The sequence below is a fragment of the Populus alba genome, chromosome 1 (genome assembly GCF_005239225.2).
Source record: "Populus alba chromosome 1, ASM523922v2, whole genome shotgun sequence".
Lineage (NCBI taxonomy): Eukaryota > Viridiplantae > Streptophyta > Magnoliopsida > Malpighiales > Salicaceae > Populus > Populus alba.
In genome coordinates, this window is record NC_133284.1 from 29,318,471 (window position 1) to 29,441,587 (window position 123,117).

General features: G+C 33.5%; 11 protein-coding genes and 3 pseudogenes across 16 annotated transcripts; 9 read left to right on the top strand and 5 right to left on the bottom strand.

The window, feature by feature from the left end:
• The first annotated feature begins 3,080 nt into the window (after positions 1–3,080).
• Positions 3,081–6,731, top strand: LOC118032912 (mitochondrial uncoupling protein 2). 2 transcript variants are annotated; one of them, XM_035037703.2, is made up of 9 exons: positions 3,081–3,404; positions 3,637–3,855; positions 3,943–4,021; positions 4,145–4,278; positions 4,352–4,450; positions 4,564–4,668; positions 5,484–5,558; positions 5,810–5,896; positions 6,234–6,707. In XM_035037703.2, the coding sequence occupies exons 1-9, from the start codon at positions 3,324–3,326 to the stop codon at positions 6,270–6,272; spliced, it is 918 nt and encodes a 305-aa protein (XP_034893594.1). In that variant the 5' UTR covers positions 3,081–3,323; the 3' UTR covers positions 6,273–6,707. The 2 variants fall into 2 exon arrangements, with proteins under 2 accessions (XP_034893594.1, XP_034893595.1); XM_035037704.2 differs by lacking the exon at positions 3,081–3,404 and having other exon boundaries at positions 3,717–3,855; positions 3,966–4,021; positions 6,234–6,731.
• Positions 6,732–10,420: 3,689 nt separating this feature from the next.
• LOC118032911 (uncharacterized) lies at positions 10,421–13,079 on the top strand (annotated as a pseudogene).
• A 1,948-nt stretch (positions 13,080–15,027) lies between these two features.
• On the bottom strand, positions 15,028–19,093 carry LOC118032909 (probable anion transporter 4, chloroplastic). 4 transcript variants are annotated; one of them, XR_004684737.2, is made up of 11 exons: positions 18,676–19,093; positions 18,036–18,612; positions 17,514–17,740; positions 17,010–17,376; positions 16,774–16,818; positions 16,521–16,667; positions 16,244–16,381; positions 16,121–16,154; positions 15,819–15,998; positions 15,302–15,418; positions 15,028–15,224 (listed from the first exon to the last, which is right to left on the bottom strand). XR_004684737.2 is itself a non-coding variant. In XM_073405061.1 (10 exons), the coding sequence occupies exons 2-10, from the start codon at positions 18,474–18,476 to the stop codon at positions 15,411–15,413; spliced, it is 1,587 nt and encodes a 528-aa protein (XP_073261162.1). In that variant the 5' UTR covers positions 18,477–18,612; positions 18,676–19,093; the 3' UTR covers positions 15,028–15,410. The 4 variants fall into 4 exon arrangements, 3 of the variants coding, with proteins under 3 accessions (XP_073261162.1, XP_034893592.1, XP_034893593.1); XM_073405061.1 differs by having other exon boundaries at positions 15,028–15,418; XM_035037701.2 differs by lacking the exon at positions 18,676–19,093 and having other exon boundaries at positions 15,028–15,418; positions 18,036–18,650.
• A 5,736-nt stretch (positions 19,094–24,829) lies between these two features.
• On the top strand, positions 24,830–26,849 carry LOC118032943 (protein OCTOPUS-like). Its single transcript, XM_035037752.2, has one exon. It carries the CDS (start codon positions 24,959–24,961, stop codon positions 26,678–26,680), a length of 1,722 nt encoding a protein of 573 aa, XP_034893643.1. The 5' UTR covers positions 24,830–24,958; the 3' UTR covers positions 26,681–26,849.
• Positions 26,850–29,082: 2,233 nt separating this feature from the next.
• Positions 29,083–30,402, bottom strand: LOC118032908 (uncharacterized; annotated as a pseudogene).
• Positions 30,403–30,720: 318 nt separating this feature from the next.
• LOC140955182 (protein NRT1/ PTR FAMILY 8.2-like) lies at positions 30,721–31,392 on the bottom strand. Its single transcript, XM_073407084.1, has 2 exons — positions 31,120–31,392; positions 30,721–31,008 (listed from the first exon to the last, which is right to left on the bottom strand). The coding sequence occupies exons 1-2, from the start codon at positions 31,390–31,392 to the stop codon at positions 30,721–30,723; spliced, it is 561 nt and encodes a 186-aa protein (XP_073263185.1).
• A 9,300-nt stretch (positions 31,393–40,692) lies between these two features.
• On the top strand, positions 40,693–44,813 carry LOC118032907 (laccase-4-like; annotated as a pseudogene).
• Positions 44,814–66,247: 21,434 nt separating this feature from the next.
• On the top strand, positions 66,248–69,219 carry LOC118032906 (transcription factor DIVARICATA). Its single transcript, XM_035037698.2, has 2 exons — positions 66,248–67,560; positions 67,953–69,219. Exons 1-2 carry the CDS (start codon positions 67,136–67,138, stop codon positions 68,446–68,448), a joined length of 921 nt encoding a protein of 306 aa, XP_034893589.1. The 5' UTR covers positions 66,248–67,135; the 3' UTR covers positions 68,449–69,219.
• Positions 69,220–75,154: 5,935 nt separating this feature from the next.
• On the bottom strand, positions 75,155–77,032 carry LOC118032942 (sugar transport protein 8). The gene is made up of 4 exons (XM_035037751.1): positions 76,900–77,032; positions 76,479–76,798; positions 75,728–76,354; positions 75,155–75,628 (listed from the first exon to the last, which is right to left on the bottom strand). The coding sequence occupies exons 1-4, from the start codon at positions 77,030–77,032 to the stop codon at positions 75,155–75,157; spliced, it is 1,554 nt and encodes a 517-aa protein (XP_034893642.1).
• Positions 77,033–78,205: 1,173 nt separating this feature from the next.
• LOC118032941 (uncharacterized) lies at positions 78,206–84,014 on the bottom strand. The gene is given in 7 exon segments (XM_035037750.2): positions 78,206–78,589; positions 79,042–79,530; positions 79,729–80,040; positions 80,298–81,236; positions 81,573–82,669; positions 82,765–83,898; positions 84,005–84,014. Coding segments are annotated over 7 exon segments (4,365 nt in total).
• A 4,790-nt stretch (positions 84,015–88,804) lies between these two features.
• LOC118032904 (ATP-dependent zinc metalloprotease FTSH 7, chloroplastic) lies at positions 88,805–96,242 on the top strand. Its single transcript, XM_035037695.2, has 13 exons — positions 88,805–89,838; positions 90,890–90,955; positions 91,043–91,177; positions 91,295–91,360; positions 91,871–92,056; positions 92,145–92,231; positions 92,321–92,434; positions 92,526–92,650; positions 92,739–92,847; positions 94,083–94,208; positions 94,766–95,086; positions 95,164–95,287; positions 95,696–96,242. The coding sequence occupies exons 1-13, from the start codon at positions 88,987–88,989 to the stop codon at positions 95,818–95,820; spliced, it is 2,436 nt and encodes an 811-aa protein (XP_034893586.1). The 5' UTR covers positions 88,805–88,986; the 3' UTR covers positions 95,821–96,242.
• A 5,005-nt stretch (positions 96,243–101,247) lies between these two features.
• On the top strand, positions 101,248–105,319 carry LOC118032905 (phosphomethylpyrimidine synthase, chloroplastic). 2 transcript variants are annotated; one of them, XR_004684736.2, is made up of 6 exons: positions 101,248–101,708; positions 101,819–101,946; positions 102,336–103,162; positions 103,489–104,171; positions 104,534–104,633; positions 104,779–105,319. XR_004684736.2 is itself a non-coding variant. In XM_035037697.2 (5 exons), the coding sequence occupies exons 1-4, from the start codon at positions 101,428–101,430 to the stop codon at positions 104,167–104,169; spliced, it is 1,917 nt and encodes a 638-aa protein (XP_034893588.1). In that variant the 5' UTR covers positions 101,248–101,427; the 3' UTR covers positions 104,170–104,171; positions 104,534–104,738. The 2 variants fall into 2 exon arrangements, 1 of the variants encoding a protein (XP_034893588.1); XM_035037697.2 differs by lacking the exon at positions 104,779–105,319 and having other exon boundaries at positions 104,534–104,738.
• A 1,404-nt stretch (positions 105,320–106,723) lies between these two features.
• Positions 106,724–108,105, top strand: LOC118032903 (uncharacterized). The gene has a single exon (XM_035037694.2). The coding sequence runs from the start codon at positions 106,851–106,853 to the stop codon at positions 107,748–107,750; it is 900 nt and encodes a 299-aa protein (XP_034893585.1). The 5' UTR covers positions 106,724–106,850; the 3' UTR covers positions 107,751–108,105.
• A 4,282-nt stretch (positions 108,106–112,387) lies between these two features.
• LOC118032900 (josephin-like protein) lies at positions 112,388–113,621 on the top strand. The gene is made up of 2 exons (XM_035037692.2): positions 112,388–112,659; positions 112,995–113,621. Exons 1-2 carry the CDS (start codon positions 112,576–112,578, stop codon positions 113,457–113,459), a joined length of 549 nt encoding a protein of 182 aa, XP_034893583.1. The 5' UTR covers positions 112,388–112,575; the 3' UTR covers positions 113,460–113,621.
• The last annotated feature ends 9,496 nt before the right edge of the window (positions 113,622–123,117 follow it).

Sequence of the window (123,117 nt, forward strand, 5' to 3'; positions counted from 1 at the left end):
AATTCTACATTAAAAAGATATTATGTTATCCTTTTAAGTTAAAGTATTTTAAAACAAAAGGTTTTTTTTTTATCTCACATTGAAAAAACCTAATTTTTTTCCTGTGAATAATATATATATATATATATATACGAAAGGGCTTTAAATCCCATATTAAAAAAATAATTTTTTTCTTAGAAATATAGAATATATATAATAAAGGGTTTCAAATCCCACTTTGAAAAAATAATTTTTTTTCTTAAAAACATGAAGTATATATATTAAAGGGTTTCAAGTCTCACATTAAAAAGATACCATGTTATTATTTTAAATTGAAGTATTTAAACCAAAAGGTTTTTTACCCTATATTGAAGAGGCATAATTTTTTTTCTCATAAACATAGAGTATATATAAGAAAGGACTTTAAATCTCACATTGAAAAAATAATTTTTTTTATTGGGAATATAGAGTATAGAGTATATATACTAAAGAGTTTTCAAATCCCACATTGAAAAAATAAATTTTTTTTCTAATATTTATATAGTGAACTTTTAAAAATGTTAATAACCAACTAAAAAAATATGAAAAAAGGGGTATAGGAGAAAAATCACATTTTAAACCAAAATTTTTTTTCATTCCACATTGAAAAAACATTTTTTCTTTTTGTGAACATAAAGTATATAAACTAAAGGGTTTCAAATCTCATATTGAAAAAATATTTTTTTTCTTATGAACATATAATATATATTTAAAGAGTTTTAAATCCTATATTGAAAAGATATTATGTTATCCTTTTAAGTTAAAGTATTTAAAATAAAATGTTTTTTTTATCCCACATTGAAAAAACCTAATTTTTTTTTTCTTTGAACATAAAATATATATATGAAATGACTTTAAATCCCACATTGAAAAAATAACTTTTTTCTTGGAAACATAGAATATATATACTAAAGGGTTTCAAATCCCACGTTGAAAAATATATATTTTTTTTTTTAGAACATGGAGTATATATATTAAAGGGTTTCAAATCTCATATTAAAAAGATACTATATTATAATTTTAAGTTTAAATATTTAAACCAAAAAGTTTTTTACCCTATATCGAAAAAACACAATTTTTTTCTTGTGAACATAGAGTATATATATGAAAGGGCTTTAAATCTCACATTGAAAAAATAACTTTTTTCTTGGGAATATAGAGTACATATACTAAAGGATTTCAAATCTCACATTGAAAAAATATAATTTTTTTCTTGTGAATATATATATATATATATATATATATATATATATATATATATATATATATATATGAAAGCGTTTCAAATCACATTAAAAACATAACTTTTTTTCTGGGAACATAAAATATATATACTAAAGAGTTTCAAATCTCACGTTGAAAAAATAAAATATTTGTCTAATATTTATATAGTGAACTTTTAAAAATGTTAATAACCAATTAAAAAAATATGAAAAAAGGAGTATAGGAGAAAAATCACATTTTAAACCAAAATTTGTTTTACCCCACACTGAAAAAACATAATTTTTTTTTTTGTGAACATAAAGTGTATAAATTAAAGGATTTCAAATCTCATATTGAAAAAATAATTTTTTTCTTGTGAACATAGAGTATATATATTAAAGAGCTTCAAATCCTACATTAAAAAGATATTATGTTATCCTTTTAAGTTAAAGTATTCAAAACAAAATGTTTTTTTTTATCCCACATTGAAAGCACCTAATTTTTTTCCTGTGAACATAAAATATATATACGAAAGGGTTTTAAATTCCACATTGAAAAATAACTTTTTTTTTTTGAAAACATAGAATATATATACTGAAGGATTTCAAATCCCACATTAAAAAAAATAATTTTTTTCTTGAGAACATTGAGTATGTATATTAAAAGGTTTCAAATCTCACATTAAAAAGATACCATGTTATCATTTTAAGTTGAAGTATTTAAACCAAGAAAGTTTTTTACCCTATATTGAAAAAAACACAATTTTTTTCTAGTGAACACAGAGTGTATACACAAAAAGGCTTTAAATCTCACATTGTAAAAATAACTTTTTTCTTGGGAATATAGAGTATATATACTAAAGGATTTCAAATCTCACATTGAAAAAAAATAACTTTTTTATTGTAAACATATATATATATATATATATATGAAAGCGTTTCAAATCCACATTAAAAAAATAACTTTTTTTTTCTGGGAATATAAAATATATATACTAAAGAGTTTCAAATCACATATTAAAAAAATAAAATATTTTTTTAATATTTATATAGTGAACTTTTAAAAATGTTAACAACCAACTAAAAAATATGAAAAAAAGGGGTATAGGAGAAAAATCACATTTGAAAAAAAAACACTGAGTCTCGTCCAGGTTCGCCTAAGTCATGGGTCGATCAGATTTTGCCAGGTTGTTGCATCGACTAGTCTTTTAATAAGCCCGGATCGATTCAGCCACTAGGTCCCTGGTCGACCCGCACGAGCTGGTCCGACTTTAATAACAGTGCTATGAGGTCTTGAAGTTAATAACCAGGTAAACCTCCAGTGACCTAGAGATTTGTGGCACTCGAGCTAGTGACTTCTGGAAAGCAAGCTTATGACCTAACCAGTTAAGTTATATCCCTTAAGGTTTTTTGTGTATTTTTTTTTATATTGTGATTGCTAATATTAAAATAAATTTTAAAAAATAACATGGATAAGATTTTCAAACAAACATTTAAACTATAGATAAGAAGTAGAACAATGGTAAATTTACTTTTTTTTTTTTAAAAAAAAAAAAAAAAATCAACCTCTATTCTCACCTTTCTTTTTATTTTTCTACAATGAAGATGCTTCCCATAAGTTCATAAGAAATAAAAAACAATTGTTTCCTCGTACTAATACTAATATTAAAAGACGCAAGCGTGCCGGCACGATGGAAAAAACATACATACACGAGCAGCTACGGCAATTTATTGACATGCTAATAAAAAATAGAGTGAAGATTAGCAAGTAACAACAAGAAGTTGACATGATCACATGACTAAACACCAAACACTCCACTTGAACTCCCAGATGAAGCCTACAATTTAGAAAACACCACAAAAATAAAAAATAAAATAAAAAATAAATAGGGGATCTGAATGCCAAAACAAACCCACCTGCACCAGCACAGACAGAAGCCATGAAATCGATGATTAATAATAATAATAATAATACTTCCTGTGACAACCACTGGTTACTAAAACAAAAGTAAAAAAACCCAATTTCTTCCTTTCCTTTTTCTCCCCTGCTCAACCTCCACGACTATAATTAGCATCCTTTCCAGTTCCCATCATTAATCCTCCATGGCTGATCTCAAGCCCAGTTCTGACATTTCCTTCGTCGAAATCTTCCTGTGCAGTGCTTTCGCTTCTTGTTTTGCTGAGGTATTCCCTTCTTCCCACTGTATATTTCCTTTGATTCTTTTTTTGTTTTAAGACTCTGCTGCCTCTTGTTTTGTGTTTGTTTTGTTTGCCCTGACTTGAGAAATGTATGTCAAGTTTGAGCTGATTGGAAATTATAAATGTGAGCCAATTTCAAGGTAATTTGTTTCGGATTTTAATTGGTAGAGTTGTATCTATTTATCTATCCACGGCATTGTTGATTTGGGTTTTGCAGTTCTGCACCATCCCTCTAGACACTGCCAAAGTTAGGCTCCAGCTACAACGGAAAACATTTGCCTCGGAAGGAGTAAGTTTACCTAAATATAGGGGTTTGTTGGGTACTGTGGCTACTATTGCCAGGGAAGAAGGTTTAGCAGCACTATGGAAAGGCATTACTGCAGGATTACATCGCCAGTTTATTTACGGTGGCTTAAGGATAGGATTATATGAACCGGTATGTCTTGGATGATCTCCTTCCGTACATGGGATTTAACTGTTAGCAGAGTATTAATGTTGGAGATGTTGAATGCTGGATGAACAGGTTAAATCTTTTTTGGTTGGCAGTGATTTTGTTGGGGACATTCCTTTGTACCAGAAAATACTTGCAGCTTTGTTAACTGGTTGGTGCATTTGGTTACTTTCTGAATGCTCTAAATTATGTAGTAAATGTCTTTAGTGTTATCTAACTATGGGTTTTTTTTTTCCTGTCAAAATCTCATTGGAAAAACTTTCAAATTGAATAGGTGCTATGGCAATTGTAATTGCTAATCCAACTGATCTTGTAAAAGTTCGGCTTCAAGCTGAAGGGAAACTGCCAGCTGGGGTACCTGGGCGATATGCTGGAGCTTTGAATGCTTATTTTACCATAGTGAGACAGGTATGTTGCTTATTGTTCTTTTGTTTTTATATTGTTATGGTTTTAATTTTCGCTTCGTTTTCTATATATTTAGGAAGGACTGGGGGCCTTGTGGACTGGACTTGGGCCAAATATAGCTAGGAATGCTATTATAAATGCTGCTGAACTCGCCAGTTATGATCAAGTGAAACAGGTAGAATCATGGTCTTTAGACTCTTAAGTTGCACTTATTTTATATTTTCACCTTTATTTTTATGATGAATATAATTTCTAAATAATGTTCTAAATCTCTATATACAAATGCAGACAGTATTGCAAATTCCAGGGTTCACGGACGGCGCCTTTACTCATGTTCTAGCTGGTCTCGGTGCAGGTTTTTTTGCAGTGTGCATTGGTTCTCCCATCGACGTAGTAAGTGTCCTCTATCCACTCCACTCCCTTGCAATTCTGGCAAACAAGTGAACATTGGGCATCAATCAATTAGTCATTGTCTTCACTGCACATAGCCATAACTTCCAGTTTTCTTTTGAAGATCCTTTTTTTGTTAGATGCACACAGTTTAACAAGTGCATTGGATATGCATTGTTGGCAAAGTCACAGAGAAAATAAAAAGCACCGAAGAAGAACAGATTCCTATAATTATCTCTACCACCACCACTACTACCATCAGGCATACACTGCTTCTCTAGAATCTCAATGAACCTTTATAATTCAGATTACAAATTATTTCTAAAGCTAACTCCAGAACTGCATGAAGCTGCTGCACAAGTTGTTGAAAGAACAGAACATGGTAGAAACACTGAAATTTGTGTAGAAATTTAATTAAGTGATGAAACAAGCAATATCTGACATCTTAATTCAGTTTGTTTTAAAGATTACCTACCTGATGACCAAAGTAATTTCTGGTGCTTTCTTCAAAGCTCCATCTGTCTGATAACCATAACAAAAGAATTGAAATCACTGAGCATAACAGCTTTCTAAATGATAATGACACCGGTGATGATATTATAAATCATGTTGATAGATCCATGCATATTAAATTCTCAAGAATTACCGTAAACGTTCAAGCATAATCCATGAATTACACTGCGGGCAATTACAAGGTTACTGCTAGAAAGTAATTGTGTCGTGTTTACATTTTCTGCAATTCTGTATGCTTTTTTTGATGAATGATGCTGGAGCTAGCCAATGAACACTGTACTGTACGATCCACATGCTGTTTTCAGGTAAAATCTAGAATGATGGGAGATTCGTCCTACAAAAATACTGTTGACTGTTTTATCAAGACACTGAAGAATGAGGTCTGTCAATTTCCCTTCATGTTTCCATTGAGGTTTCATCCCAGATGATATGACATACCATGATTGCCCTTGACTATTTTATAGCAGTAGAAATTGAAGCTTGATATGGCAACATTCTAACTTTCTGCGTGTTCATACTATTTCAAAAAGGAAAAAAAACATGTGCTCTTCAACTTTGCTAATTAAGAATCTTGTGGAAACTCTTACCTTGACTCAATTTGTATTAACTTGTGGGAGCAAATTCACTGCAGGGAATTTTTGCGTTCTACAAAGGTTTTCTCCCAAATTTTGGGCGGCTGGGATCTTGGAATGTTGTAATGTTTTTGACCCTTGAGCAAGTAAGATTTGTGAATCATGTCCTGTTTTGGTACTTTCTAATTTAAAATGTAAATTCCAGGCACTGGCTTCATTCCCACTTCTGTTAATTGGTATGAAAGTTAAAGTTGCTTTGCATATTCCAGTAACTCAATGATCTAACAATTTGACAATTCAAGTGACTGCACCAATTGATGTTCTTGGCTTAAATTCACTTTGTAGGCGTGGGCTTTGTTTCCCACACCTTTTCTTTTAAGATTTGTGTTATTCACTTGTTTGCTTTGACTTAACCTCCTTCTAGCTAGTTGAAGTAAGCCATCTTAGCTGAAATACTCATCCTTATTTAATGTGTTATTACAGGTCAAGAAAACAGTCACAGGGCAGGCATACTATGACTAATGACGAGATTTGAAAGTGGAAAGAAACTAATCTTGCTTTGATAATGCCTCTTCGCCAATTGGACATTTTTTTCTGGATAAATAAGGTTCTTTCTGCTGGTATTCTTTGCTACTTGATTACATAGAGATAGAGTTGTCTGCATGATTATTTTGTAGACGTTCACAAAATTTATGAAGCCATCATTCCGAGGGAGTAGAATTGCCTTCTCCCTTTTCAATCTAAGCGTGACGCTGAAAGCCACACGATATCCTCAATTCTGTTTCGAATTTAAAGTGTGCCCATTCATGATTTATCCAACAATTATCTTAGTAAAACTGAGCACTTGGTTAGGTTTGTTAATGATGGAAGATTCCATTTTTTCCGTTTTATTTCTTGATTCTCGAGTTTCTTGATGTACCGAATGTATGTGTTGTTGTAACGTGCATAATTTCAATAGCAAGTGTTTACTGTTTGGCACCATTGAGCTTTTGTACGCGTAGATACTTTTACTCCCCTTCAGATATTATTGCCCACCTCTCATCTGAATAGGAGAATAATACAGTGTCAATTTTCATTTCAAAGATTATCAGATTAATTTCACACTCTGCTTAGTAAGTAGAAAATCTTGCCCGCCTTTTACCACTGGCATGGCTTGAATTTCGAGATCGACTTTAATACTAGTTACCACAAATCCTAGCAGCTTTTTGGATTCTGAATATTGCTCCGAAGTTGAAGGCACACTTTGTAAATTGACTAAATGCTTTATTTACAATTTCTGACTAGTCCCATATGATATTACTCCCGAGCACATGATTTTGGAAAGTATTAAAATAGAGAAACTAAAATCAGACCGATTAATATTTTATAGTCCGAAGCTGGGACCTCCACAAGATTCCAAAATGAACATTTTCACAATACATACAAAATCACTGAACTGTTACTCCTAATGACATTAAAAACTAGTAATCTCTTAGAATCTCTAGAAATTCTTCTTTGAATGCTGAGGAGCTGCAAGCTACCTTGGCGTTAAGTAGCATCGTAGACTTGCATATACAGGCAGCTGAAACTCGGGCTCTGGGCACTAGGTAAACACTAGCCTTGATAACTGATCCGTTTCCAAGCTTGAATCCGGGACTAACAGGGAATCCCACGATCGGAATCCGCCCACCAGAAAATTTCACAACACTTTCCATATATTAGGGACGAAACTCAGCTCCCCTGCTAACCTCAAATTGACTCGGTGGGGGGTCGAGTGAGAAGGCCAGCAAGTGAAGCAACCAAATGGCCTTGGCCAGCCCAAGAACTCTCCATAAAATTGACTCCTGGGTGGCCGTCCAGCAATGACTTGCTGGTGCTGCTCCAAGTTTCCAAACAAGGACGACTCCATTTTCGGATGAACAATTGCCAGGTATTTCTTAGAGCAGAATTTGCCAAAATGACAAGTTGGCAAGATTCCAAGAAGTTCAATGGGGTCCATGGCCTTCATATCATGGTACTTAGTAAAGCAATCATAACATAACTGTAAAGTAGTTACGACAGAACTGATCCAAGTTGAGAAAAGAGAAGACGCTTCAATCCATGTAGAAGGTTTCATAGTCAAAGCCTTGGAAGAGCTTGTGAGAAATGTAAGATCCCATAGCATATGGAATCTTACATCATCTGCTAGAATGAATAATATTATTGATCTTTTTATGTACTTATACAAGCAGCGATCTAGACTTTCCTATCTATTAGGAATCAATTACTACATTGTAGGTTATCTCCCTATGATTTAGGCATTATAATACAAAAGTAAATATGTATAGATTATCTATTTCTACTGTAGAGATTGTGAAATTCCTAACATCCCCCTTAAGTTAGAGAGTGAATATCTTGTACTCTCAACTTGTGAATCATAAGAATAAACATTTCTTTTTCTAAAGACTTGGTCAAGATGTCGGTCAATTAATGTTCAGAATTTACATGCCTTGTAGTCATGAAACCATCTTGAACCTTGTCTCTAATGTAATGGCAATCCATCTCAATATATCTAGTTTACTCATGAAAAACTGGGTTAGTTGCAATGTGTAGGGCAACTTTGTTGTCACAATACAATAAAGTCAGTTCTTGATATAAAAGTTCTAAATCCCTTAATAGATATTGAAGCCATGGAAATTCACAACATGCTCATGTCATTGCACAATACTCAGCCTCTGTTGAAGACAATGAAATTATTTTCTGTCATTTTGATTTTCAAGATATCAATGAAGGTCTAAGAAAGACACAATAACCCGTAGTAGATCTCCTAGTGAAAGGGTAACTTGCCCAATCCGAATCATAGTAGACTCTCAATCTAAAATCAGTGTTTGGAGAGAAAAACAAGCCTTCACCAGATGTACCTTTTAGATACCAAACAACACATAGAGCTGTTTCCATATGAAGTTTTCAAGGTTGATACATAAATTTACTCAAGACATGTACATCATATGTTATATTTGGCCTTGAGACAATTAGATAGATTAATCTTCTAACTAATCTTCTAAAACGATTCGGATCTTTGAGTAAGTCACTCTTATCTGATAATTTTAAACCTTGTTTCATAGAAATATCAATAGGGGTTGCACCCAAGAGCCCCGCATCCTCATTGATATCTAATGCATATTTATGTTGGGAAATAAAGATCCCATTTTTAGAAGCTGAAACCTCAATCCTATGAAAGTATTTCACAATACTAAGATCTTTGAGGTAGAAAAGATTATACAGAAAGTTTTTAGTTGCATCAATGCTAATAAGATCATTTCCAGTAACTAGAATGTCATTAACGTATAGTAAAAGGGTTGTGAAGGACTTGCCTTGCTATTTAGTGAACAGGGAATGGTCAGCTTGAGATTGTACATAACCAGCGGAGCGGATGTCTTATGAGAACTTGACAAACCACTAACGAGATGCTTGTTTTAGCTCGTACAAGGACTTATGGAGGCGACACACTAGGTCTTCCTCCCCCTCTCGCAGAAGCTTCAGCGATGGAGACATATAAATTTTCTCAGATAAATCACCATAGAGAAAGACATTGTTGATGTCCAGTTGATGGAGGGACCAACCCCAAGCTATAGCCAAGGAAAGCAAGCAACAAACATAGATAATTTAACAGTTGGAGAAAAAGTGTCCTAATAGTCAATGCCTTTGAGATGAGTCAAGCCCTTGACGACCAATCAAGCTTTGTACCTTTCAATGAAACCATCGGAGTGATGTTTAATTTTGTACACACAATAACAACCAATTATTGTTTTGCTTGTTGGAAGTTGAGTGAGAGACCAAGTGCCATTGTGTTGGAGGGCTTTTAATTCTGAACGCATAGTGACCTGCCATTTTGGATGGGTAATGGCTTCTAAATAAGAATTAGGTTCCATGACTTTACTAAGTTGAGCAACAAATGAATGATGAGAAAAAATGGTGCATTTAACAAAAGATAGAACCAATGAGATTGAGTGAAATTCCGGTCGACTCGAAAAATGATTTTATGATTTTATAATTTTCATTAAAAAAACTTAACACTAGTTATTTAATACATTTATATTTTTTAAAAGATTTATTAGTTATTATTAAATTGATTTGGAATAAATAATTTTTTTTTATAATTTCAATATATGATAAAAGACTAAAATATTATTAGAAAAAAAATTATGATTTTGTATTTTTCAATTTATTTTTTTGTTATTATCAATTCAATTGATAAGAAATTTGATATTTTACTAGGCATAAATATTTTTTTAAAAAAATATGATGAAATGACAAAACTACTATTAAAAACTAAAATTTTAAAACTTGTGTAAAATTGCTTCTTTATTTATCATTTTAAAATGTTTTCAATTTATTATTATCAGATTAGCTCGAGACCTTTTAATTTAAGTATTTATAATTTATTTTTTTAATATAAGTAATTTATAGTTCTTAAGATAAGTTCAAAAAAATGACCATAGAATTAATCTATAATTCCTTCATTATTTAACCGGACCCATCACTGACCACTCGATATCCAACACGTTTCATGCGATATCAATTATTGTTGTGGTCTCAGTTTCACGCTACTAATATCCATCGATAGCGTGCCACGTCAAGATTCAAGAATTTAGGCTGAGCCACGGACGCTGAAGAGAGATTAAACGGGATTGAACTGCGCTGACATGTCCGCCTATCCAGAAACTTCTGTTTGTTTCGCTCATATATAACGTAGAGCTTCTGGTTTTTTCACGCTTCTTAGAGAGAGAGAGAAAAAAATCCTGTTTAGGCTCTGCATCTCTTTTCAAAGAAACAGGGTTTGAACGTTTTCAATCACTTAATTACTTGCAGTGTAAGTTGTTGATTTTTCTTCTATCATTTCTATCTGCTCCGTCTCGTTTTTGTTTTATAATCTTGTGATATATATTTTTTCAATTTTTCTGAATTCGGATTAAGGATCGTGGATTGTTATTAGGGTTAGTTGTTTGGATTTTCGTGAATCGTGCTTTGAATGTGATAATTGAGTTCTTGATCGTGATACTTGTGGATAAATTTCGATTACACACTATTAAATTAGAAGAGCATCATAATATATATATATATATATATATATATTTTATTAGTTAATTGAATTATTAGATTTCTTTTGAGTTCTGTTTAAATTATTTTAGTTTTTCAGTAATTAGTCATTGGTATTGTATTTTTTTCAACTGCTTATTTATTTTTGCGTTGATGTTGGTACAGATGTCGTACTCCAGAAGGTCGAGGTATTCTCTTTCGCCTTCCCCATACAGGCGAGACAGCAGGTCCATATCAAGGTCAAGGTCCGGAAGTAGGTCAAGGTAATGTCTTGCTTCGTATATGTATATTAAGCTGCATGCTTTATGGCAATCTCTCTGTATACTGGTTTCTTTGGTCTTTTTTCTGTCTAATTATTTTGATTTGGATTGTAGGAGCTCATCAAGGGACGTGGAGAATCCTGGTAACAATTTGTATGTGACAGGGCTGTCACCACGTATAACCAAGAAGGAACTTGAGAAGCATTTTGCTGCGGAAGGAACGGTACCATGCTATTGTCTTTCCTACTAATTTCGGAATGTTATAGTTTCTCTCCTTAATAGTAGCCTTTTAGTTTCTTATACTGGTTTCTGAATTAACTAATCACGGCCTGTGTTTTGTTTAGGTGATTGATGTTCATCTTGTCGTAGATCCGTTGACAAGAGAGTCTCGAGGATTTGGGTTTGTTACTATGTCTACTGTTGAGGAGGCTGATCGTTGTATCAAGTATTTGGACCGCTCTGTTCTTGGGGGTCGTGTCATTACAGTGGAGAAGGTAGAATCTTCACTTGTTGTATTCTTGATAAGTGATCCTGGCCTTTTGCATTCTGGTTACTTTGCTCTTTCAATTTGTACACAAATTATGGTTGCCTTTTAGTTCTTATGAAATTGAAAGTTTTTGCTTCTTTCCACTTGAAGCTTCTGTTGCAGCAGGTCAGCTGTGTGTAGCAGCTCTTCATCAAACTCCAATAAACAAACAATTCAAACACATCAACAAGTCTCAGACTGTTAGGGTTGTATGCCCTGAATTTCTCTCTTTTTAGCTGTTAAACCACGTGCAATTTTAATTTCTTACTTGTATGAGACTGACTAATTTCTTATATCCTCAAAATCTCTTTTTGATATTATTCTACAAATAAAAATAAAGGTTTTATACCTTAATGTGTCCATTTTTTTTGCGAAAGATTTGATATTCAGTGAACTCATTGCTTCAATTTGTTGCAGGCTAGGCGGAGGAGAGGACGAACTCCTACTCCTGGGAGGTATTTGGGCTTGAGAACAATACGTGGCGGTGGTGGTATGACGACTTGCATATTGTAAATTAGTTTGGTGATGGCTTGGTCATCAGTCCATGTATGTTTTTTCTTCCTCATACTTGTTTTTTGTTTGCTGTAGTGCATCGTGGGACGCCTAGTCCTTCGCCTCGACGATCTCCTAGCTACTCTCCTTATCGGAGGAGCTGGAGCCGGTCTCCTTGTTATTCATCTGAACGTAGCAGGAGCAGGTCCTGCTCCCCTCGCAACCACCGACGGAGGTCATATTCTCCTCACTATTATAGCCGTAGACGGTCCTACTCCCGTTCTCGATCCCCATACCGTAGGTCCCCGGTCAGCAGGCGTGACAGGTCCAACTCACCTTATTACTTGAGGCATCACACACCAGATGACAGATACTATAGAAGACACCGATATCGCTCTGTATCTCGCAGCCCTACTATACGTAGGGCTCAGAGAAGCTCAAGGAGGAGCTATTCAAGAAGTGTTTCCCCGAGACCAAGAAGGAGCTCAAGGAGGAGCTATTCGCGCAGTGTTTCCCCGAGACCAAGGAGGAGCTATTCGAGCAGCATGTCCCCTGCACCAAGGAGGAGCTCAAGGAGAAGTTATTCTAGAAGTGTTTCACCAAGACCAAGGAAGTACTCAAGGAGGAGTGGACATTCTCGAGACAGCTACTCTAGGAGCCGCAGTGCAAGTCCTACTTCCAGATCTGTTTCAAGATCTGTCACCCCAAGCTCGGGTTCTCCATCTCATTGAAAGTAAATTGAGGTCCGATAAATCGCGAGGACAAAAAATGAAGCTCTTGTAGATAAAAAAAGAAGAAGAAAGTGAGGCACCAGTAGGTATGTGGAATTTGTGGTTTGAGAGCCATGTTTGCAGGTGTTGTGATGATTTCATGTGTATGGTGAGCCTGTCTTCTATCCAGTGACAGCTTAAAACTATCAGTGTATTAGTAACAAGAGAGACACTCGTCTTGTACTTTTTTTCAATGCATGATCGACATGTTCCAAGTGTTTCATTGAATGTGTGTAATTGTTGTTACTAATGTGTTTAAATGTTCAATATTCGACGTCTGCTTTTGGACGTGTTGGTAACTCTCGCTGCTTCTCGGAGATTTTTATTGCATCAAGTAAACTTGTGCAACGTTTCCCTTTTGACAACCAGAACACCAGACCTCCTAAAATCTGACCAGACGTTTCTTGACCCTTGCATGAGAAATATTGTTATCTTACTCGGATAACTGATGATACCATGTCTTGTGATGTTCTTGATTATTAGTTCTATCACCCCCTCACATCGCCCTTGAATACTTGTAATGCTCCTTGTTGATTACTGTGAGATCCAATCTACTTCACTACTGCTGGAGTGCTCAAAATTCGTTCAGAGTTGGCTCTAATGTCTTGCCATTCGAGTAGCGAGAAACAACTGGAAGTGATTCGATGATGCTTCAATCTGTAGGCTGATCTGATCATTTCTCTTGCTTTGTTCCACCAACCTGCTGTGTTGACCAGCCATTGATTCTTGAATTTCATGGTGAAGGCCTCTGCAATGTTCTTCAACAGCTTTTACAGGCCTTTCCCCCCTACTCTGCAATGTTCTTCAACAGCTTTTACCTTGCTGTTTTCTAGCATTTTGAGTCAAGATTGAATTCAAGCCTAGAATCGACTTTGTTACCGATCGTTAAGCTAATGGCCTAACAAGGAAAGAAAAGAAAGAAACAGAGAAGGAAGAGAATGCATTGTTGTATTATTACTTGCCTTTCACGAAATCATCTTCACACCATTCATACAAGTTGAGCTTTGCAACCAACTCTCCTGCCTTGTAACTAATTCTTAACAAACTAGTAACAACTTTTATTCAGCATGAATCACGTGGAATTTGCTCTACAACCCCTTAGCAGCTGCTGCAACCAATGCTTGAGGCTGCCATTCTTCCTTCTTTATTAACACGCGCATTCCTCGCTTATATAGCATGTATAAAATGTAGCAGAATGTAACAAAATACGTCAAGGCATAAGAATATTACACTTGAGATTTTAACAAGTGATCAAAAAAGAAAAAGAAAATAGAAAACAAAAGGTCCACATGGGAATAAAACTGTATAATTTACCCGATATTTTTTTATTTTATTTCTTCAATGTCATTGTTATTTTAATTAATTCATGTAATATCTCTTTAATATTTATCTAATTTATAAAATTTAAAAAACGTAACAGTTTCTTTAATATTAATTCTAATTTAGTTTGTTTAATATATGATTTTATAAAACCACACTTTTGTTTTCCAATTAGAGGGAAAAAGATAACATTTTAAGATATGCATTTAATGCAAATTCCTTGATATATTTATAACTTCTAATTTTGAAAAGGCCCATTCCTTTTCCTATAATTTTAATTTAATTTCTTTAATATACAAATTTGGGATTCTTGTTTTTCAATGTTTTGATTATTTTTAAAATCTCCACCTGTAATTTTCTTACGGCCAATGCACGCATATTTGGCACGTGACACCCAATCTAACAGGATTGGACGCAAGGGCAAAACCTCAACGAAACCTGCAATCCAACAGCAGAATCCAAATAAATAAATAAATTGTTAATCAAATGAACAGGGGAAACATGTGCCATCAACGCCGTCTTCAAGCGATGCTCAGTTCTTCCCCTTCCATGAAAATTCGATGATGGAAAGCTTCTTAATTTCTAAGTGGAGGAGCCATTAAGGACGCCTGGACATTTACTAGCATGAGAAGTCTGACGTCATTTTTTTTATTTGGAATACCAGCAATCTGATGGTTACTTTTCAGAGATTTGAGACATCATTCCAGTTGTTATTAACACTCTTAGCAGTTCAAATTGTCAACACTCTTAACACCTTGCTTGGTTATGGTTGTTGAATTTTAGAACACCAGAAATGAAACAACGAAAACATAATGTAATGAAATAGTACCAGAATGTAAAAGCTTTCAGAGTAAAGAGGAAGATAATTTCTTTAGAATAAGCAAACTGGATGGGAAGAACTGTTATGCAGATGAATTGACCTAGGAGCATACCTCAGAAGATCTTACATTTTGTTGGTTGAAAACAACATTGCACCAGAAACAGAAGCCTGGATACTTGACGCCGAGGGATTTACACAAGTAGCCACTGTACATTCTTTGATTTTATACTGGCAAGAAAAGAAAAGAAAAATCAGACTAACAGCCTATCTCTTTGGATGGGAGATGACAATTCCCACTGCACAACCTTCGCTAGCATTCCTGAACATCTCCAGTTCCTCAGGTGCAATTGCTAGACTCTTCACATCACGATCCATCATAAACTAATAGTGAATGGAGAATGGTTTCAAACTCATTCAGGGAGCTGGAGGGCAAAAAAAATACTTCCATCAGTAAACTAAAAGAGGTAATTAAACGGCATAAATATCACAAAAGAACAAAATCATGTGAACAGCCCTATAGTTCAGAGTTAAAACTTGGAGAAACTTAAACAAAATAAAAGGCCAATCATTTATTTGCATGTTGTCATGTATGCACATGGAACGTAAAAATTGCCTTTTTTAGTAATGTAGCACTTGACTATTGTCTTGTTGAAAATGTTGTATGATGTTACTGCAACCTGTGAGTGTTTGCAAGAGAGTACCAAAACACTCGAGTACAATAGTTGAGAAGCAAGTATAAATAAAGACTACAAGCTCAGTGAAAATCATGAGAGCAACAGATTAATCCAGCTAAGAAGAAGGGAGAAAATGAATGACACTGACCAGTTTCATCGAAATTTACTCTCTCTCCAGTGGAGAAGATGTTGTAGAAAAGAGCAGCGAGAAAATATAAGAGTGATGTGAGCAACAGAAATCCACGGAAAGAACCCACTAGTTCAACAAAGAAACCAGCTCCAACTGTTCCCACAATGGCTGCTAATGTTCCAGCAGTATTTGATATTCCTACAAGCAAACGGAAAGCAGTTGCAACATATCACACTAGATTAAAACTTTAAAGTTATCTAGTACTATCTTGAACAAATAAATCAGAACAAGCTCATTATATATAGCAGATTTAGTGGTACCATGTAAAACACCAGAATAACTTGGAGCGATCTCCTGGAAATAGAAAGAATGAATAAAAAATTAGACAAAACCTCAGAGATTAATGACAAGCATTTTAAACATTGCAACTCCGGTACACCAACCTGAAGATTCACGAGAAAACCTGAATGACTAAAAGACTTCAGTCCAACAGCTATAGTTAGCCAAGCAGATGCAAGAAATGGATTTCTAGCGGTTGTCAAACCAATAAGAGCAATCCCAGGACCAAAAAAGCCAATTGACTGCAAGGAAGATGATTTGATGCTTTCTATAAAATTGTAGGAGGAAAATCATGCATGCAGACAATCAAAACAGAAGGAGATAGAAATGAGATGTAGTTGCAGTCATATTAAAAGAAAAAAGAAACAGAAAGGGAGAGACCTGCATGATTTTTCGAGTCAAAGTAACACTGATACCACTGCGTATCAACATGTCTGACCACATACCACCAAAGTATCCCATAAATCCCATCACACTCCATGGAACGGCACTAAACCATGCTGCTTGTTTGAGGTCAACGTGATATATCTGTTCATGTCATCCACTTTTAGCCCTTGTTTTGCATATCTTCCAGTAAATATGTGCATGCAATGCATATAGAGAACCACGATGATAGAAATGAAGTTGGCCTTACTGTGTTAAAATAAATGGGCATCCAGGAGAGAATAACAAAAAATCCCTGCAGAATTATTTTAAACCATTTCAAAATATTAGCACCAGAAGGTGATAGTGCTCATCCTTAGTACAGTTGAATCTAGATATTAGATGCAAAAAACTTCCACATATTCCAACCATTCCAAGCAACATATTTAGCATAGGAGAAGAAAATTAATGACAAATTCTAGATTAAAAAAATGATGTGTGAAGTACCCAGCTATGCATTGCATTGGCAATAATTAGGGACCAAGTTGGCATCTTCGAGAGCAAGCGCCTGAAAGGAGGGATTATTCTGTTTGTCTTAGGCTTATTCTCCATGGGAAATGATTTCCACCCCTTCTTTAATATGTACTCCAATTCATATTTTGATATCTGGGAACTGCGGTCAGGAGTACTTGATATTGCAGATAACCAAACCAAAACCCACAGGAATCCAGATAGTCCAAAAATCACAAACGGCCCAAATATTCCACCTTTTGACATTAGGATTGGAGATAGCATGAGTCCTATTGCATTTCCAAATTGAAATCCAGCCATTGCAATCCCAACAGCCCTGGCTCGTTCTGTCTGTGGGAACCATCTAAAAGAAAAGGTTTATACAGTTTCTTCAACATTTTAGCTTCACCACCTTTCTAACTACAAACTAGAATCACATGCTATATCATAAAACCATACTGACCAACATCGAACAAGAGAATTAAATGAGATCATCGATACCTTGCTATCATGTTGTTCATACAAGGAAGAGCCACACCTTCAGCAATGCCAAGCATCGCTCGTGTAGCAAGTAGAGCCCATAACGAAGTATCTGCTGCCCATGGAGTAAGAAATGTAGCTAATGACCACAAAGCAACACCCCATCCCATCACCACCTTACCACCATAATAATCCACTAGCGTCCCTCCCGCTATAGGTGAAATTAGGTATCCCCACAGGAAAGATGACTGCCACAAACATCATCCATCACTGAACAAGTAGAGAAAAATACGACTAGAAATAAATATTTCCAGCTGTTTCTCTAGATAATTGCTTGGATAATTTGTCAACGTCAATCCAATTTGGCAGGGCTAATCCTATAGTTATATTTTTAAAAAAATTAAGCATACTTGTATTTTTCGTTAAAGAAACAATTAACTAAAATTATTCAACGTTTCTAAGCAGCTAGGATAGCAAATTCAAGTTTGAGAAGATAAACAAATAAATAAAACACAGAGATAAAATAAAATATATATATATAACCTGAACAACACCAGAGAAGGATCGGCTCCAACCATGAGCAAGAGACAAAGGTACAATCGCCACCGACATGACCACACGATCAGCATTACATAGAGCCAGTGCCAGAGCAAGCATCGACACCACTTTAATCCTCTCTGATGTTATAAACTCTCTAAAACTCGGCGCCTTCGGCTCGCAATCTTCGTTTGACGAACCGAACTGTGCGTCGTTCGACGAAACCCTAACTCGCAAGGACGGGACTGTACGAGATTCGACTGAGCCATTGAATCGTGGTTGAATTGGGATCGAACTCGGTGAAAATGAAACGGTTCTAGAGCAGTTTTGGTTTGAGGAGTTAACGAAACGAGAGGGTTGGAGCTTGAAACGCGCGGATTTATGATTTTGAAGTGGAATTGGAGAGTGAGTGCGAATTGGCTGTCTGAGAGGGAGCGAAGAGTTCATTTTCTTTCAGCCACTGCTGCTGACATACGCGACACGAGCCGGCCAGATAGTATATGTACACCGTTGAGAGTTGTGAAATGACTGGAACTGCCCTCCATTTGCACTTCAAATCAAGGCTCTTTTTTTCTCTTCCTTCCTGAAAGCATATTACCTTAATAGAAAGTATTTTTTAATAGAAAAGAAAATTATTAAATATCACATTTTGGTATTATGTTTGCCAGGCGAGGAATGTCGACCGTCAGCAATCAACTCCGCGGTTGCTTTCGTTTTTTCACAAGAACAATTGTCGCAGCACAGCCTCCTCTTCGCGCTGAAACCCTCGCAGTAATCTCTAATTCATCCTGCAATCTTTCAACCAAGAGAGCAAAGCAAACGTCCACCATATGAACACGAAGCACCATAACGTACAAACCTAAAATCCATCCTATCATTAGATATTCACAAAGAAAGACTGTCCCATGTACTCAAGATGAATATGATCAACAGGTGGCCTGTGCTACGTTCGGCCCAGCCTAAATTCTTTTCATAAAAAATAAATTCTACTTGTTTTGAAAAATATAAAACAATACCTGGGTCATTGGTTTAATAACATCATATGATTTTGATAGCATGAAATAAATAAAAAAATGAAGCAACAACAATAAAATAAATAAATGTCAAAAAAAAATTGAAAACAAAAGATTAAAAAAAGGATTAAAGCCTAACTGGGTTAGATATAAATTTATAACCCGATTATGATGCTAAAGAGTAAAACAAAACTAAAAAGATCAAAATAAAAAAAAAAGGATAATTTGAATAAAATTTAAATTATTAAATAATTTAATTTTAAAATGAAGATGTAATTAAAAAAAACAATTCGAACTAGAGTTAAATTATTAATTTTGTCATCATGACTTACATAAGGATAATTAGAGATAATTTTAGCTTAGATAAAAAAAAAGAAAACAGTTTCAATATGAAATCATGAAATTGAAGAATAAAATTTTTCGAAATGTAAAAATAAAATGCTAAAATATGTCAAGGACATGATTAGACTTTTAAAATTGCCCCTGATTTCTATAATATAGAGCAAACCCCTAAATATGTGGTGGATTAGAAATTCAATTCAATCTGCAAATACACAATTATCCACGATTAAAAAAAAAAATAAAATAAGGCATCTAGCAATCCGTTCAAGCAGACACGGGGGTTTTGACATTTTCTAACGGTGAGACGGGGAGGGACCTTGAAAGTGCAAGAGATGAACCGGGTTCAATCCGGTCGACTTGGATTCCTCAAAAGAAAAATCTTTGCGTTCAGTCGATTGTCAGTGAGGATGAATCTTGATTCTGGACAAGCTCTCTTATTCTTCTTCGCTCAGTGTCAAAAACTCCTTCGCCTTCGCCATCTGGTCTAAATCCTTTCCCCTCTCGCTGTAGCGACGCTGGTCCCCGGCCGGTCGTCGTTTCCTATCCCGGGGACCTTTTTTTAACTGTAGGACTGTTTGGGCGCGGCGTCGTTCTCTCGATTAAACACGAAGTTGATCGTATTAAAAAGCATTAATTTAGTCCCTGTAATCTAACCAAGCTGATGGATTAGTCATCGTTATGTAAGAAATGTACATTTAATCCCTATTTTAATAAATCAATTTATAATTAATCCTTCGAATTTCATCAACTTCAAGTTCTTTTCCAGTTTTTTTTTTTAAATTTTCTGAAAAATTGAAAAGGTAAAATAAAGTAGGAAAATCTGATGAGAAGAAAAGCATTTTTTTAGATAAAAACGATTTAATTGAGGTTGAGCTGCACTTGAAACTATATCAAACAAGGATTAATTAATTAGTTTTGATAAGTTATAGGGACTAAGTTATAATTAGCTGTCCACGAAAAAAAAAAAAACTAGTTAATTGTAACTTAATATATATAGTTTATCAAGGCTAATGAATGAATCATTGTCGTGCTGGAAATAATTAAACAATCCCCTCACCAATGTTAAATGTCCACAATTTAATATTTTTTTGTCTAATAAATGCCTTGTCTCTCAACCAAAACTTCTCAACTTCTTTCTATTCTTTTCCATGTTTTATTTTTCAACAAAGAAAATAAAATAAATTAAAAATAATTAATTTTTTTTTAAAACAAAGTATATAATTTATGGTGCTATGAGACTTGGTTAATTAGTATATTTTTTTCAAGCTAGAGGGGGAGACTGGGTTATTTTTTTCAAATCAAAACCTAAAAAGCATAATTGTTAAATTTAGCTCTGTCGATAAATTGATTTAGAAAATTATTGTCATGAAAGTTAATCATAGATAAATTTTAAATTAGTTAGGAAATACACCAACTCGATGACACCTAGTTAACCTGATGAATTTTTAATAACTTGATTATTTAGTTAAAACTTGGTTTAAATTCAATTTTATTTACAAAAAAAATTATTTAAAATTAATTAACAACCTAATAACCCAAAATATCTGAACCTTTCGTGGCAGTCTTTGATGGCTATTATGATAAAAAGTTATTTTGTCATACCTAGGTATATTAATAAAATTTTATTTATTTTTATATTTTAAAAATATTTTAAAAAAATTTTAAATTTTAAAATTTTTTCTGTGTTTCTAAATATTTTAATATGTTAATATAAAAATAAAAAATATATACTATTGTAATATATTAAAAAATATATTTTTAAAAACAGCCATTATTAATATTTCAAATACACATTAAAAAAAATTGTGTGCAGTGCAGGTGCAAATGTGTCAGATTGCTGTAAGATCTAAAGTTAGGTTTTAATAAATAAAGGCCAAGTTAAAGAATCCGAGGTTTAACACTTCTCCCAAGACGTGGCCTCGTGGGTTAAAGCATGGTTTTGATGTACGGAAACCACGAGTGGGTAAACTTCCATGCCATTTGTAGCATCCACAGTGGAGTTGACCACTGTCTGTTTGACATACTTCATAATGGGTGATTCAGATCCACCCACGTATAATTAATTTAAAAATCTTAATTCTATAGAATTTAAAATATTTTATTATTTATTTATTTTATATACAAAAATTCATATCTTAACAATTAAACATATATTTTTAAAAAAAAAATCACACCCACAAAAACTATCTGCTTGTCCCTGTCATATTTTACTTGTGCACCAAGCGATGCCCAATAACTTTAACTGCTTTACAAGCATAAAAATAGCAAAGCCTTCAATGACTTTATCTTTCTGTCAGTCATGAAATCCTCTCTGCCTGTTTCCATCATGATTCAAGGTTCCAAGCATCATGTTCTGTTGTTCTTTCCTCTTCCCCTTTTTTTTTCCCCTCTTGTTTTTATTTGTCTCGAAAAAATTGTTCATCGAATGCTTGTGATGCGAGATTTTTTACCCCACCATCGAAGAGTTTTGCAGTTGATTCTTCAAAATCGTGAAAATTAACAGTTGGGGGCCTCTGGAAGTTGTAATTTGCAATTAAATTAGGTTTAAATATTACGTGTGAGAGGTAAAATCTCCCAGAGTTACTTTAGTTATAACTAGACTGCTGTCCTGTATTTTTCTTAACATAAAAATTATCTGGATGATCATTAATTCAACCCAGTCATTATCTGGAATATGAAATTAAAATAATTTATATAAACAAATTATAAAACGCAGGTCGAATAACATAATATTAAAAAAATTAAAGTTTTAAAAAAATTTTTTAAAAAAAAGAAACACTAAAAAAAACAATATGAGTCAACTTAAGTTAATTTTACTCACCCACCAAACATAATATGAGATTATGATTAAAAAAATTAAAAAAAAGATCAAAGTTAAATCAATAAAAAAATAATGAAAAAAAAATCCTAAATCAACATATGTTAATTTGACTAACCTATACTTAGGATAATCTTATGAAAAAAAATAGTGAAAAAAAACACAAAGCTCAAATGCCAACAATTTAATGCCAATGAATAAAATTATATATAAAAAATCAATTTCATAAAATTTTAAAAAAGTTAATCCTGGTCAACTCAACTAACTTCACGACCCAGTATATAAATAGAGATAACCCCACATAAAAATAGCAAAACAAATCACGAAACTCAAGGCCCAATATCGTACTATCGAATGATAAAATTGAAAAAACAATCAATTTTTAAAAAGAATTTAAAAAAAAATACCAAACTTAAACTAGGTTAATCTTTAAAATACCAGTGTCATGAGTTATAAGATCGAGATTACCTTATAAAATGCAAACATGAAAAAATAATAAAACAAAATTCTCAATCATAAAAAATTAAAAACCAAAACATGAATATCAAATCTTGTACAAAAAATAAATGAAAGAAAATAATTAAAGATTAAATTTAAAATAAAAATAAATGAAGAAAATGATAAAAAAAAAGGAAATAAAAAAATAAGAATCAAATTGGATACAAAATAAATAAAATGTTAAAGAATAAAATTGGAAAAAAAAATAAATCAAGAAAAGTATAGAAAATAACAATAAAAAATGATGATTAAATTGGATTAAAACAATTAGATGAAATCAAATATTTAAAGATAAAATTAAAAAAGTAATAAACTTAAAAAAAGATATTAAAATCAAAAGAATAAAAAAAAATTAAATATAAATTAAAGGACACAATTAAATTTTGAAAGATTCGATATAAATACTAAGGTCTAAAATAAATAAAAAAAGAGAAGAAGTATAATAAAAATCTATCGCTGCCTAACCATCACAAATTTAAACACTAACCACTCATTATTTGTGGCACCACTACAAGTATCAAGTGACATGGTGATTAACACTTGAGGGTTTAGCTCAGTGGTCAACTGCAAGGCTTGCCTTGCGACTGTCCCGAGTTCGATCCTCAAGAGTACCAGCTTGTCATCCCCGCGGTGCCTTACCTGCCTACTAGGCTTGCAGGATGTTCAGTGGGCCCGGAGAATAGTCGTGGTGCGCGTAAGCTGGCCTGGATACCCCGGGTTACCAGAAAAAAAAAATGACATGGTGATTAGCTGTTTTCGATCGTCAAACGGCTCCCTACTCACTGCTAGAAAGTCACGGGGGACGACCACTCGTCAACAATTTTTTTATTAATATTTTAATATATTAAATTACTAAACATGCCCTAAAAACATTTGAATATTATGAAAAATAATACTATAAAGATGAAAATACCTTTCAAACTAGCTTTAGATTTTTTTTCAAGGTTAAATTTGTCATTCCATTGTATTAAAAATATAAAAAGACAAAAAATAATATTTTATTAAAGTTTAATACTTTTAAAATTTTAAAGGTATTGACATTATTTTAATATGGAAAAAGAATGGACAAGATAAAATAGCTCCAAGATAGAAAATTTATATATTTTTTTTCAAGAACAACAAAGTCATTTTACTGTAAAAAAAAAACAAATAGATGAAATTACCCCCAATTAATTAACTAGTGACCATTGAATCCCTAAAATAACCGATTTTACCTTGTTAGTTAGTCAATTGGTTTTTATAGAGAGACAATAAAAATACAAGTAAACAGGTAAGCAATTTTTTTATATAAAGAAAAAAATTAGAGCTATTGCTTGGATTTTATTTTGCATTAAAATGCGAAAACCAAAAACTCACAATGTTTACTCAAAATTTCTATTTCTTTTTATATGAATTATTTTCAACTCTTGTGATCTCATATGGTGGGTTTATGAGTATTTTTACTAGTTAATCATAATATTTAAATTTTATAAACATACCATGATAATTAAAACTTTTATGAATCTATTTATTTTTAATATCAACTATTAATTTTTTTTTGTTAATATAGATATTTGAGTCAGTCTACCTCGATTAATCCCTCAGATCTTGAAATTAATGATCATATAAATCTTTAATAGTTATCGTATCAGCAACCATATAACTCGAACTTAACCATTAACCCTTGTTCCTATTGAAATGATGATTTAACTTTGGTATATGAAAAGAAGTTATTAACTTTGCTATGGTAATATATAATTTTATTATTGAAATATATAAAATTAAATTCGGTGCTTTATTTCTCTCTCTCTAAATCATGGCCATTGCCCAACATCGATTGCAAATGTATTTATGCCAACCTTAGTAACTGTAAATCCAGCACAAAAAAATCTCTATCTTCGTGATTGTTTGTTTTTAAGTTATAATCTGTGTTTTAAAATATTTTTATTTAAAAAATGTTAATTTAATAATTTTAGATATTTTAAAATGATTTTTATGTAGAGGTATAAAAATTAAAAATAATATTTTAATATATTTTGAATTAAAAATATTTTAAAAACAAGAGAAAAGGACAGAAATAGAAAGGTAAAAACTAAAAAGGAGGAAGTTTCCATTAATTGAAAATCCCAAATTTAGGAAGGGGTTTATCCAGGGGTTTTCTCTTACAATTCCACTTTATCAGCCACTCACTACTCGCTCCCCCACGCTCTTGCTTATTCCATCCTTTCTCTCTCTTTCTCTCACAACATGAGCTTAGCTTCCAATCCACACCACCAGCCATGACTCAGCCACCGCTGCCTCCGCTCCAAAAGCACCGCCACTCATCCTGCAACCGCCACCCTTCCAAACCCATCACCGGATTCTGCGCTTCCTGTCTCCGAGAACGCCTCTCTGGCATCGACCCTGACACCCACCAAGAGACCCCCGTGACTCATCTCACCGCCGAGCTTCGTCGCAGCAAATCATACTCCAGCACGACAAAAAACAACCCCAACAATAACAATGCCTCCTCCACCTCTACTTCCTCAACCACTGCCACCACCTCTGAGCCCCGCCGCAAATCATGCGACGTTGGACCGATTCGCAACACTCTATCTGAGCTCTTCCACGTCGATGATAAAAAAATAAATTCCTCGGCTCAAAAGCCAAAGTGTATGGATTCAGGGCTTGAATTAAAAGAAGAGGAAGATTTAGGAGAGATTAGGGTTCTTGCGCTGGATGCGAATGATAGTGAAAGGAATGTGGAGGATTTTGAAGACGATGGAGAGCTAAAGACAATGAAGGAGTTTATAGATCTTGAATGGGAGAGAAAGAAAAATGGAGGGAGAGATCTGAAGTACATTGCAGGGAGTTTTTGGGAGGTAGCTTCAGTGTTTAGTAAGAAATTAGGGAAATGGCAGCGAAAACAAAAGAAGAAGGAGAAGAAAGATAGGGAAAATCTTGGTGGTTTGGTGAGAAATGAGATGTCGAGTGTTAGGAAATTGAGAGAGACACAATCCGAGGTTGGAGAGTATGGACTTGGAAGGAGATCTTGTGATACCGACCCTAGATTATCAGTGGATGTGGCACGGTTGTCTGTTGATGATTCGCGCTATTCGTTTGATGAGCCGAGGGCTTCTTGGGATGGGTATTTGATTGGTAAAACCTATCCGAGGCTAACTCCATTGGTTTCGGTTTTGGAGGATGTCAAGTTGCCTAGTGGTGTGGTTGAAAATGTAAAAGAGAACATGGATTTGAAGAATGAAGGCGAGAGCAGTCCTGGAGGTACGATGCAAACTAGGAATTATTATTCAGATAGGAGGAGGAAGAGTTTTGATCGTTCGAGTTCTAATCGGAGAGTGGGGCTAGGGGATGAAGAGTTTAAATCGATGTTGAATGCCAAGGTATCTCCTGAAACAGTCGGGTTATTCCACGGGGCAAAGTTGTTGGTCACAGAGAAAGAATTGAGGGATTCCAATTGGTATTCGCTTAAAGATTATGGCGAGCAGAATGTGGATGCTGTTTCCAAAGATGCTACTTCAATTACTGGCGGCGGGGTTAGTAAAAAAGGTTTCAAGAAGCCGCAGAGGTGGTATGGTGTGTGGAATATTTGGGGTTTGATGCAGAGGAGCAGTCAGAGCAAATGTGGAGATGAGGAGAGTAGTTTTAGTGGAAATGCGGTCGAGGGGTCAATGCCGGAGTCTTGGCAGAATTTGAGTGGCGTGGCTGATGGAGAAGCAAACGGGATTGTGACCCCGAAGCTTATACGGAGCTACACCGTGAGTGCAAGGGATTCCTGCCTGACGGCCTGCAGTTCAAGTGGTGCTGAGAGCAAAGAGAATGACATGAAGAGAAGGGAAGATCATTTGCTGAAGCGGAACCGGAGTGCCAGGTATTCTCCAAAAAACCTTGATAATGGCCTGCTACGGTTCTACCTGGCACCATTGAGGAGTTATGGAAGAAGCAAATCTGGAAAGAGTGGACTAAAGAACTCAAACTCCATGTCAAGGAATGTTTTGTAAAGATGCACTTCAATTGCTCTTCAAAGAAATGTGCTGTTGTAAAGGCATGAGTTAATGTGTTTCTCCCTGTTCAATAGATAAAAGCACATCATATTCGTTACCTGTTTTCTGCTGAAAATGTTTTTGTAATAACGCAGCAATGATAATCAGAAAAATCCTTGTTTCCGTTTAGTTCATGTTCAAGAAATGATGCACCTGTTTCTTTTTATTACATGTTCGTGTAGAATTGAAGTGTTCATGGAACTTGTCACCAATCACTCCCTCAAAATGACAGTAGGCTTTGAGCCTTGGGAATGCCGTCGCCTGTGATGTAGTTTTGGGGAATGTATCTGCGTCTAGAAAGATTTGGGGACACTCTTGGATGGAATGAAGCATTGTTGCAGAGAGGGATGCTAGCAAATTAACTCATTTGGCACAAGGCGTGGATTCAATTGATCGACCACCACCTTCACTAGTGGTTTAATAAATTAATAATCAGAGGAAAGAATCCACCTTTACATCTTTCGGATTATTAGACCATGCAGTCCCCTAATTGTTATTTGAGATTTGATAAATTCAGTGAGATAACCAGGGGTTGTCTGCATTAATGATTCTATGGCCTTCCTCTTGCCGGATCAGACCTCGGCAATGAAATCCCTGCCAAAGCTCTACTTACACGTAGCGAGGGCAAGTGTCCATTTTTAACGTTTTTCTGCATTTAAGGGCAATACGTATATTGCAGTGATGCACCTAAAGAAGGTTTCTTGTGCCTAGATGCCTAGCTCCTGACCTTGTGTTCTTCACGTGCATAGCTGCCCTGCAGTCTAGATCTATCTTTTTTGCTTCTTGGCGTCGGAGAAGATGCTCGGGCATTTAATAGGTCCAAAATTACCTTGTTTCCCAGCAAATGCGGCCAAAATATATACAGCTTTATTATGGGTATGATTCAGATAGAGAAGATGTGGTTGAGTTTTTTTAATGGAATTAAAAAAAAATAATAAAAAAAATATTTTTTTTTGCTTTTAATGAGTTGTAATTATGCTTTGAGGTTGTATTTTTTTTAAAAATCAATCTTAACTCAATATATCCTTGTCCCAAATACAAACTACATCCTGGAATTCACTCTATCTCTATCTCAAACACACACTATATACCCTAGTGCATGTATTTTCTTTTTTTAATAAGACTTGAAGTTTAATACTAATAGCTATTTTATCTTGGTGAGGGTGTTTTTATTATTTTTGAAGCATTCTAAATTTTATTTTCTTGTATTTGTTTATTTTTTTAAAATAAATTAATTTCAAAAAATAACTAATAGTAGAGCATGCTGTCAGTAGTTTCCTATTCAAGACGACCTTGCCATGTAATATTTCAGATATTCTAGACCTCTTTTGGCACGTTTTCCCGACATTTATCTGGTCTGCCGGACCGGTAATTGAAGTGTTGCAACGTCCTCCTTGAAAACTGTATGAGATGACTTGTGCTGCTGCTTCTTACGTGCAGTAACTTCAACCCTAACTGGTGCAGTTTACTGTAAGATCAGATGTGTTGATTTGGTTAAATCCTCCTCTCTACCTACCTTATATCACAGCGGCTGAACAGCAACCTTTTGCTGTTCGGCGCCTTGTTACAGGCTTCCAATAATTGCTGCTGACGAATTATTATGTTCGCTGGGCAGACTTGATTGGTGGGATCCCGTTGGAGTTTCTCATAGGATTCCCCATTTCTGCCAAGCAATGCTTGGGCTTGTATCGAATGCCTGCCTCTCACCAGTACCTACTGTTTCCCGTCTCGCTATCTATCCAAATAATTCGATGCATTCACTTCCATCATTAGCTTAGTAGTGATTAAGCAATTTCTTGCACAAGTTGTCCCCCATCTCAATCTTTTAAAAGGTTAAAGATTGTCCCAAACCATAATTGATAAACAGTGAAAGTTAATATTTGAATTTTGGAACATCCTTGAATAGATATGCCAAGGTTTCGACTTGATCTCGCACAATGAGCATGATCTTTCAAAGGTTAAAGAATTGTTTAATTGCAGAGTGACAGACAGTGAAAGTCGAAATTAACCGCTATCAGCAAGGCATAGCCTTTCAGATTGTAGGAAGTTGATGTGATAAACTCCCCAGCAGTTTCCTTTCGATCTTTTCTCAGACAATTGTGCTGCAAAATCCCAATCCCCTCAAATCTTACGGAAATCATATTTTGATTTTGATTCTGATTCTGGATTTCAAATCTCGCTAACCCTGTGTTCTGTGTTTCAATTTTTCGCTAATCCATGAAAAGGATCGATATAGAGTTACACATACTCATAGAGCCATGCATGTAGAAGATGGAACTAAATGATGGATCGATTAAGCCCTACCTGAGACTTTGCTCAAGAACAAGTAAGAGGTAAATTTATAATTCGACAGACTAACAGAAATAAACACCACCTTTAATCATTATCCATTTTCAATGCATGTTGCATAATGAAATTGTATTACACATACCAGCATGCAGCTACCTTTCAAACCTTAATCATCATAACAACAAGCATGCTATAACACAGATTGTCATGTTCTCCATTCACAATCATCAAACACATTAAGCATTGAAATGACATAAAAATCAAACACCTCATTCACTCAACATCATACCCTTTCTCTTGAAGCTCCTGAATAACCTCATTCCTCATCCTAAACCACAGTTTCTGTGCTTCTTTCTCAAACTTCTTATCCTGCAACTGTTTCTGATAATTATAAGAATCTTTATCATTCTCCACAGTCCCTTTAGGCCCAATTGTCGTGCCAATCATTCCTCCCCTTGCAACAAACTCTTCCATTGCTTCTGCATCGCCTGGATATGGAAATTCTCGCCTCTCATACAAATGGGCAAGCTCTCTTTCCTCCTTTGGTCTCGGTTTCAGTGTCCACCAACCGAGTGGTGATGTTTCGTTGTAAACCCACACAACGCCGATGATAGCGTACGTGCAGAGGAGCGACTTGCCTACTTGCCTACTTGCCTACTTGCTTCCAGAAGTAGCGATCTTCTTTTCCTAATCCTATTTTCCTCAGGTACTTGTCGAAATCCACTGATTTCAGATACTCAATGCCTGGAATTGAAAAAAATTAAAGGAAAGGAAACATGTTTAACCGTTTCGTCGAACAGTTGGGGGGCAATCCGGTTTAAAACAAGAATAGGTAAACCACCAATTCCCCCCCTGCTTTTATAGCTTCTAACAGCAAGATTTCTTTGTCTGTCAGTTTTACCTGTTTTGGCTTCTTGCATACGTTTGCGGACCATTTTTCCAGAGATGAATGGGTGAGAGCAGATTCTGCTGTTGTTACCATAGAGCTAGATGATCACATGAGCTGGGTTTGAACCATTTCAATGCTGAAGAGGATTGGTTGAGGAGAAAAGCAAAAAAACGAAAAGCCCAAAATATGGTCCCCTATGACTTCTGCTTGATCAAACAGAAGCTCCGGTGCAAGCCCACGAGCTCATTGAATAACACATTGAAATGTTAAAGGGCTAATGACCTAAACGCCCATAACCCAAATCTGGATATGAACTTGGGAAGTAAAGTACCTAAACATCTTCCATGCCTTTCAAATTCAGTGTTGAAATCGTGGATTTAATTTTTTGATTTAGCTAATTAATTTATGGCAACTTCATCTTTGTAACCCTGTGTTTGTGGCAAATAGCCATCTTAATTCTTACCCCCGTGTTTGTGAATTAGCCCATGTCGATAACCTGTCATTAAACAAATTGTTAGATACTTAATTCTACCTTTCAAAAGTATACATAATTGGTTTTTTTAGAACATCTCCCCCTCTGTTCATTGAAGCTGTTCACTTCTGGCTCATCACCATTTCGGCTCCAAGAAAAGTAGGATAATTTGTTGAGGAGTGAGCATTGACTAGTCTGAAGTTATTTGAGAAAACAAGCAAAGAAACTGTTGTCTTGCCATAGCTAGACTCGATGTGTCATTGGCTAGAGAGAGAACATTCTTAAGCAGTGGATGGAACTTGATGTCCAATTGCTTTACAATCATAGTTAATGGAGGTCAAGTAGTGATCAACGAAGAGTTCCCACTGGCTTTTTATACGTGTACCAATTTGAGATCAAGAGAAAGACACATAGATTCAGCACACTGAGTACTCCCAGTAGCCAGAAGAAGTAATCAATGTGACCATAATTTAAGTTCTCCGGTATCCATCCAGGCTTTCCATTCTTAGCGTTGATGCTTGTGACAATGGTTACAAGAAGAGAGTTCAAGTAACTACCAAGGGCGACGGTGGTGAGTGACAGGGCAGAACACATCCTCCTCATTGCATCAGGTGCTTGCTCGTAGAAGAATTCCAACTGTCCGATGAATGTGAAAACTTCTGCTCACCCTATCAGGAAATATTGTGGAGCTTGCCAAAATATAGACAAGGGCACGGTTTTAAGCTCGTAGGAGTTGTGCCTTCTCACCATTTCAAGTCTTTTAAGTTCCAAGATTGCTGCAGATACCATGGAAAATATTGATATGAAGAGACCAATGCCCATCCGCTGCAGTTGAGTAAAGCCATTTTCGTGTCCAGTGTATTTTCTTGCAACAGGGACAATAATTCGATCATAGACTGGGACCCAAAAAATGACACTAAGAGTGTCAAAGATTGATAGAGATGCAGATGGTATCTGAAAATTGGAGATTCCAACATATTTATCCATCTGTTCACCTTGCAGCACAAATAGGTTCCCCATCTGGCCGTACACTGCAGTAAAGATGATACCTGTGGCCCATCGGAAGCAACCGAATGATAGACTTTAGCTCCTCAACTTGGGTTACAGTGCAAAGTGCCAAAGTCTCCATGGGTCTACTGCTCCCTTTATGTCGTCCTTTTCTGTTTCCACTGCTGCCTTGTCAAGGAAACTGAAGAGAAGATTATAAAAAAAAACGAAGTTATGAAACTAAATAGAAGTTCGATTCCAGAAGCCGGAATAAAGTAGTCTTGCCTGCATGTTGGTAGTGGCATTGTAAATTATTGGAGTTGAATGCTTTTTTTTAGATGGGAATTCCGAAATTTAATCACGCTGGCATCGAACCATTTTATGTTTTCATATGTGGTATGGGTATGGTTTATTAATTTGCTGCACATTAAAGCAGTTTACTAGCATAATTTAGCCCTTAAGATCTGGAAATAGCCTCATTTCTGTATGTTTTCCTTGGGGATGGAGAAAATATGGAACTTGATCATAGCTTCAGAGGAGTTGTTGTTGAATGGATCCCTATAGGCTATATGATTAGACAATCCGTCTCTATGGCTTTGCTAAGACCACTTCTATTTTATTTTCTTGCCTTTCTTGTTGTATTAGCCGTGTCTTGTTTGTTTTTATATTTTATTTTAAAAAAATTTAATTTTTTTAAAATTAATAATTTTTTATATTTTGATAAAAAATAATTTTTTAAAAATAAAAAAAATATTATTTTGATATATATTTTTTTAAAAATATTTTTAAATTGGATTGATTTGAAACCTCGTTAAACCCAGACAAGTCCCGATATTTTTCTTTTTAACCTGTCTTCGAAGGTTAGCATATACCATGCCATTCTACTCTAGCTATAAATACATGTCCGTATTTTATGGAGTACTTTGCATGTGTCTCAAAACTCCCATCACTCACATGTTACATCGGAAATGATATTTGTTTTTTTTTTCGTCTTCCCATTCCTTTAACTCACTCGGAGTGAGTACAATTAAAAATAGAACTTGAAATATCTTTTTATTTATTTTGGGTAACGTGTCTTACAAATTATGAAAAATAAGTAATTTTTCAAGTAATTCAGGTATTATTAAAAGAATCCAAGGCTACCTGAATTATATTATATATTATCTTTTTATTTAATTTAAAATATATTAGAAAAATATTAAAAATATATTTTATTTTTTCAGTATAGGATTTACAACTCTTTAGTATATATACACTATATTCTAAAAATAAAGTTATTTTTTTAATAGAGAATTTAAAATCTTTTCGTATATATACTTTATGTTTACAAGAAAAAAGTTAAGTTTTTTTAATGTGGAATAAAAAACTTTTTTGTTTAAATACTTAAACTTAAAATAATAATATAATATCTTTTTTAATATATAATTTGAAACCCTTTAATATATATACTCTATGTTTATAAGAAATAAATTATTTTTTCAATATGGGATTTCAAATCCTTTAATTTATATACTCTATATTCATAAATAAAAAAAAGTTATATTTTTTCAATGTGGGATAAAAAAAAAATTTAGTTTAAATATTTTAACTTAAAAGGATAACATAGTATCTTTTTAATGTAGGATAAAAAACTTTTTTAAAATATTCTTTTAAACTTCATTATTTACAATATAAAATTTTAAAATTATTTACATGTATGGTCTATATTCACATGAGTTGTTTTTTTAATTTTTTTCATATGAAATATTAAAATTTTTTTATTTTCTAAATTAATCTGAGTTGATCCGGGTTGACCGATGAAACCTGGGACCCGACCCCTTAGTCAGGTCAACCACCAAGATTAGGTTTCATAACTATGTTAAAATATCATTCACGTCACTCTATAACAAATGGCATCGATCATTACTTTTATTTAATTCGTAGCTTTAGTCTACGTCTAAAAATATAATTGATGATCTTTATTTTAAAGTGTTTTATGTTTGAAATATGTTAAAATAATATATATTTTTTTAAATTTTTTAATTTTATTTTTAATATTAGCACATTGAAACAATAAAAAAAAATAATTTTAAAAAATACAATTAGACTATAATATCAAACACCATCTTATCATTGTTATTACTACACTTTCAACATGCACTTATGTATTAACACAAGTGCGACATGCTAAGCCCAAAACATTACTTTTTTTTTTTCCTTGTTCAAAAATAGTATTGTCAATTGTGCATAAACTAAGATTTATAAGTAAATCATTTTTTTTATATAAGGACATGAGAAAACATTCTATATAGATAGATAGGTAGGTTTTGAATATACTAGTTAAGTTATCAAAAGAGGTGAGTTAAATAAAATAATAAAAAAAAAGAAGAAGAAAGAAAGGCATTGCATTTCGGTTTGTTTTTGTGTTTTAAAAGTACTTTTGAAAAAAATTAAATTTTTATTTTTTTTGCTTCAAATTAATATTTTTTGGATGTTTTTAGATGATTTTGATACGCTGATATTAAAAATAATTTTTGTTTTGAAAAATTATTTTACTATCTTTAAAAAATAACCGCAACCATATTTCTAAACAGACTTTTAGAGAAAGAAGAGCTCATAATGTGCTATGCGGCCCATGGGTTTTTAAAGAAGTGTGCGTTGTCTTCTGGCCCAGACTCAACTTTCAATATCCCAAAAGGTGTTTCTTGGGCTTACGAGATAAAAGCCCAAAAAGCAAACTTAAACAGCCGGGGGAAAGTGACTCCTGAAGGCTCACCGCATATATGGATTCAAGGTGCCAAAGCTTGCAAATTGATGGGCGACTCTTTGCTTGCTTCGTACCGAAGTTAATTTTATTTTTTACAAGCCTTGCATGCAAAGCTGCAGCCAGTGTGTGATAATTTTTATTTTTAAATATATTTTATTTTAAAACTATTAAATTGATACATTTTTAATATTTTTTATTAATTTTGATGTATTGATTTTTTTTATATATTTTCAATCAAAAACAATTTTAAAAAACATTCTTGCCCCATAAACACATTAAAATCCATCCTCCAGGTTTACTCAAGATATGCATCATGGGCATCTCTTTCTAGAACATAACCCTGCACTAACTTAGATAAAAAGAAACTAAATAATTTAAAAGAGTGTGGTTACAGTTGTTTGTCGCGTTGAAATGTATTAAAATAATATTTTTTTTATTTTTTAAAATCAGCGCATTAAAACGATCTAAAATAAATATATAAAAAAAATTTAATAAAAAAAATTAAATTTTTTAAAAAAACAGTTTACGTTACTGTATTTTTAAAACAGTAAAAATTTAAGAATAAAAAACTGCCTCCGAATAAAAGCAACTCCCATGCGATTAGCTAAAAGAATATTCTTCTTATCTAGAAGTGACGCATCCTACATTTGTAAGTGCAAATCAGGAAATGAACCCATTCTAGCCGAGTAATCAGCACGGTGATTTCCTTCCCGAAGAGAATGCATGAATTTAAACCGATTATTCCCTAACGTAAACATTTTGATGTTCCGAACAAGAGAGACTTGAGGACGACACGAAGAGAGGATCACTCCCGACAAAGGTTGTCAATTTTCTTTTTATTTTTTTTAACATGAAACAAAATATATAATATAAATTTAGATTGTAAACTTGAATTGTAAAATTATAAAATCACAAAAAAAATATTTTAATTGATTATATATTCATAATTTCAGTAAAGTAGTAAATAATATATATATATATATATATATATATATATATAACATAATTAAAATAAAAATGAAATAAACAATACAATTGTCCAAACACCTTATAACACATAATTCAAATAAAAAATTATATATGGTTTGAATAATTTAAAATAAATATAATATAATATAATTATGTCCATAGAATTTCATTAACTAAAAATTAACAAATTTAAAAACAAACAATCTGTTCAATAATCCATTATGTGCATAAGCAAGGATATATAATGTAGAGAGTTGGACAAAAAAAAAGAAAAGAAAGAGCATATATGTATATGGTTAAATTCCTAGTTGAATCAAGTTGAATGAAGTTAAATAAACTACTAAAATTCTGATTGAATCAACCTGATTTTATTGTGTTAATATTTTAAATTTAAAAGTTAATTCTAAATTAAACTTTTAAGTCATCACATAATGAAATGTAAAAGTAAACTTTCAATCACAGACTATGGAATGGAGTATCGGAGGATTAGGACAGGGAAGCGGTAATTTTTTTAATTTTTGTTAAAATCATAAAATTAGTTTGATTTTACCGAGTTCGACCGATTTTAACCGATTTTACACGTTATATACATGTTGACTAGTAACATTATATGATTTTAAGAGTCAATTGTGATTTTAACAATAATGCTCCCCACCCTACATGTCTAATTTCAAGGTCTCAACTTCAAGTCCTTGTTTCACTTGACTCATGTCAACCTAATTACTAAATATCTTGTGATTTTAAATTTTTTTTTTTTTTTTAATTTTAAAATTATATTTTTTTTGTGATTTTTATATCATTTATTATGCTAATATAAAAAACAAAAAAAATAAAAAAATATGATTTAAATATATTTCCAAAAAAAAAAACACTTTATTAAAAATCATTATTATCCTCCATTTGAAATATTTTTATATCATAGAGTCATGGCTTAACTCACATGGATGGAATAAAATGATGAACTAATGAATTACTAATTAAATTATTTTCCCCCCATGGATCATGATTGATCGTGGCATCTCGCAAATATTCCAAACAGGAGCGATTAGACTTAGAAAGCTCCATTTCCATGTTAATTGGTTAAGAGTTGATGGCTATGAACCTCTCTCTCTCTAACCTCCCTTGACCAACATAAATCCCTATTTATTGCAAATAATTACCAGAGAGATTACTTACAGCACCTTAATTAGTTTGTTATCCAACATGTGATTAATTAATTATTCTCATAAATGGGATCCGAGAGAAAGGTTAGATGAGCCGTTCCCCTCCCTAAAATTAAATCTGTAGCTTTCGGAGAACAAATCTTCCCACTAAACCATCCATGAAAAGCATCCCTCAACCATAAAATATGAGGAGTCTTTCATGTATCCATCGCCCACCCACCACTTCCATACACTTTCCGTGCCGACACTTCTCCGAGGATTTCATCTCAACACACATGCAAAACGATTCGGCAGATTTTTTACATGGGTACGGTGACGCTCGAAATTACAGTAACATTGCTTGCTTGAAAAAAAACCTAAACTTCGAGCACAAGTTACATCGGCGAAGACTCATGTGCTGTTCATTGTAATGGTGTATTTACTTACTTGTCCTTGAAAGAAAAGTAATGAACTAAACTTTGGGATGGGATTGTTTTTTCACCATGGCAGAATTTTCTTTAACATATCATATAGGGTTATATTTGTTATTTTCTTTTTTTAATACATGGTAAAATAATATTAATTTGGCATTGAAATAAATAATTCTAATGCTTTTGACTCAGGGGTGCTTTTATTATTATTTTTTTCCCAAATATTGCAAATGCAAATACTTTAACGCTCTTGGAGATAAGAACAACGCAACTCTCTCACAAATATTTTTTTATGGTGTTGTAGATTCGAAGGTTACTTCGAAGTAATATTATAATAGTTATATATTTAATATTATTTGCGAGTGGACAACTCCTTGTGTTATTTAAGCGGCATGTGTGGGATCATCTGGCCACAAAATGCTTTCTTCTAGATTGATATTTATAAGATACCAAAGCCTTCTACATGGCGGTGCGACTCATGTATCATATATAATTATCGTTGGTTTGGCACCAATGATCGTTTTTTTTTTTCTCTCTCTCTCTTTTTTCCTTGAATTTTGCACTAGCTCCTCTAAGATTTCAGAATAGCCCCTTCAATTGTTTTTCCTTCACATTTGCTCCCTTATGTTTTTATTACTTTTTATTTTATTTTAGAATAAGCTATAAAATTATAAATAATTTTAATTTCACCCCAAACTATTTTTTAATCTATAAATATTCTTTCAAATTACATTTTTTTTTATTTCAACCCTTACCATTTTTAAATATATAAATAATCTATCAAATTACAAATATTGTTTTAATTTCATCTTCTATAATTTTTTAATCTCCTAAATTTAGTTCCTATTCCTTTAATTGCTACTTATTTTGTTTCGCATCATTTTTAAAATTGCCTTTTGTTTTTCAAATTTTATCCTCATTGGGTTTTTTCTATTAAATTTTATTCTCATTATTTTTGTTGATTTTTTTGGGCTTTTTCATGTTTTTTTTTTATTGAAAATTTTCACCGATTATATCATTCAAAATTAAATTGGTTGAGAATTAAACTTTTTAATTTATCTGGGTTCAAGATTTCACGGATTGTGAATTTTAGCAGCTAGATTAGGTTTAAGAGGTTCACCTGTTTTTTTCTTCTTCTTTTTTTAAAGTGAGGTTTTTTTTATCTTTTATTTTGTTTTGTTCTGTTATTTTTTGTGGTTTGCCTACACTTACTTTTAATTGCACTCCCTACCATTTTTTTTAATCTATGAATAATCTACAAAATTATAAATGTTTTTCAATTTCACCCCGTATAATTTTATCCTCATTTATCTTTCAAATTTTATTCTCATTATTTTAATTTCTATTTATTTTTTTTTGGGTTGATTTTTTATTTTTTTTTTAAATTTCATCATCCTTGGGTTTTTTTTTTATCAAATTTTATCATTTTTTTTTCTTTGCTCTTATTTTTTTCATTGTCTGCAAGTTCTTTCAATAATATTTTTCATCAATTTTATCATTCAAAATTAAAGTGGTTGATGATTGAGCTTCATGGTTGGATCTGGGTTCAAGAGTTCATGGGTTAAGACTTTTAAATGCTAGACCAGGTTTAGAAAGTTTGCCAACACTTGTTTGTTTTTTTTTCCTTTTTTGTTGGGTTTTGTTTTGTTATTTTTTGTGGTTTGTCTTCTTTTGAGTCACCCTACAAAGTTTTTCAAATTCAACCTTGCTATTTTTTAATCTATAAATTATTTATCAAATTATTGATGTTTTTCAATTTTGCCTCTATGATTTTTTAATATTTTAAATTTGATCCTCATTTTGTTAATTGCTATTTATTTTGTTTAGGATCATTTTAATTTATTTTTTAAATTTCATCCTCCTTGCACTTTTTTCTGCTAAATTTTATCCCTATTCTTTTAGTTATTTTTTTCTTTTGCAAGTTTTTAATTAATATTTTTTTTTACAATTTCATCATTTAAAATTAAATTTGTTGAGAGTTAAGGTTATTTATTAAACCTAAGTTAAGGATTTCACAAGCTACAACTTTTAAAAATTAGACTAGCTTTAAGAGATTCGCTCAGGTTTGCTTGATTTGTTTCCTATTTTTTAAGCTAATGTTTTCTTATTTTTTATATTTTTAGGGGTTTTTTTTGTCTTTTTTTCATGATTTTATTCTATTGAATTAGCTCTCTATATATTTTTGTTTTTCAATTTCACCTCCTACCATTTTTGAATCTATAAATAAGTAATCAAATTATAAAAATATTTTTCAATTTCACCTATATGATTTTTTAACTTTTCTAATTTGTTACTCATTCTTTTAATTTCTATTTTATTTTTTTTAAAATCCTTTTTTAAATTGTTTTTTCTGTTTTCAAATTTCATCCTCCTTAGGTTTTTCTTTCTCAAATTTTATCCTCATTCTTTTTGTTGATTTTGTGTTATTTGCTTTTGTAAGCTTTTTTTTAATTAATATTTTCTCAACGATTTCATTCGTCAAAATTAAATTGGTTGAGAGTTAAACTTCATTAAACTCGGATCCATGATTTAATGAGTTTTAAGTTTTAGAGATTATACTAAGTTTAGGAGGTTTGCCTGGTTTTTCTCCTCTATTTTTAAGCTGATATCTTTTTTGAGTTTTGGCTTTTTTTTATTTACCTTTCTATTATGCTGGATTGGATTATTTGATAATTTAGATATGTTTAAGTTGGGTTCTTTTTATCTTTTTATTAGTTTATTTATTGTTATTTTATTTTTTATATTATTTAAATTAACAATTTAACCAATAATTTTAATTTTTTTTTACCCTAACATTCATTTTTCATTAATTTTTTTTTTGCTCGGCCTACGACGAAGCTCGTGCAACAAATCTAGTATTACTTAATTAGTGATGATATTTATATGTAACTGCCCACTGGAAAAAAATTAAGACGGCCTGCGATAAAAATATCCAAATGGTCCTCAAATGTGGCATCATTAATTATATACTACCCTTTTTATGTTTTCCTTTGTTTTTTACTTCACCTGAGGCACAGTAATTTCTTTTTAACTGCACAGTAGGATAGTCCTTCCAGTTCCTAAATTTCTGCCGACTCCTCATAAATTCCAATTTGGGACCGTCCATTTGAGAATCTTAAATCTTATTCTTTGTAAAAAAGAAATATATTCATGGTTTTTTGTTTTAAATTATCCATGTAACCAGTGTTAAATTACGGGGAATGGAGTTTTTGTTTTGACAAATTCAACGACGACGTCTACGGTGTCTGGCATCATTTTTTTCGAAAACAGTTTCCGAGTTCTCTAAAATTGTTAAGAACACAGTTCTCTGCTGTTTTCAGAATAGATGTGACATTTCTTGAGACATCTCGAGTAAAAATGATTATATACCATGGCTGAATTTCATAAATAATCGTTTAAGCTATGTATAGTCGGAATCTATAGCCTCGTGAATTCTATCAAATTTTGCAACGAGGATAGAAATTAACGACATAGAATAGAATCCCGTTCGTGGAGCCTTTCTGCTATAGTAATTATTCGCCAATTAGATGCTTAGATTTAGTTCTAATCATGATTAGAGATGCTATAATAAACTATAGAGACACAAGGTTAGTGAAAAGTTAAGAGCTTAATTAATAACTTTAAGTGAGTTATGTTGTTTCGGTTGCTGTTCATGTCATTCCTTTGACTTCAATGAGGTAGAAAACCAACCAACTTTTTTGTTATGTTTGAAGGATCGGGTGTACTTTACCTACGGTTGGACCGAACCCAGTTGCAGATCGACGACCTGGTCAATGAAACATGGCATCAAGGGAAGCTACTAGCTTCGCTTCAAAACGTGTCTTAATTAGTTGATGAATATATAACTCTGCTTTGTGTGATCCACAAGGAAAAAAAAACAATTAAATTTCTAGGTTTTGATGAAATTTGTGTTTCTGCTTGTTTCTACCGAGGGTTTGCCCCTCGAGTACTCTTGCATCTACCTAATTGTCTAAAACGACCTGACAGCAAATAGTAATAATATTTTAATGCCTTTATAAGTACATCGCACCCCTTAATTAGTGCTCCAACACAAACAAGTAACAAACATTAATTTCTCTGTCTTTGTTCGTGTAGAGAGGGAGAGAGAGCTAGTGAGTATGGTCGACATGGCACTATGGCTTCGTGTTCTAGTTCTGGTGGCTTGTCTGTTTCCGGCATCTGTGGAGTCCATGGTCCGGCACTACAAGTTCAATGTAAGTTGTAATGGTCTAACCTAGCAATGTGTTTCAGTGCTTTAATTCTCCTTAAACTAGCTAATCATCTAATCAATGTACTAAGCTCATCATTAATTTGATCACTAAAAGCCCACGTCGTATGTGCATGATCCTGCTTCTCTTGGCTATAAATGGCTAAAACAACATCTTGGTTTCACATGAGCTTGAAGTTATAGTGTTTTCTTCAGTAACTCCCATGCATATGCCTTCTTTTGAACGTAGCAAATCCTATATCATACATGTGGACACGTTGTTTTGAGTGTTTCTGGGCTGACCGGGAAGCTCTGCATGAGCTTCACCTTCAAGTTATGATAGGAACAATATATAGTAATTTAAAATAATACGATTACTTGGTGAAGTGACTATATATTGATGATCTGAATTAGAAGATTAAGATCAATGAGCACGTAATTTCACCAGTGCAAGCAATTTTGAGCTGTCTATGGCAGAAGATTAGCTGGTTTCTCAATTTTAATTACTATACTCATGGTTGATACATCTTAATCATGTTATATTCATCTTAATCATGTTATATTTAGCTAGCACAATTGCAATATTGCATTCTTAAGTTTTCTTTCCTTGGCTATAATATTAATGCAGCTGGCGAATGATGCGAAAACACCTTAAAGACTTAAAGTTTGAAAACTAGAAAACGATGCACCTATATAGTGAATTGTGATCACTATTTCTATCTCCAAGTCTCGAGCCAACTTGTTTGGCCGAGTCAAATTTCAAAACTATGATATAAACTTAATGATTATGACTTATATGCCGCTTAAAATTAATTTTGTATAATTTACATGAATTATATTTAATATTTATATTCAAATTGCAATGTATGCATCCTTTAAATTGTGAAAGTATATATATATATATATATATATATAATATATATATATATATATATATAATCTTGTGGATATAAGTTAATTTGGTCAGATTTTAAATTTACTTTTTAAATATCATCAATTCGAGTATTATAAATTTCAAGGTTGCTAAAGGCTTATCAAATTTTAACTTTAAAATTTTAGAAAATTAATTAAGATGCGTATAAACTAATCCAAACATTTATAATTAAAAAAAAAAGTTATAAAAAAAAATATGTTCAGGAATCGACCAAGAATGGTTGTCCTTTCTTAATGCAGAAGCGATCAAACAGAAAAGTAGAATTGTTGATGAGGGAGAGCTGCCTAAATTAAGTTAACTTGTTGTGTAACTAGATGGACAAATTTAAATCTTAGAAGAAGTCTAGACACATCAATCAAACGAGGTTTTATTTTTTTAATGAAATGACATAACATTTGATTTGACCATTGAATCATTAAAATTTGGCCTACATATTCAACTAACCTGTTTCTATGTAAATTAGCTGATTATAACGAGTTTATGGTCGCATTAAACACAGAAGATATTAAACATCTTTCTTTATTTTTCTTTATTTTTCATTTCAGCTTAGATCAAATTAGCACCTATTTAAAAAATTGTTTTTAGAACACTTTTTTTGAAATTATTGAATTTTTTATATATAAAGAAAGTTTTCTCTATAATTTTGAACTCCAACTAAGGGTTTGAAAAACCCTAATTTTTTATTTCACGGATGCGTCATATAACTGTAGTACTACAGCTAAGCTTTAAAATTGTTGGGGTATCTTCTTGGTTTATCTCACGGTTGTTTAATTTTCATGCAGGTGGTGATGAAAAATACCACGAGACTGTGCTCAGAGAAGCCCATTGTCACTGTCAATGGAAGGTTCCCTGGGCCCACTTTAGTTGCCAGGGAAGATGACACAGTGCTGGTGAAGGTGGTCAACCACGTCAAATACAATGTCAGCATCCATTGGTGAGTGTGCTGTTGATTACAGACTTTACTACCTTCCATGCCCTTATCCATTTTTTTGGCTTGATGAGTGTCGCTGTCTTCACCATTGCGACCAGGCATGGAATCAGACAGCTGCGGACCGGCTGGGCCGATGGCCCTGCTTACATAACGCAGTGTCCTCTTCAGCCAGGACAGAGCTTCGTCTACAATTTCACCATTACTGGTCAAAGGGGCACCCTACTCTGGCATGCACATATCCTCTGGCTCAGGGCCACCGTCCACGGTGCTGTTGTCATCTTGCCCAAGCGAGGTGTTCCTTACCCATTTCCTACACCACACAGGGAAGAAGTCATTGTATTAGGTGAGCCTAGCTCACCTTGAGGCCTTTAAAAAGTCTCGTTTATGCCTTCAAGAAATAAATAATCGTGAACGTTCCTTGTAAAGCAAAGTAAAACACACATTAAGTACGTATTAGCTGACAATTGTTCGGATACAATAATCGTTGGTCAATAAGCAAGCCCGATTTTTCCAATTGTAGGTGAATGGTGGAAATCAGATGTTTGAAGCTGTGATCAACGAGGCAATGAACTCTGGGAGGGCACCTAATGTCTCAGATGCTCACACGATCAATGGTCATCCAGGGCCTGTCTCAGCCTGCTCTTCACAGGGTAAATTAAACGCAAGCTAGCACAGCGAAACAAGTTACTCATATTCAAAACAACGTTAACAGCTAGCTAATTTGTTGAATTTGTTAACTTTCTAAATCATTCTATCCATTGCAGGAGGATATAATTTACCAGTACTGCCCGGAAAGACTTACATGCTTCGGATTATCAACGCTGCACTAAATGAAGAGCTCTTCTTTAAGATTGCTGGCCATCAACTCACTGTTGTGGAGGTTGATGCCACATACGTTAAACCCTTCAAGATCGACACCATTGTCATAGCCCCAGGCCAAACCACTAACGTTCTTGTGACGGCAAACCGTGGTTCTGGCAGGTACATGGTTGCTGCCTCACCCTTCATGGACGCACCCATTGCGGTTGATAACGTGACGGCCACAGCCACGTTACATTACTCCGGCACCCTTGCTAGTACCACCACTACCCTCACCGTCCCTCCAGCCCAAAATGCCACCCCAGTAGCAACAAGCTTTACAGATGCTCTACGTAGCTTGAATTCGATAAAATATCCTGCTCGAGTCCCGTTAGAAATCGATCACTCTCTCTTTTTTACCATTGGCCTCGGTGTCAATCCTTGTGCTAGTTGTGTCAACGGGAGCAGAGTTGTGGCAGATATCAATAACGTTACCTTTGTCATGCCAACAATCGCTCTCCTTCAAGCTCATTTCTTCAACATCAAAGGTGTTTTCACAGATGACTTCCCAGGCAACCCTCCCACACCATTCAACTACACAGGCACACAACCAAAAAACTTTCAAACAGTGAGTGGAACAAAACTCTATAGACTTGCTTACAACTCTACTGTCCAACTAGTGCTACAAGATACAGGAATGCTTACTCCTGAAAACCACCCTATCCATTTGCATGGCTTCAATTTCTTCGAAGTTGGGAGGGGAATGGGTAATTTCAATCCAAAGAGGGACCCAAAGAAATTCAATCTTGTTGACCCTGTGGAGAGGAACACAATTGGAGTCCCAGCTGGTGGATGGACTGCTATAAGGTTCATAGCAGACAATCCAGGTAATTAAACATTCCTGTTTTTAATTAATTAGTGACGCTCCTTCTTAAGCATGTTCTTTCTTGAATTAATGTAGGGGTTTGGTTCATGCATTGCCATTTGGAAGTCCATACAACATGGGGACTTAAGATGGCATTTGTTGTCGACAATGGCGAAGGCCCTAATGAATCTGTTTTACCTCCTCCTCCGGATCTGCCAGAGTGCTAGAGAAAGTGACGCAAAGGCTTTCTTCTGTAAAGATAGGAGATGAAAATTGCAGATCAGATTGAACAGATGAAGAAAGGAAGGGATCAAAGGGAGAGACTATTGAGCGGTTTAGAACTAATAAGAACGAGTTCTTTCGAGCAAGGTTAAAATAATTTGTTGGTTATCAATTTTAAATATATTCACACTGAAATTTTCCTTTTTTTTTATTTTTTTTTATTTTAACGGAGACTTGTTTTTCACTGCGATTTTCCTCTGAAATTTCGTATATTTTAGCGATGTAATTATGAACATGCTGTAATATAATTCAAAGGGTATGATGGATATATTGAAAACTCTTTATATGTTTAAATGGATTTTTTCATGGCAGCCACAAACTTCCAATATATATTTCATACTTGCCATTTAAGTTATCTCATCAGAACTAAAAGCACGAAACACAATTATCAATTATGTGTGTTTTATTTTATTTATATACTTGAGAAATTACGAATCACTTAGTTATAAAATAGCTACATAATTATGTATTGGACCAAATCTCGCAAAAGAACATATCCTGCTTACAAATCTCTCGAAGATCCATTTCAGGCCAGAGACCCACTTAGGTGTCTGTTCTCATTTCGTGAATCATAAGCGATGAGACCGACGAGAGTTGGAGAATTGCACTCCTAATTATGTCTGGATTCGAGGCCTCATGACCATGATTCTAGTGTTGTAAATTCAATTTTATGATGCAATTGTACTACAGCTTCAAACATATCCAAGAGCTAGCAGTTCAAAGATATTCAGTTATTCATCAAAAACGATTCCAAATACGAGGACACCTTCTCTCTTATTCAGCTTGTCTTGATTTCATAACTTAGAAAGTAATTATAGAAATAAGAAATTATTTGCATGCATGCTTATAAAACTCTTTCACCTGAGCAAGACTCGAGTTTGATAAAAAAGATAAACTTGAGTTGATTTATTTTTAATAATAAAAAAAAAGAATTGCACCAAAAAAGATAAAGTTTTGAGAAAAAATAATTTTAAAAAAAGCCAATAAATCTTTACTTTGGGTTGCGGGTTCAACCCAAGTTTCTGAATCCGGTATGACTAGTCAATTCCTTACCCCTGTTTTTTTTCCAATTCAGACTAGTATAAACCCTGGATTGATTAGGTCATTGAGACTGACCCGCCAAAGCGTTTCAAGTTTTATAACTGGGTTTATATGTTAGAAAACTCCAAACTACTAATAGTTTTTAATTATAACATAAAGAGGGAGTGGGAGTAGGGATAAACAATTTAATTTGAACCCATTGCATACCCAATCCTACTTGAATTGATGATTATTGTTTATGATAGTTATTTTACATAATAAGTAATGAATATTATCAAAAACCATCTTCAAAAATCGCCTTTCATTGTAATAATATAATGCATAAAGACTACTCTTGAGCCATAAAATTTTTGAACTAGGCTTTGGAAAAAACAAGTGATCTTTTTATTATGATATAATTGTCCTTCAAAAATTATTTAGGGTTGGATTGATCAATTTCATTTTTATTCTACCAGTAAAAATACTAATTCTTAACTAAACAATAAAAAATTAAATTATCTTCCACTTATTCTTTTCAATTATTTTTTTTAAAAATTGTAAATACTTTATTACTCTTTAAGTCAAACGTCAAATAAACTCTCTGAGGGGTTTTTGGTCTTTAACCATGATTTTTTTTTTTTGTAATGACGATTTAGCTTAAGGCATTATTGTATTTTTATAAATATTATTAAAAAAAAAAAACTCGTTGACATTTGTCATGCCGCACTAGCAAGTGGGGGCAACATGTGGGGGGTCATCCAATTACCAAACAAGCCTTCATCAGCTCCATTGGAATCCTCTTGGCACCCTCTTGATGATGAGGTAATGCGTGTTCCAAAATTTTCTATTTTTCTCCCTTCTTCTCTCTCTCTTGTCTCTAGATTTTTATGTCAGACCCTTAAAAATTTCAAAACAACCCCTTTAATTTATTATTTCTTTAGATTTGGTCCCTTCTCTCTTTATTATATTTTTTTTCTATTCAAAATAATTTATAAAATGAGGTTGGGTTGTCAATTTCATCCCCCCTATAAACTCTATTTTTATTTTTCAAAATTCGGTCTCTATTGATTTGCTATTTGTTTTGTTTGAGATTATTTTTAAAATTTGATTTTGTTTTTACAATTTCACTCTACATTGTTTCAATCAAATTGATCCCTATTATTCTTTTTATTACTATTGTTTTCTATTTGATGAGTTTTTAAAATTGATTGAAAAGGAAAAACTTCTTGATCCTAAATCCTAGATTTAGGGTTTCATGGGTTGCAACTTTTTTAAAAAATTTAACTAAGTTTAGGAGATTCGCTAGAGTTTACTTTAGTTTTTTTATTTTTCTTTGTTTAAGCTAATTTTTCCTGTTTCATACTTCAATATTTATTCAATCGAAGATTGAGTTTTATTTTTTAACTTGTGTAGTATCAAAGTTTCTATTGGTTTTGGAAAATTTATACAATTATCTCATGTTTTTTTTATTATTTTATCATTTTTTGTGGAATTTTGTTGATTAATTTCTTTAAGTTAATATTTTTTTAAAATTCTATCGTTTTTTTTAAACTTGATAGAAAACTAGAAAGATTTCATGATTTAGAGATATAAAAAAGGAATATGCATTTCTTGGCTAGCAGTACTGTCCCAAAACCTAGCCATAATCGGATTTTTTTTTGTTGTAAAATTCCTTGATAAAATATTGGATTCTCCAACTCCAAGATCACCTGATAAAGAGAGGATCAGGATCTAATTCTAGCGCGTATTCTCCCATCTCCAGACCAAGATCCAAGACCCAACCTTTTTATTTTTCCCGCAACTAGCTCACTTTCTTTTTCCTCCAAGCCAATTGACAAGTGCTATAGTGCTCGCTAATATGTAGGGAGCACTGATTACAAAGCATAGAGTTGAAGAATCTCTTAAAAAAGCCTGATGCTAACGAGAAGAAAACCATATTTGCTTAGCTATAATTATAGTTAAGAAGCCCTAATAGAGAGCATGAATGCATGGATGCTCTAAGCGGGCTATCCTAACTCCTAAGCCTCGTGTATGTATAGGGAATGAAATCCAAATTTCCCTTTTCTCATCCAAAATGATGAATAAAAACTATGTATGTAGAAAAAAAAATCTTTTTCAGAGGGTTTAATTCGAGGTGGTTTGATGATGTCTTAACAAGATTTAGAGATGATCATTTTTTATTTGCAATTTGATTTTATATAAAAATAAATAACCAAATCACAGTTTTAAAAAAACAGAAACTGAACCGAAATTGATTTTAAACCGACCGGTTTTTGGTTCGGTTTATTGAGCGATAAAAACCAATTTTTTTTTGTTTGACTCAGTTTTTTCAGTCAGTTTGGCTCGGTTTTTTCCCGGCTTAGCTCGGTTTTTTCAGTTTGGATCGTGTTTTTTGTTTGGGTTCAGTTTTGTTTTTTCTTTTTCAGGTTTATCAAACCGAAAACCAAACTGAACCAGTCAGATTTTTAAAAATTCTAATAAGTTTTTTTTATAGTTCGGTTTTTTTAATTATTGTTTTTTTTTTAATTTTTTCTGGTTAATTAATTTTTGATTTTTTAACTTATCCCCTTAGATTACGGTTAACATCTAACAGCAACAAACCTTCTAGTCAAGCGAGAGGCATGCTAGTGTGCTGGTGGTCTCCTAATTATTTGAAGTTTGTTAGGGCAGTGACACGCCAACCATGAATCAGGCTCTGCCTCGACATCTTAGGAAACATCTTTCTGGAAGCCTTCCTTAAGCAAGATTTGCAATAAAGCACCACCTGCCAAAGTCATCTTTTGCAAGTGGGTCTCCTGAATCTCTCTAAGGAAGGACAAAAAAGAGAAAAAACTTGCACAAGTACTGCAGCTGGCTGTGGGGTGGTTAGTAATTGCCTTGATACCAAATTCATGATTCGAGTTGTAAGATCAAAATAACCTCATAAAATACACATTAAAACAAATTATGAAGCATAATTTTCAATTAACCCAACATTTAATGATGAAATTAAAAAAAAATCAACTAAAAAAAGGAAGAAAAAAACCGAGTCAACTACCTAACCCGCAACCTCAGGTCTTAAAAACCGTGATAATCACATAGAAAGAAAAAATTATAATTCAATTCTTAATCTATCCAATTTTGAAAGATTAAATTGAAAAAAAAAAGAGAAAAATATTATCCTAGTCAACCTAGGTTAATCTGCTAAAATCGTATTAGAAAACTATGATAACTCTATTAGAAAATGATTTGAAAAAAAAATTATAGATTTGATTCCCAGTTTGGGTTAAAGGATGAAATTGAAAAAAAAAATAATTAAAAAAATAAACAAAAAATAATCAGAGTCAACACGGCTAACTTGCAAAACTTGCGACCATGATTACGAGACCAATATAACTTTATAAAAAACAAATTAAAATAAATTATGAAGTTCTATACACAGTAAACTCAATATTTAAAAATAAAATTAAAAAATAAAAGCCTAAAACATTTGAGGATAAAAATGAAAAAAGACTTAGCTTTTAACTATTGATTGCTACAATAAAAAACGAAGCTCGTTTAATATAGTATTTGTTAATAACAACAACAACAACAAAAAAGTTATTTATGTAGATTTGAAGAAAACTTATTAGTGATGTGAGAATTCGCTTTTTTATCCCTACATTAATTATTTCAATGCCACTTCGATTAGTTGAACTAAAATAATATTTCATAGTACAAACGTCTTTGTAAATGTAGTTAAATTAAATATTCTGAGTGTCAAACATTGAAAAAGAGAAAGACAAAACTATTTTCTTTTAAAGTATTCTTTCGCTTCATATCTGTTATATCTCTATACGAGATGGCATGCCCGTGCGCTACCACGAGCTTATAAAACAAATGTACTTGATAGTGTTATAATTATAAACCAACGCTAGATAATTAATAAAAACTAAAGGTATGATGAAGCCAATATTTCATGATAGAAAAAAAAAGATCGTGTGTTAGTGATCAAAAAACTTAGAGACTGAACAAAATGATTTGTAATAATCCATAGTGTTTTGGGAGGAAAGATAGTGCTTTTGTTACATGATTTTGCTTTTCTGTTTTATAAAAAAATAATTAAAAAGCTAAATTCTTACCAACTTAATATTAAAAAAAAAAACAACAAAGATATTTTTGGAGGAAAAAAAACCTATGAAGAAAAATGTTGTAACAATTAACAGTGTTTTCCCCAATAAAAAAAGATAAAAAAACCATTTAGAGAAATATTGTAACAATCCATAGTGTTTTGTGAGAAAAACTACAATGCTTTTCCCATATGATTAGCTTTATTGTAATTATAATTCTTAACCAACTCAAGTATTAAAAAAAATAAAAAAAAAAAGATAATTTTTTAGAAAAAATCGTATGGAAAAACATTGCAACAATTCACAGTGTTTTAAAAGTAAAAAATTATAAAGCTAGATTCTTAATCAACTCAATATTAAAAAAATCAAATCAACAGAGAATTTTAGAAAAAAAAAATAATAAAAAACACAAAAAAAGAGGGAAAAATCATGTTGGAAACATTGTAGCAATTCACAATGTTTTGTGATGAAAGCTACAGTGCTTCCCCATATTATTTAAACTTATTTGTAATGAATTGTAATTATAATTTTCAACAATGTTTTGTGAGGAAAGTTACAGTGCTTTCCCCCATGATTAAGCTTTATTACAAAATTAAATTTTAATCAATTTAATATTAAAAAAAATTGACAAAGATAATTTTGGAAAAAATATATTACAAAAAAAAGAAAACACAAAAGAAACTATAAAAACATCACGTGAGGAAAAATTGTATCAATCCATAGTGTTTTGTGAGGAAAAACTTGTATTTACTTGTAATTGCAATTCTTAACCAGTTTAATATTTAAATTTCTAAAATTAAAAAAAGATAATTTTAGAAAAAAAAAACATAACAAAACAAAAAAAAATCACGTGGAAAAAAACATTATAGCAATCCACAATAATTTGCGAGGAAAGTTGCAGTGTTTTCCCAACATATTATAACTATAATTTTTACCCAGCTCAATATTAAAAAAGAATTAAGATAAGATAATTTCGAAGAAAATCATAAAAAAAAAAAACAAAAAAAAAAACATGCAAAGAAATACTGTAGCAATCAACAATGTTTTTAAAGAAAAAAATTACAAAATTAAATTCTTAATCAGCTAAATATATAAAAAGTAAAATAAAAAAAACATAATTTTAAAAAATAAAAAAAATAAAATAGAAAAATTATGTGAAAAACACTGTAACAATCCATAGTGTTTTAAAAGGAAAAAAATTACAATGTGAAATTTTTAACCAACTCATTATTTAAAAAGTAAAATCAACAAAAATAATTTTTTAAAAAATAAATAAAAAGATGGAAAAAGAGAAAAGATGGAAAAAAAAAAAAAAGTAATTTTGAAAAACAAAATAATCGAAAAAAGAAAGAAAGAGAAATGCATTATAATCCACGTTGCATTTAGACATGGGAAAATAATGATTTCCCGTTTTTTTTAATTTTATGTATAATATAAAAATAGATAAAGTATTTTTGTTTTTTTAGTATTTCTTCTATACATTTAAACCAGAGCCATCTTTAATGAACAAATCAAGTCTCCCCAAATAACCAGCAATTTATTTGAATGTATTGATGTATCCACACATCCCCCGTTGTACATCATCATCACCAGTATAAAGACATGGATTCAATTCCAACAAAACTTCTTTCTTTAGTAGAAACTTGTGCAAACGCATTACGTAATAGTTGGTGTGGTGCACACGCCTCAGATCTCACTCACTTTGGCTCAAACTTTTTGACATTTCTGAAAGAGCACACAAAATGAATCTTTCCTTTAATGGAAACAATTTGGTTGAGGTACCCAACCTCTTCGATTATTGGGACATTGCCATAAATGTTTTCGACCGTCTGCAGCCACCGTCGACCCCTACCCTTTCTGTCAAGGGTCAGTGCCCAAAGCCCGAAGGGAGCTCGGAAGGATACGTGTATACATAGCTAGCTCGGTGACTTTTTCGAGATTGAAGATATTTGTTTTTTTCTTGTATTGCTTCGATTTTATTTTTTCCTTGTCTCTGTTAATAAGAAAATACAAAATAGGGGGCGGGAGGAAATAAATAAGACAATATTGTCGTGTAGAACAACACAAGAGAGAATATAAAAATATTAGTGGTGATTATTTTTTGTTTGATTTAGTTTTTATTAAAAAAATAATTAAATTGAATTTTGAAAAAATCAAAAACCAGTTTAAAATAACCAGTTTCAATTTGGTTTGATTTTTTTAGGAAAAAACCTCTTTAGTTTAGTTTTTTGGTTTGTCTTGATTTTTTCGGTTTCACGTGGTTTTGGTTTGATTTGAGCTCGATTTTTTCCGGTTTTTTCAGGGTTCAGTTTTTTGGTTTCGAGCTTATAAAATTAAACCGAACGATTTTTTTTAAATTTTAATCTGTTTAATCAGGTTTTTTATGGTTTGATTTTTTTAATTATTTTTTTTCTAGCTTTCTTGATTTAATCGGGTTTTTTCTTGCCCCCAAAAAATGTTATAGAGGACCAACGAATCAACAGCTTCGAAATTTAGAAAAAACAATTGTATATTTATTATTAAGAAGCCGGCAATAACTTTTTAAATAATTTTTTCTTCTCATGTTAGCCCTAATGTGCAAGCACGATGCACTTCCCCATGACAACTTGAATACATGGAGATATGTGACAAAAGCAGCAGTTTTCAGAACTTTTTTTTTTTTTGAAATAAATTCTTGAAGACGTATTCAAAAAATAAATGATACTGTGCAGCTACTATCGATAGTGTGCATTAACAAAAGATGTATCCAGTTTATTCCAACGCTTGGGAAATACAGAGTGTATTCCACGTATAGTAAGACTCACCTAATGTACGATTCTTTTGACTTACATAAACTTATCGTACGAGTCAGCAAACTAACGCCCCCTTTCCAGGAATTATTATGCATTTTTCTAATTAATATATTTCCACTCATATAAAATTGGAAACCAAAGATAATTATTACTAGTAACGTAACCCGCGCACTGTCAGGGTTTAGATATTTTTATCTTTTTATAAAAAAGTTGGTATGACAGGTTTTTTCAGTATGTTTATGTAGTTTTAAAAAATTAAATTTAAATAAACTTATTTTATAAATACAAGTAATCAAGTTAAATTGATTAAATAAAATAAAATTGAAAACAAACATTATGCAAAGTTGCATATATTATAAATATTATCTGAAAATATTTTTTTATTTTCAAAAATAAAGTTCATTCATATAAAAATAAAATATAAAATATAAATAATTGAGAAAAATTCTTTAAATTTAAATATATAACCAAAAAATAATTATAATTTAAAAGAGACTCTATAACCAAAATGAAAAAATAAACTATGCTAATCTAAATACAAATTAAAATTTTTTAGAGAAAAAACTAGAAGAAAATTAATAATTTTAAAAAATAATTAGATAAAAATTGTTAAGAAAAAAACAAGTTAAGGCCGGCCCCCTTTTTTGGTTGCAAGTCTGCCCCAAATGTTTTCTGAAAAATAACTAAATAACAAATTGATTTGCTTAGATTTTGACCATCATGGTAGCTGAAAAATCAGGGTTTTAGTTTTTTGGACACAAAAAAACCCTGTTTTGACCCCAAAAACCTATAAAACACTTTAAGAAGCTGTGATAAACTTATCAATAGCCTAAAAAAACCCAAAAAATCATCTTGAAAATAAAAATCAACCCGAGATTATATTTATTTTTTCACGAACATTAAAGGTAAAAAAAAATCTAATATGAGCTCCCCTCATTAAATGGAGCCATTTTATACAAATATTGTTTATTTTGACGATCTAAATCGGTATCAATGACATGTTTCTCTTTTCATCATCAGAATTTGGCTACCTCTCTCTCACCTCTCAACTAGGGACTAAAAACTAACAAAAAATAAATTTTTGTATCAAAATTGAATTTGAAAAACATTTTTGAAGTTTGAGGACCAAAATGTGTTTTTTTTTCAAAACTAATGGCATGCCATCTATATGTGGTGTCTTTTTCATTTCAACTCTCTTTTTTCAATTCTATTTTTTTATAAGAAATCAAAATCAATTTGTTTTGAATTAGAATTAAATTTTCAAAAACAAAAAATTAAGAATCAAATTAAAAAAATAAAAGACTTGATGAACAATGCATATTTACACATGGATAAATCCATACCTTTTAAATTTATACTTAATAGTTAGTGTCACTTGCATATTAGTAAAGAACTAGTATTTATAGGGTATCCAATGATATCTCCACTTTTTTCTATTATATTTTTTAGTTTCGAGATCAACTAATATCTTTTTTTTTTAGATTAATATAGGTGTTCAAACCAACCTGTACGTACCTCGACTAATCCCACGGCCCCTGAAGTTAACGATCATGTAAATTTCTAGTGGCTCTGAAGTTTGTGGAATAAAACTTGAACTGATAACTTCTAAGGAGTAAACTTAGGGTTTGACCAGTTGAGTTACACCCCTCAGAGTTACAATCAACTCATATCTTAATTATAAACATCAGGGGTTGGTCGAGGTCATGCAGGTAAGCTATTTTTTAAAATGTAAAAATAATATTCTTTTAAATATTATTTTAAAAAATTAACGGATTTTAATCAAATTTTTTTATAATAATTTTACCACACCCATTAAAATTTTGTTTATTCTTTATTCAAAAGGGAAAAACTTGTAAGGAACGAAGATAGCAACCTTACCAACAAACAAGCTCATATAAATTATCTAAAAGGGGGGGGGGGGAAAAATGAAGGTGGCGGCTTCTCTCTCCCCTTTTCTCTCTCTTTCTTTTATTGTTTCATTCTTTTCTCAATATCATTATTAATTTATTTATACAAATTATTTTAATTTATTTTTTATAAAGTTATTATAATCTCAAACAAATATTTTGATATTTGATTTGTACTGGATTTTACAAATATTTATTTTTGTTATCATATAATTAAACAAAAATAATTTTAAACAATTAAGTTCTTAAATCCAGTTAATTCTATTATCTAAATTTCAGATTTGACAATTTAAACTATAAAGTCTAAATTGAGTTAATATATTACTGTTTTAATATTAAAAAAATATATCTTAAATTATTTTTTTAAAAACTGTTGCCTTGTATAGTGGACTATTGCATTGTGTTTTTGGCAATGGAAAATTATTATATGGGAAACAAATCCCTTTGTGATACATACACAATTGTAAAACTTCAAAATCGACTTTTGTTTTTTTTTTTACCGTGTCAAATTATGATGGCCCAGACTTATCTCACATTATTGTATAGAAGCTGAAAACATTGCAGGAGGCTAGTTGAGGGAGTGGTTGGTCCATTAATATCATTAAGTATGGTTGTGGTTATTTTTTAAAATATTTTTTATTTAAAAATATATTAAAATAATATATATTTTTATTTTTTTAAAAAATTATTTTGTAACATCAATAACATTCAAAATAATCTAAAAATACCAAATAATAATAATAATTTAAAGCAAAGAAAAAAAAATAAAAAAATTTTAAATTTTAAATTTTTTTTTAATTGCTTTTAAAGTGCAATAAGAAACATAACTATTAATGTTAAACAAGGCAGTATTAGAGAATGTCATAATATCTTCTCAATTTCTTGAGCATATACATGTGATTAAACAACATGTAGTTATTAATTGCATTATGAGTTCTTAACAAGTACAGCTTTATCTTTCCTCAGAAGTGTAATAATCCTGGGTTTTTTTCTCTTTGGCCAGTTAGCATTCGCTGATATCAAATTTCTAATTGGAATGTATAATTTAGTGCCTGAGATCAACAAAGCATTGACGTTAGTTTGTCTTCTTTTCATGCCTGTATTTTTTCTTTTGTTCCCTTTCTTTTTATAATACTTGATACATTCCTGAGCTATTCAGATGAAATCACTGGCCACCTTCCAGCATGTATGAATCTGTTAATGGTGGCAGTACTGCTCGGGTCTTGATTTGAGTTTTTAACTCATGTATTCTTAATAAAGGAGCTAATCTGGGACAAAATGCGATTTTTTTTTGTTCAAATCCCAAGTTGTGTTCATAATTTCTCTCTTCTGTTCTTACAAATAAGTATCTTGCATCATGATTTCAAGATTGTTAGCCAGATGGTATTCATATGTGGTACCTGGTTCAATGTTTTGTTATCTGCCTCCAATATTTGCTTTCATTTTCAAGCTAAAATCATAGCACGGTTGCATTAAAGTTCATTTGTTAATGGCAAAAAAAACAAAAGGACTAATTTCTGCCACAATCCCATGTTGCTATATGGAAAATGAATGGTTTTTGTTGAATATAATGCTTGACACGCCTCTCTTTGTCTCCTTCGGCTTTGTTTTTTCTCTTAAAAAAAATAAAAATTCTTCTCTGTTGAAATTCTATTAGCATAGAGGAACAAGTGAGAAGTCGAGCTCAATGGATGGGTGCGGGAGCTCCTCGCCCCATCAAAGTGGAGACTTTAGCATTGCGTGGTACAATTGAGAAGCAAATGACAGAAGCATAAATAGACAAGTATTATTTATTTAATGAGTATATAAGCCAAATTGTCGAAGGAATTATGCTGTCTCTCTTTGCTTGCTGAGTTTTTCTTTTGTTTCCTATACGTTTTTAGAGGTTTTTCTGCTCTGTCGAATCGAAGTCCTTTGCTTTGCTTTCCCCTTCTTTTCCTATTATTTTATCAATTTTTTGGAGACTTTTTTAATGTGTCTTTTGGTTTCAAAATTTGTCTGTTTTCATCAAGCAGTTGGATTTGTCTTCTTTGCTAATAATGATATTCATTCATGTGTCGCTCTCTGATTCTATGTTTTTGGACTTTGTTAGGTAGTCTACTTTTAGTCAGTAACCCCTTCCTCTGTCGAAACTGTTTCTTCACATTGCAATTTTATTCTTCTCCACTACCAGCAGGTTCGTAGGCCCCCTTATTCTTTGCTTTGTTTTTCTCTCCTTTTAGCATCTACTGGTACATTCTCCCATGTGCTCCACAACATGGCAAAATAAATTTTTTTAAAAACATAAAAAGTATTAAGTATATAGAAAATATTTTAAGCGTTTTAAAACACATATTTATACCAAATACAAAAATCTTGGGTCTAAGAATCATGCCAGACCCAAATGAATTTAGTCAAACAGTCATGCCAGACCAAAGCGTCTTAGACCTGACAACCACGCCAGATCCAAGAGCCTTGGAATCGGTGTGTTTGCCAGATTCAAGGTGTTTGGGTTTGACAATCCATATTAGACCCAAACAAATAAAAAAAAAACAAATAATAATTATGCACTTTAGTTGTCAAGAATGAGAAAAGAAAGAAAAAACACAAATAATAGATCATCGGCGGTAGGGGTGTTCAAAAAAACCGAACAATCGAGAAAACTGAAGAAAAAGTAACCGAGAAAACTGGACCGAGATGAAAAACCGATTTTCAAAACCATAAAATCTTGCCGATTTAGTTTGGTTTCGATTTTAAAATTGAAACCGATGAACCGAACCGAACTAACCGAAAAACAAGAGGGCTATAAATACTACAATTAACCTAACCCTAACAATAACATAACATCTTCATCTCTTTTGCACAACATCTCCAAAAAGCCGCTGCCCTCCACTCTCTATCTCAAAGCTCAAAAGCTAAGCCATCCACCTAGAAATAGTCTGAACAAAAACTCACATCTTCATCTCCTTGTCTTCTTTTTTTATTTGTACGCAACATCTCCATCTCTTCTGCACAAGCCGAACAAAAACTCATATCTCCATCTTCTTGGCTCCTCTCTTAATTTTTGCGCAAGCTGTCGGGAAGATTTGGTTTGTCTTCTTGTTAAAAGGGTAACTTATGTAGCAAAAACTGATGATAGATTGGTGGCCTAGTTACAACCAATGCCCATGGAAGAAGGCTGCCCTTCTCAATCTGGTTTGTCCTTTTCTTTTGTTTTGTGAATTTCTTTAGCAACAAATATTCTTATTAATCGGGATGCTAAAACTTTTGGGGCTTTGCCATATTTGAAGGATTTAAACAACAAGATTTTGGCTAACCCAAAATATAATTGCATGCAATCGTCCTAATAATTATAAAATAGAGATGACAATTGTAATCTTCTATATAGCAAGCAAATATGAAGAATTTTCTATTCTTATGGGATAGGATTAGATTTCCTAATTTATGGCAAAAAAACTGAATTTCACTCAACCGAACTGGTTTGGTTAATTCGAACCGATTTTTGGTCCGGTTCAATTTAAATCTTTCAAACTTTAAGTTACTCGGTTCAATTGGTTTTTGTAGTCCAAATCAACCCGAACCGAACCGTGAACAGCCCTAACCAGCGGCAATCCAACTATAATATGTCTATACACGTCACGCCATGTGAAAGAGAGCACATTTTTGCATCTAGTTATACAGTAGATTGGCCATCAAAAAGCATCTCAATCGCCTCCTTAATGACACGGGTGCCGCCCACTCGTTGGAGTGTGTGAAACATGCGCTAACAACTTTTTAATTAAAAAATAAAAAAATACTAGATGAAAATACTAAAACACCTCATATGGTCATCATAATTACACAATGTACCCATGTAAATTTCATCATCATAATAATCTACAGTAATTTGTGTCTAAAACTACAATAAAATCCCCACTTCATTTAACTTTCTTTATAATAATTGTTTCCTCATTCCAACATGTCTGCAGCCTATGTTATGTTATATAGCTTTATGATTTTGCATGTTTTTTATGCCTGTTGTACTCAAGGGACGTGCGATAGATCTCTCTGGCCACTTTCACCACCTTTCTTCAAGGTTTGTTCAAGGAATTCTTTTCCCTCCTTAGCTTTCTGTTTCGTTTTGTTCTCTTCTCAAGTTAGCTCCTTCGTGTTCATATTGTTGTTGTTACTGAACAAAGGCTGATGCGATTTCTTCGTCGCAGGATGGCAACGCCGTGCAACCATACACCGTTTCTTAACAAATATTTTTGCTGTGATCTTAGCTTCCTCTTTCAATTTTGAAAAACAATCTCTGCAGATTTTTCGCACACCATGGAGGTTTCAAAGTTTGTGGATGGATTGTTGCAAAAGTTATTTTCTTCTATCGATTTTTTCTTTGAATTGACTTAATATCTTACAAGATCGATCTTTCTCTCTTGTTTAAATTGACTTTGGCATTGAAAGATCCCAAAACCATAAAAAAAGAAGAAAAAAAAAAACTTGGTTCGCAAGTCTTGTAGCTGCTCAACCCCAGCTTCGCTATCCTTTCAACCCTGAAACCTTGGATGACTTTTCATGGCATGAGCAACGTCATTAACTCCAGGCTTAAATTTACTCAGCTATAAATAAATTAACGTAATTTTTAAAAAGTACTTTGATTAATTGAATAATACATATGCACAGTGGATCATCTAAAATCTACTTTTAAAAAAGTGTAATCAAGCAAAATTCACGACATATATTATATACACATGCATTTCTTTTCACATCAGCTATAATTAATATACGACTTCTATTACCAAGGATGTTACAAAGAAAACCTAAGACTTGAATAAAAAAACGTTCGAGGAAGAGAGAAAGGAATTGTTGCCATGCCATTCATTACCAGAAAATTAACAAATACAAATAAAAATACTTATTCAATTTTTTAATTGATGGATTGGGGTGAATTTTACAGACAGACTATTCCCTCATTGTATTTATCGGTAAACACCAACAAAAATATTTCATCGATATATAACAAATGAATTACAGTGAGAAAAAAAAGAATTAAAAAAAGCTAAAAAATACGATGATATATTATTTTTACAAACAGAATTACCAGTGGGTTAATTTCGTTGGTGAATTTTGTTGATAAATCCATTTGTAATATTTAATTTATAACCTGGTGAGCGACCCTCCTCTCCCCCCTGCATTTCTTCTTCTTACTCCATTTTTTCTCTGCAACAAACAACACACCTCCCACCCTATGTTTTTCACAAATTAACCTCCCACTACAAATCTTGCCACCTCAACACTCTGATTGTAGCATCCCTGTTTTGATATGAAATTTATTGAGGATTTCGTGCTTCAAGTAAGCAAGAATACTCATTTTTTAATTGAAATCAATTTTAAAATGTTAATTTTTATTGCATATTTTTTTTTCATATATGTATTTTGTTTGGGTGTTTACTTGTTTTATAGCTTTTTTCCATAGAAATTTATTGTGTGAATGTATGATTTGTGCATGTTATGGTTTGTTTGAAATTTTATAAAATTATATTTGTTTGTAAATTGAGGAAATCTATTTTGAATTTGTGACTTAAGTATTTTATGATGAAATGAATAATGACTTATTTAACATATCTATTTTATATTTTATCATTTTTATTATTATACTAAAATTTTTAGTGAATGTATAGAAATTTGAATTTATGTAGACAATTGATAATAAATTAAGAGTACTATTAAAATAAATTGAATAAGTTTAAGTTAAATCAATGTTATTTAGTTTACATAATTAATTAATACATGCTGCATAATATTCTATATAACCTCAACGAAAGAACAACTTTTCAATGCAAGTTCGTTTTCCATCACAACCACATGTTAATAATGTTTGAAAAATTAATTTCAATTAACAAATGCAATTTCAGGTTTATATACATTGAGACTGCCAGAACCATAACATCAGCGATGAAATTGTTGATGGAAATTTCATTTGTTTCAATGGAGTTGGTTTCCAAACATAAGGTTAATGTTAACTTAAATATTTTTTTTTATTATGTTAATTTGGTTAGTTTATTAATATTAATGAAAATTGTCTTTTATAAATTTTAAATGCAAGGAAAAATTTGAATAGGATAAAGATAACAATGTTATTGCAATGAGTGTTTGGGAAAATCACGCTACAACTAGGTAAGATTGAAATAATTTATTTCATCCTTTTATTTTTCATTTACTAATAGATAATTCATTTATACATATAGGTTGTGTGATTTTTGTTACGAGGCGCAAAAAATTCCAAAAAAATATGAAAAAAAAATAGCTTCTAGACTGGAAGGACATGGCGATATGGAAGGATTTTAGATCGTCGTACATCTCTGATATTGTATGGGTGGAACATATCTAGCAAGTGATGTCCGAGCATTTAATGCGATGGTTACAATCCAGTGTAGAGAATAAAAAATGAGATGTTCACAGTTTCGCTACCACGCATACTGACGATTTTGTTCCATTTGTTTCACAAACGAAGCGAATGGTAAGATTCTTCTTTTATTACATCCTTTTTTTTTTCTTATAAATATATTTAACTAACAACAATTTTCTATTACAGGCTATGGTTCTTGGATGCATATGCAGAGTGATGATCATCAAAAAAGGGTGCAACATCTCATCGATAGCCATGTTCAATATTTTATGGTATGTTGGTTTTCAACATTTTCTTATTAAGTTATTATTTCTTTAAATTTTTTGACCTTTTTTTCCATGATACATATAATACCTAGTTAAAGGAAAGATACAAGGACATCGTTTGACCCATCTGGATCTCGATCCAGATTTATGGTTGGGGGCAAGATTATTTGATGGACCCGATAGAAATTGGATGTATTTTATGGTTGGGGGCAAGATTATTTGATGGACTCGATAGAAATTGGATGTACAATATCTCTCACACTACAATCGAGGACTTACAGATGGCTCATAGTGTTTTAACCGTTGGATGCTCAAAACCGATTCCAAGTACTCCAACTCTAGAATTTGAGATGATTTTAAACCAACAAGTACAAGCTAAATCGGCCTATCTTAATGTAATTATGCACGACTTAGTGCTAACACATTCAAAGTCCATCAATTGGTGATGAAGACAAAACCATAAATGTGTTCTTCTTTATTGGCCTTACGGTCCCAACGAAGACTCACTTACTCCGCTTTCAACACTTTTATTCTAAATTAATTTTATTTGAACTTATAAATGTTTAAATTTTTAATAAATATTTGATTTTTATATTAATTTATTTTAATTCTTTTCTACTTCTGTTTAATATATTTTTTAAAAATATATTTTTAAATTATTATTAATGGTGTTATCGACAGATTAAGTCTACCAGTATATTTTAGAGAGTTGTAAAAGAATTATTAAAAATATCATTGCCACTATTTAATCACTAATGAAATTGTATATGATCGTTTTGTCAATTATATGTCAAATTCACTTATTGAAGTACTGATGGTGAAAAAAATCACCTAATGGAATTATATATATTTTTTATATCGATAATATGTTATATTCATTGATAGAAATACCAACAGAATGAAATGATAAATTTTTTTTAACTCATTTTTGCGTTAGTAAATCCATCAATAATGTTATTACCAACAGCTCACCTACAAATCACAAATGAGAGCTCTTCCAACAAATTATTTACGTTTATAAGATCATTGATAAAAAAAATTTACCAATGGATTGAGAATATAAATATTAATAAAAAATTTCATCAATAAATCTAAAACTTATAGTCGAGGTTGTTCAGCGTATGCTTTGAATACCTCAGCTATTACTTCCACATTGGCCACGTAGAAGGTTGGAATATAATTTTTAGTGGATGTGGATGGTGAAGTTATTAGAAAATCACATTACATTATTTCGTTGCATGTGAATTTAAATGTATAGAAAAAGCTTAAAAATATTTCGGTGAAATTATCCAAAATGGTTAACTTATAGGCATTTTATCAAATATATTAACAAGAAAAACAACGAAAGAAAAATCAAATAGTATTATAAATTGATATGCACGGAGGTTGAAGACCCTATAAATTTTAATATTTTAATATGTAACTAACACAAGTCAAAATAAAAAAAAAAATCATTTTTTTTTTAAAATGGGGACCAAATCAAACAAAACAAGAACTTGAATGAGGATAAGATTGAAATTAATTCAAATTTCATAAATTTAAAAGGAAAGGGAAGTTTAATGGTTGATCTGAAAAATATAAAAATAACCATAGGTAGAAGCTAAAAAATTTCTTCTTTTAAGATAATGGTGTAAATTTACTATACAATTAAAACACAAAACACTCATCTTGTCTTGAATCAACTTTAGAGCACTGAAATTGTCCTAATGGAAATAATATTTTACTCCTAAACAATTGGGTAAGATTTTTTAAAAAAGACTAAGAAGGAGAAAATATTATTCTCAGTCCATAGTGAATTGCGTTTAAATTAAAAAAAAAATTATAGTAACTAGTGGTATCATTAAAGAAAAAGACAAACACATAGTAAAGAAAATATTAAACGCATAACCCATTAAAAGTAATAAAAACATCTTCACCTTGAATTTTTATCGTGTAATTATATCTAATTTTCTTTAAAATAAGCTTAAAAAATAAGTAATAGCATGCTACTAGTTATTCACCGAACAGCATAAAATTTGCTGCTGGTGAACAATATTTATTTTTGTTCTCTTTTAGTTTTTTTTTTTTTTTTAATAAGTTAAACTTTTTAATGAAGCTCCTAAGTCTATATCCGTCTGGGCCTAGATTCGGGTCCACTTCAAGCGGACTAAGCACTCAACTCTGGGCTCCATACATGTGGAAATTTATGAAATACACCTAAGGTTGCTTATGAGTTGCAGCTTCAAGATGTCGTGACTAGGACTGTCAAAGGCGGTTGCAGGATATATTGTTTTTTCCTTTTCCTTCCTTTTTTTTTTTTTTAATTATTTATCTGTTTGTTTTATATATAATTTTGACGGGTAGAATTCCAATGAGAGAGAGAGAGGGAGTAGAGACAAAAACAGTGGAGCAGTTGGTCACATCAGAAGAGGACAGCTCGGTTTAGCATTGTTTAAAGGCCAAGTTTTAGAAAAATATCTTTGAAAAAAAATTCATTTTTTTTTTTTATTTTAATTTATTTTTTTATTTTAAAATTATTTTAATATGCTGATATCAAAAAATAACTTTTGTAAAATAAAAAATTATTTTTTAATAAATTTTAATCAAAAATCATTTTAAAAAACAACCGTTATCATAATCACAAACTCCCCTGAATCTTTTTAGATAGCTTTTGTTTTTTCTGTTTTTTAAAAATATTTTTTATTTGAAAAAATATTAAATTAATATTTTTTTTACTTTTTTTATTATTTTAATATTTAAAAAAATATAAAAATAAATTTTAATATATTTTTAAGTAAAAAATACTTTTAAAAAATATCATTCACCACAATACAAAACTCATACTAAAAGGGTGTTTAAGAATATATTAATGATTGTTTTTTAAGTATTTTTTTCTTGGAATGACTTTAAAATAATATATTTTATTTTAAAAAAATTATTTTGATATCAACACATAAACAATCTGAAAAATATAAAAAATAATTCTAAGCAAAATAAATTTAAATTTTAATGCAAAGCATGTTGAACTGCTCGGCCAAACACACCATAAATCTCAAATTGAAAAAAGATACGGAGAGAAGGTAATTATAGCCGCTTCTTAATATCAATTACACAGATGCAAATCTGATAGATTTTAGTTTGAGAAAACATGTAATAAAAATTTGATGAATTTTTAGACAATTGATATGATATTTTTTTCAATAATAATTTTGGTATGTTATTAGATTTTTGTATCTGAATTTATTTATATTATATATTTATATATATATATATTTATAATTTAACAATGTATCTGAAATAACTTATACATATTTTTTTTAATATTATTTAAATTAACTCTCTATGTGAAACATTTTATATTCTTTGACATGGTGGATCTTAACTTTCATGAAAGTGAATATAAAAATAAAAAGGAGTCTGTAAAGTTGAAATCAAATTGTTCACTCTTCATCTCAGAAACCTCATGGAACTTGACTTGACACAATCTTACTTTACACAATAAATGTAAATCTATCATGATTTATAATAGGATCCATAACTATATAAATATTGAATCAAGCTCAGAAAAAGTTATTTCTTCAAACCTAGTTTTTTTAAAAAAAAACTACAAAAACTATTTGATATTTTTATTATATATAAAATAGAGGATCAGCTCTAAAACTTTTTGAACTAACTCATTGTTTATTTAATTTTAAAATTAAAATGTATAAAAGTTTTAATGATATATTTTTAATGTGTTAACGGTCCAAAAAACCTTGTAGCCCCTACGTGAATAATTTGTCAATACCATAAAACTTAATGTTAATTTATAGAAAGTAGACATAAAGGTAGGGGGCAACTGCAAAACCAAAATAAATATCTTCATCCAGCCTTAATTTGCTGGGGGGGGGGGGGGGTGGTTGCAGTACTTTCCGATACTTTTGGCTGGTATGCTAGATGAACACGCGCTTAGATTAAGAGTGGGGAATTGTAATATTCTCCTACTCAATTCCACTAAAAAAAATCGTGAAAAAGGGAAGACGAGATTAGATTAGAGGAAGTGGTTGGCTGGCTGGACCAGGGGATTGCCTATGATGCTTGCCCTATACTCGGATCTAATAATCACATATTTAACGGGTTACGTGGATCCAGATCATTGGCGTAACTCTTTCTCTGGCTTCTAGCTGATTGGATAATAATAATAATAATTACTCAATCACAGCCAATAAGTTAATGCCAAATGTTAAGATCAAGGGTGCTTGCGCGAGGACCTACTTCTTTATGTGCACCATGGTGATGAATGGTTTTTAAAATATTTTTTATTTAAAAATAATATTATTTTTACCTTTTAAATTTATTTTTAAAATCACCCATGGAACAATTTAAAAATATTAAAAAAATTAATTTTAAATAAAAAATTTTAAATTCTTATAAAAATATCTACTGACTGCAAAAAGAAACACGCTTGGAATCTTAACAAGGGTCAACTATTGGGGAGGTGACCAATAGGTGTTGAAACCACGGGTGGGCCCACATCACCAAGTTGCCCAATGTGATTTTGGCGGCTACCACTTAACAAGAACAAGATACGGGGGAAAAAGAAAGAAGAAAATACTGTTGAAGTATGTCGCTCGATTAAAGGTTAATTTTCTGTAGATAAACATGTGAAAAAAAATATTTTTCTAGTGATCACATTAATTTTGTTTTAAAAAATATTTATTCATCTCTTTTGATATTTTACTAATATTCTTTATTTTTTTAAAAAATTACTTTTTTTTAAAAAAATTAAAATAATATAAATATTCAATTATACAACTGTGTGTTGCCTATTATAGTTAGTAATATTTATTTAAATTTTTGTATTTATCGATCTTTTCAATAATATCAAAATATCACCATTAAATTTATGGATTTTATTTTTTTTATTTAAAAAAACTTATATTTATTTATTTTAATATTTTTTTAAAAATATCATTATTCCCAAGTATCATAACATTTTCTTCCACCTAGTTTGTTAGTTGCTGTTGTTTTCTTGAAAAAGACAAAATAAAAAAATGTTTTTAAAAAAATTCAAGAAACAAAACCAGAAAAGGAAAATTGCAAAAGACACCAAACAGGCAAGCACCTACATAGAAAATAATAATAATAAAAAAAAACAGATAAACTGCCAATTAGAAAAAAAGAAATTCATGAAGTTGCAGGATCCGCAGACCCGATACCAGCCAATAACAATTCACCACCTCCAATCCCAGCTCCTCCCTCTCATTCTGCCTCAAGATTTTAGCCTCAAAAGAAAATAAGAACTAAAACTCAGATTCATTCCTTGAAGCTAAGCTAAGGTGATACCTTGCTTTTGTGCTTTATATTACTGCTGCTGTTTCTGTTTTCTCCTACTCATTGGCGTCACTCTACCCACTTTTTCTTTTTCTTCTCCTCTTTTCTCTGTCGCTCGGACCTCAAGGAAAAGGAGGAAACAAAAGATCTTTTCCCAGCTTTTATTTTTTGTTTTCACTGCCCCGAATCCAGTTAACTTCTCAAATCTCACCCTGTTTTATTACTCATCTCCAAGTTTCTTTCTTTCTGTCTTTCCCTTTTTGGGTTGTCAAATTCATTGAAGCTGTTTTCACTTACAAGCTTTCCTCTTTTGGAATTCTTGTCCTTTTTTTTTTTGTCAGGTGTTATTGTTTTCCGGTGCTTCATATGTTTGCTTCTTTAGAAAGTTTTTAGAGCCAAGTTCAGATCTCACCGGTGGTTTTAGGGTTTAATTAGCTTGGTGTTTTATTTTTAGACTGCTTGTGCCAAATTTTCTTAGCTTTTGTTTTTGTTTGAAAACAAGTTTGTTCCTTTGCAGATTCCTGAGTGGCTTGACTAAACATAAAAAGCTATTCTGATTCCTTGCAAATGCTTCTTGATCTAACACTGATATTTCTGTGGTGAAACTTCCACCTCTCTGCATTTCCTCTACTGGGTTCTCCCCTCTGTTTCTCCTCTCCTTCATAAATCCAACTTCTCTAGCCAATTTCTTTAATCAAGCAACTGTGAATTTGTGGCATGTTAACTTATTTCTGATACAATGAAGTGGGAAATGGGAATTCTATCTCCCGCATCGTATCTTTCGAGCACGAATTGGCTACTAGAAGAGAGCAAGAACACAAAATGGACTCCAGCAGAGAACAAGGCGTTTGAGAATGCTCTTGCAGTTTATGACGAGGACACTCCTGATAGATGGCACAAGGTGGCAGCTATGATTCCAGGGAAGACAGTAGGGGATGTGATAAAGCAGTACAAGGAATTAGAACTTGATGTTAGCTACATAGAGGCAGGGCTGATTCCAGTTCCTGGATATAGCACCTCTCCATTCACATTGGATTGGGTTGATGGCAATGGCTATGATGGGTTTAAACAATCTTATGGCCTTGGTGGAAAGAGATCTTCAACAGGCCGACCTGCTGATCAGGAGAGAAAGAAAGGTGTTCCATGGACAGAGGAAGAGCACAAGTAAGTTTCCATACATTCACGCCTATGTATTTATGTGTTCATATTATCGGTCAGTTTTCTGCTTAAAATGGAATTAATGTGAAAATCCTTCTTGTTTTTCATTGTATTTTCAAGGGCAGTGAATTGAATGTAACATGGTAGTAAGCCATATTACTTGAATAGGTGGTGGTTGAGAATATAATCTGTGAAAGAATCTAATCTAGAGGAGAGCATGACTGTAGTTGAATCTTGAAATTCATTCTCTGTGGATACATCTTTATCAGACTTGTACTTTGCTACTTGTGGTTTCCAGTTCCCATTACATGTTTTAAGTTACTGTTTTTGGAGTTGAGGTATTTGTAATGGCTTTTTCCAAGCACAAATCAGTGGACCTAACAATTGAACCACCGCAGGCTGTTTCTGATGGGCTTGAAGAAGTATGGCAAGGGGGACTGGAGAAACATATCTCGCAATTTTGTTATCAGCAGAACGCCGACTCAGGTGGCCAGTCATGCGCAGAAGTATTTTATCAGGCAGCTTTCAGGAGGGAAAGATAAGAGGAGAGCCAGTATTCATGATATAACAACTGTCAATCTCAACGACGAGAGAACTCCATCACCGGACAATAAAAGACCTTCACCTGACCAGTCCGGGGCGATTTCTCAGCAGCCCAATTCTGCCGCCATGCCTAGAACACATTTTCAATGGAATCAACCCAACGGTGGAGGAACCATAGCTTTTAATTCAACAAATGCAAACATGTTCATGTCTGCTCCTCATGGGATTAACTCATATGGGCTTAAAATGCAAGGCCAAAATCTGCATAGAGGAGCTGTTCATGACTCCTACATTAGACATCAAGCCATGGGTTTTCAGATGCCATCAGCGCACCACTACCCCCATGGATGAGAGTATGTTTTTATCTTTTTTAATCCATGGCTCATGGCTCCATGGCTTCTTTTCAGTAGTACAGTTGTGTTTGTGCCTTGTTTTCTGTCTTTTCTTTTTCCTTTCCTCTGGTCCTTTGTGTACATGCCATCAAGAAGTCTAGTCAATAGGACGTGAACTTGGAGGGGACATGATTCTGTTCTGCTTGAATTCAATATCCGGATTGCAAAACTGAGGCTGGTTATCCTTGTTTTTAAGAGCACCGCACCCGCTCTGCAACGCTGCAGGGAGTGGTGACCTCATGCAGATGGGCATGGGGAATTTGTTCCATGGATCTTGTTTAAGAAGAGTGTAGGAACTTATCTTGAAGTGAGAGTTAGACTTGCAAGTTGCGCTCCTGCCCCCCTTTACTTGAGAGTTGATACCTTAAAGATGGTTCCTCCAAGATAAGAATAAATGCGTGCAGGAAGAGATTTGCAGAGACCAATAAGCAAACACTCGGGTTTCCAAGCTAAGGTGGAGAGAATGTAATAAAGGAACCGACATGATTTGAGCATCTTCAATATATAAGTTGAAAGCTTTGCATGTTAGACCTGCTTGTATACCTGTTGATGTACGGAAAAAGGTCATGACATGTGTGATGTTTGTGTCCGTGAAAAGATCAGCAATTAAAACGGTGTTTGTTCTTGTTCTGTGTAATATATTTTGCATAAAATGTTTTTTCTTTTTATCCTATTTTCTGTAAAATATTTTATATAAAAATTACTTAACATGGTTCATTTTTAAATTTAACTCATTTATTGCAAAACACTGATCTGTTTTATAAAATTTTATATTTCATGGACTGGGTAATACACGCATAATTTAATCCCCTTATGATATTATTTTCCAATTATCTCAATTATCACTATTACCTCACCGTCATCTTCATGGATCGCCACTACCACCCCAACGCTTCTCCACCACTTTCACAATTGCCTCCACCACTTCTCCCTCACACCACCTCAACTAACACCACCACTCAATGATCATATCACATCATAATTATTATACTATCACAATATTTTTTTTATATCATTACTCATTTCAACATTTATTTATAAAATATTTTACTCAAAACAAACACATCTTAAAGCTTGAATTCAACACGCACGAGGATCTGTGGTGAGCTTTTCAGTATTTTGTTCTCATTTTCTCCATTCTTTTAGCTCAATAGTTGATCACCATTTTAGCCAACTTATTAGCAGAACTCCAGAATTTGCAGCTGTACTTGAATTCGAGAAACTACTGCTTCTTCCTTGGTAGTGTATATCACGTATGGCTTGCGAACAACCTGTGAGGTGCTTCACTTCCGCCGTGGAAGTCCGAACTCACTCCACAGTTAAGAATATTGGAATGCTTACATCATACTGGCCGAGTCGCAGAGCATTTCACGGTGGACTCCTGTGGTCCTACGTCACCTACTTTTCTTGTGAACCCCCTGAGCTCGTTTCACCAGCCATTCATTCATTGCACACAAAGGATGGTCTTTTTGACCGGGCTTGACCTTTCAAACCGTAGTCGAGGCTGACTCCCCATTCCACTTACTGAAACATCATGTGTCAATTCCCTTCTCTTTTTCCTTGGTCCTTTAATTTCTCCTCAAGTAATCTTTCTCCATTACAGATCTTTCTCGAAAGATTCTCTTTAATAGAAGAAGATCCTTCTCTGGTGTATAGATTATTGCTTAAATTACGATACCAGAGTACCAAGTAAGATTCAGGCCAGATTACCTCTGTCCTTGATTAATAAAGTAATCCGTACATCCTTCTCTCTAAACTCGCTTATTGAGCTAGCTTATAGATTTGACTGTAAATGCTTGCTGGCAGGGCCACTGCTGCACTTGCCAAAGAATGTTGTAATTTCATGAAAGCATCACTGTTTTGGGATCCTGATTGTACGGTCCATCCAACTGAACAAAACATCATGATGACTTCAGTGTTAATCAGAAGCTCGGGTTATGAACCCCACCTAAGGAGACACAATATCTAGCTTTTCGCAATGTGAAAAGGTTACTTTTTTTTCTTTTATGTTTTTTTTTTTTTTTTTTATTTAGTGTATTCAAGCCCGCGTATCATGACTAATTTACGACTCACTGAATATCCTAAACCCAATGAACATGTAAGGCACCGCGAGGAATAACAGGTATACACGCTGAGACTTGAACCCATGATACAGAGGTAAATAACCGGAAGCCCTTGCTACCGCTGGCTTCTTCAAGTCTCGGTGTATTTTCTTTATGTTTTCTTAATCTGTCTGGTTTATCATTTTATATATACACTTCAAGTGGACACAGAGATTCTCTTTTGGTGGGGGGATTTTCATTTGACCTTGAGTGTTTCATAGCGCGGCAGCTTCTGTTTTTTTTATGTGTTTTAAAAATGTATTTTACCTGAAAAAATATTAAATTTCATGAAAGCATCACTGTTTTGCGATCCTGAACTAATTATTGACTACTGCCAAATGAGACAACCTGGTTATGATGATTGATGACTGCTTCTGCAATAAAATCTCAGTGAAGTAACTTCCTTTTGTTCAACTATCATGGTAGGTTACGCATCCCTCTCTCTCTCTCTCTCTCTCTGGGCACACAGATAATCTTCTTGTGAATCAATCATGGTGTTGAATTAGTGATTTATCACGCCACAGAGGCAAAAGGTTTTTCTTTTCATTAAGATGGTAATTGCTTTGATTTCATCATCCATTTCATTGTGTTGAGTTAATCATCATAGCAATGATGATTAATGAGCTATAACTATCATCCAAAAGTTCAGTTGAGATGCAAATGGAAAAATAAAAGTTCATTTATTGAGTTTAAAGTTTCATTTCAACTTAATTTTCATTTATTGAGTTTAAAGTTTCATTTCAACTTAATTTTGTTTGACAGCAATTTATTTAAGGTGTTCCATAGGTTTCTTTTGTCCCTTCACTTTCTTTAGCTGGCAAGGGTAAAACATGAACTCTACCCGTTTTAAATATGACTAAATCTAATTAGCAACACCCGTAAAATACTATTTATTAAAATACTATTTATTTATTTTTTAGTTTTTTTTTTAATTTTATTTTTTTGATATTTATTAGGTTGTTTTGAAAATTGTTCTACATAATTGTTTTTTATTCTCTCTATTGGGTTATATATATCGATCTCATGAATTTATTTATTTTTCTTCTTAATTTTAACATTTAATATTAAATATATTAGGAGGTGGGTTTCATATTTTTTTCTTTATTTATTTTTCATAAATTTATCCCGATCTTATAACCCTGGTCACGAATTTAATAGGTTGACTCAAGTCATTTTTTTTATTGTTTTTTTTAATTGATTTTTTTTTCGATTTCATCATTCAATATTGAGTTAGTTTAAAATTAAAATTCATGGTGTTTTTTTTATTTGCTTATTATATAGTTATCTTGATCTCATGATCCGGATCGTGGGTTTGACATGTTGACTTAGGTTGATCATGTTTATTTTTTTTGTTCTTTTTTAATTAAATAATTTATATTCTATAAGGTTATCTTAATTTCATAATTCAAGTCACAGGTTTGGTAGGTTAACTTAGTTTATTATCTCGAGTCCTCTTTAATTGATTATTTTCTTTCCAATTTTGTTCTTCGTCAACTCAATCTTTTATTGATTTATTTATTTTTTTAATTTTATCCTTCAATATTAGGTTGTTTGGGAATATGTTTTCGTGATTTTCTTTCTTTCTTTCTTTGGATTTATCATGATCTCATGGATTTAGTTATTTTTATCGATTTCAACCTTCAACAATGGATCCATTGGAAATGGAGCTTAATGATTTTTTTATTGTTTTTTATAAAGTTATCATGGTTTCATGACCCAGATCACGGGTTTAAGAAGTTAGCTCGAGTTGACTTTGATTATTTTATTTTATTTTTTTTATTTTATCATTTGACATTGAGTTGGTTGGAAATTGGGCTTCATATATTTTCTTATAGGATTATTTGATTTCATGACCTAAGTCATAGGTTAATTCAAGTAGTTTTTTATTTTTTTTTATTTAATATTTTTTTCAATTTTATCCTTTAACATTGGATTAATTAAGAATTGACCTTCATTATTTATTTTTATTTGATTTCCATAGGGTTATTATTATCCCATAACCCGAGTCGTATATTAACAAGTTAACTTCAAGTCAATCTAATATATTACTGATTAATAATTTAAAAAATATCATTCAATTTATTAGTTTATAAATATTTTAAAACAATGTCCAATATATGTAAAATTTTGACTTCATAATTAATATTCTTATTAGAAAACATATTAATATTACTTAAATTTTGTTCTTATAAAAAAAAAAAACCTTGATTCGACCAACAGCGTAGTATCCCTCAACTTCCCAGGGTTAGAATGAGTGTTGTTAGAGCCTAGCGTTTGCTACCTTCCCAGGGTTAGAATGCTTAGAATGACATTTGATTTTGCTTTAATGGAGGAAACATAATGAGAGCCTAGTAACCATCCATTTACCTCGCATATAGCTGCTGTCATTCAATCCAAATCCCATCCAATACAAGACAGCATATGCAGGTGACTTGATCGAATTCCATGAGCTCTTGTGTTGCAGACTTGCAGTTTCATTGCTGGTAGCAAAATGGCCGGTCCTGTTTGCTTTTTCTCAAAAAATAGCCACTCTGCTTTTTCTAAAGGAGAAGAAACCTCTCTGCAACTTGCATATGAAAGCACCTCCATTCACTTTATTCCTCTTTCAATCAAGACATTAACTGGCTACAAGTTACCACTTGCAACCACGAAAAATTATGTCAATTATTTCCAACTTTCGGCTATCTACTTGCTCTCTGTTTTCTCCACTATGTTCTTATTCCTCGAATGGTTTTAGTTGAAATATACTTTGATAATCTTTCAGATGTAAATAGCTACATGTTGAAAAGGTTCGTGAGGTTACCTGCTGAGGTAATTTTGATTCCCCACACAGCTTATCCAGTCCTCAGAGATGCATTATATCCATAACATCCATGAAAAGAAGAGCGAATAGATTACTTATTGAGGACTTGTTTTACACATTAGTGAAAAGAAGGAAAGCAGAAGATGCATTATACCCTCAGCATTAATATCTAATTCCCGCCCCAGTACCACAATTAGTGGCATCGGGGACAAAAGTAAATGGTTGAATAAAAGGAATATACGATGATAGATTACTCTGGTTTCGAATCTGATGCTGCAATTCATAGTCTTCTGAACTCCCTTCTTGCTTCTTGACAGAGATTTTCACTTCATTATTGTCATCTCTGTTATCTCTCTCTCTTGTTTATCGAGACGGTGGAACCACTTGGAGGAAGTACGAACATGGGCCGCCGAGAATTTGCATCCTGGTTAACCGTTTGGGAACACGGTTGAAACCGTGTTCCCGCAAAATTCAAAAAAAATTTTTTTTGGTTAAAATTTAATGTAGTTTGTATATTTTAGATTATTTTGATGTACTGATATTAAAAATAACTTTTAAAAAATAAAAAAAAATTATTGACATATATTTTAACATGAAAAAATTATTTGAAAAAGTAATCACGTTATTATACTTACAAATATACTTGATGATAGATCCCCTGTTTGCTGCCTTTTTAGGCTCAAAATATTGGACCTTAGGCCTATCTTATCTTTCAATTTATTCAGTCAAAAGAATTGTCCACCTTGCATGTTAGCGCAATGCCGAATCAAGATTGAGGTTCCTATGATTTATCTCTGGAACTCGTCGGCAATTGCTCAACCTTTCTAAACCATGTCACTGGCAGTTCACCGCTAAATTCATCCTTCAGTTCCAGGCAACCAAGCAGCCATTAAACCATCTATCTTTTCCAAGAGCCATGGTTCTATAACCAAAGGTCTTCCAGATACCAGAACAACCAACGTGGGGGTTTAATTCATCAGCGACCGAGCTTATTGTATCAGCTCCAGTGGAGGGGATCACCAGCTCTGAATTGCCACCACTGAAATCTGCACAAGGAGCTTCACCTACAGTGACAATGGCATAAGAAAGATCTTGGCCAGCTATGGTGTCCTGGTGACGGATTTTTCTCATAAATTTGGTTTCCTCTCCCACTGCTTCTTCAATGGCATCATTTGATTTGATGTCAAATTAAACATAAACATTAGATTCAATTCCCATGCACTGAAAAGGGATCATATACCATTGTGTCATATGTGATGTCAAAATCAAGTTTATGATGGTTGGCTCTGGGAGCACTTGAATAGCATAATCTACAATAAACCTACAATTGTTGAATTATGGAAATTTACCACTGATGGCAACAGCGTGAATCTGTCAAGATCCAGCAAATGATCCATGCAGCAGCATAGGCCCATTTGGACCCTGAACAAAAGGCCCAATTTTAGAGGGGTAATTGGTGTATGAAATTGTTTCGATGATCTGTGACAGACAGCAGAGCTATATCTACAACTTGGGCAATAGCCCAAGCTCGCATTTAATAAAAGAATCCTGCTCATATTAGATATACATAAAAATAATAATAAGAATATTTCTTAAAAATTTTAAAAGATTTTATTTATAATTTTACCAAATGCCTCTATCTCGGCAAACAAGAAGAAGAAAACAACTGGAAACCAATGAACTTACTAATTGTCCTAAAAAAGAGAACAAGATCAAAGGAAATGATGATACTCTAACGAGATTAATTTAAACAACGCATTTTATTCTAGTGATTCTCCCTCTGATTTATCTTGAATTTCCTGGCTTCTCTTCTTAATATCAGAATCCTCATAGTACCTCTTCCAGAACCAGTGCTTCTTCCATACCCTTTCATTCATTTCGTCGATTGGGATCCCCTTCGTCTCAGGAAGAAAGAAAATAGCAAAAATAGCCATGACAACAATCCAGGCAGCGAAGAAGAAGAAAATCCCAGATCGCATGCGGCAGAGCATGGTGAGGAATGCTTGAGCAACAAGGAAGGTACAGAACATGTTCATGCTAACAGCGAAGAAGAAACCTGCACTTCTTGTCTCCAGAGGGAAGATTTCACTGGGAATCAACCAGCCAAGAGGACCCCATGACCACGCGAAACCAGACACGAACACACAGACCAAGATGACGACAAGCTTTGCAGAACCTTTAGGCATGATATTGGCGGATTTCAAATGCACAGCAAGAATCGTTCCCATTATGGACTGTGTACAAAAGAAGAAAAGGAACAACGACCAGAGTCAGAAATAACTAAACAATGCAGATGAAGCTCAGAAATGTTGTCAAGTGTCTGTTTTGCTTACCTGGGCAGCAAGCATCTGAATACAAGCTTCTATGAGCAATACCCTTCTTCCAGTAATATCGACAACAAAAACAGCAACGAATGTGGACACTACATTGACCGAGTCAGTGACTACAGCTGATAGCAGGGACCCATTACTGCCATAACCCATAGTCTGAAACAGCACTGGGGCATAAAACATCACAACGTTGATTCCAGTGAACTGCTGGAAGAATTGAAAAACTGTGCCACAAATAAGTTGAGGCCTATTAGACCGACTCATGAGATTTCTGAAAGGGTGTTTGACTTGTTTGGCCAATTCAATAACATTCAAAATCTCTGCATATTCTTTGTCTACATTGTCAACACCTCTAATCTTCCTTAAAACACGCAGAGCTTCTTCATTCTTTCCCCGCTCTAAAAGGCTCGTGGGGGTTTCCTCGATTACAAGAGATCCAATGGCGAGAATTATAGCAGGCACTGCAGCGCACCCTAGGGAAATTCTCCAGCCATAAGGATGCACGTTTGAAGTAGCATAATTGATCAGATTTGCTATCAGAATGCCTATTGTGATTAGCAACTGAAAACAAATGTTAAGGCCTCCTCTATATTTTGCTGGTGCGATTTCTGATATGAACAAAGGCACCGCCTGCATTCACCCTCTCTGTGTAAGAACTAATAGAAAGCAGCAAATAGTACATAAATTGAAAAAAGAATGAAGAACGAATCTGGAAAAATGGAAAGCTAGTTGGTTTACGGATTGAACTGCATACCTGGTTGCCAAATCCAACCCCAACACCTAGAAAAATCCTTCCAGCAATCAGCATGCCAAGTTCCACTGCAACAGCGTTTAGAACGGCTCCGGTAAGAAAGAAGATGGAAGCGGCTTGAATGGTGGGTTTTCGGCCGAATTTCTTGCAAAAGAAAGAGGCTATAAAACTAGAAACAATAGCTGCAAGGTAGAGTGAAGATGTAAAGAGCTGAAGAAATTGGTTATCAAATTTGCAGTAGTTATCCTCTGTCGCCTCGTGCTTCTTGTGATAAACAGCCGGAAAGAACTTCTCCAAGAAATCATCCATTGACGTCACCCCCCCTACAAAAACATATACAAAAACAACAACAGGAAGATTTTTAATGCTACAAATTCTAATGCTTAAATCTCAAAGACAACGAAACACGGAAAATGAGTCGTACCGGAAATGCCAACATCATAACCAAACATGAGACCACCGAAGGCTGCAATGATGCAGCAAATGATGACCTGCCATGTAAGCTTGGCAGGCAAGTCTCGGCCACCACCTGATTCAGCCATGGATAAACCAGCCATGAATGTGAGTTTAGTTAGTCGCTTTTGTTATGAGTTTTTCGGTTAGGATGTCAGCTATGAATTGTAAGATTGGATTGAATGAAGATTAACTAGTTAAATAAATATCATCCTGAAATCTCGGTCAAGAGTAGATTGATTCTTTTTTTTTTTTCTTTTTGATTTAGGTCATAATCCTATGTTTTGACAAGCAACATGGTCCTTCAGTTTAATTTTTTATCCTTCTATCAACACTCCTGATCAAGTAATTAGATAAAAGAAAGGCATTTGCTATCAAACTTGATGGAATGACTATATTACCAGCACAAATTTAGGTTTAAGATCTAAATCAAAACAAAAAAAAAAAAGATTAAGGATAATATGTGGATAATATTTTTTCAAGTTATTTTGAATTAGTTAGTTGTTATCATTTATGTAGTTTAAGATAAGAAGTTTGAATTTGAATTTTTAACTAATTCCTCAAATCTCTCACTCAATCTCCAGCATCTAGGACTCAAATTATAGATAATTTTTTTAAAAAAAAATTAATGGATAACTTTAACTTGACTCATTATTATCTCTGATTTTGTTCATGCAACACTTAATTAAAAGATCCTTATCAATTATGTTTTATGATATAAAATTTGTATTCACTTAACAAAAGGTTCCAAACATAAAATAAAGATTGCTTAAGAACTTAATTACTTATTAGACCTTACTTCCAGAAAAATCTTTGAGATGTATCTTACGAATATAGATACTAGAAATGATTTAGAAAAGCCCTCTACGATCTCTCCGACACTAGTTCAGGAGTAATGTTTCGTAAATCAAATGAAAGGGTATATTTAGAACGATAAAAAGATATATGCTCAAATATGCATGCATAAATATGTATCATCTGTGTATGCAGGAAAATAAGTTGAGACGTGATCTGATTCACAGAAAAACTTTCTATTTACTTTACAAAGAGATACACTGACGTTTTAACCCTGTCAGTTGTTGTCAGATTGGCTCGGCAACTAATGGCGTTTTAACTTCTTCGGTGTAAATTTTTACAGGAAAAAATAAAATAAAATAAAAACATAACCTGCTTCTGGAGAGATTGGTGTAATATTTTACAATATATATACTTCCTCAAGCTGACTCCGTATAGCCGTCACTTGCTCTTGTGTTTCAGTGCTTCTATGATTGGTGATTCTATCCATTGATCTCAGTTTTGTCTTCAGATTTATCTTTGTTATCTTCAACGGCCCTTGCAATATCGTTATCCCTGCTTGCCTCGGATATGTCCATACCATTCTCCTGAACAATTGACTTTCCAGGATCCTCGGTTTATTCTCTGTCATCTGAACTATTAATTTCCCCTTCTGGCTGCGATGGGATGGTGACATTAACTTCAATATCTCTGATGGATTCTGAGTTTGTAACCTCCACTGCCTTAAGTGGTTCCATGATATCCTCTTGTCTATCTAATCTTTGAGATTCGTCTTCACTGTCTTGTACATGCTTGAACTTCTCGTTGCTGATAAATTCACTCATCTCTGATTCATTCACATTATGAATAGAGTCAGCTGCAGAGTCCTGCAAATGAGGAATATACAGTCCCGGTCAATATCACAGGGAAATGAGTAGCGAATTTTAGTGTGCTTGCATTTCTTGATGTCTTTGTACAATAAAGACAAGAATTTTGTCAAAAGAAACATAAATTTTTCGAAAAAGAATTCTAAGCAAATAATAATACTGGAATGAACTTGCTGGAAAGGAGTTGCTAGCTAGTATTCAATATATACCTGAGAAAGCAATAGAGAATAACTTATTTTCAAGAGACAGGAAAAATGACAGCGTACCAAAATCCATGCTCTATTTAATTTCAAGAATAAGAGGAAAAAGAAAAGAAATGTTAATCTTTACAACTGGAGTACCATTTCATGGCAGCTTCAGAAGCTAAACCACCTCCATCCCCACCTTCAAGCACTCGTTTTAGCAGCAGAACGAGTTACAAGGAAAAACACTATTTAAAAGCATCGTATTACCTTTGCTTCAAGAGTCACTAAGATATTGTCTTCATCAACAGCTGGTGTGGATGGGTTAAGGACAGCCTTTTGATCAATTAAATCTTTAGGGTCACCATGGACATCCTTAGTGGTTTCTGAGGAGACAACAGCCTCTCCTGGCTTTAACAAGTCTTCAATTTCCTGGTCTGCTATTTGTGTTCCAAACTCATCAGTTTCCTTGCTGGTTCTTGAATTATCAACTTCCTCGATTGCTTGAGATGATGCGAGAATTGTTTCATTTTCAGTTAAGACTCCAGGACTGTACTCATGGCCTTCAAGGGAAGTAATATTGGCTGGTTTTAGTGGTTCCACAAATATCTCATGTCCAGTTGAAAATTGAGGTTCACCTTCACTGCCTTCAAAAGACTTTAACTTCTCCAAATATTCGTTCTTATTTATTGATGGATCACTAACATCACTGATGTGATTGACTTCTCCTGCAACATCTCTTGGAGGATTTGTTGACTCCTATTCAATGAAACATAGGTTAGTTTGTCTTAGTATTATTTTTTCTTGCTAAAAGTTTGTTAAGAAAATTCTTTCGTGCGGAATTTACAAGAAAAAAGGAAAAATTGCAGTAAAAATATCCATCGCGTTAAGATGGAACAAGTGCAGTGATGAGCAGAACAATGTAAGGAACTTAATAATCTTATGACATGTTACTACCTCCTTTTCTACTATAACTCCAGGAACTTTTGAACTGACATGCTCCTCGTCTGGTTTTGATAAGTTAACGCTTGCTTCATTGTCCACAAGTCTTGCAGATGCACCTTCAAGATGATCAGCAGTTTGGGGTTCTTCAAGTGGTTTTGACAGTTCTACAGAAGCCTCGTTACTGATCAATGTTTCTGATTCGTATTCTAAGTTTTTCCTAGATTTTAAATTCTCCATGGTTTGCTCATCATCAAGCACCGATCCATTCATGTTCTCCATGTCAATGGCTTCTTCAGTACACTTCCCTTGAGTGTCATATGGTTCCTGCTCGATAATGATGCATCTAGTTCAGATATCTTGTTAAAATAGGCCTTTCTGCCTCTATACTAATGTCAAAACAACTGTTGTATGCATGCATGCGAGAGAGGAGAATGGATCATTTAAACTTACAAGGATTCAATCACAGTAGCAAGTAGTAGAAGATGATATGTGAAAAAATAAATATACGTGAAAGCAATTTTACTGGATTCCCTTCATAAAAATAAACCCTAATTTTGTTTCTGCTTCAAAGTATCACTGACCTCAGATTTTTCAGATTTTCTATCAATAGACGGGTGATCTATTGAATCATTTACCACAAGACTGGTATCCTGAGTTGCGGTCATAAGTAAATTTTCCTCCATATCAGTGGCCACCAGTTGACTGAAATCTGATGAAGAACCTATATCTGCTGGGATCCTGTATGCTAAAACAGACTTTGGAGACGAGGATAAACTTGAATTGTTAGAAACTTGTTCAACCACAAATTCTGGCAGGGTGGCTGGTGTAGTTGGATCAATAAAGGGTTGGTTTACCACAGAAACTCCAACTTCTATTGTGCTTTGATCTTCTTTACCGCCTTGAGTTGATGTCGGGTTGTCTTCAGCTTCGACTGGCATTAAAATGCTCTGAATGTCTGAATCTTCTGTCAGCCTTTCAGAATCTCGGTCGACATCTTTGAAGTCTTCAACACGATCCTTAATTTGAACTGGTGGGTCATTCGCATTGTTGATGTTTGCCTCCTCTCTAAACTTCTCAGGAGAATTCAATGATTTACTCTCTATATGATTGCTAGATTCTGAATTACTTTCCACAGCTGGTTGTGACAAATCACCTATGACTGCTTGCATGACTCTTTCAGCTCCACTATCTCTTTCTTCATTTGATTTCGCGTCTTCTAAGTGATCACTTATGAGGAACGTTGAATCATTTACAGTGTAAGTTGCGTCACCTATGCCCCCTACATACTTCTCAGAGTTAAACAATGATTCGATCTTGATATTGCTATTAGATGTTGAATTATTTCCCTCAGCTGGTTCTGATAGATTGCCTAAAACTTCTTGCATAATGGAGTTTTCAGCTTCAACATGTCTGTTTTCATTTGACTTCAAATATTCCCTATCATCGTATGTGACTGTTTCATTTGCATCGCAATTCGTTTTCTTCTCTTCTGCAGAATTCCCAGAAGCACTCAGTGATTCCTGTTTTATTTACGGAGTAGCAAAGATGAGTCCAACAGCTTTTTTCTAATTATTTTCTTAATTTAGAGAAGGATGAATTGGCATATAAAAACTATTAAGTTCTAATATGCTGAAAGATCGTTGAAGAATTGATTCACTAAGGCTGTAAATTGGATAGACAATAAGCACAACAATAAATTGTTTACCAGAGTATTAGTTATAGATTTGTTTCTTCACTAAAAGCTATCAGAAGATTAGCGTGCACACATAAAACAGAAATTGTAATTTAATCCAAGTTCATTCACAAACCATAACCATATATAACACTCTATTATATCATTAAAATTGATAACTGACCTGCGGTTCCGGAAAGTACACTTCAGAAAGCGAGTGAGCCATTGAACCCTCCATCAATCGCGTTCCTTCCAGGGAATGTTCAGGTGGAACTACATCAGAAGAATTAGAAGGCCTCTCCTCCCTTACTTCTTCAACTTCGTCCACGTCAGAAGCATTAGAAGGCCTCTGCTCCCTGACTTCATCAACTTCGTCCTTGACATGATTAGATAGTTTAGGATCAATTTTCATTGAATGGGCTTGATCCTCTTGAGATATTTCAGCTCTTGAAGATGATAACGGCCACATTGATGATGAAATTGGATTCTCGGGTTCGTCCCAGACCCTTGAGAACTCTACTTCTGTCATACCCTCTTCCCCTTCCTCGTATATTCGTCCAGGTGCCTTTCCATGTTCTTGAACTTTTGGTGCAAGTGGTGAAGAACCCCAAAGTTCTTCACTCCCAGAAGTGAATTCCTTCTCGCTATCCCCATCATAAATCAAGGACTCGTCATCACTGGATGAAGCAGTTCCATCTTCAGGGGGTGAACCAATTTCTGAGACCTCCACTTGCATGTCAGAAGCTATGGAGTGATTAGGGGTATGCCCAGGCTTGAGCTTGTAAAAGAAATGTTCCTCCATTCTCGTGTTGTCAATTGCAGAAGGGCTGGAATCATATGAAGGTTCAGCTACAACTCTAGCCTTAGGAACTGGACAAGGGAGAGAGTTCGGTGCCCGATCATAAAACACCTCGGGAAATTTGAACGTTGTCGGTTGTATACTTTCTGAATTTTCAGCTGTCTTAGCATTAAGAATGTCTTCTGCAGAAGAAGATGGGTTTGACAAAATTTCCTTGTCCTTGATCGCATTCGCATCTTTGTTCATTTGAATATCACTCCCGTTGCCTAAACTTGGATCCTTGTAATGAGATTGCTCCATCTTCTCACCTATGAGTTTGATCCTGGTGGTTCCAACTTCTCTATCCCGTTCCTGTTTGTCATCTACCTGGTTGGAAGATTGGGGTTCTTCTGTCACAAGATCAGTAACACTTAAGTTACGGCGCAAGGTTTCACCACCCTGGAATAATAAACGATCAACCAGCCGATCATGATTTCCCTTGCCTGCATAAAAAGTTTATCGATTCAGCCTTAGTAGCAGAAGTTTGTAGTATATTCTTCTTGGTTGCTGAAGAATGTAAAACAGGGGTTTTTCTTACCTGATTGCATTTTAGGTCTAGAATATCCTCTGCCCTCGTGTTGACCTTGCCTGTTATCCTGGAAAGAATTTCCCAAAGAGAAGCTCTCATGCCTGCGGAAGGGAAATTCTTTCTGGTGATCTGCCATAAATTCTTCGTGGAAACTGTCAGCCATTAGATTAGGTTTTTCTTCATGTGGTTCGTATGGAAGGTCAAATGGATTTTTGGTTGGTAACAAAATGGAAGGGGCTGAACCGGGTATTTGATCATCTGAACTCTTAGAAACGTGGAAAGTGTTGCTTCTGGCCACCATAACGGGATGCCTTGGACCTGAACCGGCAATACTATTCATTTTGAACGACTTTCTTGCTTTGCGTCTTGCAATTAGGATCTCCAGCCTCCTATTTCTTTCCATCTCAGAATTCCCAAGATCCATGACATTCTTTTGATCATACTCGGTCCATTGTACAGCGTTTTCCTTACCCTTTTCTGATTCTTCTTCTTCATCATCATCATCTGCTTCGGAGCTTGAGCTCTCCAGCTCCACCTCACCACCAACTTGAAGTTTTGTAGGCTGCTCATTAAAGCCATCACACGAGACAGCATCAGGATTTGGCGCCTGGCCGAGTTCTGAAATATTCTCACCGATGGACACATTGTGAGAGGAACTTTCTCCGCTGCTCAAAGCTCGGCTTTCTTTCTCCTCCATGATTATTTTTGGTTTTTCTTCGGCCAAGGTAGTTCTGCCAATCAATTCATCATTTGAAATCATGGGGGAAACCATATCCTTTTCCTCTTTAACAGCATGTGTATCCGATTCGTCATTGTTCTTGTTGACATTTCTCTGCAACAGTCTCCGAGATTCAATAGAAGAGACCCCGTGTTCCTTCCTCTCATCCCCATGTTGGATTTTGGGACGTTGTGTATTCAAACAATAATGGATAAAAACAGCAGTGCAGCCAAGAAATGGTACAGAGTAAATCAAGAAAAAGAATACTGAAGGAAGAAACAGGTATAAAATCAGCAAGGATATCAAAACACCTGAAGCAAAGGGATATTTTTGTGCCAATGCAGTACAAGTATTTATGGAAAATTTAACAACTCTCCACATGAAAGCTTGAAATTCCTTTGCATCCATTTTTATCCCTAAACAGCCTACAAGGAATCAAAGAGATTGAAATTAATTTGAATGTGCAATTCACAAGCTGCCTCTAATTATTGGCAGTTTTCAGACTTTTAAGAATATATTAGAGATATTAACAGATCACCATTTCAAGTACAGTCGGATCAACCAGATATCGATGGCCACCAAAACAAAATGAAGGATTCAAGTCAATCTTATGATCCAAAAAAAATCGGGCTTGACAAAGAGAGGTCAGCTGTATCCAAGAATGACAACCAAGAAAAAACTTTTATTTGTTCATTTTTAGATATATTTGGTTGGTTGTGAGCTCTGAGAGATCCTTTTATTTTGGAAATTCACTTCTGTTCTTCTCTTCCTCCTCCTTGTTCTTGGTGGAATAAAAAATGCTATACTCATTTCATTCATAATGTTGATTTTTTTATATCTTGAGATCAAAAGCCATTGTGTTTAGTTTTACTTGTTAGAGATATTGCATGCATGTTCTTTTATACATGTTTTTGCTTGACTTAATATGTATGAAGTTTATTAATTAAATATACATTTAATGTAATTTTAGTTTGTTATAAAAAAAAAATGGATAGATACATTACTTCTATCTGATAAGACTAATTCATAAACTTATTTTTGTTGAACAAATACATAGAATATCGCAATTTATAATTCGATAATTAGGTAATATTCGTGTAATCACAATATACAATAAACATATTAAGTTCAATGTTTTGAAAAAGAAAAAAGAATGCCTTTATAAATTATTATTTTGTTAATTAATGTATAAATTATTAATTTATTGATTTATTGATTAAATAATAAATTTTTATGGTTCCCAAGATATTAATTTATTGAGGTTTAGTTATATACTAGATAGAGGCTTGCTCTATGTTGCGGATCCGCGCTAAGTTTTTATAAAATATTTAGGCACAACAAGTGTATTTAAAAAAGAACAAAAATTTAACAACTCGGGTTATAGCTTTGACTAACCATTTAGTCTTGGAAAAATTTAGTCAAAACCTATTAACATTTTTCTTTTTAGAAAAGAAACAATGTCATTTTTACATATTTATAAAATAAATAAAAGGTTGACCTAGATTAAACCACCTGACTCAAGCCTTAAGGCTTGCTCCAAGTTTATCCCCAAGTCTGGTTTGATAAATGTGTGATAGATAACTCTGACACAAGTCATTAGAATTGAAGCATCATACATGAAAAAGAAAAAAAGTTCAATCCTTAACAAATTAAATGCCGAAGGATATAGTTAGGAAAAAAATCAATAAAACAAAAGATATAAAATAAAAAAATAGCAATCTCGACCTGGTAGTTTGACTCTTAACTCAAGTGATTTGAGGCCTCGATCGGGTCATGTTCTAATAAAAATAAAAAGGAGGGTTGAGTCAGTATAATCCAAACAAAAAATAGATTTGACCCACAACCCAATCAACCAACATGACCTGGTTCAACTTGCTTAGCTCGCGGTCCTAGACTTGCCTCGGGTCAATCTCAAGATGGGTTTAAAAGCTACACCATGAATAACTTTTAAAACTCGTGACATGGGTTATTATACCAGAAACATTATATATGCAAAAAATAAGAAGTTCAATCCTCAAGAAACTAAATATTGAATAATAAAATAATAAAAAAAATTACACAAGAATTTAAAATAAAAGGTAGCAATTAAAAGAATAAGGGTGAAAAACAAATAGAGGGCAAGAACAATTCTTTGATTGGAGGGTTAAGTTAAAACAAAAACATAAGAAAATGGCTAAAAAAATCATAAGTATAAGGACTAAATTAAAAAAAATAAGAACTGAGAATGAAATAATAAACAAAAAGAAAACAACTTTTTTTTATTGGGAAAGAGAGAGGAAAAAAAAAAAGTAAAAACAAAAAGTCAATCGGCAACAAGCCGCCACACCATCAACATTAGGCATTGCACCAAATTACCCTTAATATAGTGGGAAGGCTTGTTTGTTTATCAAGAGGTGCAATCCATACACTGAAGCATGATAAGCATGCGTGAACATATTTATTAATTAAAAAAATTATATTTACGGAAACAAATATCAAATTACCCTCTATATTTATGAGATTTGTAATACATCCTATTTGAGAATATCAAAAGGCCCAAAGCCTGAGGTTGATACTTATTGGCTACAAGGGAAAATTTGACTTTTTATTGTTTAAATAAAAACAAAAAGTCTAGAATACCCTTTGCTAACCATTTTAATTTTTTAAAAAATTAATAATAATTAAGTTATTTTAATATTTAAAAATTATGAAAAAGATATATACATATAAATAGCATCTTTAAATAATTAATATATCGTGTAAAAAGATTAAAATACCCTTAAAATCATGATTATTTAGATATTTAGAATAGATAAAAGTATCACTTTAAAAAATATATATCTTTATATAATCTTTAAATATTAATATATCATTTAAAAAGATTAAAATATTCTCAAAATCAAGATTATAATTTTTTTTAGAGAGGATAAAGGCGATGAATAGAAAAATATATCTAACTTGCTTTCTGTTCTAGTTATTTCTTTATTATTTTATTTGGGTTGTTATAATTTTTTCCTAGCATGCCTAGGCACTCGTGGAGAATGAGGGTTTTTTATTATGAGTATTTTCTCAAAATAACACTTTCTCAAAAACCTTTGGAGAGAGTGCACAGTTCAAAAAGTTTCTGAAAAAAGAACATTTAATGAGCTGTGCTGTTAGGGACATTGCAATTATATAAACTATATTGTATCCAATAACACAATGTAATCCTATAGGTTACGTTGTTAGAAACAGTGTAACCTATTAAAATATTTTTAAAAAATTATTTTTAAAATTATGTTGGTTCTCATTGTGTCTGCTATTTCTTATTTCTCCTCCTTTTGCATTTTAAAAATACTTTTAAAAAAAATTAAATTTTTTTATTTTTTATTGATTTTAAATTAATATATTTTTAATATTTTCAAATTATTTTTATATACTGATATTAAAAATAATTTTTAAAAAATAAAAAAAATTATTAACATATATTTTAATAAAAAATTTATTTAAAAAATAACTACAATCTTACTACTAAAAAAGCTATTTCTTTTCTTTGCTGCTGCGGTCGTAAATGGCCAGATCAGGGGTCGAATATGGCCAAAAATAGGCTTAATTTCAGTCGCTCAGAAGCCACAAAACCGAGCCCAATCATTCCTCCTCCACTGAAAAATCAAAGAGTGTGGCTCTTGTTGCCTGAGCGAGTGGTGTGTCTCGCGCCATTCTCCATCACCCGCAATTCTTCCTCGCACGTGCTCACCTGCTCACAACCTCAGATAAGACAACCACATATGGACATCACCGCAGCTAAACTTTCCCCATTCTTCTATCCAGTGTCTCCCTAGAGATGTTTGGAATAGCTACAAATCAGTCCCCAAACATTACTTTTTTATAGATCTAAAAAAGTTGCGGTGCCAAGTCCAACTCACCTCCTTCGAGTTTGGTAAAAGAAGTGGTCTTTTCTTTCATCCTTTTTTGGCATCCCATTTCTTTTTTTTCTTTCATTCTCATTATTTTTTTTTAATTTTATTCTTTATTATTTGCTTGAATTTAAATTTATCTTTATAAATTATTTTAGTTTATTTTTTATAAAGTTATTACAAGTTTAAAAAAATATATATTCTAACATTTTGTTCGTGCTTGATTTTATGAGCATCTATTTTATTATCATATTATTAAGTAAAAATAATTTTATTCTTTTTTTAAAAAAAAAACAATATTCTTCAACTCATTGGAGTCCATCACCATTATCGTAAATTTGACAAATCAAGTCGTGAAGCCTAAGTTGATCCAATATATTAATGTTTTAATATTTAAAAAATCATCCTAATTGTTTTCAAAAAAAAATCAAATCATGTATTTTATCAATTGTTCGGATTACTTTTGAACTTGCTAAATAAACTAGTCATGTCAGGATAATTCTTACACGGTTTAATTTTAAACCCGAACTATATAATGAGCTAAGTTAGGAAGTTTCTAAATTGACATGTTGAGTTGAGTTTAATAATAATACCAATTAGTTTTTATGAACTAAATACTCTTTTTAGGTTTACTTTTTCTTAATTTGAGCAACAACATAACACAAACCCATAAATTAGTATATATCTAGGCAAACTCTAAATTTTCAACATATCTCTAAAACATTTGCCTATATTTCTTTAGATATAACAAGTTTATCTCTTGTTATTTGCCAGTTTTTTTCCTATAAAAACAGATATATTAATCACTTTTTATGAAAAAAGTGCTATAATACTATATTATACTATTTGTGACAAATAATATTGTTGCATTAGAGTTGAAATTCTTATTAATATATTTTAAATGTGAGAGAAAAAATAATTAAATATAGTATGATACTGATTTTTCTATTGTTTAAAAATGTGTCTTAATGGGGGTAATTTTCTATTTTATAGCCCCTGCTAACAAAACATCATAGATTCAAAAATTTGTTATATTGAGAGAAAAATCTATACATGCATATCAAATTTATATCAATTTAGTTATCATAATACTTAAATAAATATATTGAATAAAATAAATGTGTTTCTATAATAAAAACTATATACATTTTATTTTTCTGAACTAACAAAAAAAAACCAATTTCAATTCATGCCTTTCCTTAATCATTACTTGAAATATAATATTATAATAAAAAAAATTTATAGAGTTTAATTTTATAAATTCTAATTTTTCGGTAATGAAAATTGACATGGAGGGATACAAATGTTAAACCAAAGAAAGTTTGTGAAAAACCTAGAAATACATCAAAAGTCGGGGACTGAATTTATCTAGATGGCTGATTTGTAATTATCCATATCAATAACGATTGCACGAGGGAAATTATTAATATATAATATTCAACAGCCTTAATCTGACGCCAAATATTCAACGGTGATCTCCCCTTCCCTGCAATATATCCTCCATAGCAGGAATTTTTTTTTTCTCTCCGGCCAACAAACACGTCCCCATAATAAACACACATGTCTATCTGATTGAGTGTTTTCTTAATCTATCATGTTAAGGGTTTAGGATTTCAAAAAAAATTTATATAACAAAGCATGTCATCGATGCTCGGAACTCTAAGACCAATAACGCATATCTCTCCTACTCTTCCTCCTCCTCTTACTAAATTTCATTCAATTCGACTCCAATCCTCTAGGGTTCTCCACCACCGTTTTGCCCCAATTATTAATAATAATTGCCTCTCTTTTCCTTCAATTAATCCCAAATCCTTCAGTTTTTTATCCAACACCAAAATCAGAGACTATAAAATCTTAGCTAAATGTCAAGAAAGCGATTCCACCGAGAAAACAAGCACCGAAACCGAACCACCAAAAAATCCTCCGTCGGCGCCGTCTTCGCCGTCTAATTCGGGGTCCAAGCAGAAGAGAGAGAAGCGAGGGAAAAGCGAATGGTGGTTTTCCAAGAAGCAGAATTGGAAATGGCAACCTTTAATTCAAGCGCAAGAAATTGGTGTCTTGCTTTTGCAATTAGGGATTCTTATGTTCGTTATGCGGTTGCTCCGACCCGGAATTGCTTTGCCCGGGTCGGAGCCGACGCAACCCACTACCTTAGTCAGCGTGCCCTATAGTGAGTTTTTGAGTAAAATTAGCAGTAATCAAGTGCAGAAAGTGGAGGTTGATGGCGTTCATATAATGTTTAAGTTAAAAAACGAGGGAATTAGTAGTCAAAAGAGTGGCGGTGGTAGTAGTAGTAGTAGTGAAGTGGCTAGTAGCAAGTTTCAAGATTCGGAGTCTTTGTTAAGGAGTGTGACGCCTACGACAAAAAGGATTGTGTATACTACGACGAGACCTACTGATATTAAGACTCCTTATGAGAAGATGCTGGAGTACCAGGTGGAGTTTGGTTCGCCTGATAAGAGGTCCGGCGGATTCTTGAATTCGGCATTGGTGAGTTTTGATTAGAAATTAATTAGGAGGAATTGGTGTAAATATACTGTTTTTTTTTTTTTTTTTTAATTTCCTGTTCAAGTTTGCCGGTTGAGTTTGATGATATAACTGTTGCAAGTTTATGTGTTGCATTTAGTTTGGTTTTTAAGTACATTGCTAGAGTAGACTAGCATTGATGTTGAAAATATGAAGCAAACATCCATTCAATAGGGATTGGACGTTTGCAATCTGATTGAGAGAATCATTTTTTATCCTCAAAATTTCGTTGTCCGAGGTTTTGTTTTCCTACCAGATACTGATATGCATATGAATTGTGAAGTTATTGTTTATGGATCCTAGATTGAATCCAACATATTAAATTATAGTTTTAACAGAGTTGTCATTATTACTGGCAATTTGATAACTCTCATAGAGAATTAGCACCAATTTTTAGCTAATTGCCTCATTGTTCACGCTCTATTAGCATGATCGATCACACTTTTCTTCCTTTGATTTTACATTTTCCCCTATGCTGTTCTTGTCATCTACGTCATTTATGCTGATCATAGCTCACTAGCCCTTGTCTGCTCAAAATGGATGGTGCATGTGATATTACTTCTTCTTTTTTATTCTTTGGATGAAACTTAACTGTTATTAGAGGAAAATGAAGAGAAGAATGCTACAAGATATGGCATGGGGATAATTGCAATCATGAAATTCTAGATATTGGACTTTCAAAGTCTCATGTAATATCAGCTGATAAAACTCTTCAGCTTGGCTAAGAGCCTATTTTGCTTCTTCTTTTTAGGATGGTGCTTCGCAGGAGATCTCCTGGATGAACCAAAAAAATAGAAAAGAATCTCCCTCATTTATCTATACACTTTTCTGCAGTCATTTGTTCTCATTGCTGTGTGTTGGGCTTGTGTTGGGGGGGGGGGGGGGGGTTGCAGGTCACCTAGTGCTTTGAAAGATGGAAAGAAAAATTATCCGTTGAGGTTTTCTGCTGTGTTGTTGCAGGAGATGTTTCACTAGATGGAGATTAATATCTCTTTCTTTCTTCTGTTCCTTTCAGATAGCTTTGTTCTATGCAGCTTTGCTTGCGGGGCTTCTGCACCGTTTCCCTGTTACCTTCTCTCAGGTGCTAACTTTCATCCTACCTTTTCAATTGTCTTGAACTTTATGCAATATAGCAGGATTTTGAGTGGATCTATGCAAAGTTGTGCAGCATAAAGCTGGTCAGATTAGGAATCGCAAGTCTGGGGGCTCTGGAGGTTCAAAAGTTTCCGAGCAAGGTGAAACAATAACTTTTGCCGATGTAGCTGGTATTGATGAAGCTAAGGAAGAGCTAGAAGAAATTGTGGTGCGTTATATTGGACCTCTTTGTTAGTCCAATGGACCATCATGTCTTGCTCAGTGTTCTAAATCCTCTCTACTAATTCAGTAAAATGATCTTTACAGGCTGATGTTTACTGTACAGGAATTTCTCAGGAATCCAGACAGGTATACCAGACTTGGTGCTCGTCCTCCTCGAGGTGTTCTTCTGGTGAGTAAAGAAAGAAAAACTCTAGATTGAAGTTTATTGCATGGCAACAAGCTGACTGTTCCTCCAATCTCCAGCAAAAATCTCCCCTAATTACTTGCATATTTCAACTTTGCTGTCCTCGGTTAAAATAAACTGCATACACATCACTCCACCAATCATCTCATTGTCCTTTTCAATGTTCACCAGATTGGACAATTGACAAAGATAACATGAGAAAGTAAACTGTGAACCCAAAAAATGGAAAATTGTTGATCTCTCTAGCTGCTGTATATAGCTGTGTTTCTTTTCTTTTAAATATAAATGCTGTATTTTATCACTCTCGCACTCTGGGTCTCCCTAATTTTGTTCGTTCTCAAGTTCCTCATCCACTACCGGCATGCATGTCTTTGCTGAAATATCATTTGATGACTTGCCTGAACCAAGAGAATAAATATAAGAGACTTCAATGATTTATTCTATGGTTCAATTTTTTTGTAAGTTCAGTGAGAATTATTTTTGTCTATCTTACAGGTGGGCCTTCCTGGGACTGGTAAGACGCTTCTAGCAAAGGCTGTTGCTGGAGAAGCTGAAGTTCCCTTTATAAGTTGCTCCGCAAGTGAATTCGTAGAGTTGTATGTTGGCATGGGCGCCTCCCGTGTGAGAGATCTCTTTACCCGGGCAAAGAAGGAGGCACCATCCATAATATTTATTGATGAGGTAAGATTATGGGAATTTTTATCATGTTGGGACATTATATCTTAAAAACCAAGGATGTTTTAATGCAATTACATTTTTCCATATGCAGATAGATGCTGTGGCAAAAAGTCGTGATGGAAAATTCCGCATTGTTAGCAATGATGAAAGGGAGCAGACTTTGAATCAGTTGCTCACTGTATGCTTCTTTCTTGAAAGTATTATTCATTTCTGAAATGTTCCTGGCTATGTCACTGCCGAAGTTGAAATGTTCGAAATGCATCGCAGGAGATGGATGGGTTTGATAGCAATTCTGCTGTGATTGTTCTTGGTGCAACAAATCGCTCTGATGTGTTAGACCCTGCACTCCGCCGACCAGGAAGATTTGATCGCGTGGTTATGGTTGGTACTCTGATTCACTTACATCTTGGCACACACTTTATAGTTCAACAATAACAGATGTCACTGCTATTTGTCTCATCTCTGTCTTTAGGTGGAAACACCTGATAGAAATGGAAGAGAAGCCATTTTAAAAGTACATGTTTCCAAGAAGGAACTACCTTTAGGAGAGGATGTTGATCTCAGTGATATTGCCTCTATGACTACTGGTTTTACTGGGTATTTCCTCCCACGACTAATTTTAGATTTTGTGACTCATTTTTGGCTAAGTTAGCACGAGTGACCTTTTAATTCTTTCTTTATGCAGGGCAGATCTTGCAAATCTGGTAAATGAAGCTGCTTTGTTGGCTGGAAGGAAAAATAAAGTAGTGGTGGAGAAACTTGATTTCATTCAGGCAGTGGAGCGGGCAATAGCGGTATCTCCTCTTTTTATGATCAATTTCTTGTTCTCTGGTGCTGCTTTCCTAATTTGATTTATAGTTTAGACATTTTTATCTGTTGACAAGACATTGACAATTGATAATGATTTAACCTCTCTCATGATTTAGTTCCTTTTGGTGACTTATGACAGTTATTTAAAACTCCCAAAAATACATGTAGGACACCTGTGGAAAGTTTTTGAGTGAATTTTACCTTGTTTTTCAATGGCCACTGTGTTTATATGTGTTCACACTTGGTGTTAATGAGGTAAAAGCCAATATTAATTCAACAAGAAAAAATCAAGATATGCTGTCTGTTCTGTGTTGAAAGATTGATAGATGAATTGGGGTTTTACTAAAGGAAGTTTTCTAGGGTTGTGATGGAGCAATTTAATATGATACATGATGCTTACAATATCAAAGGATACGAGATTCTATGCTGCACTTTTGGATTTTCTCAAAGCATCTCAACCAAGGTCCATGGGCATTACATATGGAAGCAGGGTTGCAGTTAAGCACTTGAAATCTCTGCTGAACTGTCCTGGCATTGAAAAAAAAATTACATAACTATATGGATTTTGGGATTTCTTGCAACCACGAATTTAAGACTCCCCTGAAATGGGAAATGAAACCGTGCAGGATATTTAATAAGACCTACTTACATCAGTAGACCATATCTAAGAGCCAATAAAAAATAACCCAGCTGATAGCTGTGGATATAATTTTCAAAGTACTCATGACCTATAAAATTTAAGAAAACTTCAACAAAAATAAACAACCAACATGCTTAGCTAAGTATATATAAAATAGGACTCCGTGCTAATTCAACAAGACTGGAGAAGGTCCCTAGAGGCCCTACAGTTAATTTGGAGATGTTAAAGGCCCTTTGTCCTGCAACAATTGGATTCTGATTTTGCTGCTTTTATGTATCTTCAAGTGCTTTGGGCCTGTATATAATGTTGTCTTCCACAAGCTCAGAGAGCATTTTCCAGTGCACTTGCTTATCTTTGTATTAGTCCTAGCTCCTCTGTTTTGCAAGTTTTAATCGTACCATGCTCTTATCTATTCAGTGCACATGTTGTGCTTTCATTGTGGTGAGTTTGTGCCTAAGTTACCACATGTCCTCCCTTCCCTCACTCCTTAATGGCCAATAAGATTCAGTTATAATTGAAAAGGGAGTTTGTAAACCTTGAGTATAATGAAAGAACTGAACCAATCATTTGTTTTCATAGGGCATTGAGAAGAAGACTGTCAGGTTGCAAGGAAGTGAGAAGGCTGTGGTTGCACGCCATGAAGCTGGTCATGCAGTAGTAGGTACTGCTGTTGCTAATATCCTTACTGGACAGCCACGTGTTGAGGTAAACATCACAGGAACACTTTTACTGATTGGTGTAAGTTTATTTGTCATTAGTGAGGCTGCATCCACGGGAATTATGCCACCCTTAATGGCATGTCCATACTGTGTCATATTGTCATGTGCTCGAGGAGATTACTTGAGCTCAAAAGCATTGTTATCATTGATTGCTCACTGCATTTTCTATTTTCTCATGTCTGATTTTCTAATTGGGCTGGAATAGGGACTTTCATGGAGAAATTTTTTATATATGGAATCCTGGGATATCCAAATCCTATCAGCTGTTTATATACTTAATTCTAAAGTAGTCATTGAATTGAACAATCAAATGAGAGACTTTTTTTCTGAACTTCTAGGAAGAAAAACGGATGGAAGTAAATACTTTTAACACTACTAATATCAAAATTAGTGGATTCTATTTTATTAGAACTTCTGCCTGGATTTTCTTGGGCATATGAACTTACATAAAGTCAGAAATGAGACATCATATTTAGACTACTTATAATTTTCCGAATGGTATATAGAATAGACAGTAACAATTACATCTTTGCATATCATTAGAAGTTGAGCATATTACCAAGGTCAGGAGGGGCATTGGGCTTTACTTATATACCACCAACAAACGAGGATAGATATTTACTCTTCATTGATGAGTTGCGTGGCCGCTTGGTTACTCTTCTCGGAGGACGGGCAGCAGAAGAAGTTGTGTATTCAGGTCGTGTCTCAACTGGTGCCCTGGATGATATTCGGCGGGCTACTGATATTGCATACAAGGCAGTAGCTGAATATGGTCTTAATCAGACCATAGGTCCTGTGTCTTTAGCAACACTTTCTGGAGGAGGGATGGATGACTCTGGAGCTGCTCCATGGGGAAGGGATCAGGTGCGGTGTTATTTAAAGTTTGTTTCCTTCATCTCATGTAGTATGGTTAAAAACTGACATGAAATTGATTGCCACAGGGGCATCTTGTTGATCTTGTTCAAGGAGAAGTGAGAGCATTGCTGCTATCTGCCCTTGATGTAGCACTTTCCGTTGTGCGTGCTAATCCAACTGTCTTGGAGGGACTTGGTGCCTATCTGGAAGGTAATGATTGACGCTAGCTAAATTCAGTACCATAGTGTTTGGTGCATTATGTTATTGATGCATTGCCAAGTTGGAGTCCATCAATTGCCACAAATTCTTTCTAGCAGTCCTTTTAATATGCCAATACCATTGACAATGGTTGATCTTAAAACTGTGAAACTGCTTAGCTGGTATGGCGTGTACCTTTCCTCAATGCATTGCATGAGATACATAGTTTGTATTTGCTGTTAGATACCATCCAGGGTGCCCAGCCCACAGAAGTTGATGTAGGTTAGATTCTGGGTTTGCATATTGAATTTTTTATGATACTGGGTTGCTGTAAATTCGGTGTTTGTTGTGTTTCGAAGAGTTCCTACCTGTAATTTCCATAATGTCCTGGCATTTACTCTTTTTCAACGGCTTGGTCAGAGAAAGAGAAAGTAGAAGGCAAAGAGCTGCAAGAGTGGTTGAAGTTGGTAGTTGCTCCAAAAGAGCTCGCGCTCTTTGTCAAAGGCAAGCAAGAATCCCTTCTCCCACTGCAAGCAGGCTCCTAATGAACAATGGTTGTGTTCTCAGCTCTTCATTATCAGGCAAAAGATGGAGCTAGCCTGTAGCGCCCCCAGCCACTATAATATTGATGAACTTAGTGGCATTATCTTTGAGCTCACCCCTACAGCATTTTATATTTCAATGAGGTAAATTTTTGGCGTCATTTTAATATTTACTGGTCCACGGGCAGAAGGAATGGTGGAAAGCTGCAGATCTGCCGCTGCCGGAGCTTAGTCAAGTCTCTCACCATCTTGACATTACCCCCTTGTACACTACTAGTTGGTTTTGAAATCCTTTGTCCATTGGCAATTATTTCAGGTCTATGGAAATTATATCTTTTTTTATTATTATTTTTTTCAGTTGTATACATGATTATTCTGTGAAAATATATGCATGATAACAGTACCACACAAGCTGGTTTGGTAAAGGCCTGAAGAAACGTTGTGCACTGTTTTCCTCACAGGAATTATACCAAGTCATTTCTATCTTACGTACTCTTGCGTCTAAGTTTCGGGTGGAACCTCGCTGTCTAGGACCCTGGGATGTGAGGATGGAACCCATATTGAAGTGATGCTCTATGCTTTCTGTTTCACTGTAGAGAGCAACTCGATTGGTCAGGTAAATTTGTGACGAAGCTGATCTGCAGTCTAGCAAATCTAGTGTGTACGGGGAATGATAATCAGGGAAAAGACATTTAAATGGAGAACCGTTGGATGAAAAACTATAATGGGTTCTCGACGAGCCAACTGAATGAAAATTTCAATGTTTATGAGCCTGGAAGCTCGTTTAAGTCTCTTTTACGGTGCGTGTTTTTATTTATTTTTTTTATACATTTAAAAATTAAAAAAAATCTAAAAAAAAAATGATATATCTTTAAACAAAAAAATACTATCCGTAGCTGTAAATCTACAAGACGACTAGTCAAGTGGTGCCTAGACATCTCTGCACTTGATGATCTGTCATGTAGAGCGATGGCGATTCATCGCATTGATATTTTTCCCGAGTCTAAAATATCAGCGTTGCTTTCGGGAAATGACTCATCTTCCGTCTCTTCCTGCAGGAAAAATCCAGGAGTCTCGAGGACCACACGTCGCTGGATGCCTCTTCACGAAAATATAGGGCTTGGCTTGGGTTAAGAGTTTAATCGAGAGGTGTGTAGCAACAATTTCCTGCAATTCATTACCACGAAAAATGAATTGGAGCTTATCATGGTTTTGTCTAAAATTCATTATTTAATAATTCAGAGTTTCAAGTACTCATTGTCTCGACTCTTCAGGTTTTGGAATTTGGAGCAACTCTTCGAAGTTAAGTATTTTTCTATTATTTATCTGCTAGTTTAACTCATTGATAATTATGAAGAAAAAAAAACACATAAAATACTAAAAAATTTATTCCTTGAATTACCGTTCTACAACTTTTCAAATAAAAAATTATAAAAACATAATGATACTTTACAAAAAATAAAATAAAAATAGTATGATGAAATTGTTAATATTTTTTTATAAAAAATAACTTGACTAATTAAGTAAAGCTAATTAAGGAAATAATATAACTAAAATAACTATGCAAGAAGTCATCTGATATGCGTGTGTTTTCCGGTTGAAGAATCAAACTTGGAGTATTTCAAATACAATTAATCCCACATCTTTACTTTTGGGTATCATCAAAGCTTTAGGAAATCTTGAAAAAAAAAATCAGACTTGGGAAATATACCTGCCAAATAAAAGAAAGAATATGAAACTTATAAAAAATGGTAAATAAAATATACAAGATAACTCAGGTAGTTTTAAAAATTCACAAAATATCACATAAAATGAAAATAAATAAATAAAAACAAACGTAACCACTAATGATATTAATTATGAATGATAAACTAAAAAAAAACTACCCGACATCTACGTTAAACTAAAAAAAAAAAATTATGAATGATAAAATTATATATAAAAAATAAGCTTAGAAAAAAAACAAATCATTCAAACATAAGCGAATCTTATGAATCTAGGCTAAAATCTCAAACTCAAAACCCATTAAATTCTAGATTCAGATTAAATAAAGAAACTCAATTCCCAACCAATTCAATGTTTATTAGCCAAAGTATATTCAATAAAGAACAACAAATAATAAAAAAAAATATGAGGATCAAATTTGATAGGAAAAAAAACCTTAACAATGATGAAATTTTTTTCAAAAATATATCACAAATAAAAGAAATAGCAATTAAAAGATGAGAACTAAATTTGAAACATTAAAAAAATAAAAAGGGATGGAATTGAAAATGAATTTTAGTTTTATAAAATTTTTTTACAAAAGTTATTCCAAATATCAAGGCATGGAATTGAAGAAAAATATAAATTTAAATAATTAGCCAAAAAAACTCAACAAAAAATGAAAAAAAAAAAATTGAGATAATAAGAGTTATTTTTAAGATCAACAAAAAGTTCTACAAAAAACAAATAAAAAAATAAAACAAAGTTTTCAATTGAATAAATGTGAAAGGATGAAAAAAAAAAAAAAAGCAAAGCAAAACTAACAGAAACCTTTAAACTTGGTATACTCTTTAAAACCCGCAACCCATGAAATCTTAAACTTAAGTTCAATTAAGAAAGTTAATTCTCAACTAAGTTAATGTTAAATGATGAAATTATATAAAAAAAAAAATCAATTTGAAAAACTTGTCAGAGTAAAAAAAATAACAATCAAAAGAACAAAACTCAAATTTGATAGGTAAAAAATCCAACATGAGTATGAAATTGTAAAAAAACATAAAAATTAATCTCAAACAAAACATATAACAATCAAAAAAAATAAAATCTAATTTGAAAGATAAAAATTGAAAAGGGGTGAAATTAAAAAAAAATTATAATTTTATAAATTATTTTAAAAAATAATAAACAAAATAACACTGACCAGATGTTACGGAAAAAAAATAATAAAAGGGGTTGGTTTGAAATTTTTAAAAAGGACGACACAAAATTCAAGGTGGATAGAGGGGAGGAAATGAAAAAAAGATTAAGACTTTTTAAACATCATTAGGAATGGTGGTGTTTGGTGACAGAACGACCGTACATGGTGCTCAAAATACATGTGGGCCCCACTTATTTGCGACATGCACCAACAAAGTTTTTTTTTTTAAATATTAAACATTTATTAAATTAAAAAAATATCTATATTTTAACTTAGTACTAACAAAAAACCATGATGAAAAGATATAAACATCCCTTAAGGATAATTTTGAACCCATGAGTAATTAAATAACTTTACTTCAACGGAAAAAAAATGAAAAAGGATATAAAAGCCCTTGGACTAAGCCATCATTTTTTGTTTCTCTTGTGGTATTTAAGAAATTTAACTATTGTAAGAAAATTGAAAAGATTAATCTATATTTAAACAATTTGAAAATGACATTAAATCATGGTATAAATATCATTTTGCTCTCAAACCCTAGTCAAATGGTTTTTTGAGCTAGGAGAAAATTTATCAGGACACTGTTTCATTGAATATTGTTTATTGGTTTGGGCTACGTTGTGGGTCAAATTAGAAAACAATTTTAACATAAGAAAATATTTAGATATTGCTAATATTTTTTCTAGTATAACAAATTTTAAAACCATGTGGAGTTCGACCCGATATAACTTCAATCAATTTGGCAAGTCCAAAGACAACCTAAATGATCGATAAAAGCGTAATTTTTTTTAAAATAAACATTTAAGATGACTATTATATATATATATATATATATGATCGATTTGAGTTAACCTGTCAATTTGCATGTCTAATCATGATAGCCTCATTAAAAACAAATCAAAATAAATTATGAAGCCTAATTTTCAAGTAAATCTAATGTTAATGGATGAAAAAAATAAATTAAAAAATTATCAGAAAAAATAACTCAAATCAACCTATCAAACTTGCATCTCGAATTATATGACTGAGATAACCTAATATAAATAAAATTAAAATAAATTTATGAACCTCAATTCTCGATCAATCTAGTGGTGAAAGATGAAAATGATTTTTTTTTAAAAAAAAAAAAAACATAAAAAACCGACCCAAGTTAACTCGAATTACTCCGTCAAACTCTGTTAGAGAATAATATAAATCATATCTTGGGACCTTACCTAATAGGTTAAGTTATTGAGTTGAGATGGTTCTTTAATATGGTATCAAAGCCTTGATAATCAAGCGGTTATGAATTCAAATCTCATCATCCCTATTTATTTTATAAAAATTAAGCACAATGTAGAGTGAGCATGTGCAAGTTTCAAGTTTACAGGGCTTTCACTTAAGGGAATGTGTTAGAGAATAATATAAATCATATCTTGGGATCTTACATAATAGCTTAAGTTATTGAGTTGAGATTATTATTTAATAAACTCGTGACCCGAATTATTAGATAAGAATAACCTCATAAAAAGAAAATCAAAACAAATTAAAAAGCTTGATTTTCAATCAACTCAATATTGAAGAATGAAATTTTTTTTAAAATATCAATTGAGAAAAAAAAAAACTTGAGTCAACCCGTTAATTTTTTTTAAATTATAAAAATTAAAATAATATCGTAAAAAATAATTTAAGAAAATTATAAAATCTCCAATAAATTTAATTTTCAAATATGAAAATGAAATTAAAAAAAAAAGTTGAAAAAAAAAATTAAATGAAAAAAAACTATTACATGAATAGTGTTTAAGATTCTTTTATTCTTTTATTTTTTTTTAACAATTCTACTAACTACTCAAGAAGTAGACGGATATATTTAGTAGAAAAAACCATGATTGTTTAACCCTTTTTATTTTCCGTTCACTATCACCATTCCAAATCACCTAATTTGGAAAAAAAAATCAGCAACCAACTCCATAAATTTTGTCGGCATCCTGCTCCTATCAAATTCTAGTGCCACTCCAGTCCAGTCCAGTCCTCCTCGTGTGATCAGCACGTGACTGCAGTTGGACTAAGTTTTTGAAGAGATATTTTTATATATTGTTTAAAATTGTGATTATGGTTGGTTTTTAAAATATTTTTTATTTAAAAATATATTAAAATATTTTTTTATTTTTTAAAAATTATTTTTAATATTAACATATCAAAATAATTTATAAATATTAAAAAAATATTTAAATTTTTTAAAAATATTTTTAAAACATAAAAATAAACATACTAATGGCATTTAAGATGTGAAAGTTATATACTCCACGTCAGCAAGCGTAAACTTTTTATGACCTCCTCTTTCATTCATCACTCCTTGCCTGTTATTTATCAGGTAAGGTAACTGCCCGAGTCCACATACACACGTATACAAAGAGAGATATTTTTAAGGATTTTTATATTTTATATTTTAAAATTATTTTGATACGATAATATTAAATTTTTATTTTTATTTTTTAAAAAGAAACTATTGAAATCCGAAGATATAAATGAGCACCATCAATCGAGACTACTAAAAAGTAAAGTACCAAAGCCAGCGGAAGTGCCAACTGCCAGGCGCCAACTCAGCTTCTATCGGCACCTCTCCCTCACTCACTAATACAACATATCAACAGATAAGCCTGCCTGCCTGCCTACTTCTCCAGTCCAGTCTTCGACGAGTTCAGCTTCATTTGTGATCTTTTCTCTCCATGGCATCTGTCCAAGCTGCTGCTATATTGACATCCTCCGCTGTAACCAAGAATGGCATTACCACTGCGTTTTTACCATCTGGATTTTCGAGTGCATCAGCAGCAGCATGCAAGAAGGATTTTTGCGCTCGCGCTCTGGCGTCGGGAGCCAGAGCTACTTTAACATTCGATCCACCACCAGCAACTAAGCAAAAGAAGAACACTGTCGATCCTTCTTCTCCTGATTTTCTTCCTCTTCCCTCTTTTGAACAATGTTTTCCAAAGAGCACTAAAGAATACAGGTCTTCTCCTTCCTTCCTTTGTTTTTATTGATTTCCTTATTCAATCTACGCTCATCGTAAGAACAGACTTTTTCAACTGGGTCCGTCCACTTATTTAATTCGGTTTGCAGGGAAGTTAAACATGAAGAATCTGGTCATGTCCTCAAAGTTCCGTTCCGGCGAGTCCACTTGTCCGGCGATGAACCAAGTTTTGATAACTACGATACCAGTGGGCCTCAAAACATCAGTCCCCGCGTAGGTATGCAGCTTGTCTTGTCTTGTCTATCTTTTTAATTTTCGGTTCATCACCTTCCTTAACCTTGCAGTAACAATTAAATGACTTATGTTTCTACTTAACAAATTATCGGGAGGGCCAGGATTTTACATTTTTATTTGGGGATGGCCATTACATTAGAACTTATTTTAAAAGCTTCAAATAATAAGGGGATTTTAAAATTTTTGTAAACTTTGGGGGATTTGTCCGTCTAGACTGTTTTTTTTTTAACTGATGCTTGGGTTATGCTGTTTTCTACTGTCAGCTTTCTTTTTCTTGAGTGTCATGTCATGGTAGTTTTTGTGGGCTAAGAAAGACGGACTTGTATCATGAAATTAATTTGCTACTGTAAATGAACGGTGTTGTGTCTTCAGGACTTCCTAAGCTGCGTAAAGAATGGGTTGACAGGAGGGAGAAGTTAGGAACACCAAGGTACACTCAGATGTACTATGCGAAGCAGGGAATTATAACTGAGGAGATGCTGTATTGTGCTGCTCGTGAAAAGCTTGACCCGGAGTTTGTGAGGTCAGAGGTTGCTCGTGGGAGGGCTATTATCCCTTCCAACAAGAAGCATTTAGAGCTGGAGCCGATGATCGTTGGAAGAAAATTTTTGGTTAAAGTTAATGCAAATATTGGAAATTCTGCCGTTGCGAGCTCTATCGAGGAAGAAGTTTATAAGGTTCAATGGGCAACTATGTGGGGTGCTGATACTGTTATGGATCTTTCCACTGGCCGTCACATTCACGAGACCCGGGAGTGGATCTTACGTAACTCTGCTGTGCCAGTAGGTACTGTGCCTATCTATCAAGCACTTGAGAAAGTAAATGGAATTGCTGAAAATCTTAGTTGGGAAGTCTTCAGAGACACCCTGATTGAACAAGCTGAGCAGGGTGTAGATTATTTCACAATTCATGCTGGGGTTCTTCTGCGGTACATCCCTTTAACTGCAAAGCGCATGACAGGAATTGTTTCGCGAGGAGGATCAATCCATGCAAAGTGGTGCTTAACTTATCACAAGGAGAACTTTGCATACGAGCATTGGGATGACATCCTTGATATATGCAATCAATATGATGTGGCCCTGTCAATTGGTGATGGACTGAGGCCAGGGTCCATATATGATGCCAATGACACTGCTCAATTTGCAGAGCTTTTAACTCAAGGGGAACTGACTCGTCGGGCATGGGAAAAGGATGTACAGGTAATCGTTTATCAGTATATATTTTAGAACTTCTAAGCTTCATGCAAGAGCTATGCAACAAAGGAGTTTTTTTTTGGAAGTATACACTTCATGTTTACTGTTTAAATGACACTATTTGGTTTTCAAATCTTTTTGTGTTCTTGGTGTAAATATTAGTGGCTTTCATGCTTTGAATCACCAAACCAGAGATGACACAGATGGATGCCCAAGATTATGTTTTAATTAGCAGAGCATTTAACTTTTTTCCAGCCATGCTACTTTCTGAAAGATTTACTGCTTTCTTTTTGGTTTTAATCTGTGACCTACATGTTCATGTACTTTTCTAGGTTATGAATGAAGGGCCTGGACATGTTCCAATGCACAAGATTCCTGAGAACATGCAAAAACAGCTGGAGTGGTGCAATGAAGCTCCTTTCTATACTCTTGGACCTCTAACAACTGACATTGCTCCTGGATATGACCACATCACCTCTGCTATTGGCGCTGCCAATATTGGGGCTCTTGGCACTGCACTTCTCTGTTATGTCACACCAAAGGAGCACCTTGGACTGCCAAACAGAGATGATGTGAAGGCTGGAGTTATAGCGTACAAGATATCTGCTCATGCTGCTGATTTGGCAAAAGGTCACCCTCATGCACAAGCCTGGGATGATGCTTTAAGTAAGGCAAGATTTGAGTTCCGATGGACGGACCAGTTTGCTCTGTCATTGGACCCCATGACGGCAATGTCCTTCCATGATGAAACCCTCCCATCAGATGGTGCAAAAGTGGCACATTTTTGCTCCATGTGCGGGCCTAAATTCTGCTCTATGAAGATAACAGAGGATATTCGAAAGTATGCAGAGGAGCATGGTTATGGTAGTGCAGAAGAAGCTGTGCAACATGGGATGGATGCCATGAGTGCCGAGTTCCTGGCTGCTAGGAAAACTGTAAGTGGAGAACAACATGGTGAAGTTGGTGGAGAAATTTATCTGCCAGCAAATTACATCAGTTCCTCTGAGAGATGAAGGTAAGCTTCTGTGCAAATACTAGAAAGATCATCAAAGTAAACGAAGTGCATCTTGTTAATACTGTAACAAACCCTCTAACCATGGAGAAATGACTCCCCTGAGGCAAATGCTGGCAATGAATGCTGAATATGTGGCCAACCTATGATCTAAGTGCACTTTCCATTTGCAGTAAATGGTCATGAATGCTACTAATCGAAGGGCTTTGGTTGCACCAAATATATTGTGTTCGAATATTGTTCATATTTGTTCTGCTAATGCATATCCTGTCAATAATAACCTAGCCAGTTCCTTTGCTCATCACTGCTAATACATGGAAAATGCAAACCTTTTTCACTGGGAAGTTTGTGGGATTTTCTTGCAGGAAACATGAGCATGGGGAGTTTCTGTAAACATCCTTGCAGTCCTGATGCATCCGTGCTTGTCAAGAACTGCAATATTTGGTCTTAGCTCTTAGTAAGTGGGTAAGTTGATGGTTCAGTGTGTTTGCTAGCCTGGAGTCATTTATGTTTGTTGTGCTCCATGTCTCTGTTGCAGTAATAAAATGCAGTCGCTACATTTTCCATAAAGTTTATCTTTTGCAATTTTGTTAACGAAAGAAAGCACCAGGGGTGCCTGTGCCCTGCTTTAACACTGGCCATCAGGCTAGAGGAGGCAGCTGCCAGGCTGAGAAAGTCCCTTTGAACCTGAACAGGATAATGCCTGCGTAGGGAGTGTGCATTTTCTTTTCCATTTTATTTTTCTTGCACAGGTAGAGGTAGGCACACCTTCCTTCCATGGCTCGGGCTAGCTGATCCATGTGTGCGGATTCATCGTCAAGCCCAAGCTAACCACCTTGATGGCTCAGATGTTACTAACGGTAGCTGTCTTCAATCTTCAACCATTAATATAAAAAGTAATAAATTGCTTAAGCTTCCACTACAAGATCCTTGAAGGTTACTCAAATATCATTGCTATGAAAATATAGATAGATTTGATAAATAATTTAACTGTAATTTGATCATTAATTATTGCCCTCTTAGCCCGGAACTCCTCAATAGAAAAATGTTTTGTTCCTTTCCCCCCTTAAGGCTTGATGTTTTCTTTACTAAATTATAGCCTCATAGAAAGAATAACAAACAGCCCTCCTTAAAGGGTTGAATTGTATTTACCCCTAGTTCTGTGAAAATATTACTGGATGGCCCCTATTTGTTATCCCCACACAATAATTTTTTGGAATGTCTAATTTAAACCTTCAGCCTTTTCTTTTAAATAGAAAGTTTGAGAGTATTTAATATAAATAAAAAAAATATCTCTGAAATTAACATAAAAAATAAAGTAAATGATAGATTTCTAAAATCATGTGAAATTTGATATTATCGATCATTTACCTTAATTTTGATTTTCTTATATAATAGATATTACATCCAGTTGAATTTTCATAGTATTACTTATTTTCTTACAAAGTATATTTTTCTAATGCTGACATTATCATTAGACGCTAATCATATCACAATCACGTTTTCTTAGCGCTAATCATATTATGTAGAGAAAAAAGAAAGGAAAGGAAAAAACTCTTAAACAAGGTTAGTTAGTTCGATCATTCGTTAGGTTTTAATGATTAAAAATGTTTTCGAAAAAAATTAAATTCTTTTTAAAATTTTAAATTAATTTATTTTATTTTAAATATAATGATGTTAAAAGTAAATTTTTAATAATTTTTTTTATTGATAGTCCATATCTTATTTATCGCATGTATTTTGGATAAAAATTAAAAATATTCTTTCAAGGTGACTTTGCCAAATCAATTGAGCTGAGAATTGACTAGTCTCCACTTTCATGCTCCACAGTCTCGACACTTCCCTTCAACCCTTCGATGAAAACACTAAATGGTACCGTATAAAAATATTAAATACAAGCCAAATAATCATAACTGAATAAAAAAATAAGATTGAATAATTCTTAAATTAAATAAAAAAAACAATATTATCAAGCATAGTATCTGATTTACTAAATGAGGTTAAAAAAAACTAAATAGAAATAAATATAACTCAAAAAACAAATATTTTTCCAAAAGAACCCTCCTATATTAAATACCTTCAAACCATCTTTGCCAGCCAGAAAAATCAACACCCTCTTGCACCTAATCCTAGCAAGATCCTCAGGATTCATCGTAAATGAATTTTTATATAAATTAAAAGATTTTTTTTTATCAAATTTATTATTGCATATTTCCAAACATGAAGAAATTAATCTTAATCGTTCAAGGATATTTGAATAGCAAATCTTTTAATTATTTCTTTAACAAATTAAGCTTAAATTAGATTTTATAACAAACAAGCCCTATAATGAAGATTTATGATATAATATTATTTCTCTTATAAGAGTTAATTTAAAATAAATATCTACTTAATAATATTTGAAGGGAAAAAACCCTTGTCAACATGTTAAGATAAATCTTAAATGATCCTTTTTTAATGGCATTTTAAGCTAACGATATGAGGGTAAAATTGCATAATGTTGGATACTTTAGGATTCGATTTAGTTGAGTGGACCTGCATACAAATACACGATATCCAGTTCTTCCTTCTTTGTTATTTTTTCGCGCCATCAAATTGTTCTTTTTCCTTATGCTTCTCGTTCGCTCTCATCCTAAACCTTGAGCGCACGTTAGCAAACCACCACCAGGAAAGAAAAATCTCATGGCTTCCCCAACGCCTCTCCAACTCGAGATCACAATAATCTCTGCTAAACACCTCAAAAACGTCAATTGGCGAAACGGCGATCTGAAACCCTACGCCACCTTCTATCTCGACAACTCGGACCACCGACTCGCAACTCATGCCGACGACTCACTCTCAACTCGCCCCGTCTGGAACGAACGATTTACTATCCCCATAATTCGCCACGATTCAGTCCTCACCCTCGAGATCTTCCACTCCAAGCCATCCGAAACCCCCAAACCTCTTGTAGGCACCGTGAAATTTCCACTGAGTCAGCTCCTCGACTCGGACGAGTCAACGCCCTACTCGGTCCTCACCCTCGAGCTTTCACGTCCCTCTGGCCGTCCACAGGGTAAAGTCCTGGTGAAACTGGAGGTGAAAGAACGGCCTTTGCCTCCTCCGGTGCAGGATTACCGTGCGGCCCCTAACTATAGCCATTGTTACAACCCTGCCCCTGTTCAACCTCCCGCACGTGACTACAGGGAATACTCTCCCTCTCCATACGGCTACACCGATCAGTACGGCTACTACCCTGCTTGCTATCCTTCACAACCTCCCCTACCATCTCGACCTCTGTACAATCGAGCATCCAATAACAGTTTCCCAGGTGGGCCTTCTGCTCCCGTTGATCTATGTTGCCAACCATCACCATCGCCCTACGATCACAAGCCACCACAGCCGGTGTTGTTGCAAAAGACATCCAATTACGGAGTGCCAAGTGGACCATCGGCTCCCGTCGATTATTCATATGGGAAAGGTAGTGGTCCCGAGATCACTGAGGCAATCGGAGGGTTAAATTTGGAGGAAGGGAGTAACTATGAGAAAGAGAAAGTTGCTGCTGATAAAGAGAGTCACAGCAGCTACCGTCGTGAGTATTGAAAGAATTGAGATGATTGAGAGAGTGAAGGTATATTTATGTTATTTATGCTCGCGTTGTGGCCTTGGTTGATGAATGTACTTTTGTATATATGCGACTAATGACGATAACCACTGGATTCTGCCCTCAGTTTCCTGTTGTGTTTTGATTATTTCTTTTGTTGTGTGCCTGTTTTTTTATTTCTGTTATGATCTTCGGCGCCAAATTAAGTTTTAGGGCCGCTCTTGTTTTGTTTAATTTGCATTAAGAGCTTGTACTTGGGTGCTCCATTGGTTGTTAATTATGGTGTAAAACAACTTGAGTATGGGTAGTGAATGATTAAAGTATGGCGGGGGAATCTAAGATAATATTTGCTCATTAAGTATTCTATTGTCAGTGTTTTGCTCATGATTTCTTCCTTTGTGGTGTTGTGGTATCTTGGTTTTAAGACGTTTTCTTGTGAGATGGCTGCTGGTGTGTTGAGCTTGGTGGGAATGTAGATTACATTGAATGACAATGGGTAGGTGTGCTTGTGCTTCCATGGGTCAAGTTTGTTTTGCTTATAGTATGCCACTATCAGAAACTAATGGGTTTGGAGTCTTTGGTGTGGAATTAAAAATGTTGCACTACATGTGTAGAAAATAACATGGCTTTGTGATCTGGGATCAATAGCTTGTTCTTAAGGAAATTGACAAGTTCAACCATGTCTGATATAGAAAAAAGATGGTTTCTTGTGAATTGGCAATGAGTGACACTCTGTGGTCTGCAGGCTTGCACCCATCGTTTTACTCCTATTGCTTTAAATCTTTTATTTTATGGAGTTGTCGGGTATATTTTATGAGAGAGTGTTTTCCAAGGTGATTTAGTGAATTTTCTTGCTTCTGAATTTGAGGTATGCAAGAGATTATCTGTGAGGAGTTGAAGAATTGCGAGTGGTCATGGGTAAATGTGACTTAGGGAATTGAAGGTGTTGGGGCCAAGACTGGGTGAATTTCAGGAATAATGTCGATGAAAGGATATTAGAAGTAATAGTGAAGCAAAATTTTGGCTTTAATCAAATTGGAATGCGAAATCACGATTTTGGTTGCCTACTGGTAATAGGTGTGGGAAATGCTGGTTTTAACTTGCGAGTCATGGTGTTTTTCATTGATCAGGAAAGGGTCAGCAGAGCAGCTTAGAATCAATGGGGTGAGGTGATTTTAGCTATATATAGTTTTTGCCTCTTAAATTACCGAAATATAGCTGCCAATGGATTGCTAAATGCTGTTTCAGTAGGAAACTGCATTTAAGAAATTCAGGATACGGAGCAATAATCTCAAGGATCGGATGGATACTTTCAGAAGAGCTTGGTATAGGCCTATGAGTGAAATCCAGTCAAGTCATGAAGGCTAAATTGGTATGCGCAAATGGCAAAACTTTCCCTTCTTTCTTCAACTCCTGTTTCTCTCCTTTTAGATTAGAACAAGGCTCCACGTTTTGGTGGTTTTATATTTTCTGTAGAATATCGAAAACTCTTGTCTTGTAGCTTCCTTCATATTCCTGTTTTTATCATCCAAAAAAATTCCTAGCGATGCTGCGATGCGTGATTTTACTTCTGCTAACAGAAGGGGGCGGGCCAAAAACCATGTAGAAAGTAGTCTGCACCCGTTGCCTGTTAAAGGGGCCGTGATTGATTGTCGATTTCCCTGTGGAGGATATCGAGAGGCAATTAATTGAAATGATTTAGTGGATTAAAATGTTACAAGGAACGGATTTTGCTGTAAAGAGATAGCATTTCCCTATTAAAGGACTGAAGAAGAAATTCTGTTGTCACTTGAGTAATCGATTCACTATTTCTAGGGGCCTTCTACTCTTTAAGGGAAATGTTGACACCAAGCTCGCATCGGGCAAAGAATACTAGCAACGTATCCAAATACATTGTAATTGTAGTTATAGTTTCAAGTGTTTTTTTATTTAGAAATGTGTTAAAAATATATATATATATATATTTTTTTTAAAAAATTATTTTGTTATGTTTTTAAATTATTTAAAATTTTAAAAAACATGATTTTAACTACAAACAAAATATTAGACTCGGATGACCTATACTTAAGTTGAGCCAGGTTGAATAGAAAACAAAAGAAATTAAGTTTAATAGAAAACAAGAGAAGGTGTTTCCTAACTCGAAAAAACTTGTGATTTGATATTCAATCCAGTCAAAACCAGTCACATTGAATTTTTTTTAAAAAAAAATATTTTTGGATACACCAGATTTGAGCTCAATGTTGAAGAGAAGATTTTTTTCAAAATTTCTTATCATCAACTTTCTCAGGTACAAACACATAGTCATTGTAATAAAAAAAACAAAAAAAAAACATTAAAATGCTAGGAAAAAGATTCAAAACAAACCCTAACATCACAGATTCAAAAGCGGCAAAGCATCCAAGTATTATGTAAGAAGATTGAGACTTGGTGAAAGAAGAGTGAGAATAAAAAGAACAGTGTCCCAGACAGGGAAAAGGATTTTGAAAGTTAAGGAGAAGAAGAGCTGCTGCAGAAATAAATCCCTAGCCCTGCCAATGAAGTAAATACTCTTTATATGTAAATAGATATCAGTGGGCATTAATATGAATGGACTGCTGTTTTTCTTTGAATTTACTAGGCCTATGAAAAGCCTATAATAGATATGAGTGGACTATACGTTATAAGGAGATTGTATTTATATTCGGGCTTGTATTTTGTCATTGAATTTATTAGGCTTATAAAAAGTATTTTTTGGCTTCTGATTCGGGATTCTAAGTTTATCTGGTCGTTATCAAAATTATGTTTTAAAACTATAGTTATAGTTTGAGTACAATAAATTTTTCATAGAAAGTGATAAAGTTTAAATTTAAATTAAAAAGAATAAGGAAATTTTTTGGTGAGAATAGGAAGAAAATAATATATTAAGTATAAAGTTAAAAGATGTGTGAAAAATATTGTTTTCTTACACTCAATATTGTGGATTACTCCGTAACTCTATGAATTATAATAGTAATTTATAATGATAGTTTTTTTAAGAAAGTTCATGGGCTTATTGATAATTATGACGAATTTAATTTTTTTTTTAATTTTTTTAATTTTTTAATTCTATTTTTTGATATTGAACTGATTAAAAATTAAGTTTTATAATTTATTTTGTTTTGTTATTATGAGATTATCATAGTCTTAAAAAAAAATCTCAGTATTAGTTCGATGCTTAATTTTGCGATTGTCTATTTTTGTTATCATATAATTAAATAAACAATAGTTTTTTTTATATAAAAAAACAAGTTATTAATTTAAATAAAGTCCATTACTTGATTTGCAAGGTTAACTAAATGATCCAGGTTACTTAATTCACGGGTAAGCAGGTTTGCCTATCAAACCTGATATTTTTTTTTAAAATATTTTTCAGTCTTTTAATTTTTCTAATTGTTTTTTTTTATCTTACCCTTCTTCAATAATGGATTGGTTGATAAATGAAATTCATGATTTATTTATTTTTATTTTTTATAGGATTATCACAATTTTAAATAAATATTTTTTTAGGGTTGATATTTGATTTTGAAAGCATTTAATGTTATCATAAAATTAAATAAAAATAATTTTTTTTAAAAATAAAATTATTAAACTCATTAAAATATATGACCTAGACCGTAAGGTGATCGAGGTTGATTCCATTTGACATCGTTTTAATATATATAAAAAAATTGTCTTTTAAAAGTTTTTTTTAAGTAATGTTCATGTTTTTTGCTGGCTATTCAAGATGTTTTTGAACCATTAAATTGAATAATTCACTTTGAATTAGTTATCACATGGTTTAATTCGAAACTCGAGTTATGCAAAGAGCTATAAATTTTAAAATTAAATTGCTTGATTAGATTTAATGATACTGTCAAAAAATTATTCATACTCTTAATAATTTTTAAAATTTAGAAAAATAATAGTATAACTTGCTAGCACGGGTGAATTTACTAGTGGCATATAGGGGTGTTCAAAAACCGATCAATCGATTAAAAATTGAAAAACCGAACCGATAGAAAAAACTGAATAAACCGATTAAAAAATAACAAATCATCGGTTTCGGTTTAAAAAAGCTTAAACCGATTGAATCGGTTAAAAAAAAAGTGGCCTTTCTTCCAGTCAAGAAATCCCATACAATATAACTTATACTAGCTTGTGTTGCAAGCTTTGAGATTCTCTACATACCCCAAAAGGCTTTGCTAAAGCCAATACGGCATTCACAGCTGGCGAAAAACAAAGACCCAAGAAAATTGATGGTCAATTAGCTCTCTCTATGTGGAAAACTTTGATTGCTAGTTGCTTTTCTTGAATTTCTAAGTGGTTGCTGTGATTGATAGCTTAGATTGATATTTAATGTCAGATTTTTCCTTTGATTTAGCTCAGTGATGAAGATAAGTCTGGTTTTTCTAGTTTTTATGCTAAAAAACCGACCCAAACTGAACAAAACTGGTTCGGTTTGAACCGGTTCTCGGTTCGATTCGGGTTATATTAATAAGAAATACTATTTTCCGGTTCGGTTGAATTTTTGGATTACTGGACCGTGAACACCCCTAGTATATATATAGTAAAAGAAGTATTTTTAATTTTAATTCTTATTTTAAAACGTCGTCGTAGCAGGAAGGGAAACGCGCCAGGTTGTTTCAACGATTACGGAACTCCATTCCGAGCCTGCCGTGACGCTACCTTTAACTTGTCTGCTTTGCTTTGCCGGCATTTTCCCCCCAAATTGAGCAAAATGGAGAGACTGTAACTAAAACCCCTAGGAGATCAAGACCACCAAATCGAAATTGATCATCTTGCAATTCAGTCTGCAGAAGAAGAGATATGGATAGCGAGAAGACCAAAATCTATCACGAGAAGCAGAAATTGCAATTTTGCCTCTTACATGCCCTCAACAATCTCTTCCAGGTACTCAAAAATACAAATCACCCACCCCTGATCTCTCTCACCAATTACTAAAAGATTCCCAAACATGATGCTAAAAAATTTCTCCTTAGTTTAGACGATTCAATTTTGTTGGTTTTTTTTTTTTTTTTTTTTTTTTAATATAAAACAGCAATATTTCGACAATTTATTGCAATTTCTGCTTCTATTGCTTAGAATTTAAAACAAAATAAAAAACCATAACGTTTTTCTTTTTCTGTTCATCCATTTACTCTAGAAGTAGTGTTATTTGGTTAGTGATAAAGCCTTACAAATTGAAGATATCGAGATTTCTTTTTTTCTTTTCTTTTCTTTTTCAGCAACAGGAGGCATTTACTCGAGCGAGATTGAATGAAATTTCTGGGAAACTTGTTCTTGATGATCCCAGCAAAAAGACTTGGACACCATTGTCTATAGTCTTCAAGCCTCACCATAATGCTTTTACTGGAAATTACGACATTAATGTTTTAATTGCCGCTCTCGAAGAGAAAGACAAGACTGTTGTCTGGCATGACCGGCGGAATGCAGCTTCCACTATTGATCTTGATGGGGCTGATGATAGTTTGTTTGGTATTGTCCTCAATGTTCCAGCTAGACGGTATGCATTGCTTTGGAAGGGTAGGCATTGGATTACCATGAGAAAGATTGGTGGGGTTTGGTATAACTTGGATAGTGATCTTCCTAAGCCCATGCCCTTTGAAGGTACTCGAGAGGTTAGGGGATATTTGGATTATGTTCTAAGTAATGGTGGAGAGGTTTTGCTTGTCATGAACAATAAAGAGTGAATCTTTCTTTTCTTTTAAGTTTTGGGTTGGGGTAGAAGTAGAAACTTCGAATGTCTATAATATGTCTATAATTGTATACCAGTTCTCTTGTAATCACACAGAGTGATTAAAAGAGAGTTTTGAAGAATTCAGTATTTTGATTTATGTGTGTTTTTTTTATCATATTGCCTCTTGTTATTTCTTGGGGAATCTAAGGGAGTTGCTAAGCAGTTTATGTGGTATCAAATTTTCTTAAGAGGTGAGTTGCTGATGAACCATACAATGTTGAATAGGGTGGATATTGTTACACTTGCATCCTGTGTATTTGGTTTATTTGATGTTTTCTTTGCACGTGCTAGCTTAAATGCCAGCAATTAGAGGTATGCATTCCATGGTCTGGAGTTGAAATGTTATTGTCTTTTCAGAACTGAATTCTATTTGGCAGCTTGGTGCGAAGATCATGTTTCTGATTTTAGCAGTCTCTGCTTTGGTTTCAAATTATTTGGGGTTGAATCAAATACCATATTTTGGAAGCTCTCACTGTTGCAGATCTGACTCTGCTGCTTGCAAAACTTTTCTGGTTAGTGCTGTGGTGTCTTTAACCCCATGTAATTTATGCCTGAAATACAACCAATTCAAACTGTTGTTAGTCATGCCATTTGTACTCATTTGTACTCCATGTTTTTTATATGTTTTTGTGTAGAAGGTTTTTTGTTCAATCATATCAGTTGATTTTCATTTAGTTTGCTTAGATGGAATTGCAGTTGAAATATGCTTTAGTGTGTTTATGTTTCTACAAAAAATCTAATTTCTCTTTTCTGTGGTGCTAAACATGTTTGTGCTCATGGCCTCAATCTAGGAAATTGTCAGTGACATTTTTCTTTGAATAAAATAACCAGTTGCATAAGCAAGATCTAATCAAAGTAGTGGCTGGAGAATAGCTAGTTAATCTAACTTTACAGTTAATGTTTCTCTATTTGGATATGAAAAAACTACATGCATGGATGTCACTACAAAATTTCATGCATTGATAGTAAATTCTTTTTCTTCGAAGTTAGTTTAATTGTAATGCGTTATTTGTCATGTTAACTCTTTCTTCTAGTATGTATTCTTACCCTTTTTTGTCTCAACTTACATGGAGGGTTCTCTTTCTTGATGGTTCAAGTTTGGAAGTTTAGGTGTTTTATATCTTGAACTTTACCGAGGTTCATATCATTTTGGCAGATTGTCATAGCCTTTTTTTATTGTCACAAAATAAAGAACGACATTGTTAAAACTAAGAAATAGTGTGTAACTGAAATGGTTATCCTTAGACAATTAATGGTGGGCAGGCATAAGGCATGTGGGGAAATCGTTAGGAATCGGTTGGAGTCAGTTAGTAGTTAGAATAGGCCTATAATGCATGTTGAAGGGTATATAAGGATAGAGAGTTTACATATGGGTTACAAAAAGTAATAACAGAATCATTTCTCCCTTAAATCTCTGTTCTTCTCAATGTTTCTTCCTATTTCTTCATTTCTTGTTAAGCTAAGCTTAACAATTGGTATCAAAGCTATGACGGATGGTAATAAACTCAAAGCAGTGAATGAAAATTGCAAAAAGTTAGAGAATCAGCTACAAAGCCATCACCTAAAATGGCAAGAATCTATGGCTGAAAGTAAAGAATGTTGGCTGGAGCAAGGCACCAAGATTGATTAACTGGTCCTACAGATGGAATCAATATCCTCACACTTCCAGCACTTCATCGCTTCCCAACCAGCGAGAAAGGAAATTGGAACCAGTTCAGGAGGTATTCTGGCTGCTCCAAAATCTAATAAGGACACAAGAATGCCTGCCTCTATTAAAAGAATAGCACCACGACACAAGAATCAGTTCAGAAGTGATCAAATGATGGGGCAAGAACCTCATAAGATTGGATACAACATACCATTGTCAAGGGTAGAGTTGCCAACATTCAAGGGAGAGAATCCTCAAGGGTGGTTGCAAAAATGCAGGAAATATTTCAAGATCAACTTGGTACTTACGCACCAGTGGGTAGAAGTGGTCTCGTATTACTTGGAGGGCAAGGCTGATTTGTGGTTCGAAGGACTAGTATGAGAGAATGATTCATGGATTGATTAAGAGGAATTTTCCCAAATTCTTTGTAGACGGTTTGGCAATAGAGAAAACATCGTAGAAGAATTCAACAAACTGATCCAAGATATAAGTGTGGATGACTATGTAGAATGATTTAAAGAACTGAGATCATTGATGAGCGGTTCTTAATCCATCCTTGGTAGAATTCTATTATGTCTCTAGCTTCATTAGTGGGCTGAAGGATGATATCAAATCGATGCTAAAGATCTCGAAACCTTCAAAGGTGTTAATGGCATTTGAACAAGCCAGATGGCAGGAGGAGTCTAACAATGCATTAACTAAGAGGACTAGATTAATGCGACACAGTAACACTACATTCAATAGTGGAATAGTAATAAGTAATGTTCCATCCACAGTTTTTAGTCCAAATCGGACTGAAGGAGTGAAGCCTCATCTAGATAGCTTATTCGAACAGAGGAAGAGACTGGAGCGGTGCTTTCAAGTGTGGTGACAAATACATACCTAGGCATAGATGCAGTGCTAAGGTCTTACACATGATAGAAGGGGTGGAGGAAGAGGAGGACGAAGGAATCAAGGAACTAGAAGGCACAGTGCAGGATGAACGCAAGGAGACATACCAGATAAATGAATTTGGGCTATCACTAAATGCCTTAACAGAAAATGATACCTACAATACTATCAGGATTAATGGAAATTGTCGAGGAAGAGACCTTATAATTCTAATAAATAGTGGAAGTACTCATAACTTCATTGATGAGAGCACGATTACGGAGTTGAATGCTGCCACAAGTAAAACCACGTTGTTAGCTGTGATTGTGGCTAATGGAAACGTCATGCTATGTGAGATACATAGTCTTGGATTTACTTGGTTTATGCATAGCTATGAATTCAAGGCCAACTTGAGAGTGTTGAAATTAGGCAAACATGATATAGTGTTGGGAGTGAATTGGTTGAAGAAGTATTCTCTAGTGCTCTTTGACTTCATTAAGCTCGGTTATCGTTTAAAAAAGAAGGCAGAATGATTGAGCTGAAGGGAATATTTCAGGTTTTTGACTTGCAAATGATGACAACAATTAAAGAGCAGAGAAGCTTCAAGGATGTGATTAGAGGATTAGTTGGTCAGTTCTTTGCTATAGATATCGAAGAGGAAGACAACCAACCGAAGCTGCTATGAAGATTAAGACCTTGTTAAAAGAATTTGTTGGACTTTTTGAGGAACCACGAACCTTGCCAGCCACCAACAAGGAAGTTTGATCATAAAATACTACTGAAACCAGGGTCACAACCTGTTAACATCAGACCTTACAAAAGCTTGTTCATTCATAAAAGGGAGATAAATAAGCTGGTAAAGGAAATGCTCTCCAATGGAGTGATACAACATAATGTTAGTCCCTTTACATCTCCAGTTTTGCTTGTCAAAAAGAGGGACAACACGTGGAGGTTTCACATCGACTGCAGGCAACTTAATGAGCAGACCATCAAAAACAAATTTCTCATTCCTCTTATAGACGATCTTCTGGATGAATTGCATGGTTCCAGGTTCCTCTCGAAGCTGGACCTACGATCGGGTTATCATCAGGTCAGAATGCATGAAGAAGATATTGAAAAAACAACGTTTAAGATGCATCACGGGCATTATGAGTTTAGAGTTATGCTTGTTGGCCTCACCAATGCCTCGACCATCTTCCAAGCGTTGATGAACAACGTACTAGAACTCTTTATGCGAAAATTCGTGTTGGTATTTTTTTGATGATATATTTATTTACAGCTCAACCTTTGAGCCGCACCTTGCACACCTCAGGCAAGTTCTGGAAACTCTGAGTGCTAACCAGTTATTTGCCAAGAAATCCAAATGTGCATTCGGGGAACAACAGGTGGAGTATTTAAGGCATGCAATCTCTATAGAGGGAGTGGCAACGAACATGAAGAAAATTGAAGTTGTGGCCAATTGGCCTATTCCACAATCTTTGAAGGAATTGAGAGGATTCCTGGGGTTGGCTGGGTATTACAGGAAATTCATGACATTTTGGAATCATCAGTAAACCCCTCATTGATCTGTTGAAGAAACACAATTACGACTAGAATGCACAAACTCAACAAACCTTCATTGGTTTAAAGAAGGCCTTGTTTGAGGCACCCGTTCTAACTGTACTTGATTTCTCCAAGACATTTGTTTTGGAAATCGATGCCTGTGATTCTGGTTTGGGAGCTGTTCTGAGCTAAGAAGGGAAATCGGTAGCCTACTTTAGCAAATCCTTAAGCCCAAAGCACTTGGGATTGTCTATTTATGAAAAGGAGTACTTGGTTATTCTTATGGTTGTGGAGTGGAGACATTACTTAGAACAAAAGCAATTCATCATGTAAACAAATCACAAAAGCTTGAAGTATCTTTTGGATTAGAAAATTCACACTGCAATCCAAAAGAAGGGCTTGACTACCCTCTTGGGGTTGGGGTATAAAATACTGTATAGAAAGGGAAAAAAGAACATCATTGGTGATGCACTATCCACGAAGAACAGTAGTGGAATTCCTGTTAAGGATATCGGGGCCTTGGAAGCAATAACTAATGTACTACTTGCATGGTATGAAGATGTTCATGCATCTTATAAGGACTGCAAGTTGTAGGCCATTATCCTTAGTAAGTTGACTGGAGCAACAGGGGAATCCGACTATACTTATAAATAAGGAATCTTATGATACAAGGGCAGGATAATTGTGGGACAAGAGGGGAATCTCATTACCCCATTAGTGAAGTATGTACATGACTCCTATGTTGGGGGACATGCTGTCATTTAAAACACATATAAGGCTAAAAATGAACTTCTATCGGTTTGGAATGAAAGCGATGGTGAAGCAGGCAATGGAAAAATACAATGTATGTAAGTAAGCCAAAGTGGAGAGGGTAGTTTATCCAGGGTTGTTGCATCCTTTATCAGTTCCTGGTGGTATGTGGGAGGCTATTTTCATGGACTTTATAGAAGGGTTACCAAGTTCAGAAGGAAGGAATGCTATTATGGTAGTGGTTGATAGGTTCACTAAATATGGACATTTCATTGCACTTATTCATGCCTTCACAGCACAAGACATTGTGCAGCTGCTCCTAGATCATTTCTACAAGTTTCATGGATTACCGGTAGTTATTGTCACTGATAGGGATAAAATCTTTACCAGTGTATTTTGGAAAGAATTATTCAAGAAGCTGGGGGTTTAGTTGTTAATGAGCATAACTTATCACCCACAAACGGATGGACAGACCGAGAGAGTGAACCAATGTTTAGAAACATATCTTTTATGCATGACCATGCATCAACTGAAATGATGGTTTCAATGGTTATCCTTGGCGCAGTGGTGGTATAATTCCAGCTATCACTAAGCCTTGGGCATGAGTCCCTTTCAAGCTCTCTATGGTTATGCCCCTCCGCAAAGGGAGTGGTTGACGCAAGAGCCTACTCCAGTAGCTGCGGTGGAGGTGTTACAAAGGAGGGCAAACATGGATCACACTTTGAAGAAGCAGTTGGAAACAATAAGGCATAGAATGAAGCAACTGGCTAACAAGAATCGATCTGAGAGGGAATTTTCAGAGGGTGACTAGGTTTTTCTGAAGCTACAACCTTATAGGGAAAACAATGTTGCATTAAGGAAGAATTTTAAGCTCAATCCCAGGTATTACAACCCTTATCAAATCAGCAAGAGGATTGGAATTGTGGCCTATGAGTTGAAGCTGCCAAAAGAAAGCTTGATACATTCAGTGTTCCATGTATCTTTACTTAAAAAAGGATTAGAGATGTAACAATCGTGTCTTCCAGGTTGCTAGTATCAGATAAGGAAGGGCGGATGCAGATTGTGCCTATAGCTATATTGGATAGGAAACTGATGAAGAAGGGTAATAGAGTAGTAATCGCAGTATTGGTTTAGTGGTCCAATCTTTATCCAGAAGACGCAACCTGGGAAGATCTTGAAGATCTCCAGAAGCAGTTCCTAGAATGCCTTACACCACTCATGACAGACATAACTAAGCATTCTTGTGGATAAGAATGCATTCAAGGGAGGAGTATTGTTATAACTAAGAAATAGTGTGTAACTAAGACGATTATCCTTAGATAGTTAATGGTGGGCAAGCGCAAGGCACGTGGGGAAATCATTAGGAATCAGTTGGAGTCAATTAGTAGTTAGAATAAGCCTGTAAAGCATGTTGAAAGGTATATAAGGATAGAGAGTTTACGTATAGGTTACGAAAAGTAATAACAGAATCATTTCTCCTTTAAATCTCTGTTCTTCTCTTTGTTTCTTCATTTCTTGTTAAGCTAAGCTTAACAATCATCCTGGATATAGAGAAGGCACTGTATTAAAAAGGTTGTCTCGAGTCAAAAGTTTTTAAATTATACATTCAAGATAATCCCGCCAAGCAGATTTGACCGAAAGGCTGCCTTATCTAGAACAACCTTTGGAGAGTAAAAGATTAATGACGCGGGACAACAAATAAAAAGAATTAAAGCAAGAAAAGAAAGAAGCTTTAGAGAAAGAAAGAAGCTAAAGAAGAGGAAGAAAGGGGATTGGAGATCTGCAAAGTCTATAATTTTTCATTAATCATCAAAAGTCCCTTAACATTTAGAAAAGTGAGATAAATACTAAAACCCTAATTAGAACAATCGTTTGGGCTTATGGCCCGCTAAATAAAATCCTCAACAATAATTAAATCAAACCCAACAAATAAAACTAAATTAATAAACCTTAACTAAAAGTTCATATAAATTAAACCCAAAAACATAAGTTAAAGCCCAATTTCTCAATGGTTTGGGCTATCCTCCATCGTCTATGATCATACGCGTGCGTAAATAATATTTTTGGTTCGGTGTCCCCATCAATTCTCCCGGGGTTGGAAGAACTCGACCCCGTCGAGTATAGGTCAAGGCAGCTCCGATAATGCTCTCAAAGATAAGGATCAAGCTGTTGCGATGTCTCTCTGATAATTCAAGTATAATCTGAATCTGGTCGTTGAGCCCATATACTGGGATTTGCTGAAGTTCACCATCCCTGGTAAAAACAACTTGTGCATTCAAAGTAGCATTAATATGTTCCTTTTGTGCCTAAGATATGGATAATGAGGTAGGGGTATCAAAAGAGGCATCAGGGGTAGGCTGTATTTTATAAATACTGAGGTCTTTCATGTTCAAAGTAGAGTTAATATCAAAGTTTAATGGCAATTTAATGACATAGTTATTTGATTTAATCATTTGCAACACTTTGAATGGTCTAGCACTACTTACTTGCAATTTATAATCAGTTTCCAAAGGACACCGTTCAGGTCTAATTTGTATCATGAAATAATCTCTAACATTAAGTGCATCATGATATTTAAGTAAGTCAGCTCGAAATTTGTATTGTTCATTACTTGCTTGAATTTGTTTCATGATCTCAATATGCAAATTATGAACCCTACATGGTAATGACTCGGCTGATTTAAACATCTTATTGTGAGGAGATATGGGAAGGTGTTCTATCGGCTCCTCAGGTTTGTAACTATAAACACTAAATGATTGAGGGTGTGGAATGAGACAAACATTGTTTGAAACTTGTGTAGATATGGTATGGACACAATCAAGTAAACTAGGATTATCTTCATCTTCCTCATAACGTGCATGTGGTAAGGGGTCAAGAAGCTCAACATGTTGCTCTAAAATTATGATGTGCTGGACACCAAGAATGTGGGGTGAGGAATCAGATAATTCAGAAGGACTAATATCATTAAACTCCTCTAAGACCATACTTATCTCTATAGGTGATTCCACTGAAGAGTTCCTTAAAATTTCCTCCACCATTAAAGCAGACATATCAGACTCTTTCTTAACCTTAACCTCAAGCTCATTTGGGCTCATTGTGTTAAGTCCCTCTTCTTGCACATCCTCGTCATCTAGGTCACTAAAATCCTCAAGATCAGGCTCATACACTTCAACAATACAATATTCCTCTTTACCTAGATCATTATATTTTTGGATGACTAAAGGTTTAGAGGTACAATCTAAAGAGATATGACCAAAACCTAGACAATTAGTACACTTAACCATAGAACTCACCTTAGACACTTCATTAACAACTCGTTTGCCTTTATCTTTCTTGTAAAGTTGTGAGTTACTAGGATTAGGTCTGTGGGGTGGAGCAACTAACAAAGAATCACTACTTCTGAATTGGGACCTAATAGGGATACTATAAGAGTCCTGATGATTTTTCCACTGATTCTTTATGACCAACTTGTAGTCTTTAACTAAGGTATAAGCTTGGTTAAGGGTAGATACACCTTGAAATACAACTTCTTTTCTAAGATCATCATTTAAGCCTCTACAAAATCTATGCAAAGTCATGGCTTCACTCTCTTTTATGGCACATCTAATCATATAATCATTAAACTGCGTTATATACTCATTGATAGACTTATTCCCTTGTCTTAGATTGTTCCATTGGTCTAAGAGTTTATTCCTATAAGATTGAGGTAGGTATTTTTCCTGAAATTTTTGTTTCATTTTAATCCAATCAGTTATAGGAGGTTTACCTCTCATCTCTAAGCAATCCTCAACATCTCTCCAATAAATTTTGACTTCATCAATGAGCATCATCTTAGCAAATCTAACTTTCCTATTATCAGACAAGTTATGCCACTCAAAGAATCGATTCATATCACGAATCCACATATCAAATATCCAAGGGTCATGACGACCATCAAAAGTGGGGGGTTTTATTTTGTTAGGATTCAAGACTTGCTCATCAAAATCATTATGTTTAGAGTAACCTAAATGATAGTCATACTGGTGGCGCTCAGAGTGAACTTGTCCATAATGATTGTTCTTGTGATATTCATTAGTCTTGGAGTGCCGGGGCTCAATTCTTTTAAACATGTTGATCATCTAAGTTTGTAGTTCCCTTTAAATGGTCATTAGAGCATCACTAAAGGTTGAGTCTACAGTAAGTGTAAACCTAAGCTTGGACACTAGATGATCATACACAAAAGCATGCAACACTCACTTAGAAATGAAATTGAGATCACGAATAGTTCTTGCAAGTAAAATCACAATACAAAAATAAAGCTAACCTTTTTTTTTTATATGAAGATTAATCAAGAACAAATTATGCCAGGAAAATTATAAGCACGCAATGCTAGACCTTTTAAATGTAAATGATTAATCAAATAATGGTCACAACTTTTACTAGCTTCAGCAAACTCAACGGATAAAATACAAGATGAGATTTTTTTTTTTAGGCACAAAAGTAATATTAATGATAATTTTGAATACCAAGTACAATACCAAAATAGTAAAATCAACAAATTAAAAGTAGAGAAATTTACCGACCAAGATTCAAATCGTTGAATTCTATCACGGATGGACCTCTTTGGATCATGCAAGTTGTTGTTGATGTCGTCGTGATTTCCTGAATGACTTACTCTTGATGCTTTCACTTTTCCTCTTCGTTTTTTTTTTCCTCTTTTTTTTTTTTTTCTACTGTCACTTTTTATATATATATATATATATATAAAGCAATATAAAACAAAGTTACAAAACCAAAGAAAGGGAATAATAATAATAATAAA

Bases quoted from the DNA above. Each gene is read 5' to 3' on its own strand.
- LOC118032912 (XM_035037703.2), top strand. From the start codon at position 3,324: ATGGCTGATCTCAAGCCCAGTTCTGACATTTCCTTCGTCGAAATCTTC. The intron at 4,022-4,144 runs GTTGGTGCATTT...CAAATTGAATAG, and splicing joins ACTTGCAGCTTTGTTAACTG to GTGCTATGGCAATTGTAATT. The intron at 5,559-5,809 runs GTCTGTCAATTT...AATTCACTGCAG, and splicing joins TCAAGACACTGAAGAATGAG to GGAATTTTTGCGTTCTACAA.
- LOC118032909 (XM_073405061.1), bottom strand. From the start codon at position 18,476: ATGAACTCTTCGCTCCCTCTCAGACAGCCAATTCGCACTCACTCTCCA. The intron at 16,155-16,243 runs GTTGGTGTACCG...TTCTATTTCCAG, and splicing joins GTTTTCTCGTGAATCTTCAG to GAGATCGCTCCAAGTTATTC. The intron at 15,999-16,120 runs GTACCACTAAAT...GTTTGCTTGTAG, and splicing joins TTATTCTGGTGTTTTACATG to GAATATCAAATACTGCTGGA.
- LOC118032906 (XM_035037698.2), top strand. From the start codon at position 67,136: ATGAAGTGGGAAATGGGAATTCTATCTCCCGCATCGTATCTTTCGAGC. The intron at 67,561-67,952 runs GTAAGTTTCCAT...GAACCACCGCAG, and splicing joins TGGACAGAGGAAGAGCACAA to GCTGTTTCTGATGGGCTTGA.
- LOC118032943 (XM_035037752.2), top strand. From the start codon at position 24,959: ATGACTCAGCCACCGCTGCCTCCGCTCCAAAAGCACCGCCACTCATCC.
- LOC118032903 (XM_035037694.2), top strand. From the start codon at position 106,851: ATGGCTTCCCCAACGCCTCTCCAACTCGAGATCACAATAATCTCTGCT.
- LOC118032942 (XM_035037751.1), bottom strand. From the start codon at position 77,032: ATGGCTGGTTTATCCATGGCTGAATCAGGTGGTGGCCGAGACTTGCCT. The intron at 76,799-76,899 runs GTACGACTCATT...ATGTTTTTGTAG, and splicing joins TTATGATGTTGGCATTTCCG to GGGGGGTGACGTCAATGGAT. The intron at 75,629-75,727 runs GTAAGCAAAACA...TTTTGTACACAG, and splicing joins TTCAGATGCTTGCTGCCCAG to TCCATAATGGGAACGATTCT.
- LOC118032900 (XM_035037692.2), top strand. From the start codon at position 112,576: ATGGATAGCGAGAAGACCAAAATCTATCACGAGAAGCAGAAATTGCAA. The intron at 112,660-112,994 runs GTACTCAAAAAT...TTTCTTTTTCAG, and splicing joins CCCTCAACAATCTCTTCCAG to CAACAGGAGGCATTTACTCG.
- LOC140955182 (XM_073407084.1), bottom strand. From the start codon at position 31,392: ATGGGGAACCTATTTGTGCTGCAAGGTGAACAGATGGATAAATATGTT. The intron at 31,009-31,119 runs GTGAGAAGGCAC...TTCATCGGACAG, and splicing joins AACTTAAAAGACTTGAAATG to TTGGAATTCTTCTACGAGCA.
- LOC118032904 (XM_035037695.2), top strand. From the start codon at position 88,987: ATGTCATCGATGCTCGGAACTCTAAGACCAATAACGCATATCTCTCCT. The intron at 90,956-91,042 runs GTGCTAACTTTC...AAAGTTGTGCAG, and splicing joins TCCCTGTTACCTTCTCTCAG to CATAAAGCTGGTCAGATTAG. The intron at 95,087-95,163 runs GTGCGGTGTTAT...TGATTGCCACAG, and splicing joins CTCCATGGGGAAGGGATCAG to GGGCATCTTGTTGATCTTGT.
- LOC118032905 (XM_035037697.2), top strand. From the start codon at position 101,428: ATGGCATCTGTCCAAGCTGCTGCTATATTGACATCCTCCGCTGTAACC. The intron at 101,709-101,818 runs GTCTTCTCCTTC...TTCGGTTTGCAG, and splicing joins AAGAGCACTAAAGAATACAG to GGAAGTTAAACATGAAGAAT. The intron at 103,163-103,488 runs GTAATCGTTTAT...GTACTTTTCTAG, and splicing joins CATGGGAAAAGGATGTACAG to GTTATGAATGAAGGGCCTGG.